The sequence below is a fragment of the Hippoglossus stenolepis genome, chromosome 9 (assembly GCF_022539355.2).
Source record: "Hippoglossus stenolepis isolate QCI-W04-F060 chromosome 9, HSTE1.2, whole genome shotgun sequence".
In the NCBI taxonomy this organism is placed as follows: Eukaryota; Metazoa; Chordata; class Actinopteri; order Pleuronectiformes; family Pleuronectidae; genus Hippoglossus; species Hippoglossus stenolepis.
In genome coordinates, this window is record NC_061491.1 from 13,961,453 (window position 1) to 14,105,631 (window position 144,179).

At 41.3% G+C, this 144,179-nt stretch overlaps 1 protein-coding gene across 2 annotated transcripts; it reads left to right on the forward strand.

The window, feature by feature from the left end:
- Window positions 1-3,804: 3,804 nt before the first annotated feature.
- LOC118115082 (EGF-like repeat and discoidin I-like domain-containing protein 3) lies at window positions 3,805-115,277 on the forward strand. Of its 2 annotated transcripts, none has more exons than XM_035166025.2 (10): window positions 3,805-4,221; window positions 32,049-32,078; window positions 43,696-43,824; window positions 65,234-65,347; window positions 75,006-75,187; window positions 82,430-82,585; window positions 83,622-83,766; window positions 84,312-84,496; window positions 103,783-103,938; window positions 114,710-115,277. In XM_035166025.2, exons 1-10 carry the CDS (start codon window positions 4,158-4,160, stop codon window positions 114,857-114,859), a joined length of 1,311 nt encoding a protein of 436 aa, XP_035021916.1. In that variant the 5' UTR covers window positions 3,805-4,157; the 3' UTR covers window positions 114,860-115,277. The 2 variants fall into 2 exon arrangements, with proteins under 2 accessions (XP_035021916.1, XP_035021917.1); XM_035166026.2 differs by having other exon boundaries at window positions 32,052-32,078.
- Window positions 115,278-144,179: the final 28,902 nt, after the last annotated feature.

Consider the following 144,179-nt stretch of genomic DNA (forward strand, 5'->3'; position numbering starts at 1 on the left):
AAGAAAAAAAGTATATCCCCTGATCCACTATTTTAAAGAGGTTAACCTCATTAAAATTGTGGTTATGAAAATGCTGAGGGCATGAGAGATAATAAAGCCTCGTACCAAGTAGTACATGCTCGGTGTGAATTCAAAGATTCTTCACGCATTATGTTTCAATTTGAGATTATTTCTGTGTCCTAAAGGTGCTTTAGCCTCCCCATTCATTTGGATAAAGGGATAAAATATCTGTGCCCTTGAAGGTGCGGATTATTACCGGAAGAGAAACGACGTCGCAGCCACTCCTCTCCAACTCCGCAACTTAAGCAAGGAATAAAAACATGGCGCTGGCTTTTAGTGGCTGAAATAAAAACAGCAGTAAATGAGTCAAATATGAGAAGGTCACTGTGTTTTCCAGCCCGTTGCTCATCCTAAATGGGTCCCCGTGGTCTAAATGAGGATGGATGTGAGTTGAAGAGGATCCGCTGGTCTGAGCCCGGCCTCTCTGCAAGCCAGGGGAGAGACAAGGGCAAAAGAGACGAGGGGAGTCGAGCTCGAAGGAAAGACCTGGCTGTGCCGGGGTTTAGATGTACTAGTGTGGAGGATTTAGAGAATACAGTTGTAGAAGCTGTGTTCAGTGTGTAGGCTGGCAGCGAAACACGGAGGAGGTCAAGGGGCCTCTGTTTAGTGTACAGATTTACCAGCAAGCCGTGGTGTCGGTGGCCAATCCTCTGATCGTCTCTCTGTTGTTTGACTTCTCTCTCTCTCTCTCTCTCTCTCTCTCTGGCACAGATGAAACTGAAGCCCAATGAGGATTTTGTGGAGTATTATGTGTGTAAATGGACACTATGAAAAGGATATAAAAAAAAATCTTATTTAAAGCTTAATCCAACTCCAAACAATAGGTTATACCATTGAATTAACTCATCATATCATATCATAAGATATCCGTCGTGGATTCATAAGTTGTAACTGATGCTGTTTGAGACATTTCAGCTCACAGTTGTGGCTTCCTCCTTATTAATAATCCTCTGTAGTGATAATGCATTTTAAAGGAACCACATTTACCACGGAGAATGGTACGGCGCCTGGTAACCTGAAACGATGGGAGGTGCAGCGATCATAGAAGTAGAGGGCGGTGTCTTATTAAGATGATAGCAGACTTTACTGTGGCTACTGCCAATGATTTATTAGTCTTGACCAAGTGCATGCACTTATAGGTCTCTATCTACATTAAACCATAAGACACTTGATATCTTCCATGATTCATGACGAGGAGCTCGGGGACGCCTCAAGGTCAGACTGATAAGTAACTATGGGATGTCGGATGATGACATCGGCTTCGCCCGGTTCTTTCTTCAGTTGTCGAATATTCTTACTAAAATGTGTGGAATGAAAAGATAGAAATCAGAACTATGGTTTTAAACAGATAACGATTTTTTTTTTTATTCCAATTATTGATAAAAAGATACAAATAACTATCACTATCAGAAAAAAAACATTCAACTTCACTACTGTACTTCCATCTCTCCTATTTTCAAGAGTAAATATCACTGTATAAATAATGGTTCATGGAGAACAGTGAGCTCCAAATGTCTTTTGGACCGGACAGATATGCACTATTTCACCCACTTGATTGGGCCTATAATAATAATGTGGGGTTGATCAGTGTAAATCTAAAATCACCAAAGTGAAACTGTCTGATTCATTCAACCTCAGTTTTCATCAAAATCCAATTGACTGAAATAGCACACATGCATGAACAACCAGTGTGGCGCCAGTCTTGTGTGAAATAATCAAATTTTGAAATAATCTAATTTCGAAAATGCCGAGATACCTACAGTCTTTCACATTCCAGGTTTATCATGGTTGTGTCTGTGGCGTCTGAATCGATGGAGCTAGAATGACTAAAGTATCAAAAACAGCAAAGTCTATAAGCCGTGAAAATGTCTGCGTGGGTGTTAATGTCATTCATGGAGTCAATATAAGCATGGGAAAGCTGATTTCAGTGTTTCATTGACAATAATGTGACACCACTCTTAAACATGTCTTTTCCAGGAACCACCGACAACACCACAATAAACAAAGTAACTGACATTGTCTAGGTAACACATCATGTCTTATTTCATTTACTTCTAAATTCTATTTTTAGGATAAAGATGTTGTTTCAGGCCTTCTAGAGAAAAGGTAGGCCTACTTGAAATGACTAAATTCATCAGGGAGCGTCCGACTTCCTGAGGCTTCACAGGGGAACCAGTGGTGGGATGAAAAAAAGAGGTTAAGGAAAGGCTGAAGTGCCTGATTATACACAATTTAAAGTTCCAGCTCGGCAGCCGGCTTTTTAAGCGTGCTCTTCGAGAGGAGGAGGAGGAGGAGGAGGAGGAGGAGGAGGAGGCGAAGGGAGGAAGAGTTGTCTCCATCAATAAGTGCCCCACTTGGTTCACTGTGACCGACAGTGAAGCTCACACATCCCTAGGTCACTCTGTCCTGGAAGCTGTCAATCCACACTTCCTAATGGGGATGTCTAGTGGTTGTACTTTGAAAACAACAAGGTTACATATAGTGTTATTATCATTACATTTTATTTATTTTGAAAATAAGGGCAGCTAAATTGTGTATTTTTGTTTCTAAATTCTATAAAAAATAATTGTGAACAGCATGCTACATAAGCCTAAGCCTTCACAGACACTGCCTTGTACTGTGTGCAGTAAAACTGCATAGTATTGCGAAATCATACCTCATTAAAAAAGAATTGTGTCATTATGTGTATATTTTTTAGAAAAATCAAACAGTGGTGGATGTAGATTTTTCTAAATCAGGGGCCATAAAGGTGGCCACAATTTACACAAATGTCCAACATCCATCCACAATTTCTAATTCAGTAAGGTGCACATTTAAGTCATTCCTTGTTTACTGTTAACTCTATAGCAAAGCTACACACCATTTAATATAATAAATATTGTGTACTTCAAAATACCTTAGAAAATCAACTCGTCATAGTTCTCAGTAGTATGTTTAGTAAGCGCGACAGTATATTAGAACCACGTTACAGAAAAAAACCCAGAGATTTTGAGAATGTAGTAATAATAGCAAGATAATAAAGAACTCAGCGAAATTAAGCATTACATTATTCTGAGACCGATACTAAAGTATAACTTAACAAGATGCTGCATATTCCTAATTTTAACGCAGGCAACAGACCGAAATATTTTTTCTTGTAATATTACAACTTTATTCTCATTTACAACTTTATGCATGTATGTTTGGACATTGTTGTAAGTAAGAGACAAATTTATTAAAAAACAAACAAACAAAAAAAAGACTGTTGAAAACATGGGAGCACTTCAGGGGCCAGTCCGATTTCAGCTGGGTCCAGTGGCCCCCTGATCCCTCCCCTGCTACCGCCCCTTTAATTGAAAGGATTTTTTAGGTTTAAAGGTACAGTGTGTATAATTTAGTGAAGTTGCACGTTGCAGCTGAATCCCCCTCACCTCACCCTCCCCTTCCAAACATGAAAGAGAACCAGTGGTAACCTTCAGTTGTCATAAAAACTCAAAAGGTGTCTAGTTTGGGCTACTGTAAAAAAAACATGGCCGCCTCCGTAGAGAGGACCCGTAATATATAAAGTATTTAAATATAAAGGGCTCATACTAGGGCAAAGAAAACAACAATGGAGCACTCTAGTGAAAACATTATTTTATATTTAATTCTTGCCAATTCACCTAAATCTCACACACTGAACCTTTTAGGAGTGTTAATTGGCGTGTTTTATTGTGGAGGTGTGGACAGGAAGTGATGGCTCCCCTGACTGCGGGTGCTTTGACACTAGTTGTCCGGCAGCGCTGAGCGCACACGTCGCTTTTCTCCAGCACATCGCACCACTGCGGTAGGAGAGAGAGAGAGAGAGAGAGGGGGGGGAAGAGAGAGAGGTGGACCTGGCAGGCATCGTTCACTTGTTCCTGCGCGGCAGAGGCGAGTGCGCGTCTCTACTCTCCGCAGACTTCCTCGCACACGGCCATCACCTGAGAGGACATATACGCACGCACACTCCACGCACTCAGCTCCCGGGCCAGACCCTGCAGCGACGCGAGGAGGAGGGAGAACTTTTGGCTTATTTGGCCCCGTAACCTTGGAAGTCCAGAGACCTGTCCATCGAGAGAGGGAGAGACAGAGACAGGATGGGACCGCTGCTCCTGTCCATCGCCCTGTGCCTGAGCGCCGCTGTCCCGCAGCGTGTGGAAGGTGAGTGGGGAGAGAAAAGTGGGGGAAAAGAAACATTTATCACGACCGGCTCCTCGGCGTGGGAGCCTCCTGTACCACAAACTGATCCGTAGCGATGGCTGCGTCCTCACATATGGGAAGTGGATATAGATCGAGCCCCCGCTGATCAGAATGTAGCGCGCGTCTGTGTGGAGAGCTCGTGGAATGTGACCGCTCTGTTGATGCAGGGCTGCGCGCGCGACCTCCTTGGCCAGTTTTGTTTATTTGTGTGTTTATAAGACACTTGTTTGAGTCAATCCAACGCGCGGCTGGACGCTTGACTCGTGCGTAATTCCGCCTGCATGGAGAGGAATGAGCCCGTGCACCCGGAGCGCACATCTGAAGGTAGAACCGCGCTCCGCTCCTGTGTTCCGTGCGCCCTCACGCTGATAATCCTCAGCTGTTTGCTCCATCTATCTCCCTGATGCTTCCGTGGATAAAGGAGTGGGCTGTGCGTCCGGGGATATCCTACTGTGCATGGCCCCGTTCCATTAAGACAGAACGGGGGGAAAAAAGACGCCACTTCCCCCCCTTTAAGTAACTGAATTATTGGCTTCAGACACAGACCATGTTATCAGTAAGAGGAGATGTGCCTCAGAGCCGCCTGCATTAGTTGCATGGCTATAATATTATTGACTAGGATGACATCACAAAAGGGTTGATTGCGCATTGCAAGTCTTGTAATTCCCAGAAGCTGTCAGGCTGCTTTCTGTGGAGAGGAGGCTGGTGGAAGCTTTTGCATCCACCTGACCCAGTGAATCAGCATTCAGGCCATCTCCCATCCTCCCCTGCCCTTCCGTTTTGTCTGCTGATGGAGACATTTCAGCTTTTTTTGCCAGCTGTACATCTTCTCTCCCTGGAACAGTGCCGAACTGTACCTGTGGGGTTTGGGGGAAATAAAGCAGCGTAGCCCTTATGGAAGTGGGTCATGCCATCCTCCCTGTCTCTATTCATTTAGCGACATGCTCGCCTCAGGAGTCACACATGTCAGACAGACCTCCGTCTCTACAGCTGGAGTGTGCCTTGAGCGGAGTTTGTACGGCTCCCTCAGCCTCGCGGTATCAACTCGGAGTCAGCCGTTACAAGACATAATACTTCCCGGTAGGCTGGAATAATGAATACAGAGGGAAAAAAACGCAGGGAGCCGTGGTGCTGTGGGTCCACTTGTTTCAAGGCTCAGCAAGTTAAAAATACACCCTGAACCAACCCCCTCCCCAATTAATCGTATCCAATATAAATGTGTGCTATTGCAATGGGATTTCTGTCCATCTGTTTCCAAACTGAGCCCAGCTGTAACCTCATCCACAGTGAGGAGCCGCTTCGACGAGGAGACGGAGGGTGTTAACAGTGTTTGATCTGCGTGTGATCATGCTTCTCGCCACAATGGTCGAGCTGGCAGCTACTTTAGCAACATTAACAGCATAGGTGGTCTATTCTAAAGATTTCTAAAGAGGGAGAAAAGAAAAAAGAGCATCACAGAGTCAGACTGAAAATGGCTCCAAAGCGTTCAAACTCCCTTCCTACAAAGAAACAGACAGAAAGAATCCACTGTGATTTGATCGTCCGACGTCTCTTTTAATTCTACAAAAGCAACGTTCTACTTGGCTTTTGTCATTGCTCAAAGGCAGCAGGCGCCTTCGGACAAACACTATCGAGGATGTCGCAGGCTGCCTCTGTCCACTGAAACAAATTGATGGGGTAGAAACATTCGCCTTCAGGTAAAACAGACCGCATTGTTCCAAGTCAGTGTGCAATACATCACTTCCTCCGGTTGGTTACTGGTGCTGACTCTCACACATTGTTTGGGACCGTGCCTGTCCGCCTGGACAAAGCACATGACTGCACTCGCGGGCGCCCGCTCTATGGAAATGTACGATTCTTTTGTGCTGGTGCACACAGAGACAGTTTTAATGGATTTTCATGCATCTTAATTTTAGTCGCTCTTGATTTTAATGGTTGTGCAATTAGAGCCTCTGTGGCAAATGGACAGCCATCTGGAGATAGGATGTGATTGTCTGCTGCTGGTGCATCATGATCAGTCTTAATATTGTGGGTCACTGTTCATTTCACTCAAAGATTCTTGCTGGCTCGACACAGTTGAAGAAGTCTGTCGATTGCAAAGCCGATGTAGAAAGTTTGATTCGGAGAATAATTGGGGCTTCAGATGGACTCACAGACTCCAGCTTCTTCCTTCTAGCAGGAATGGCATCTGGTTCATTTGGATAAACAATAGACTTGGATGGAAATGAGAGACATTCACATTTTGGCTGGATGTAACTTAATAGTGCTTGTCAATATCATGGCAATGGATAAGACGCAGTACAGATGAATTCACTACAATTTTTCCACCAAGCAGCGTTTTGCTGCACTCAATGCACAATGGGCCATAATTGTCCAAAAATAATGAATGTATTGATCACCACAGAAATAAACTGCAACCTTAGGTTTGTAAACAAATTACTGTAGTAGCATCGTATTAGCTAGAGCTCCAAAGTAGGTGATGAGCCGAAAGAGAAAATTAATAAAACAGTTTTTTGTTACAGATTTTAATGGGCATTTTCTGCCTTTGTTTTATTGATATGACAGCGGTCAGTGTGAAATAGGGAGAAAGAACAAGGAAGCAATGCGCCGGGTCGGAATCGAATCTTAATCCCCTATTACTCTTGATCATTAATGGGAGATTTATTTAATTTTTTTCCCCAGTAAAGATTCGCAAATGGGCTAATTTCGGTAATTGAAGCCGGCGCCTTTCACAATCTACTGACATTTTATAGACACATCTAAGAATTAGAGCAATGGTATAACGGCTAATAATATAATAGATAACGAAAGTAGTAATTAGTTGCAGCCCTAGTTCTGGCCTTTTGGACATAAGTCTGAAAAAAAAACTAAATAAGATTTAATTAATTTCAAACAGTTTTCAAACAGGTGGAGATATTAAAGGAGGACGTTCTTCTTAAATGAATGCCGATGATAACCATCTATCTCAGATCTCATTATGTTCAGCGGACACCGAAGGTTACGGTTGATGTACAGGTGACTTTTAACAACAATGGCTGGCAACCTACCTCCACCGTGCCCTTCAATCTGGTTTTAAATGGCACCGTCTTCAATCAGTGTAGAGAGGGCAGACCCCTGTCAGATCAGTAGAAGTGATAACCACTGAAATCACAGCAAGTCACTGGATGACAACCCACACATACGTAAATGCCACACGGGATATCACAGCACGGGATTCAGCGTTTGCCCGAAGTCTTCTCCTGCTGCTGCGGTGTCATGAGCTATAGTCTTTAACTTAGTTTTCATTGTGTGTGTGCGTGTGTGTGTTTGTGTTGTTGACTTGATCGGGCTTTTCATTGTCAGTGCAGAGGCTCCTTAATCCCATTAATACTTGAAGGAGAGTTCATTTGTCTGCCGTGCTGACAAGTTAATGGATACAGTGCTGTTTGTCTCTGCTTTGGTCAGGCCTCTGTTGTCCTGCCTACATTTCATGCTTGACTTATTGGGAGGGCACGAGAGGGACGGCTATGGAGGTTGCAAGGACACACGCTGAGGAAGTGCTTTCCAGCGAACTTAAATACGGCCCTGATGTGAGGATGGACAGCGCGGTGGTAAAATAAGTTGTCGGAGCAAACACAATCGTATAAGCCTTTAGACACCAACGAGATAAGTGTGTCACTGTTGTTGAAATATGTGTTTGTATCCTTCTAGTCAAAAGCGCGTCACTCAACTGAAGTGTTGGTGTTGGCAACATGCTGCGCTTCAGGTCAAGTTCTGGATTCCCAAGGCTTATTAAATCAATCTTTTTTACACGACTTTGTGAAAAGGAGCCGTGTTTGAACACATCACACGGAACACAAGGAGTCATCAGTGGTAAAAATAGCCACTTTTCACACAAGGCTCCTGGATGTAGATGCAAAGTCCTCAAATCGATGTCTGATGCTTTTATTCACAAAACTCTGGAAACCAAAATTGTTAAAGGTCCATCGTTTACTAAATGCAGCACGTTATGAAGGCTGCTTACACAGTGATCTACTTATCGTTCTATTAATGCCAGTGTAGAAACAAAAAGAAGAAGCAGAAAGAGCCTTCTGCAAACCAAACTGTTGTGTTTGTGGTGTCAGCTCATGGTGAGTGTACTTTACTTTTTCAGCGACGGAACATGCAGCAGCCCATCCTTTTGTAGTTTTAAATAAAAGACCACATGCTGGTTTCAAGTAATCCCACTGGGTCACGATCAATGACTCAACTTTTGGCGGCCCACAGAGCGAGCCCACAGTACGTGTGTGTGGCAAAAGAGAAGAAAACAAACAAACTCTCATAACTTACTGGATTGCTGACACTCACTACTGTCTTGTCTCAGGTCTTTAAAAATATTTGTATCTTAAACTTTAGAAGATCATGTGATTCTATGCTGCAGCTGGTCTTAAATTGTTCTTTAGACAAATTGTTTTCTTTTTTAAGTTACATTTTAAGGTGTTGCAGTGTGATGTATGTGGGTATAAAACACTATCCAGCTTTACTTAACAAGTTTTTTGTTGAACTTGCACTTTCAAATATTTCCATCCTAGTAATTCGGTTACTGGTGGTATCTACAAGTTAAATGCTGCCGGTCAGCAGATTAACTATTGTAATTTTTATAAAGATTACCACAATAATCAGACTTTTTGCTGAAGTGAAGATTCAGCAGGAAGAAAGCTAAAATGATTGTGAAAATATTATAACATTGTTGTGTCTCTCCGCCAGCGAGAGCCATTGGCCAGAGGCATTATGTTTTCGGGGTTGTCCGTCCATCCCATTCTCTTGAGCACCATATCTCATGTACGCCTTGAGGGAATTTATTCAAATTTTGTACAAATATTCACTTGGACTCAAGGACGAACTGAATATTTCAATGATTTTAGTGGTTATAGGTAAAAGATCAAGGTCACGTTGACCTCACAAAGCACAGTTTTTGCCTTGTGAAGGTGATAAAGCCGTCAAGGAATCATTTCACATTTGGCACAATGTGGACTCAAGTATTAACTCACTGGATTTTGGGGGTCAAAAGTGAAGGTCACAGTGTCCGCAAGAAGGTATGTTTGTTTTTCTTGAACATGATATCTTAAGATCAGCTTGAGGGAATGAATTCACTGCATCTCGTCTCGGGGGAACTCGTGAGTATTGCGAGAACACACGATAGCTCCAGTTACTGCAGCAGTAACTAGGAGGACATTTAGGCTAAAAACATGGTGTCAATGATGCTGTTTCAAGTCGAGTTTGAATGCCGGGGCTTAGGGACACTTGGACGACAGTGTGGAGGCATTTTATGTTTTATTCTCTTGTTTTTTTCACGTTTGAAGAAGGACTCAGCATTTACTTCAATTGTATTGGATTTGGCTGAAACCCTGTTTACCCATGAAACCCCAAAGGTGTTTTGTGGACACTTCACCCACCCCTCCATCGGCATAGTGGTGAGTAGATAATGATTGAATTTTCATTTTTGGGTGAACTATCCCTTCAGGTTTCCAAGCAGAACAGAGGACAATACTCCTCTATTGAACAGGTTAGAGACAGCCCGGCTCATTATCTGCAGCCTTATTAGATTACAGCTAATTTCTTTTGGGGCGAACTATCCCTTTAAGTATGAATCCAACCAACTATGTATGCTGACTGCAAACAAACAAACAGTAAAGCAAGGCCATGTAATTTACTCTGTAATTAATCTCTTTTGTCAACACCTGACTCTATCGATGAAGAGTGAGTCAGCCTCTTAAGTTATTGCTTAGACGGCTTGTACGTGTGTGTGTGTGTGTGTGTGTGTGTGTGTGTGTGTGTGTTGGGGGTGTGTGGTGTGTGCGTGCGCGCGAGAATTGAGTTGGGGAACAGGAATACAAATATCTCTGACAGGCATCAGGGTGGATCTCAATGCAGACATTTTGCGAGCTAAGCACAATTTTTGTATTTGGGTGGAAGTGGCTACTGAACACTCTGGACCAACCCATTCTGTTGTGAACCTGTCAGAACACGTATCAGCCGTTTTTCTTTGTTAGTTTTGGCCGTGAGTTAAAGGACCCACCTTTTTCCACAGCACATCTATACAAAGGATGAATTGTTTTGGATGAAGTGTTGAACAACAGACGTGTGATCAGTTTGAGCTTGTTTAAACTTTGTTGTGAGACCAAAGCTTTAAGAAAACAAGATCAAAGTCTGAGCACGGATGCATGAGTGATACGTAGACCTTTGGATGTTTGAATCCTTAATCTCTACAAGAAAGCCAGCTCCTGACACATTTTTTAGCGATGTAACATCTGGTCTCTATCAGGATATAAAATCTCTGTTGTTTAGTGTTTGGGTATGTGCCTGTGATTTATATTGTTTTTTCCACTTCTTAAAGCCTCTGTCCTAACAATCTGTGTGTAATGCTCTCACTTTTATAGCATTGTCAGGTGTGTGTAGACCACCCAGGCTCAGAATTAGTTAATAATGGGTGGAGGTTTTGTGGGTATATTCTTATTTTTGAAATAAACCCAAAGCTTATGTCATTTCTGCTTGTGTTTATTTGGACAATCATGCTGTAGTTGCTGCCGACTGAAGCTAAGTCTGATTCAGTCAAAATAAGATTGAGGAGTTAAAGCAATGAGCTTTGCTTTGGTCTGATAAAGTCTCTCCGCTGGGCTCTGGAACACAACTGAATTTTCAATAAGCCAAATCTACTTATATGAGATCAGATGGATGCAGGTGGCTTAAGTTCTTACTTCCAACAAGCCTGGAAGAGACGCTCGCTTCTCATTCCCATTCGAGAAACATACTTATATCATGAACCCCATCTCAAAGTCTCCTGACTGGAGTTATAGAGGTAAATTGAACCTTTAACCCTCCTTTTCTTCTGCCGTATTTTACAGTTAATACTTTACAATCAGTGGTAACCAACCTTTTACATTTTTCAATTCCAAATGCAAGCTGATATCGACCACCCTGATATCTTCCAAAAAACCTAGTTAAGTGGATCAAATTTATTATTTTTGCAATTTCTGTTGCAAAAGGCTCAATGTACGAGCATACTTTAACTATTCAATGCACAATATTCACATTCATATCTGTGCAATATACACTATTCATATTTACAGCATATGTTCAATGCACAATTTGTGGCTTCTCAGTAAAACAATATGTTCTGCAGCAGAGCTGCTACATACTTTTAAGTATGGTTTGCCTTGAAAATGGCCATAAATATGACTACTGTATAAAAGTAGTCCTATTTAGTCAAATAAATAACAGTACTATACAGTGTGAAGCCGTGCAACCTCCGCTCCCTGCAAATATTCCACAATAAAGCCTTTTTTAAACATATGAATGGATTCAGTCAACAGAAATGTTGCAGTGCTTTTATTTTGAAATGGGTACAGGAAGTGCTGTGACAGAAATTCAACAGATAAACTTAATAACTGTGGTGAAAGATCATTTTCACTCTGTATTCTGCTGTGAACTGTGTGCAATGTTTATCTGTCGAATATGTCGCGTACATATTTCCAACACTTCCTGTACCCGTTTCAAAATAAAAGCACTCCGGCCTATCTGTTGACTGAATCCATTCATTTGTTTTCACAAGGCTTTGATTGTTATTTCAAGACTGGAAGATGTTCGGCTTCATATGTCATTTTGTTGAGTAAATACTTTTATTCAAGGAAACACAGTAGATATACCAGCATCTCCGCCGCAGCAGACACGTTGCCGGTGTGGACAATAGACAACCGCGCAGCTCTGCCAGTGTGGCCCGAGCGTTAAGGTATTCACAGTGAAGGATGTCGAGATCGACCATTTGAACACGATCGACATGTTGGTTACCTCTGCTGTACATGAAGCTAAAAAACAGGTACATGTTCATGTAATTCATTAAAAAGTGATTTCTGTCTGACAATTAATGGTCCGATGTAAAACTTTATCGCACCAGGTGCCATTTCTACTATGCTCTCTCCACCAATTTGTCACTCTGATTACCTATTTCCTTTCCTCTCTAGACACAGTAATAGACACAGGCCCTCATCTGAGGATTTGTTTGTGCATTTCATCTCATTCCCAGACTCATCAGTTCTGTAGTTTACAGTGTTTTGACGTGTATTTGATTAAGTCAATACCTGTTCTGCCGTGTGCTTTACTTTGATTGAAATGTATGCACAGACGTATGGGTTTCTCGGCTCAAAGCTTGGAGAGGTAACCCAGAAATGTCATCACACAAACTCTAGGCAGTGATTCTGGCTGTTTTTCACAGTGTGGCTGTGCAGCCATGCTTCACTCATTTGCCAAAAACTTAAAACAGCTTCCCTTTTTCATCATGTCAGCCGGACTGATTTTATGTGAAATTGTGCTGAATGCCAACAAGGGGGTGTTTGGTGAGTGATTGAGTGCAAGAAGGAATATATCAGTTAATGGGTGGAGTGAAAAAAGGATATTCACATGTTTTTAGATATCACAAATCTGCACATGCTCAATTTCACCTGAAAGCCTCCAATCCAAATGAGCAAACTGTCCTAGAACATGTCCAAGTACTTTTCAGAATGGTTATTTGAGGTAATGGCTTGAAGTATGTGCTTTCCATTGAGAAGTGAAGTGCAATTTTTTATAAGTGGAATGTCATGAGTCCAGATGTTTTAGATTACCCTTGGGGTGTGTAGTGAAAGAGAGAATGAAAATCCCATTTAATATGAAGATCAGTAAAATGCAACCACTCACCTCTATAAGTAAAGCTCATTGAGAAAACTAGAATGGATCATCACCTCCATCGCGTAATCATGGTCCATTGTCTCTTACATAAAGGACATGACTTGTAACTAGGTTACCGTTCACATTCGAACCGACACTTGTACCTGGAATCCGGTACAGGTACCCATCAGTACTTGTTTTCAGTAAGTTATTCTCACTGTATAGCAAATGTCCGACCAGGGGTTTTCCTGCAGAGATATGCCTCTGTCGAATTCCGTGCCGCCTCCCCCTCGCGACGAAATTCCAGTACAGTGGAAACCACTTATAGTGATCACATTTGTCCTGGGCTAAATTCATCACTATAAGCGTTTGCTTACTATGATTGAATTGTGTAGCTTGTGAATGATAGAGACACAGAGAGGAGCAGTAAATTACTGACACAGCCAGTGAAACTGTAAAAAAAACGCTCCAAACATGTTTAAAAAGACCCAAATGAACACTTTGAGCAAACATAGTGGAGCTGTGCATGGCTCCCTGGGTGTCTGCCTTGGTGCAGCTGTGGTCGGGCTGTGCGCACTCTGACGGTCCCTGGGTCTGTGCACTGGTGCCGTGCATGGCTCCCTGGGTGTCTGCGCCATTGACTCGCCATTGTTCTGACTGTGTGCTCTGATCAGAACAGAGCTTGGTTTGATTACGTTCCAGGGATGAGTCAGATGGTCTTGCTCTCTCTCTTTATCTAACGTATTCTCTCTTTCACTCTCACTCACGTTTACATACTCTCTCACCCAGATGCGCTCACAGGTACTGAAATCTGGCACCGATTGATTTAACGTGATTAAAAGTACAGATTTCGGTACCCAACCCTAGTCGTAACAAGTTGCACCATTTTGGTAATTGTTAGGTACAGGAATGATACTGATGATTAAATGACTCTGCTCTAAATTATTATGTTTAGGGACATAAGGGGCGATACCAGACCGACTGAAACCGGATAAAATTGGAGTATGTGCAGTGTTGATCTGAGGCTGAGGCAGCGACAACAAGTGACGGAGCAGCCTTTTGTCTGTCGTTTCATGTGTGCACTGAGTGACACAGAGCAGCTCCATTGCTGGTCTTTTTGACTTGGTGACAGAATATGAATTTAACTAAGTGCCAGTGAGCAGTGATGCAGTTTAGCAATGGGCAAAATTCCGCTTGTGTTATACTGCTTGAAAATTTATTTTGAAAAATGAACTGATCCTGGTTTAACTAAAAGAAATGAAAATCCGATTTGATTGAGATTCATCAATAATTAATTCCTGCTAATATCTGGGGTTGAAAGTACCTTCTCTATTAACAGTGAAGCGAGTCTGTGGATGCTAAAAACTTTATTAATGATAGTGGGACCGCGTTAGCAGCAATAGAGCAACAAGTTAGATTTCTCTAGTGTTATTTTAATTTGTGTTTCATACAGTGCCTTGACATGGTGAGAAATGTCATTAGCCTTTGCAGAGGTATTCACACTAGTTTATCATTGATTCTAACATTGGACTAAATTGGGGATCCAATTTTCCAATTCCTGGGTTAGCGTTGACTGGCCTTTTTTATCTATTAATTTCATTTTTTACACTAATTTTTTATTTGAATGCACATGTGTTATTGGCTGTACCATATGGAGACACACTGGCTACTGCCCATTTGACATTTACTCTCACATGAAGTTGAATAGAATTCATGAACTGTATAGACCTCACTGACCTCTTCTTCCCAAGTTTTATTAATATAAATGTTGCTCACTTTTTGTTGTTTCCCCGCTCTACTTCAAAAATAGCTCCACTAATATCTTTGACCGTGCTGAACTTGTCTTTGCGTCTTCTTTTTTTTTTAGCTCTTAAACCAGGTAGTTTGACAATATGGTCTCTCTATTATTCACCACCGTTTGAGGTGTATGAAATATTTACCAGCGTGATCTCTCTAACCTGCCTCAGCTGTTGTAGGTAGGTGTGCTCCACTGCATACACAGGCAGAGTCAAACTGAAAGTGCATCTAGAACACAGCGATCGTAAATCTTGTTGTGTATCTGGTGTCGACGCGGCGAAGGATGTGACCATTTAAATTAGCAGTTGAAGAAGTTCAGTGTATTTTTAAACAGCTTCAGTGCAATGAAGAGGAATCTTGTGTGATATATCACTCCCTCACACACACACACACACACACACACACACACACACACACACACACACACACACACACACACACACACACACACACACACACACACACACACACACACACACACACACACAAAGTTATAATTATAACACATCAAACCGTAGCTGTGGCTGCTGCAGCTGGGTGAGGATTTGGTTTAATGTCATGTTTAAAACTACTGGATGGATTTGTCCTCGATGTGTGTTTTAGACGCCTGTGCTATATTGTGTGGCATATATTCATTCAGCAGATGCAAGATTTTGTTTGTGTTTTATTCAGTCAAACATCAGCTCTTCATTTCCAATCTAATGTTTCATTTCCATTCTCCATGGCCAACTTTGCTTCCACAGCCGAAATAAACTGAGTGATTAAAACTGACACAAAACAAGCAATGCATAATGGAGATGTTCCGTAATCCCCAGTGATTGTACCTTCTCACTGATAAAGCAACTGTTCACTAAGCCTCGTCTTGCTCAGCACCGAGGCTCTTTGAGCAAGTAACGGCTGCTACATGAAGTCCACTGACCAAGAGGTAAGCAGGATGCAGAAATTCAATTTGTCAAGGCCTGCCCTTTTCACTCTACACAATGCTCTGCTTAAGCCAGTGGGTGTGAAGCACAGCAGGAGCAGAGTGGACCAAGGATCAGAAAGAGTTCTCCTAACACGCATTTGCAGTGGTGCTGTGGAGAAATGCCACGTGCATCATCTGTTCAACATTTGTCTCCGTTTAGATTGTAAGTAGATCAAAACAAAGAGAAGTGGCATGTGAAAGTACTGTTATAGTGAGATTTAAGAGGCGCTGCAGTGTATGTTGGCTTTTACGTAAAAACCAGTGTGATTTACGGTGGCAAGGAAGTTAACTGCACGAAGCTGGGATGTGCACATTTAAAGCTACAATATTCACATTCTGTACTTAAAGTTCGTGGTAGTATTAGACTCCAGAGCTGACTTTTGTGTTTTCTGAGTGGTTAGAATGGCGAAGTTCACTCAAAAACTCTAGAAGGGATCATCTCTGCACTTCTCAGGGCTCCCACGAGTCTTGAAAAATCTAGAAACATTTGACCAATTTCCAGTCATGGAAAATGCGTAGAAAATTATTAGAAAAAGTTAAAATTTCCTGGAGAATCTGATGTTTCCCCTAAGAATTAGTACAGCATTCTCCTATTTTCTTTTAGCTGTGACCCTGCAAGATCTGTCTGCTCCCCAAAATTGAAAACATTGCTTCGTGAAAGAGTTATGTTCAGGATCACGTAAACATAAATAGTAGTTTTTAGATGAAGTTTAAAAACTGATTCCAAAGCATAAACTAGAAGATTATTATTATTATTATTGATCTTCAGACATGCTGGCAGGCTAATTTTGACACATTTCCTTTTTCCAGTCTTTATGCTAAGCTAACTAGCTGCTAGCTCCACCTATTTAACATATTGAACAAACAGACATGAGAGTGGTATTAATTGGTCATTGATATTTTTGCAAGAAATCGAACAAGCATATTTTCCACATACTGTATGTACTGTTTCCCTCAATGTAAAGATCAAGGAATAAATACTTGGAGAATTTCCTCTCAATGCTTTTTCTCTGGATTCATCAAACTTGTGTTGGGTTCTTTGAAGCTCTCGCTGTCTCTCTGTCTCTTCCACACACTTGCAAAGGCACGGAAAAGAGACTAAACATTAGAATTTTCTGTACTTGTGAATCCTTTGTGAATTTTGAATCAGAGGATCGCTCAGTCACAGAGTGCATTTGTGTGGCATAATTTCCCTTTCATCCAAAATGCCACATGGAAAACATCGGGACAACAAGAGAGCTAATGAGGTAAACATTTAACGAACAGGGTCACAGAGATTTCTTCATGTGCTTCTGAATATGCATTAATCCTGTGAATTAGTGACACAGTTTCTGACAAATGCATTTTTCTCTCGCCCATTTTCTTCTTGCTCGTCTATTAATGTGCAGTGGCACTTTCCTACGCAGACACCTTGCTCTTCAGCGGTTACAGTGAAGATTCAGATGAGCTTCTTTATACATGTTTGATGAATCTCTTTATGCGACCTCAGGGATACAAGCATGTAGCAGATCTTGTCTGGGGAAAAAAAGGTACAAAAGATGGGAGGTACCCAAGTTTGTAATGAGGCTAGCAAGGCTCTTCTGGCTCCCGAGCAAAGTAGGGCATCTGTAATGAGCGTGCAGAGAGGCGTGTGTGTGTGTGCATGTGTGTGTGTGTGTGCGTGTAGTGTGTGTGTGTGTGTGTTCAGGAGGAGGGGGCCACGAAAACGGAGATAGAGTTTTGTTGTGGGTGTTGACTGAGCCAGAGGCTACAGCATCCACTGCCCAGTGGAGGTTTGGAGGACGGAGGTTCAGTCATATCTCCCACTCAACCACACATGCTGAGATTCTAGAGATAATGATGATAATGATTTCACGTGGATTTTGGACGCTGTTAAAAACATTTTGAGCATTATTTTGGATACATTTTTGAGAATTTGTTGAACACAGTGATGCGATGGCATCTTTAAGATATATATATATATATACTGCTAAATATTTACTATACATGTAAATAATGCTACCAAGAAAATCAATGCAAACATCAGAGTCATAGTCTGGTCACTGCGTTGCCAAAATGACATTATTCCATAATATTGCAAATCCAGTAAAAATACTAAACCAAATGAGCTTTGCTGGCTCTTAATGAGCAAGAACCTGAAGTAAGATGTTTATGAATGACACTAATTAACACCATCCATCTCATGACCTGGATCTTCTACCTCTCTGTCACGCTGCTTTACGACAGCTGGGTTTAAGACACTGTTTATTTGGCTACTTGGTTTTTGTATTCATTTAAAATTAGGAGTGATGTGAGCATCTGATCATATCATTTATTTATGGCTTTAATGGAGGTTTAATTAGTATATGGGATGTGTACAAATAAGATTTTTGTATATATTCTATCTACTCTGTCTATATTCTAAACTTTAGATTTTGTGATAGACCTTGTCTGTTATAGATTTGACCTATATATCTATCCCTCTATCATTTCTTCTAGCATGTTGAGTCATTTGACTCATTATTCTAGTCACAGTTTAAAAGCTCCCTTCACATGCATAAGCAGCAACATAAACAACATAATAACCATCATTAATTACTTCTTGCTATAGGCCTGTAGGGATCGTAAACCTCAAAGAAATACTGCCCAAGAGGTTAGTGGCTACCTGCCGATGCCGTCACGTTCAATCAATGCTTTTAATATGTCAGACCAACTAAGGATAGTTAAAGGTTATCTAACTTATGTCTCAACTTGGTGCGGTCGTCTGAGACTTGGACGATTGTAAATTTTATTAAGCCTGCAGTGTCATGGCAGGTTGCTCGGGTACGTTGTGTGCGTGTAGTTGGATCAATTCCAAAAGGACCGTGATCAAGGTTGTGAAGAAATAACCCTGTGCCATTTATACTAGGTAGTGCTACTGCCTCTAACAGTGTTTTATAGTGATTTATAGTGGCATCATTTTAATCACCTTCATATGAATTTACATACGCCTTGAAATCTGTTTTTATGATATGTGCATCTAAAATGCCACCAGAGTTCCATATAACTATGCGATTCATCCTGGACATGGGCAATAGTTTGACCACAGGAAAGCCAGAGTCCTCTGTCCCTGGTTCCTGCTAAATCCTGTGAGCCCTCCAGGCTCTGGGTTGAGTGCATTATCGCTGCCCCTGGCCCAAGATGAGGAGCGGTATCGATCTTATCCTCAGACAAAAGCCCTCTGCGCACCTCTGCAGGGCTTAGAGTTGGCTGAGGCAGGATGCACAGTAATGAGAGCAATAGAGGGCAGAATGGGGGACCAGCTTGTTACTAACAAGGACGGAGACCTTTACACATAAAGAAAATAAATAAGTTTGCCCGGCATTTTCTTTTTTTCATTTAACCCCTCCCTTTTAGCCACTGCTCCTTTTTTCCCGTTACTTTCTGAGTACAGTTCAGGTCTTAACCACACAGTGCACTCTAGCCTTGACCGCCTTATCTGGAATTTAGAAGTCCTGTGGGAATATATCTCAACAGAGACCGTCTGAAAAGTAAATTTAGTTTTATGGCAGCATGAAGTCAGAGGAGCAGTGGAGGTGGGCTTAAACGATTAAAATCCTTTCCTGGAGAATGTGGTTTGAGCTCACCCAGACCTAAGAGGGTAGGATACCGCTGGCTGGGAAGAAAGATCCCCACTCCTTTGAGTGCACTGGGCTGGAGGCTTTTGTGGCAACAGAAGTCGTTTTTATGACAAGGACTCAAAAGAGAGGAGAGTGTGTGTGTGTGTGTGTGTGTGTGTGTGTGTGTGTGTGTGTGTGTGTGTGTGTGTGTGTGTGTGTGTGTGTGTGTGTGTGTGTGTGTGTGCAAGCCTTTGAGGTGAAGATTGCATTGGGTGAAGCCTCCCACCTCACAGTGATCAACGCTCAACCACAACACACTGATTATGGGTGCTGGTTCTGGGCCACGGCAGCTGTAGGTTTTTGGTCAAGCTTGCTCGGAGCTTACATCATAGTTTTTGGCCGTGAGAGTAATGGAGATGAGACAAAAGAAGCTTTATTTTCCACATACCCCCACATTTCCAGTTTTTTTGGTAAGCTAACTGCCTCCGAACTCACAGTCATGCATGACTAAAAACCCCTACATCTCTTTTTAGAGCTATTCATACTCAGCGGGGTAGATGGAATTGGTTGATTTACCGAGCTGATATCACAGCTTCTTTCATTTTGGACTCTGGTCACTGGTCCCTCAAAGATCAGCACTGTGGAAAGGGTTTGCAATTATTCATCGGCTTAAATTTGCATGTCAAAGTTGACCAAAATTAATCTCTCCACAAAAGCTTGTATGAAATGATTTTTATCTTCCATGAGGAAAATGACTGATTGCAGCAAATTCCACAGCAATTAGATGACTTCAGTTTGACACTGCACTGACCTGTTAATGAAATGAGAAAATCCCTGCTTGGACGTCTCGAAACACTAATATTCTGCCTCAGCTCCAGTACTTCTTCTTCTTCTTTGGTTAGGGTTGCTGCATCAGCTCCACCCGCTGTAGAATCTATTTAGCTCATTGAGAGGGGGAAGTTTAAAGGACTGCCCTCAGCAATTGACTGACTTCATAGCAGCACCTGAGGTTTCTTTCATCTTCAAATGTCCCGACAAAATACCTTGATCTCTTCTCCCTGGACCAGGTCCTGCACAAAGCTGTCTCAGGCTAGGCGGCCATCGTGCTCTCTGTTATCTCGACCCGATTCATCTGTCTCACATGCTTTTCAAATCTATCCTCCGTCTCTCCCTCTCTGGCGTCTTTTAATTCCAGTCCACATTCCTCAATGCTCATTTTCATTCTTCTGTCTGCCCTACCTTTTATGCAGCTGTTTCTGCACAGTTGACTCTGTGTGTGTCTGGCTCACCAGGACCACTGTCTGTCTTCCTACTCCTCCATGGATGTTCAGCCCTCTCTAAACAGCGTTTCTCTCTCCTCTCGCTTTCACCTCCCCGAGGCCAGAGCGAGCTTATTCCCTCTAGCTATTACATCCAATTAGGAGGAGTGAGAGTTCCGCCCCTCCTCCTGTTTCTGCACTAACAATGTGGAATACAGTGGAATGAGTCAGGGTTTTCTCCTTTCTTCTTTGATGTCAACAAATTACACTTCATACGCGCACTTGGCAAGGAAACAAAGATCTAGTTTACTCTTTCAAGTTTGGATTCTGTGTCATTTGGTGAACAACAAGATACACAATGGAAGAAGTTATCACTTGAAGTGGATGGATGCCTTCTTTTCATTTCAGCTATTCTCTTCTAAAAAAAAGCATTTTTATTTTAACAGCATAAAGAATATGCATATGCTCGGCCTTTGTGATGTATATTTTTTAACGGTCACAGCTTAATCCTCTTTGTAAAGTAGATTTACCAGCTTTACCGTGAAGCTATCTGCTCTTCTGATAGGTATAATGTCAGGAATGTACTGTATCTCCTTGATTTTTTCCCTGTCAACCGAACATGTGCATGAACCCAGTCAACGCATGAACAATCTTCTTTCAGAGGCCCTTCAGTTGAATATAAAGCAGGGCTGCATAGTGGTTGACCTTTAAATGTTCTCTTTCCTTTGCAAAATCCATGGCCTATGAAAAACCTTTACATACTGGTTTCTTTCTACTGAAATATCTTAAGTGCACTCAGGAAGTAAAGTGGCAAAAAGCCATGTGACCCATATCATCACTGTTGTTACAGTTACTATTTCTTAAAATACTTTTTTTTTTCACAGAATAGTCAGCATCATACAGAACCAATTCCTGTAAAACAGGAAGCAGCGGAGTTTGGGGGAAATAAGTCATATCAGTCGATATATATCACGATATAAAACAAATCACTATTTCTGTAATTTCTGCTTCAGATGGTAAAAACGATTAGTGGTATTACCTGTCTCTGTGGAAACTTGCTTTAGACACAATTTGCAGGGCACGCTACTCTACTTCTTGTACCTCTATTCCCGCCACGTGATTGGTTCGGCGCGACCCTATTCTCATTATCATTGGCTGTTCGTGCTGTCTGTCAAAACATGGATGGAATCAGTTCTATCTACCATGTCTTATATTTCTATCGAGGAAACGTTATTTTGCAGTAAATGGCCCCGATCATACGTGTTTACATGTGCTAAAGTGTTCCAGTTTTACATTTGACCCGGTAGTGAAAAATACAAATCCTCACTATGTCAGTTGAACATTTATGTAGCTTGTGTTTTTTTCTAAGACAGTAGGAGTTAACCTGTTGAGTTCCCTTTCAGATAATTGAAGTAATCTGTGGTTTATGAAGTGAAAGAGGCGGAAAATTACCATAACATTTCTGTGCTTGTGCTACATAATGGGGTCAGTCTGCTGTGAGCACTCAGGAGCTTATTTGCTTTTATTTGCTTGTCAGGCAATCGGGTAGAATTTGACTTGCATACATGAGGGTGAAGGTAATGATGAGCATTTTCATTCTGCTGTGAGGTGTTCCATTCAAACCTTCTCAATTTGTCTTCTCCTTCACTCTGTTGCATTTAACTGGGTGGCATTAATCCTTTGAATGCAAAGATATATTATTCCTTAATCTTCAGTTATAGATTTGGTTGTCCGTCCGCCTGTACGTTAGACCATCTCATTCTTGTGAACACCATATCTCAAGAAAGCCCAAAGTGGATTTCTTTAAATTTGGTACAAACGTTTAGTTAAATGTACAGATTAACTGATTATAATTTGGTGTCAAAGGTCAAGGTAAAAAATATATTATCTCAGTAATGCCTTTAGTGAACCCTTTCAAAATTGGCACAACTATTCACTTAGACTTATGGATATGTTTTTGGGTCAAAGGTCGAAGTCATGGTGTCTTCACAATACATGATTTGGACTCTTGAACACAATGTCTGAAGTCTGCCTTGAGGGAATTTCTTAAAATGTTGACATTAAATGATTAATGAATTAGATTTCAGTGGCCAAAGGTCAAAGTTCATGGTGACCTCATATGAATCTGGATAACATGTATTACTTCAAACTGCACTGGATGGTGGAGGCATACAACCACAGGTGGCAATTCTAGTCCTCTACCCATCTATCTAATTGTATTATAATTGTTCATGTTTTTTCTGTTTCAAAACCACAAAATATATGAAACCAGAGGAACTGAAGTCTGGACCTGGCCTCATAATCGTATTGTGAGTTTTGTGGTATGATAGCTTTTGGATTTGTTGCAGTAATTATCTTTTTACCATTTCTGTGGTTATCCTTTCTTTCTTTGTTCAGACACATGAAACACAATACATCCAATGCAGCGAGTTGTAGCACATTCTGTGTATAGTCAGACTCACCCACATCCCCCTGCCGATTGGAGTGCCAGGTTTAAGATATTTATATACCATTACATATAAACTACAGCTGTGTCTACAAGGTGATTCTTCTGCTTAATAGAACACGAAGCAAAAAAACGGGATGCAAAAAAATGCTTTAGGAAAGAGCATCCTCCTGCTGAAAAGGAGCACATGCACACACTCCGCCATGCAAATCAGCCTCTCTGCCGAGGCATCTGGTCGCTGCTCATTAAACAAAGCAGCAATTGTCATTCAGTTTATTTATTTATTTATTCAGGAATTATTTCTGGAAGAATGGTAATTATTATTCTGTAAATTAATAGTTCTGTTTTCAGACTGGATGGAATGCAACAAGTTTTCTACCCATTGCTGGAGGAATTAATCAAATCTCTTAATATGTGCACGACGTCAGTAACCAGCATCAGAGATCACATTTTATTCTTCAGGTAAACTTCTGTTGGGTATCTACAATCAATAATGGCCATAGCACTATTGAGAACATATGTTATTTGCTGACACTTGGTTTTGTAAACTGACACTTAGGAGCAGACTTTAAAAAAACATATTGATTGTGTGTCGAAAACACACACACACACACACACACGTCTCGAATATGTCTGCAGTCTGTATTGACCACATTACAAAAACACTTTTGTGTAGACAGTCTGAGCCAATGGGTTTTTCTATATGTTATGCTTGGAATAGCAATACGATGCTCTGGTGAACGTTCCCCCAACAAACGATCGCCCAGTCTGCGATGTTATGGATTTTAAACAGTTTTATGGTTTCCCTCATTTGAATCCGGCACACATGAGAAAAGAAGATTGTTTCAGCCCAGCTCAATCAGTTGTGTTGTGTGAGAGAACAATGCATCACAAAGGTTATGATTTTTGAATATTGAATATCCCCCTTTTACATTTGTATTCAAGGGGAATTACCACATGCCAAGAAATACAACCAAAAAGACATAGAAGAGATAACATTTATGTTGTCATGTCAGTCAGTATATATATATATATATATATATATATATATATATATATATATATATATAGTTGGATTTCAATAGGCAAATTGATTTGCTGAAAAGAAAAACTAATTTTTCATGCTTGTTTTACTTACCACATGCTTAAAGACAAATAGTTTAATTTGCTGTTTACTGCACAAAATAATCTAGACAGATTTGATATTATTTAACTTTTCCTCAAGTATAAGTCACATCATTAGGCAAACTCTCCTACACTCTGCAGCCATTATTAATATTTAATAAACTCATATCTGGATTTTGAGCCACAACGTGCACCACTGTTTTATAGAACAGCACATATATTCCCATATTCCCATTCTAAACTTGTTTTGGCAGTGTTTTCACTGCTACTTTAGGAAATACAGACATAAAGCAAAATATATACTATGATGATATATACTTTAGTGTTGTTTGCAGTAGCTGTCAGCAGAATTGCAGTAAGATGTTTCTTTTCGTATCATTCAGCGAGGACTTTGTCCTGCTCGCTTCCCCGCACTGACAAAAGTAAAATGAGGATTGATGGTGTTAATTCACAGAGAGACAGTGTTTCCCACTGCACTTGATAAAAAGTGGTATGCTACAGCACTTCCTTGCCATTAGTTGGAAGAGCATCAACAATGCCTCCCTAATTATTGTTGGTATTGTGTTTGTGAGTCATTTCACAGTTAGCCACCCACTCCACAGCAAGATGATTTAATGTTAATAAGCGCTGCTGTGATGGAGCGCACACTTTTAAGGGTGATATTATGTGGGAGATAGATGGGTAGTGAGCCTCTGTTGGAGTTTGGAGAGTGAGCGTGTGTGTGTGTGTGTGTTTGTGCGTGTGAGTGTGTGGGTCGCGGGTACAAGAAAATGTGATATCTTTTGATCTAATACAGCACATGTACACAGATTGCCATACAAACAATACAATGTTCATACAATTTGTGTCCCTGACCGAATATTCTGACCATGAAATAAATTGGCAATTAAGTTTTTCAGTGTAAATTCTGGTTTCCTGGATTGTGTCACTTATATTGATGACAGATCTTACCTAAAATTACCATTTCATCTTGTCTGCTACAGTTCACATCATTCTTATTCTGCCGCTGCCTGGCCTGTCGACAGTGGTAGTTAATGCCTCTCATTTATGGCTGAAAACACATGGAACATTTTAAGCGTGCGACTTGAATGACAGTAATTAAGTGCAGTCCTGTGTTAAATTAAACTGCTTCTTGTGATAATTCCTCTGGTTGTGTATTATTTCAAACTGCTTCACCCTGATAAAAAACAGCTCATGACTCTCTGTGCCAAGTGCTGGAGAGAAGCACGAAAACTTACACAGGAAAAAAGTTTCACTGCTTGAGATTCATAACCAGAGACACTTGACAGACATAAACCGGATTTGTCAGCCCCGGCGAGTGGTGTCTGGGCTGCCAGCATTAGAAGTGACAGCCAACTGTCACTCCTAATGCCACAATGCTAAATGGGAATACAATCCATTACCCGGATTGTTTTTTGATTTTGTCATGGCGCTGACTGGCCGTGAAGGTAAGAGTGATAAGCTTTACAAAGCCATGATATCAGAGGGAGCTTTATCTTATTGGTGTCCAGCTCATTATGGTGGATTTTCTGTTGTTAAATCCAAACTAATCAATACAAAGAAGTTCACTGCAGCTAACTTTCATTTGCTGGTCACAATATAAGGTCTTCAATTAAAATGGGAAATTATTTTACCACTTATTGAAAAAAAAAAGGGTCATTATAGTAATCAATAGATGTATCTACTACATAATTTTAGAAGTTACAGTACAAGCTGTTATCAGGAGAGTGTATTTAATATTTCCATATGAATGTATCATGGACAATCAATTATAATGTATCAGGGAAACGATTAAAAATTAAAACAAAGTTTCCCCAAAATACTTTGTACAATCAACATCCATGTCAATGCCATCAAACGACACAACACAGTATGAGCAGACTGCACCACTGTGTAATGGACTGTCATCCTAATTAACATTGTTGACAGACAAGATACATCAAAACACTACTTTCATATTAATATAACACTACTATTTAATATAAAAGCCTTACAGGGGAATAGGGTTAATGCTAGTGCTAAGGAATCAATACAGAAAAAGAACATGGAATATTTCATGCAACCTCTAATGTTAAACCACATTTACACAGATATTATAAAATAACTCTATTCCTCAGAGTTCACACCACATATTCCATCGCTGCTTCCAGTTATAGTGGTATTTTACGCAGGTCACGAGTAAAAAAAATCTTCTTATCCAAACCTTTTGGTATCTCACTGTGAGAGAAAAGTAGAAAATAGACATTTTGTCTTCTACGTTTACTGTCAGAAGAAAATCATTTGTACATTTACGTTATTTGCTATGACACACAGCTGTCAGGAGTTTAAGCGGAGCTGAGTTTTGTACTTGTTAAAATTAATGATTGCCACAGTAAAGAGAGAAACTGAACAAAACCACACCAGGGGCTTTATTGTGAAAGTCTTCCAGAAGATAGAGAGAACACACTGCATCTTATGTAAGCTGCAAGTGATGAACTAACTGGGTGACTTACAGTACAGCACTGCACATCTCTTTTCTGCTTAGTCCGCTCTCCATCTCTCTCACTTTCTCCGATTCCATTTCGAGGTGTTTGTCAGCTTGTGAAAGTGCGCTCACGTGGTTTATCAGACGGAATCCAAATGTGTTTAACACCCCACTTCAAGGGTCCCACTTTCCCCCCCCCCGCACTTCAAACAAATCTTCCACATCTTTCATCAGCTCTATAAATCTCCAAATCGTGGATGATGAACGAACAGAGTCTACCCGCTCGGTCTAAGAAGGCCACGTTGTATGTTTGTGTGTCACGTTCGCATCGAGGGCACGACTTGTAATTGGCTAATTTGACTGAAATTGCAGTTCAACTTTGCACTAAATTGCAAATGATTGGCTGAGGAAATCAGTCCTTGATCACTGGCTGTGATCCGTTCCCTGCTGATCAGCCTTAACTAAGTGGAGATGTTTCTGTTGAGGCAGATTTCACTGCTTACCCTGCACTCCTCAGTGCAACATCTTGAATAACCATCCCTCATTATAGACTGCGTGGTTAAAAATAACTACTGCAGTGTTTGGCCCTGCTGGATATGATATTGTGGCTGGATTTTGAGGCTAACCTCAGGTATTGATGACTTGTTTCCCCAGTGTCCCTCCTGCTCTTCACGCTGAGCCAGTCACCGATGATATAAAGTGCAGCCTCATGATTACTATGTTTGTTGCACTGGGAAATACCATCGCAGGTCTTTGTCACCATGTGTCTCAGGAACAACTGTTTCTCGTTTATATCAGTTCTCAGCATTCACTCCTGTGAAAAGCCAATTAACACCTTGTCACCAACTTGTTATAGCAGAAGTATGACAAGTTCACCTTGACTACGCTGACCTATACCTACCTTGGTATACATTTGATACATTTCATCTTATTATAGGAGTGGGTTGCAAACCATTTGAAGCTCATTGTGATTGATAAAACCCTCTTGGAGCCTACTGGGAAAAATTGGCAGATAATTAGATAATGAAATGTTCCCTCTGTGTTTGTGCCTCTCATCCACACACAAACTGCATCTTAATTCACTAAAACAGGGATGTCATGTGAACATTTTAAAAACCTTTGGTGTCTGTGAATCTTTGTGTTTGGGAAACAATGACGTCACGAGCAAGCACCAGAAACAACAGTAGTGGCTATATACTGGATTCTCTACGTTAATAGTTACTGCTAGGTCTAATTACAAAGCTGCAGCTGAATATTACTGAACTACATTATCGACAATCACTGGCATAATTGCCCAATATTATTTAGACCACAGCGTTCTTCTCTCGTTTTTAACTGACCGTTGATGTGGACTCTATCACCACCTATTGACGCGTCGTGCTTGTTTGAGCATTTGCGGTTGCTTTTGTGTTCTCGTCTGGGCAGCAATATTTTGTAAAATTAAGGTTTTGTGGATGGACATTTTTGTTGAGAGATTATCCCTCATAGTGTCGACAAAACAACACTCAAACAACAAACCTGTCATGCGTCAATATGCAGTATGTTTTAATATATGCATATATATTCTCCTCCCTGTGCATGCTCATGTGCACACGTGTGTGTGTGTGTGTGTGTGTACTCTAGGTGTGTGTTTTGCACTTGTTTTACCTGCACACCGGCTCCTCTATCTCTGCCGAACACCTTGAGGTCATATCAGTCCTGTGCTGGACAGGCTGGCTGGTTCCCATTTAGATTATGGATGGTTATGACTGTCTCCTGGCTGTCAGTCAGATTAAACCAATATGTCCCAGGATGGAGGCTTATCGTGCAACAGAGAGGACCTTCTCCTTTGAAGGAGGAGGGGCACTTTGAATAAGTCATCTCCACAACCTTCCACGTTTGTACACATTTATTAGCGCCGTCTTCAGATGTAGCCGCTTGTAAAGTGTTTGTTGTACAAATTGGAGGAATATACGATGAAATGTTTGTATGTGTGTGAAGAACTGTACATAACATTACGTATCATTAAGATTGACTATATATACCTGTCTTCCTTAATAACATTAGGACTATAACTCTAAGATATTGTTGTTGCACACTCACCACCTGCCTTTACTCACTGTCTGATAAACCCTAGAAAACATGCACAGGTTTTAGTTTTAACCTGACTGCTTAATGTCAGTGTTTATGTCATCCCATTTTTATTCCTCTGAGACCCATTCTGAAAAAGACCACATGAGTATTAAATCACGACTGTTTCAAGATTCATTATAGATCAGTTTATAGTCTGACTGCTGGAGAAAACACACTGGTTTAGCTTTGATGACGACTTTTATGGGGAGAGAAATGTTCAGATCTGTTAGATTTGTGGCATTTTATGAACGGCACGTTTCACTGCTCAAAGGAAGAAATTAGGCCACACATGTTGTGAATCATGCGGGCATTTTCTTTCATTGCTGACTGTATGTATGTCTCTCTTTATCTGGCTTCGTGACAGAATGTATTTAGACCAGTTAAATATCAATCTGTGACCAAGATAAAGGAGCCGTCAGTTATTCTGCTCCTAGTTTATTAGTATACATCTGTTTGTTCTCTCGGCACCAACGTTACATATTATGTTCTTATGTCTTTGTCTTGCTTGAGTATTTGTAGCACTGACTCCAGCAGCAAAGTGAGATGGATAAGAACAAAACCAGCCTGTGAAGCCATTTATGGATCCACTGAATTATCATTAGCCTGCATCTTTTCTACAAAACAGCTGTTCCTAAATACAGTAAATATCATGTCTGGAGATTAAAGAAAAAACTGCTAAATGAAAACCAAGCACCTTTAGAATAGCCACTTTAAAAAAAGACTCTGCTGCAATCAAACTTCATACATACGACAAGAAAAGGTCACATTTCAGTGGTTAAACCATGTGACTGTTCTAAATCTGTGCATGGCTGCTATTTGGTTCAGATCTGGATTAGGTTAGGCAACTGGAACTATTTGAATATGGTGAGAAAACCGTCACGTTTAAGAGAAACCAGTGTTGCCTGTCAGCACCAGATGGGCCATGAACTGTGCTAATGTGTCAAAGTCACACACCTCGTTAGCCCGACCATCCAATCCCCACTTTCCCTTCAGCAGCTTTTATTCTAACAATGTCACATAATCTCTGCTTTTGCTTCTTTGAGATAATAGTAAATACTCTCATGACGGCAGAGGGTCATTTGTCAGGAGAACATAAGCATCAGTAATATAATTTAAAGTAATATTGATTAGTATAAAACAATTAATTCTCATAATTGATATTAGAGCTGGGCGCAATGGCCTAAAACAAATATCGCGATATGTTTAGTCTATATCGCGATACACGATATATATCTCAATATTTTGAAATCTCCTCTAAATCCCTGTACAAATGTTACATTCATAAAAGTCCACAGGGCGTGGCCGCTCACGTTCATCATTTGTAAATGCTTCTTTTTGACTGGTTGAGTTGTAATCAGCTATGTTTGTGAGAAATAAGCCGCATGATGCTACTGTCATGGCAGGTTTTGACGCATCTAGGGACAAAGGAGAATTTCTCAGACCAGTGTATTGTACATCTAACACTCGGTATTTCACGCACTTGTATGATTCACCATTTCAACACTTGAATAAGCAAAAACAAAGCAAACTTCCTTTCATCCTCTACCTTCTCAGCATGCGTATTCATGTGTGGGTGTGAATCGTTGTCAGCATTCGGAGGCGCGTGTTTACTTTTTTTTTTCTTTCCCTCTTTTATCTTTTGTGAGTGTGTAATTGTGTGTGTACACACTGCAGACAGCATGTGTCTGTGGGATTCCATGTGTGTGTCTTGACCCCTTATGGTTAGAGAGGAGCGAGAGAGATAGAAAGTGGCAGAAAGAAAGAAAACCCAAACTAAGTGAAGCGTGGAATGTGCTTGGTTTTGGGATTACATTGGCCCGTGTGCATGTGGAAACACAAAGCGGAGCCTCTGCTGCCAAACAGATTAGAGGTTGGGGAAGTGCACGGCTTTGGCTCCTTGCGACTTCACCTAAAGCTTCCTCTCACATTTAAAGCAGAGTTTGACTCTTTCATTTTTTTTTTTGTCTGTTTATCACCAAAGTGTCCCGGTAAAAAAAAAGGTTCCCTCAGTCTCCAGCTAAGGAGAAAATATGTGAGGCGAAGTGGAGTTCAAATTGTTCCAAGGGGGTCTTAAGTTTGACTTTTTTAGGAGATAAACTGATTACAGTCCAACCCCCTACCTGTAGAAAAAGGGTACTGCCTTAAATACATTGGTGATAAAACAGTTTTTAACCCCCTCAGAGAGCACTTGGTGGACCTATTTTATTTCCTCGTTTTAAGCACCACAGGGAACGCAGACCGATTGATGTTTGGGTTGTGAAGGGGAGAAAAATGTACACGGTGCATGTTTCCAGCTTAAAGATTGGAAGTGAGACTCGATTGGTTGTCTGTGATGGATTCGGTTGCGTTTGCAGCTGCATGAAATGTTGGCATCCATAACTGTCTCCCTCTCTGCTTCATGATCTATGTGTCATTAACGCTCTCCATATGCTAATACATAATCAGTATTCAATGTCCTGGATGAAAACATGTACATGGCGTTCAATCATACTTAAATTAAGCGAACATGCTCAGTGGTAGGCCGCATCATTAGGCTGTTGAGAAATTGCACACATGTTAAATATGAGGCAGCAAATCCCAATATGTCCAGGCTTTGTTTGTCCATCCATCCATCCATCTGTCCATATGTTTGTCCATCCGTCAATCCACCAATCATTCCATCCGTCTGTCTATCCATCCATCCGTCCATCCCTCCCCATTCCAATGGATCTGGTTCACGCCCCGATTTCGTCCTAACGGTAATGCCCATTTTATTTGTAACCCCCGTGCATCTACTGTCCTTAGCCGCTCCAACTGGGTCCAGCTTTCTGGCACATATTTTTCAAGTAATTCCACATGCGATGATGGAGATAGAGGGTTGTGGTAATGACGGTGGACAGGCCAAATCTCAGTCACGGAGCTCAACTGGGGCTCGAAAGCCAAGGATGCAGAATGCGAGAGCATGTATGCCACAGGGGCCGGTTCAGATGATGAACACGCATTAGTCAGAGGCCACCGACCAGGACGTAGCGTAGTGGCAGCGTATGAATGGGAGATGGGCTCCGACACAGTGGCTGGTTTCGTTTCTTTATGGCGGGAGCGTCGCTAATTCTGTCAGCAGGATATTGCACCCCACAGGTAGCAGGTGCGCCCGGCTTCACATGCTGCACGCTCGCACCCACTACACGTCCAATGCTACTGCACTCATGGTGGTGCACAGTGCAGTGAATAAGGTCGTCGAATCTGCAGTGTTGCATGCAGCTGCAGCACTGAACATACACTGACCCATTGTTGAGATGAAGCTAATATGTTTTTTTTCTCTCTCTCTCTTTCTCTCTCTTCCCCTCCTCCTCCTCCTCCTCCTCCTCCTCCCACCTTTTTTTTCTGATCTGTGTCTCAACAGCAGCAGATGGTGAGGAACCAACTTCAGCAGGTGGGACATTTTTTATGCTTGGTAACGTGATTCCCTTCATTTGAGTATGTCTGTGTGGCTGCGTGTTTGAGAGAGGGAGGGAGGGAGGGAGGGAGGGAGAAATCTCTTCTCGGTTTCTCCATCCCCGTCCTTTCTTCATCACTACTGACTCTCTTAATTCCTGCATCGACTCACTGTGCCTGGTCAGCAGCACTCATGATTACATCATTTGATAGTTCATTTCATAAGGCAGCCCTTCTTTAACCTCCCCTAATAGTGCGGCTCCGGAGAAATACCTGGTCTTTTTCCTCTGGTGCCGGCTTTTCAGATTGTTTTCTGAACTTCACAGTCAGCCCAGTGAAATGATTGCTTTCGCTTGATTGCTTTTGCGTGGTGACATTTCCTGCATACCTGAGTGTTTAGCATCATTTCTACAGCTGCTTTTGAAAATGACTCCCAGTGTGTGCGCCAGCGCTGCCTCGAAATCTGTTATCTTAAGAGTAGAATTAATTTCTGCCTCTCAGAACGTCTCCGTCTTTCATCCAGAGCACAATGCACCATATCCTTAAATGTATATCCATGTGAATGTGAAAAGAATCCCTGAAGAGTGCATTGAGTGTGCTTTGTTCTGCTCTTATATGCATATAATCGGCGGGGAAGTAAAGAACTGTGAATTATCATACAGAAACTCCTTTTCAAAATGATTTTGTTTGAGATGATATTTAACATTCAGGACTCATGCTCCCCATTATTGAAAAAAAACCTAATGTAACGAGAGTTTTATTACAAAAGCAAGACCACAGAGGACAACAGTAAACAAGAACCTGATTTATCTTCATCACTGCTGTAATTAAAATGTCACTTCTCATCTTTGGGGAGTACCGCAGCTGAATACAAACTTCCTGCTTCTTAGTGAATCCTCAGCGTCTAATTGTCTTTGTCTTTGTGTCTTCCATTAATATTAATCTCTGCTGGATTGTTTCAGATCAAATGGGTTAAAACAAGAATGATTTATGGAGATAAGACGTAATGCCCCAGAAATCACAGCAGTTTGTTGTTGTACTGCTAAGCACAGAGTAATCTCAGGCTCTAATCAGTTAGACGGGAAAAAATGAAACACATCGACACGAGAAGGATATTTACACAATGGGACAGTTCTGACAGAAGCAGCTGCAATTTAACTGAAAGTGAACATTGAAAAGTTTATTTTAACAATTGAATATGCAAACTTAACTTTCAAATGGCAACTTGTTCAAAGTCAAAAGCCTCAATTTTAATTTTACAGTCTGATTAATTCAATTTCTTACAATAGACAAACAATTTAGCGGATATTCTCAAGGAAATATGCAGTATGTATATAAATGACCGGAGTTAATGAACAATTCAGTCTGAATATATTGTATCGATACAAATGTATTTAAACTGATATTTTAAGCATCATCAGCAGCATTTTGAAATAATTATTATCTATTAAAAATACTTTATTGTCTTCATGGGGAAATTTGCTTTGGGCACTGTCCTGCCTGCAGTTTGACATAAAATAAAATCTCCCACACATTGGCCTTTAATACTTTTATACACATGCCACAGTTCATATATACACGTACACATCTGCTGACAATGGTGACATATTGCACTGTGATATAATGCACAACCTTTTTATATTAATAAATATAATATACATCCCTTGTGGCCATCGTCTACATTACATATTGTTGTTGAGTTTAATAGACATGGGCAGAAATTAATGTTTATAATCTTCTGTTTTTTGTAAAGTCTTGTTTTTTTTCTATGTCTACGTACTGTATACATCTCAGACAGCAGACAGAATGCAGAAAACAGCTCATGAAATGATTATCGGATTTGAAAATGACCTGAATTAGGTGTGACTTGCGTCCACTGACCTGGAACTGGACTTAGAGAGAAAATAGGACAGCGTGATGTACAAGACCAAATTACTCGTGACAGGTTTAAAGCATTTAGCATTTATCAGCTGCTTTTTTTTTTACAGTCTTCATATCTATAATCTCTGTATTTACATCCTTTGTCTAAGCTCTTATAAAGATGGGGGTTGTTCTTCTGTATATTTTGCCCTGTATTTCTTCTGCTCCTGTGTGTATCTTTGTGTCTATGCCCAGGCTAATTTGAATTTATTGTAGTGCAGTCTGTGAACATTTGCCAACCATCAGCATGGCCTCTGAGGCTGTCATTAAAATAGAAAGTTTGAAGTTTGGAGAGAATATGTGTGTGTGTGTAGTGTGCTAACCTTAGCAGAATATTAAAATGTGTCTGCTGCCACAGTGTATTGTTGAAATAGGAAAATTTGCGACATTTTATCTACATAAGGTAGAATTTATTCATTACATGTGATTATGTGAGAAATAGAAATCCTTGATTAACTAAAAAAAACAAAAGACATTTTTGATTGATAAAGCATCTTTAAAGGTATCCAAGGACTACCTATTACAGAAGTAATAATGTATTTTTAGTTTTAATTTTAATGTTGCATATTACAGTTCTTAGAAAAACAAAATTTTACCTTAAATGTATGTGTATTAAATAAGCATCTTAACAGTGTTTGATCAGTCACAAAGAAGTGCAACCAACTGATTTGAATGGGCCCTGCTCTTTCATTATGTGTGGAAAGACTCACATATCCACATTAAGACATTGTTTTCCTCTTAGATCTTCAGGGGCTTAGAGCACCAGAAGATGAGCTCATTGTGTAAACAAAAAAGTTACGAGTAATATTAATTCATCTATATTTAATACATGTGTATGGATATTATAGACCAATAGAAAAAAAGGTGCTACGTCATCATGTTACAATCTGTCAAGTTTACACATTTGTAGCTTGACATGTCTTTACATGTGTTTACTTTATAATTCAATGCACTGCAGTTGATACTTTATACACATGACACATGCTAACTAGCTTTTTGAAAGAGTAAACTCTCAACCTTTTAATTGCCTGCTTGAAGTAGCATAAAAATAAGTGCTGCTTCGTCATGGCTTTCTGTGTTGGTTTTCTTTTTCTGTTCAATCAAATGTTTGGCCTAACATCAGTCCATCAGATCCACAGTGTTCCTGGCATCACTGAAGCAAAAGTCCTTTTATTTTTACAATGGCCTCTGTGGTATGCAGGGTGCGGTTCTTTCAAGGGGATCCATGAGGGGAGGGCGCGCTGGCTCCCACACACATCAACAACCACGAATGAAACCTTTGCAAACCCCATTGCAGAGGCTGTACATATCAAAAATAAATGCAGTCGTTTAATTCCAAAAGGTCCGGGGATGAGGTCATTGGGAAATGGACACTATCTGACAGGAATTTTAACCAGGTGCCTTAACAAACACTGTATTGTCTATGTGAAAGCTCAGTGGTACAATTAAAACACTGCAGATGCCAATGAGAGGGCAGAAAGTATAATTGAGCCTTAAAGGGATAGAAACAAATGAAAATACACTCATTATCTACTCACAGCTATGCCAATGGAGGGGTGGGTGAAGTGTTTGAGTCCACAAAACACTTTTGGAGTCTCAGGGGTAAACGGTGTTGCAGCAGAATCCAATACAATTGAAGTAAAAGCCTCTATGCTGCTCCCGTGGTGTCATCCAAGTGAGCGATGGCCCCAACATTCAAATTCAATTAGAAACTGCGTCATTTACTTACTACATGTTTTTAGCCTAAATGTCCATTGTGATCTTCCTACTAGTTATTATTACAGTAACTGCAGCTATCGTGACTTCTCGCGAGAACTGCAGCAGTAACTAGGACACTTGGATGACACCACAGGAGCAGGATGGAGGCATTTTGTTTTGTTTTTCTGATCCCCAAGTGATCCCCAGTTACTTCAATTGTATTGGATTTGGCTGCAACACTGCTGAATTTTTATTTTTGGGTGAACTATCCCTCTTGGTTTCCAAGCAGAACAGAGGACAATACTCCTCCATTGAACAGGTTGGAGACAGCCTGGCTCATTATCTGCGGTCTTATTAGATTAAAGCTAGTTGCTCTTATGTAATTCAGCACTGCTCACCATTAGAATCAGGAAAATACCTTTTTTTTTAGATAAGATCTTTGAGAGGCACGGTTACTGCGTTGACATTTCCATGGCATTTACTGACAAGGCAGCCTCCATCTCTGCCTTTCTCTGGATTTTCCTCTGGAATGATGCTGATCTTCAATGCGACCCCCTCCCTTTGGGTATTTATTTCACACATTCCAAACCATTTTGTTTCTGCCTGATTCATACAACTTTCTGCTCCAAGCACATTTGTCTGACTTTGTCAAATGTGGATGGGGTTTGAAATGGCAGAGGAGGACCAAGGACTCGTGAAAGCATGAGCGGACACGGGCTCACGCTGAGAGCACTGATGTAATGTTGGTGGTACAGTGCCAGCTCTCATCACTCGAGGTAAAGGATGGGTGCAGTGACCATGAGTCCGTGATCCAGTGAAGCCATCATAGGAGAAGGGTGGGTTAAAATAGATTTGACACAATTAGGCCATGCATGATTTCTGTGGGATGCGGCCGGGTGCACTTTCAGAGCGGAAGGAGCTTTAATGTAAATCTCCCATTATTGACGCAGGTAGCCTAACATGTTTTTTTCTTTCACTAGGGGAGTTGCTGTCAAACTTTCACATCATCAAAAGGTCATGTCTCAATCAAAAAGATAACAAGGTTACCATGGTAACAGCCAGTGCAGTTTTAAAGGAATGGAAGGAATTTTTTCTGTTTAATTTTCTCGAAAATCAATCACCAAAACAACTTTGACACCGCACATCCTTGGGTTTGAAGTCAATATTTTGAGGAGTTTTTGAGGAAATCAAAATACAGACAGATTCCCCTGCTTACAGTTAGAGGGAAGGTTAACAAGGTGGATGAAGCGCCTGCTTGCCATTGATAACTGGGAGGACTTACACTGAAAGTCAGAGCTGAGAGTTACATTTCCAGCTCTGTTTTTAATTGAAAGTTGTCTTGGTTTCTATCCCTGAAAGAATTTGTTAGAGGAAGTTGTTGTAACTCGGGGATTGTTGCTCAGTGCAGTTGTCAATGGAAACCAATCAAAACTGGTGTGCAGATGTGTGTTTGTAGTTTGAGCAGCTGTTAGATTAAAAGCACCCTGTCTGCTGCTGCTCTGCAGTAAATGGTCAGCCTCACAACATGACCCACTTGCCAGAGGAATCAGTAGAAATCTCTATCATGGAACAGTCAATAATTCTTCGTCTGACCTCCTCGTGACCCCACGCAATCACGAGGAACCATTCAGATTAAGTGAGCACTGGGGGAAGTGGCAGCGAGACGTCTTTGTTGTTCCCGGCACTCAAATGTTACCTGCAAAACATCACACACATTTCTTTTAGAGAAACATATCCCCTGGGTCTCTGTCATAGAAAAAAGTAAGTCTTATTACCTCAAGCTTCTCAGCTTCACTGGCGGATAGTCAACTTTTGGGTGTTAAGTAGTATAATTTATAAGCAGCTGTGTTTAAATATACAGATATATCCTCCTCACTTTAATGAATGAAGTATTACTTGCACATTTAGATGGGGTTTGACGTTGGTGACAGCCGTCAGCTGAGATGAAAGAGCACATGCTGTGCGGAGCCTTGACCCTGAAAACGTCCGGACTCCCTTTGATTGAACTGCGAGGAAACAAAGGATGCTTTTCTGTGTTTAACCAATGGTCGTGTTTTCACGACTGATTGATCGGCCTCTCGTCGCTGCCAGAGAGGCGCTCGTGCCGGACACAACACAGGCTCACATCAATCACAGGTCTGCTTGTACAGCAGGGCAGCAGCTGACATTCACACAAGAAAGCTGCCAATGTTTCCTCCAGACACGCATCACGCAACTTCCACGCAGGGTGAAGTGAGCATCCACCGACAGCCTGTTGAGATCTGCTCAGATGACACACTATGTCCATTTCCTTGCTTTATATTCAAAAGGGGGCTTGTTTTCTCCTCGATGTGTTGTGCCCAGTCCACCCTGCCGCTCCCCTCATACCAATCATTCATTTATCACTTCATGCTATACTGAATTGGTCAGGTGGTGCCGCAAACACATGAATTAATTTTGTTAAAGCACAAAATAGCACTTTACTTCCCATAATGGACATACATGAATTAAAAATGTAGTGCTCCACAGGGCCTTAAAGGCCTATAATATTCTTAAATTCAGTAATCAGAATTATAAGTCTTAAAAACTGTCTTAAATACATTTAGGTAGGTCTTAAATATGTCAACATTCACGTGACCTTTCTTCAGTTGTTTTTTTATATATATATTTTTTTATTTCTTAAGAAAAACACAACATTTTTGTCTATTGATACTTGCCGTCTCTGCCTGTAGTTGTTGAGATATTGTGGCATTTTGAGGGTTATTCTTTACATTAGGCTACTTCACAATATCTTCAATTATTCAGATATTCCTTCACATCTGTCGTACTTAGCATTGGTCCTGAATTTCATTCATTATGGTTTTGATGAGTCTTAACTTTAACTTATTGAAACCTGTAGAAACCCTGGGAAGATGTAGATTTATCCAAGAGTTTTCCTATTACCAAAGCTAGTTTTCACCCTGTCTATGCTGTTTTGATTTTGATATAACATGCAGAGTGAATGTAAAATCTTTTATCTCTGTGCTGATGTGACTGTGGTCTCTGATCCCGACTCATAACACTGCTGCATGCTTTGACTTTTCCAACACGTAGGGAAAGTACGCAGCGCTTCCCTCACCTTCAAGTGCTCGCTTCAGGACTGTCATCCAGCCTCATGCATCACAGTATCACTAAATCAATATCAGTGAAATCAATACTTTTTTCAAATAGTGCTTCGTAATGTTTTGGAGGCTTTTTTATCCAAGCAAAAAATCAGAAATCAGACTTGAACGTAGATGTTATACAGAGCTCACTCTCTTTGTACCTCTCTCACACATTCTCTTTGACTCTGCCTCCTTCCCTCACTGCCCTTTTTTGTTCCACTTTCCATTAGGGAGGCTGTCAGTACGCTTTGGTGTGACTATAGATCGTCACGTCAAAACAGCCCAGAAGCCTGTCACGGCCGCCCCCCCCCCTCCTGTCCCTCAGAGAACAGGGTCTCTGTGAAAGCTATTGTACATTCCTCTGTTCAACTGATTAGCCACCACTCTCATTATTACTGATACAGGTCCCGGCTTTAAAGAAAGCATCACTTCGATGGGATTACCTTGTTTGTAATTCATATCCACAGGCCTTTTAATTCCAATGAGAGAACAATAATAAGCTTGCTTGTGGGGTTCATTTATTTATTTCCCCCCTCCTGAGTTCATTGGTAGCCTGTACATGTTCTAGTCTGAAATGCCTGAGCAGATGATGTGGAATACAATTCAAGGCCGAGCCCGTTTACTTGACATTGTCAAATTTTGTGCTCATGGCTGTTCATTTGTCACGTTGACTTAAGAGGGCATGATACTCTCACCCTTGAGACTTCTTCACGTTGCTTATCACTTAAAATGAAGTAAGAGACCTGTCATAGCAGAGTTTACCCGTCAACGATGAAATATGACTGTAAAATACTCGAATAGAAATTGAAATAAGAGTCTGGGAGCTTTAAAAAGGCTCGTACAAGCAAATGGTTTTGCTATTTTTGGTACTTCAGTCATCAGACTTTCACAAGCTTTGGACAGACCATGAGTGGTCACATGACCCACAACACTTTATTTTCCCACTGGTCTTGTAAAGTTAAACACGTGCTGAGCTATAGCCAAGCTTTTTAAAAGTTTGTCCATCCAATCTCACTCCACAAAGTTTGGAAAGCCTCGGTGCAGTTGCACAACTTGATGTTTAAAATATGAGATGGCTATTGGCAGGCACTTGAGTTATGAAACCAATATCCACGGACCAAAGCCTTGTTATTTATTGAGCCCCACGGTGCAGGTTGGTGCGAGGAAGATTCTAGATGGCAGCACTGTGGCACCATGTCGTGGGCACTGCCAATGAAGCAACTGCTGAGTCATATACATGTGTTTAAAAAAAACATGCATTTATTAGCAGCCGCAAAGCCTCTCAGGGGTCGCCACACGCCAACATTGAAGAGTAAACGATGGTAATGATGAATGTGGAGCTGCATGCACAGCAAGAACACATGTACTTAGAGGCTATGAATATTAATTCCCTTGCAAATTAGTTGTATGCACACAAGGGCCTCTTCTGTACTGACCCTTGGACAGAGATACAGCATAAGTGCCCTTTGATTTTCAGCAGGAATGCTGATCTGTTATATGTGTTTGGTGTGTAATGCCAACATGTGGAATATCCAAAGCTGTGGCACAACCTGGGGAGCAACAAAAACATGAGTGAGAAAATATAAGTTGAAACTAATTATGCAAAAGTGACGCATTCATAGCGAAAGCAATCATTCCAGTCCATATATTTTAAGGGGCAAACTGTTCGTTTAATAAACTTAATATGGGGACTTTGTATGATTGAGAACTTTATGATGTTCCTCATTAAATTGAAAGACGTAATGAATTAGCAGAGAGACATCTTTAAAAACATAATATAACATGAAAAGAGTTGCACTGAATTTGTATTGCTACCCACACATAAACACTAATAAACTCAAAATGTCTTGAACACACATTTACATCTTGAGTAATAACGAATGTCTCTCTGCCGGTATATATTCATATTATTACTTTGGTTTCTATTAAATTAAACATTGTTTTTCTAATTTGTTCAGCATGATGGTAAAGTCAACGAGAAAAAAAAGATCTAATATTGTGTGATAGCTAAGGACTGTTTGCAACAATGGCCACCGCCATATACTCCAACTTCTTACTTCAAAGAATAAATCAATCACATGAGACTGAATCTTCCCACTTCCACTGTGGACTGTACTACTGGAGGAGACAGGACTACGGAGCTGCTCTGTGCCAATGTTTCAGTTCCCATGTTGTGCTTTTTGGGGGGGGTTTTCTTTTTCCTTTAGTGTGTCACTTTTGCTGAAGTAAAGGCAAGTCAGCAGAAAACAGTATCCTCTTCTGTCACAGAAAACACTGCTCCTGAAATGCCCCGTTTGCATTCCTGGTTTTCTAAAGAGACGTACGTGACTCTGCAAGACAGCTTTCAATGCACTTGCATGGTTTTCTCATGCAAAATGGTGAGGACAGATATGGATTTGACCAAATAAAGTACAACTCCCCACTGTTTTCCCCACAACAAGCCCGGGGCTATCAAGGGCATCAAACCACTCCTGAACAGGAAGAAGTGGGCATTTAGGTCAGGACACAGGAAAACAGTAAGGAGGGTCTAGAAACAGCTGTTATTGAATATCACAGGAGAGGAGGAGACCTATGGGAGGTTGCATAAGAAGAGGAAGCAGCAGAATGAGAGAGTGGTCCAGAGGCATAATAATTACACGCAGTGGTTACAGGCACTCAGACCATTGATGGGAGCATTGAGAGAGCCAACCAGCAACAATGATACCTGCAACCCACTGACCAGGTAAAGTGGGTGCTAAGGACATTCTGCCTGGTAGACACCTATGAAAGACTGGTCCTGGTACTGATCCTTTAATCATTGGCTAAGCCTTCATTTGACCCCCCTCCAGTTCACCTGCCAAGTTTAATCCTGCCATGATAACCACTCAACTATGCAATAACCCACCTTTGCAAGCCAAGTGGTGTGGCCCAGATTCTGTCCTGTGATTTATTCAGCACCTCTGACACCGTTTAACCTGTCCTGATGGGGAAGAAGTTGACTGTCATGCAGGTTGATGCTTATGTGTCAGACACAGTGTTGAGCAGTACTGGTGTCATCAGGGACATTCAATGAAGTGGTGGAGGAGCTGCTGAGGGTGCAGTCATGGGTGAAGAGGACAGAGCTTTGCACATAGCCCTGCAATGTATCTCCGTTCAGGATGAAGGTAGAGAATTTGTGATTCTCCATTCTCACATTCTGTTGTTAGGAGGTTCCATAATCAGTAAAGAGAGTGAAATGGTTAAACCCAGGATTTTGAGTATGTCTAGCGTTTTAAGGGGGATTATGGGACGTTGCTAAACTCAACAAATAGTACCCAGACATGTGTTTGGATCCTGCAGAAGGAAAAGGGCTATATGAGTTGTGATTTTGACTGTGTCCTGCGCAGCTCTGTTTCCTCAATAATTAAACTGGACTTCATAACAACTGGTGTTAGGGCAATGGATCGAGTCGTTAAGCTTTTAACTGCTGCATTTTTTGGTACAGGGACAATGGTTGGATGGATTTAATCCAAATGGGGGCTACAGCCTGTTGTAGGGAAAGGTTAAAGATGTTTTTTAACACCCGTGCTAGTTGGTCATAACATTGCTTCAGTGAATAGCATGACGTCCCCTGTGATCTTCCCCCTGAAGATGTCTCTGCGGTGGCATCAGTCATCGTCTTTGGAGTCGTTTGCTGGAGCAGCAGCATTTCAAAGGCTGACAGGAAGAGACTGGATAGACTGATTAAGAGGGTCAGCTCGGTCCTGCGATACCCACGTCTCAGTGGAGGTGGTGGGACGGAGGAGGATGATGGCGAAGCTGTCATATCTGATGGACAACCAGTCCCACCCCTTGCAGGACACCATGCCAGTACTGGCAGCTCCTTCAGCGACAGACTTATTCACCCTAAGTGTCTGAAGGAGAAGTATCGCAGGTCCTTCCTTCCTGCAGCAGTAAGACTGTACAACCAGCTCTACTCCCAGTAGAACTACACGCAACCATTATGGACTGCACTCTAACTGTGCAATATTCATTCTGTCTGTGCAATTCAATGGCTTTTGTCAATCCATTCCACTGTATATATTCTGTTTTTACACAATAGATATTAGTCTTTATTCCATTGTTATATATTTTTTACATTTCCCTACATTTATAAGAATTGTTTATTTACGATTACTTACTGATCGCTCTTTTTTCTGCTCTAACATTGCAAATCTTTCCCGTTGTGGATCCATTCCACTTAGTATTCTGCAGTCTACATTTTCCCCTGCACTCTCATTTTTGGGCACACAAGATGGCATTAATTCATTTCAGCGCACATGCTGTCGGTGATAGTGCTTTACCTTGGAGCTAGTCTCTGCTCCCCACTTTGCAATGCGAGTATGAAATGTTGCCTTCCTGGAGGGGACATATTCAGTGATTTTTAGACGGTGCCTTGGGCTGCCCTCCAGACCACAGAGACCAGCCAACCAGCCTCTTTCCCCCGCCCTCCTGTCATCCTCAGTCCCTCCTGTGAAACTGGTTTCTTTTATTCAATGTCTCACATGGTCAAACTTAATGTGATTAATTTGTTCAAACTTTTTTCACTGTAAATGTGTTCAACTGCACAGCCCACGCACACATCTGATTTGTTTACATTCGCGGGCCTGTTAAGGTTTCGTCAGAATGTGTTTGTCACTGTTGGCATGGTGATATTCATTTTAATCACGCACACATTGGAAATCAGCGTGCTACACCGGGCTGAATCTATTACCTAGAGCGCTGTGTCCTTGTATACACAGTAAATTAAAAAAGTTAAAGAGATGCTTGTATACACAGTAGATTAAAAAAGTAAAAGAGATGCTACCAATAATCAGTCTCAGAGTCTTAACACACTGTTTAACAGCATGGAACTTTTCCCCTCCTTTTCCCACGCAGGCCCTTGCCATCCAAACCCTTGCCACAACAGAGGAGCATGTGAGATCAGTGAGACCTACAGGGGCGACACCTTCATAGGATACGTCTGCAAGTGTCCACCAGGGTTCAGTGGAGTTCACTGCCAACACAGTAAGCTACCTCTTTCTATTTTTGTCTTTCTCCAAAGAACCTTGGAAATGCTTAATTTATCATGAAATGAAATATCAGACAATGAGTTAAGGTAGCAGAAAACCTTTTTGGCCCCTTTTTACATATTTCCACAAAGTGTGATTTTTCTGTCTGATCTGAAAGATTCCCCAGGACAAAAAAAATGACCTTGAGCGGTGAATGAAAGTCGAACATGCGACAGGAAGTAAATTGCTGCTTAAAGGGCGAGCTCAGCAAAATGGTAGTGGGTTTGGTGGAGAAAAGAAGTGCTGAACTTGCTTTCTTTTGTTGAGCATGCTCTTAATAAAGGTTAGTGTCAAAAGGTTTTTGCTGCCTCTGAGATAATACTTACGTTAGTCCAGGAGCATTGTTCTCAACCGCACTACAATTTATGCTCACTCGTAAAACTGACACTGGGAACTCTGCCGCCACGAACGGCCTGAAACTGGACACATGGCCTAAAACTGTGTGTAACCAAGATGCAATTAGAGGTCTGACCTCCGTATTTTGATGTTACTGACAATATTGAAAACAAAGAAAGAAAGCAATGTACTGAGAACGTTGCTTTTCTTAAAACAACAAAAAACTTGTATTGATTTCTCTATCCTTTCTCCTGAAATTCCACAACAACTTTGCTGTTTGATTCGATAACTGTCCACGGCAACAACAAGAAGCAGCCGGAGGCGGGGGGGGGTTTTGATGTTTCAAAAGGTCGACTTACTCTCTTCTTTATTTGTTCTTCCTGTAGCAGGTTGTTTCACTTTTAAATAGAACTGTAGTGGTGACTGTTCTCAGCAATTTTGAATTTCACTGCAAATACGGGATGCTTTCAAGGCTCGGTGGTGTCGATATTACTCGGAGCGTGTACCGAAAGGTCTTGCATTTACTGTCAGCGGGTGAAACCTTTTTAACATGTTTTTTTGAAAAGAAAAATAATACCATATGACAGAAAGAAATCAGATTAACTAGCCAGCAGTAGAAAAACAACTGCACAAGCATAGCAGTAAACCTACACGTTCATGCCCTGCATTTTGAATAGATCCCAGGATTTGGAAATGCCATGTAGCTTTGTAGTCAAGTGCTAAATCTTGCTAATCCTGCAGTATGATATATAGGCCAAGGCCTGTGGCTGCCCTGTATGAGCGTGTGCTTGGCTGAGCATTGCATTAGCCCGCACAACACACTTGTCCTTCATCACAGGTGTGCTTGTAAGTAATGGATTTAATGTATCATGGCGCAGACTGTGCTGAGATGGATCCTCGGAGGTTTGAAAGAAATGGAGGGATAGACAGAGAGAGAGATGTTAACTGACACTGAGAACAAACCGTCTTTATATGTCTTAAAACAAACACACATTCACGCCAAGGTTAAACAAGAACAGAATATAAGAAATAAGTTTTTATTTTAGGAAAGTTTCCAAATCTTTGTTTTTTTTCTCCCTATATTAATACAATGCTGAAACCATCAAGTGGAAATGGAGCAAATCACTATATCAACAGTGTGTCATTGTGTCTTCAGCCAGAATTGTAAGTCAAATGGCTATAGCATTCTAGTCATAATTCAGTTATTGTTTCCTATTAAGCCCTTAGGGGGCTGAGAAACTGATTCGATATGGTTTGAATGCACATTAATGTCTGCCAATTTCCCTCACGGTCATTACAGCTGAATGGAAGAGAGTGAGTGGGGAGAGACAGAGTGGGGGAGGGAGGGAGATTTCTATACCTGAAGACAATAATCAAATCTAGTGTCTGGATAATTCCTGCAATTAGATAATAAAGGCACATGAATAATTGTTCTGTTAGAATGACAGCTTAGCTGGCTTTGTTATGATACGATGCTGGCGTTTAATTGATAGCTTAATGAACGGGATAGAAGTGAGAAAGAAAATATTGTCTGAGAATTCTGTCGGAGACAAGAGCCACGATACAAAAACAAGGCAGTCCTCGTGAACAATCTGTCTCATAATCCGCGTGTCATTTTTAATGAATATCACCCAATTTTATGGGCGGATAATGATGTAAGCCTTTTCACTGCTAATGACGGCTCATGCTACTACATAACTTTTAAATACTTCAGCTGTCGATACTATAAATTTATGAATGCATTCATTAGCCTTTTGTTTTAAAAAGTTCACAGCTGTTTCAGCAGAATGGAAGTCTGCTGCTTAGTTTATTACCATTCATTGTGAATTATGAAGCCAAACATTTTAAGAAAACAAGCCCTGCACTGCAGACTACAGATCGTTGAATTCAAGATGCCGCATTCAGGAAGTTATCGTATCATTGGATTACCCTTCAGCATCAGTATAGTCCCAGATGGATTGGAGGTTAAGTGGTTAAGCCTCCTATAGTGTGTAGTATCAAATACGTGTGTAGACCATTCCTGGCTTCTTCCTCTTCCTCTCACTATCTCCCTGCTCCGTCAGAGCTGAATCTAATTTCACACCTTTGAACGTTATCCTAAATACAGGCACTACATATCCTGCCTCTTAGACCGGTTTTATGTAGCGCACCCAGAAATAATGTCGCACATGGACAGCGATGATAAGTACAAGCTATTTTTAGTACTTCATGTTTCAGACTGTGCTTTCGTTTCATTTCTTCTTCTCTTTTGTTAGAACACAGCCGTCAATGACTTCAACTTGAGGTGTTGATGTTTCCACCTGCAGGTCAGACGTCAGACAATCAAGCTGTAGGGGATGAAATTAAATATACAACTTTATATTATATTCAATTACATCTCATATTATATTATCTCAGGCTTGTTTCAAAAGGTTTTATTTTGCACTTTGCATTAATAATGTTTTTGTATATTATCCCTTAGCATTGATTCCTTTGAGTTTTACACCTGTTTTAGATATGTTGCCTTTATAATAAGAGGCCTCATTATCACAAAGTCATTCAGCTTCTGAACAGTGTGGCGTCACGTCCCTTCGTTGACAAGAGAACAAGTGGCACGCTATTCGGCAAGTAGCCAGATATTGTAATGAGCTGTCACAGTGTGAAGATTGGGACTGATTGCCTCAGTCGTCATTTTCAGGTCACAACTCCTTAGTCAATCAAGGACTCGTGAAGTATAAACGACTGGAAAAGGGTTTGGTTTTGTCTGCACTGAATTTTACTGTAATGTAATGTAAAAGGCCAAACTCATGCTGTCATTAAGTAAACATAAATGCTATCAACGGATCAGGTGAAGTTACATTTTCTCTTTGAATAGTGGAGCTTGATGAGAATTTTTTGAAGCACTTCTTAATAACCTCTTTACCAGGGTTGGACACCATTCACATGTGAACCATTATTGTGCTGGTATCAGTACCTATCATTACCATACTCTCCCTGGTGGTATAACACTTGAGTTATTTTGCAGTGCTTGCATAGTGCCTGCATAGTGCATACATATTCACCCCATAAATAAAAAGTAATTCACATACTAACAATTCTCACATGGAGTTTTAGGCGCCTAATAATCATCATAAGGAATTTTGAATGCAGCCAGTAGCTTAGTGTTGGCTTGTAAAATATATAAAGCAGACTTCAACCACAACAGTGAGAAAGCCCAGTTGTCTCCTACAGTAACTTACTGTGAGTAGTTAATGAATTACCTGAAGATGGTGATGCAGTTTCCAATGCTTCACTAAATGCTTCATTGTTCATTGAGGGTTAAACGTTGTGCTAATGTAAGTGTGTGGCTGTCGACATGTTGGGCCAGTTGTCCGGCTTTGCATAAATATGGCAGCGTGTGTTGTTTGTGTTGACTTTTGAAAAGTGTAACCGAACTTGCAACTGCTTTCAGCTCCGCATTGCTCCAACGCACTGTGTTGGTCTATGTAAATTATTGATTGTCCACGTGCGTGACCACCACCAGAAATAACCCAAAATGTAGAACTCTCTCTCTTTATCTCACCAAGATTCGCTTTCAGGCAATAATTGATTAATGTTAATATGTACTTAGAAGTATGATGTAATTTGGTCGGTTCTTAAAAGTAGGAAGGTCAATATTCATCAATGCTGTTTGCACTCTCAGACAGGGCTGTATGTGGAGCTCACTGCAAATCAAAGAGCCAATTGAATCTAATGGAACAACTTTTCCAGGTAATATGAAGCAAGGCTGATGTTTGTCTGTGCAGAAACATGCCAGCTCTATAAAATATATATATATTTTTATATTAACAAGGTCATTTGGCTAAATTGTCTCTTAAATGGCTGTTGTTCATTTTCTCACTTGTCTGTTTCCACCACTCAGTGACCGGCAATTTCTCTCACCGGATTCTACCTCGCTCCTTGATCAATAGATGTCTTTGCTTTTCTTTCTGAAACACACAAGCAGGAAGAGACTGATTGAGGCTAAATATCGGAAGCGCGATTTCTTTTCTTTTCAAAGTACGCCCCCTTTGTTTGATCGTGTATTGACAGGTGCTGTCATGCCGTATTAGGCCCTGCTGCCTCCGCAGATTCTTACCACGGAATAATCAGCCTGTGTTTATGGCTGTGGCCTGATGTAAAGCCACAAGGAGCCATTACTGTTAGTCAATACACCTGGGGCAGATCAGGGACTGGCTTTCATCAGCGCCAGAGGAAGAGGGAGACTCTGTGAGGACTTGCTCTGTGCTCACTCTCTGGTTGCACATTTAGGTCTGCATTAGTGACCTGTTTAGTGTATTTTTACTCTTGGTAAGGAGGCATTCAGTGGAGCTTACGTTCGCTTTTCTTGTTATTTTTTTTCTATCCTCTCTAATGTTTCATCAGGCCCTCTGACTCCACGCCTTCACATGGATTGTTATGGCACTTGAGCAAAAGGAAATTTAGATCTGACTTATTTCCCACCCTCATCTGTTTGTTGTGCCCAATTTACTGCTTAAGAGCAGGATAATAGCATAAACAACAGCACTCCAGTCAGAGGCAGCATGAGCGAGTATCAAAAGCACACCAATAGACTCTATTAGTCACACACGAGGCAGAGGCAGAGGTCCGACAGTTTCTCCCATCGCCCGTTCCGCCCTCGTGAAAACCCGCTTTACCGGCGCACCTCTGAGCAGTTACCTGCACCTCTTCAAGCGAAAAATGACTCGTCCTTCACAAACCAGCCACTGCATCACGGAGGTGACTTTGCAGCTGCAGATCTTCATCTTTGTTACGATGTTAGAGGGGGGGGGGGCAGGGTGCTCTTGTAAGCCAGCATACGCTCCACTCCTCCCATGAATAGATTTTATATATGTTAATATATGTACACACACACACATATGTTTATGTGTGGGATTGTGCGTGACACTATATAGTTGCTGGGAAGTTTACATCTCATCAAACAGTATTAGCAGTGTTAGCACTATACTTCTGAAGCTGCTCCTCTGACAGAATGTGGAACATATGGAGTAAATGAGTGTTAGTTTGCTCCTTCTGTTCACGGTAAACGTCATTTTGTAGAATGATAACAGTGCCAGAGAATGGACCCATATTTCCAGCAAATGGTTTTGCACATTGCCACTGCGTCCACGAAATTAGCTCCCTATTCATCCCTGCGCCGAAGCTCCACAAAGTGCTCTTGCTATTTTGTTTGTAGCTGCGGGGGAAAGTTGTTCATATACAGAAATACTCTAACTGTCTTAGATCATATACGCAGTATGGCTGGATTTTGTTTCAGGGCAGATTTTCACTTTGGGTTTTAAAAGAAATTACGTTTCGGGGCAGGATTAGTTAAACGGATTAGGATAGATTTAAGCGCAACTAAAAGTTAGTGAAAAAGTTTGCTAAAGAAAAAAAAAAACTTCTCCGTGATAAACAGGCAGAAGGAATACTCGGTCCACAGAAAGTCAAGCTATTTTTAAGATAAACAAGAGGCATCGGTTTAGTCATAGAGCCTGGGGTCTGCTCTTGTAGGTATAAATCTGTCTCGTGTCAACAGCCTCTGGGTTACAAGTGTTGGGAAGTTTTTCAGAATTTATGATAATCTGCTCTCCAATTTTATGTTTATATGCATGACTGGTTTGTTTTCTCAGAATACTGAAACCTACACTGATACAGCCCCTGCTCATAGTGTTGCATTATTTCCGTCTGTAGCAGCAGTAAGTCAACACACCCATATTTCAAAGTTTTTATTTGGTTTGTTCACTCAAGAGCCTCCGATGTATTTGACAGTGTGGTACTCTATTTTGTGAATGTATTTATTTTGCAGTCTCAAAGCTCTCTCCGCTGCACCATTACTGTGATCCCGGGCTGTGCCGAGGCCATTTCCAGACACCCTCTCAACATTACATTCATGATCCCACAGCTCACCCGCTGCTCAAAGTCTGTGGCTGCATTTACAGGAACGGATGAGTGTGGAGAGTCCTGGGGGAAAGGTCCATAGTCCATCAAACATCCAAAGAAGCCACCGCAATCACACAGCCAAACCGACAGACGCCAATGATCAACAACCCGAGGAGAGAGACACTGAGTGTGTCTGTGCTCCCTCTTTCTGTCTCACAGGAGTCCCTGCAGATCAAAATGGAAAGATGGATAAGCCTGTGGGCCAGCAGTCACGTTGTTTTAGCTCACTGCACATTTGGTGTTTCTTCCTTCAAAGCGCCGCGCATTCCTGTCACTGGAAACAGCGGAGCACCTCTTTATGTGGTGGTTCACTTATAATCTGCTCCGCCAGTCCAGTCTCAAGATGAATTTCATGAGTTTGCTTTTTTAGATCCCTGGGCAGAAATAGAGATCGGTGTGTTAAACAGCTTTACGACATCACAGGGTGATAAACATTCATACTTACTTTTAAAAAGATTGAATCAAGGGAAGAATGTTATCCTTGTCAGTGTAGTGTAGATGAATGGTTCCCCCTCATACTTGTTCTGACACTGTTTCAGCCAAAACGTCCCGCCCACAGAACTCCTTTTTTTTAAATCAAATTGTGTTATTTACTTAGTTTTATCGGCAAGCATTTCCCATTAGTATAACAAGTTGGCTTATTCAAGCACTTAACGGCTGTGAGGATGCTAAAGTAGCAGAAGTGTGACTTGTGATAATCACCTTTAAGGTGTAGTTTGGATTATTTGAAGTGGGGTTGAAGTACTTAGTCAGTTTATCACCTGCAGTATATTTTCTTTGGAGCTCTCCCAGTTTAGAGGAGCAGGCAGTTGTACCGGTACACAAGCGGAGCCGTGGTCTGCTGTGGGCGGAACCAGCAGCTAACACATAGTTCAAAAAACACCTTCCTAAAAAAACTGAGTATCTGTGTTTGCTACATTCTGAATATTTCCACTGCTTTATCGTGTCTTCAATCATACTTTTCCTTTAGCACCACATTTTCACAATCGTTGCACTACTGTATGCTGTATGTATGCTGGTCATTGTATTACAACACAGCCACAGATCAACTGTTCTGATCAGGAAAAGATCAACTTAACTTTTATAAACATTTTAAAGATGATTCGTGTTTTTGCTGTATAAACAAAGGATTGTCCTGGTCACCATAAGGATTTTAGTCATTGACCTTTTACTGTGTGTGTGTGTGCAGGGCTACATTTTTCATGTATATAAGTACAGGTTTGATATCTTGATATCAAAAGTAGGGTAAGTTTTACAACATATTTTGTGACCTTTATTCCACAATCCATGTTCCGCTACACATTGGAATTAAAACGTATTCTTGCATTTATTCACATATCATCTGGAGATAATCGTATATTATTCTCACCAGTAAGAAACAAGGGAAAGGGCACCAATGGCTGTAGATCTAGTGAGGCTGTTGACATAAACCCAACCCTTTATGATCATTTCAAAAAGAGCAGGTTTACGTGGATTGGATGTGAGTGTGAGCTTGTGAGCCTGCAGACGTCTTTAGCTCTCTCCCAGACTCACTGTGTGCTGCAGCTGTTTCTCAGGGTGGCTGATTGGCTCTTTGTGAGTTGGCTGCTCTTGGGATTCCACTGAACAACGGTGTAGTGGAAGCAGATGTCTTCTGTTTACAGAATGTCGCCAGCATTCGGTTACTTGACAGATGCATAATTATTTGCATTGTTGGACTAGTCAAGGCCTACCTGGGATATTACTCTGACAAAGGGTTTTATAATCTGCACGTGTGGAGGCCTTAGTCGAATCCAAGGTAGGGGAAGCTCCTGCCCACGCTGACTGCTGTGACACTTTAGAGTTCCTTTTTGGCTGGTGACGTGTAAAGGTGTGTCTGGCATATTGACCTGACATCCGGCATTCACAGAAACATCATGGTAAGAACCCTTAATTTAGACTTTTCAATGTTATCCAGGATTGGCTCCAGCTCCCCTCACGATCCTCAAAGGATAAGCAATATGGGTGGATGGATGTTACTGCATGGTCTCGTCCATTTTAGTCTATCAATGGCAAAGTGGTATCACAGACACTGTGGCCTGGTGCCAGTTTATTCCTCATATCCATCACTGTCATTTCATCTGCCCCATCCCCAGTTACACCTCATTTCTATTGTGTCGCTGTAGCTACAGTTCCCACCAGTACATACAGTATCCGTAATGACTCTCCAGATGGGCTCAGTAAATCAGTCGTCCCAGATGAGTGGTGACCACCTTTTCCACTTAGCTGCGTCCGATGGGTTGGCTTGTGCAGCCTCAACACTTAATTCATTCTTAGCGTCTTGCAAAGCTGCCAAGGGTTGTGGGAGCATCTGGAGAATCAGCTTGATGTGGCAGCACTTGTACATGGCAGTGTTTGCCCTCACATGCAATACACAGCAGGGTCTAAGAGCCGTTCGCGTCGGAAAGAGTAGGTCTTTGCCTTTTTCACCTGCACGAGATCACCTGCTGGTTTCTGTGGACATGTCGTGGCACAGGACGGTCTGAATAGTGTTGTGATTATTAATAATTAATGAATTGTTCTGTTATTATTAGTGTCTTCAACTAAATGCATTGGAACATATGGAAGAGGTTGAAGGGCAACACTCTTTATGTCTCTTTGTAGTATGTCTCATATAACCTTCATACATATAGGGTATTAACTGTCGACATGTGCTCTGTACGCTGTAGAGAAATCACCTTTCCATTGACAGCATGCCAAATTTGATGATAATCCTACTTATGAGGTGCAAAGAAACAGGTCCAAATGTTTATGTTATGTCCAAGTTAGAGTTATTGTCCCGTTTCTATTTATGTCTTAATGTCTTAAAAGAAGCAGGGGTAGTTTAGCCTACTTCCACTGTTCAATGGACTGCATCTGCTTTAAGGATTTGTCTTGTTTACTTGAGAATAAAACCAACTTAAAGTTAGTTATTGAACAATAGTGTATTTCATCGCTTGATCTTTTTTGTTTGTTTTTCTTTGTGTTTGTACATCCACATAATACGTGACCCGGTCAAAGATCAGTGTTGTACTCAAAACCTCTATTTTTTCGGGTATCCTGCTGCCTCTTTCTTCATCCCAGGAGGAGCTGACCGCGTCTCACCTTTGTCAAAGTGCATTTTGGATAACAAGCTGAGAGGTGTTTAGGGCCATTTTCCTGCGCGGCTGGCATTTTAATATATTTGATTTAGCCTTCTAGCTGAAGCCTTACGCGTGACAGATCCAAACTGACCTTGTTTTCCTCAGGTTTATTGAAAACAAAGACCCTCATCTTGTTGGTGTTAGCCTCATGCGTGTTCTCACACCCTCGTCTTTCAGTGCTCCGACCCATCACTGACAATTTAAAAGTGATGTCACCTTTCCCTTATGCCCTCAGTGAGCACCAGGCTCTGCAAAGCCTGCCAAATAAAAACCTGAAGTAAGACACGACCTTTCTTTCTTGGCAAGATGGTGCTTCGCTGGCAAAATTACAGACAAGACAGCTTTTTCCAACCACGCAACTTCGCAGTTAAAACCAATAATAATGACACAGAATGTCTTCAGGAAGTTGAAGCTTCTGTATGTAATCGTCAGGTGAGTGGCTTGAATTGTCGTCTTGCTCAAAAAACATAGTCTTTGAGGGAAAGGCCATCACTTTTAAAAGAATGTGAATGTGCAGTGAAGTGTCTCGGTATAGGTTTCATTAGTGTCCTGATTTCTTAAACTACATTTGCAGAGAGACAAATATCAAGAAAATAATGAGAGGAGAATTGCCCAATAGAGGCCTGGAATTGTTCACTTAAGTGTTTTTGTTTTTCTCTCTTCTCCTATTTCCACTCCCTGAGCACCCGGTCACCTGGTTCATCCTTCCTGTGGAGGAGTTGTAGGGAGCGAGCTGTTACCAGGGCCTAATTGTGTAAGGCCCCCCTCGGTCACTTGAGCTGCACTGTCACCCCCCTGGCCTGTGCAGTAGAGATGGACCCGGTGGCAGATGGCCAAAGCATAAACAGAGATGCATTTCCAAATCCCAGGTGGTGGAAAAAGAGTTCGACTCAGTGCTGCACGGGGCTTCTGGCTGCCACTGCAGGCCAAAACAGAACATTGATAAATGTTCAGCTTGACTACGCAGGGCTGCATCAATCCAGGATGGTCAGTGTGTGGCCAAATTAGCATCAGTGTTCTTCGACTACAAACTAAGTTCATTCAGTGTGACAGAAATAAAGAGATTAAAGGGCCAGCGTGTGAGATTTAACGATCTTTTGGCAGAAGCAGAATTATTCAAAAAGAAAAACATTGCAAAAGATTCAAAGAGAAAGGACCTGATTAACTGGGCACCATTTTAGTATTACTTTACACTTTGATGACTCAACGCAAACACAAATTCAAATGTTCATTCAGCTCAGCAAATAAAGAGAAATACATTCATTTAACTGTGAATATATGTCTGCTTGATATTTGGTTTCTGCATATTTGGGATTTTGGTAAAGGAAATTTACTGCACTGACGTTTTTTTACACACTTTGAAATGAAGGGCTGGGTTGTATTCATTTGATTGCAATCTGCATCCTCCCCTGTAGGTGTCACTAAATCATGCACACTGATCCTTGAAGGTTAAGGGTCAACGTAATGTGCACTTTGTAAACCGCAAACTAGGATTCAGGAGAAGTTAGTGTAAATCATTACACCACCTGATTTTATCATAAATATGACTCAACATGGACGGTGAGTGATATAGACGGATAAATGGTTGTCTTGGAGATGATAGCACTCTAGGCATTCACTGGATGTCCTCTTGTGTTCGTTAGACACAGAAAGGGTAGCTCCGAGAGAGGAATTAATAAAATCAGTGTGAAATTACTCTCTGATGAAATCACTGATGCATCCTGGCAGCACTATCAATATTAAACTCTGCATGAGTCATTGCGAATCTGACCTTTATCAAGATCATTCTCTTTTCCTTGATAGGACTTAAAATATTTAGTCATGATGCAACTGTTTCTTCAGATGTTTGGTTTTGAAATATACCAAAATCATAAATTCTCCATGTCTGCTTTTCTATGTCAGAGAGAGACTATACACATAGGAGTAAGTTTTTTGTATAAGTCTTGTATTTGTCTGTAAAGAACTACTGGTCAATCAGTCCACCACCTTGGTTCATACTGAAATAACCTTTTGATGGACTGCTATTAAATTCTGTGCATTGTCCATAGAGGAGGAATCCTAATGAGTTTAATGGTCCATTGACTTTTCTCTTGGCGCCACCATGTGGTCCGTAAATCCATTAACTTATATCCAAGGTCTTAATGTATCACAGCAATTTATGGTCCCCATATGTTGTACCTGACTGTTTATCTGGTTATTTCCTTTTTATTTAAATACCACAAGAATTATTGGACTGGTTGTGATGGAATTTGTAAAACACCTCACTTTGTCCTCGAGGATGGATTGTTATAGCTTTGGTGATCCCATTGTGCCATCATCAGGTCAAAGTGTATTTTTTTCCCAATGTCATTTGACTAAAAGTACAAACCTAATGAGATTTCTCACCAAACACAGCTGCAATTTGTGTTCAGTGCTAATTATGTTAACTTGCTAATGGGCTAATTCAAGATGGTAAACTGTTTTCGAAGCTGCACTTAGGTTTAGTGGACATTCCTAAATGTTTCTACAACCTTTTTGATATTTGTCACTTGAATGAAAGTCTGTCACTGCTATTAAAAAGCCATATTGCATTAATATATCTTGAGTGTTGAAACATCACGTACACAAATATCGATGTCTCTTTCACCCATATTTCCATCCACATCAAGCCGTTATTTGCTCTTTTCCTGTCACATACCTCCACTCTACGTCTGTATCTCTTTAACATTCCAGTGAATGTTCCCCAGTGATGTTAAAGAGCTTGAAAATCAGACTCTGTTGTTTCGGGTCCGATCAGTATTCCCCTCACACACCTACTGTGGAGGCTCCATCTGTAAGCTTAAAATGACACTTGAGGCTTTCCTTCGAGTGTCACTCTGACTCCGGCTGAGGGCTCTTCACTTTGTCTACATCCCAGAGTCGGCTCAGCCCCCTGGTCTGCATGTCTTCGACGCGATGAGTGTTTTTCTTCTCAGATACTCAAACCTCTCTGCAATGCATCCTAAGATACCTTTTCAAGGGCTTGTGGAGTGCAGCTGTGAATAACTTCTCAGTGGGCTAATCCCACTTCAAAAAGCATGTCCTTGGAATACACTATTCTTAATCCTGCATTCAGAGCTTCACGCATCATCATTTCCCTGGAAGCATGCAGCATGTGCCACCGTGAAAACGAGCCTGCATATGAGATGAGACTGGAGAAATTCTGCACGGTGGATCAATAAAATCAATACTCATGCTAAGCCAAGATGCGTGGGAGCAAGGCTCGGAAATAAAATATATCACGGTGAAATGCATTTCAAGGATACATAGGGTGATGCTGAATGTTTCTTTCAGCCGGTTGTGTGACTTGATCAGACAGCAGATAGGAATCCTGTCTAATGTGGTGAAAGTCATTTCAGTGTCACTGATGAGGCCACGATAGATGGAATTGATAGATTGACAGTGGAGTCAGGCACTTCCTTGCTCCATCTTCCATCTCTGCCTCAACCTGGAGAGACGGAGCTTGTCTCGGCCTTGTGATGTGTGGACGAGGGACGTTTCAGTGCACCGGGACCTGTCAAACCCACCATCCAAGGCTGATCGCCCACATAGGAAGAAGCAGCTCTGAGCATATGTCTGCACGTCCAGAATTACAGTATTTTTTACTGAACTATCTCAGCTGGAATTCACATAGGCACGAAATGATCTATTCTATATATATATATATACTGCATGTATGGGAGATATGGGATTTTATATGATTTCCTGAAATGCAGCTGTACAAACCATTGACTTCTACTGAAGCCCCGACTCTGTACATACAACCCACTGAGTTATCTTTTCCCCTGAGATATTAGCAGATGGCTCTTTAATCTCCGCCTCTTTCAAGACGCTGCTGTGTCACATCAAAATAGCCAAGAACATGAGGCGGGGAAAGTAAGATTCACTAAAGACATAAATAAGAGCAAAAATTGCATCATTGATTTATGAGCACACTAATTACAGAGGGAATGAAGGGGAAAAGAGCAGCACAATACTGTTCTTATCAAAACTGCAGCTGAACCACGGACGGAACATGTGTGTGTATGGTGTTCCAAGTTATTGATTCAGTATTATGTATGACACATGGCGCTTGTAGGAGAACACAATGTGCTGAACATAAAAACACTCAAACATATGTGATGTTCTGCTCCTTCAGATATGTCTGCTGGGTCTGAATGATGCCACTATGTTATCATAGCCAAAACTAGAACTCAAAACTAATGGTGTATATTATGTCTTTTAGGTGGACCCCATACATTTACCAAATAATCTTTATCATCAAATAAAATTCTCCTAAATTCTCAATTTCATTACTTTGTTAACAAAGCACCCTGGCGCCCAGCCTATAAGCTAAGGATATACATTATCCTGACTCAGAGTATAGCAAGTGATGTAAATCATTGGGTGAGTTTTTCATTTTTGGCCCCTCGTGAATTCATTCTATACTCCCAGGTAAGTTTTCAATTTGTTTTCTCAGGATCAAATCCAACATATGCCGGACCACCTTAAATCAAAGGGCATATGAGCATCCGGAGCAGAGTGTCCCAGGGGGAGACCCTGACACAAAAGGATGCTTACTTTCAATGAAGTCGGAGGTGCTAAAGGTCAGGGGTTAATTGTGTGGCAGGCATAAACAACCGGTTGTCTACTTCATCCCCGTCGATCAGGAACCGAGGGGTCACGAGGATCAGCTTGCTTCCCAAACATTCGTGGGTGTGCTCCTTCTGGGACATCAAAACAGGTTTAGAATAAGATGAAACTTCCCATGGGGGAAAGAGTGCATGAGTGCTAAACCAAGTCCAGATGGAGAGATGTAACATGATGTGACCTATCCTCTTAAAAGCCAAGTCTTGACAAACCTCCAATTGTGTGTGGCTTACAGTGTCTTGACAGAGGTGGGGAAAAGAGGCTTTAAGCAGTTTTACCCAACATCTGACTTTAATTTAATGAAGGAAGTGGGTGTGATGCAGGGGCAACACTGCTGGGACAGTACCTTTCATTCTGCTAATTAAGTTTGAGGTTTTACAAGTGTGAGAGGATTAGGAGCTATTAGGGAGCATTTGTTTCTATGATTTGTGTGATTTATGTTGTTGTTGTTGTTGTTTGGGCCTGGGTTCGGCTTAGGCTGAAGCTTTTTCATATATATTTGAGTTAAGCTGAAATTAAAATGCTCATTTTAATATAAACAAGCTCTGTAAAATTAAATTTACTCTGTTCTCTGTTGACCAAAACAACAACGAAGGGAGAACGTGCATATTGATTTTTTTTTTTTATCTTAAATACATTATGTAGCCTCAGAAGATATTCCGACCCCATCGCTTTTTGCACAATTTTTGTGTCACAGTATTAATTTTAAATTGATAAATAGACGTGTTTTTCACCTAAAATCTGTAATGACAAAGTGAGAACATGTTTTTAGACTGTTTTGCAATTTATCCGAGTAGTAGAAAAACATCCACATGTATGAAAGGTGTTGATCAATGACTTCTATCAACAGTTTGAACAGCATGAGAACAACCTGCAATTGTCAGCACTGTTCACTTTAGATGCTAAGTTGTGTTGTGTTTGAACACCACTGCTAATGACACTGTCTGCTCACGTCCCTTCTTTTGTAAACCAATTACAATGTGTCAAACACATAACTCATAACATTTGGGGATTTAGTTCCAAATATTTCTATCTTTTAAAATTAACCAGTTTTTTAATCAAAATATATGCTGTATAATAAGTTTTGACTGCAAAATGAAGTACAGTTATGTATTCAGGGAAGGCATAAAAGGCGTATTACTTGTTTTCTCAACGACATGGTATATTTACTTCTTCAATAACCCCCCTCTGTGTGAGATGCGACGCTGTTCCTCTACTCTCGAATGAGCCGGAAAGCAGATGCATCTGTGTGGCTCCAGCCAGAGGTCAGTGCAGCCCAGTGGAGAGGGCACAGGCGACCCCTCCCGTCACAGGCCTTGTTCCAGCTCCCTGGACACACCGCAGCCAATTTAGCGCTCACAGCCAGTATCAGTTCCTGACACATAGCACCATTCATTGCTCTCATTATTGTCCGACTGAGACACATTTCGGAGAGCAATAGAGGAGCAAAGCCAAGGAGCGAGACGTCGCAGTGGACCGATGAGAACAGGATGAGAGTCCAACCACAGGCTGGGCGAGGAGGATATAGTTTAGAATTGAGAGTCTTAGTTTTAAGGGTGTTATTGTGCAAAGGTTAGAGATTGATGATAGCAATGGTGATAAGACGCAGATAAATGAACGCCATGATGTTATTATTCATTTGAATGTGTCTCACATGAACAACCAATACATCTATCTAATAATTCCAGAACTCTCTCTGTCGGTGTATATGAGGAACGCATATCTCGGCAGGTGTATTTTGATTTGTTATCTGGACCCGCGATATGTTCAGGGTTAATAAACAGGCAACCAGCGCTCTAGCAGCAATAGGCAGGACTAATCAAAGTAACAGCGTGTTCATGGCTTCGACGACTTGATTCTCCACTTCGGGGTTCTGTGTAGTGAGTTTGATTAAACAGGTGAAAAGCTGTTTGTGCAGCAGCGGGGGTGCAGCTTCAGGGTTCTGTGGACAGCAGTGGGCCTCTACCTGCTGCGGCTTAATAACTGCAGGTCACCTTTACAGTTCACAAAGCAAATCTGCCACCAGCATCACCACAGGCCAAGAACACAAACCATTACAAACAGGCAGGTTTAGAACTGCACTATTTTATCCAATTTCACAGCGACTATGGACCTTGATCAATGTAGAAGTAGACTATGGGGGGGGGGTTATACACCTTTACAATAACTACTGTCTACATAGGTCCCATTAAAGAAGCCTTTTGATGATCGTGTTCAGGTTCTGTTCAGCCTCAAATTGAATTGAATTCTATTATTTGTAGGTCTGAAGGTAGTGACGTTGTTTAGTATGTGTATGTAAGTGGACAAAACAACACGAACACCCTGCAAAGTATAAAATCCTCAGTCTCGGAAGAATCAGCATCTCTTTGGAACATTTTCAACAAAACCCGAACATTATAAGCGTCACTAAAGTAGTATTACTGGAGAGCCAGTGTGTGGGATTGCATTAAATGGAGCGCTATGTAGTTTTATTGGCTCCATCCTCTGTAGAAATGTTTACTCAGAGTGGCTTGTTAAATCGTCATAACCAAGATAGCACCGTCCTCATTAAACTGAAGACATCATTTGCAAAATGTTGTTTCACCACATTTAAGGCTTTAATGACATATTTAAATGCAGAATGGTAGTCTCCGGCTTTTATCGGGGGGGGGAAACATCTTGGACACGTGACTGTGACTGCGTTAAAGAAGTTGTGTAAGTGGAGCTTATTTACCTAACCAACGGGCTAGCACACATTCCGATCTCTGTTTATTCCTTCCGTCGTCCTCTTTCTCGCTCTTTCACAGTTTCTCTCTCCCCCCCATCCTCTCCCGGCTCCCCCTCTACCTTCTCTACTTTTTTTTTTTTTACCGAGTGGATTAACTGCATTCCCCAAAGTAATCCCCTTTTTCCCACCTGATTTACTCGCAATACACCAATTTTAAGTCTCACTTTCCCTGTGCTGATCTCCCAGGGGCTGATGGCCTCTCATAAAAGGGGGGCAAACCGCACGATGGGATGACGCTGTTTTCTCCTCTCTGTGGTATGTTGCGCTTCAGGCTGTTTGAGTGGCTTCGCCCATTCGGCTCACCCCTGTCTTTGAATCCAGTGGTGGAGACAAAGCAGGATGTGAACTGAGAGGTTAACAACAGAATTAATATCTGGTGTGGGCACGGCTGCGGTGGTGAAGTAACAGCGGTTCATGGGGCCAGAATGAGCTGAGGATGCATCTGTTTTCTTTTATTCTGGCCCCTATGACACATAAGGAAACAGACTCTATAGGGGACATACTGTTCACATACACTCAACTGTTCATTTAAAAGCTACAGCACCATTTTGTCGTTCATGTTGAGATTTTCTTATCGAAGCATTTGTTCACAGATCTACGGATAAGTTACTCGATTGAATTCTATATTTCTCAATGTTAACAAGTGGCTTTAATATCATATTTTCATTTGAGTGTTACACTCAGGCAATTACTTAAGACCCACATCACCCTGCTGTGACAGTATGAATGATGTTTTTTGTTGTCCCGCTGTACTCAAAATTCCAATCCCATTTTAATTGTTGTTGTCATAGTTAATAACAATAAGTGGTCGTTGGGGATTACAATCATTAAAATAACTGAAAAGCTGAATTGTTGAATAAGGTCATTTTTGTTCTTTATCATTTTTTTTTAGTTTTTTTTAGCAATGGCCCTTAACAGGATTGTAAGACCCCTCAAACTCTAAATAATTAAAAATAGAACTCCTCAGTGATTGCAGCTATCTCCCATAATCATGTTTCCTCGATGTGTCCTTGTGACAAGTGGTTGTTTTTTTTAATTGTGTGCAAATAATACGTTGTCAGTAGGAGGCTAGTTTCTTGTTTGCCATTTGAAGTGCCGGCTGTTTCTAGATCTGTAATAGCTCATCAAAGCACAGTTACAGTTTAAACAGAAGCATAAGCTACGACACAGGCATTTCAATTTGAACAGTTTCATTCAATTTCATGAAATAACATACATCAGGTGAGTCCGATTTTTTAATGCTGTTCACAGTGGTTTCCTTCCTTTCATACTTATTGTCAGATTATTCAAATATCATGGAATCCTTTTTCTTTGACTAAGAACATGAAATCCTTTTTGGACATATTTACTTTCTATTGAGTCTCTGCAGTGAATTATGTTAGTACACATGCAGCATCTGAGAACATATTGGAGCTTCTTCATTCTTATTCTGTTTTTCCTATTTTGGACAATATCTGTAAAGACGGCAGACATACAAGCCACTGCTTCTCATGTTGGTCATAAGGAGTAAGGGATGGCTTAGGGTTGGAACCTAAAATTTATAATCTTATAATCCATCGATAAGATTGATTTTGTAACTAAATAAGGAGAAAACTAATTCTGCTACAAAAATAAGCTCAAATAATTTTTTACACAACATTCTTAGTTACTAACCAGGTAAAACTTGCCTTTCTATCTTTTAATACACCACCATTGACAGTGGAAACAGAAATGTGTATTCACCATTTGTAGAACAAATCACAGTGCGATCTTACGCATAGAAATTAGGTTGAGTTTACATGTTCTCTCGCTGGAACGTGGTCATAAATATAGCTCCCTCAGCATCAGTCATTACTTACAGGTTGACTGCATGATCCCCCGAGAGCTGTAGACAAATTCTGATCTAACGCTGATGTAATTTCAGGGAGATGGTGACAGGAACTGTGAATTGGGGCTTTAATGACTTAATGACATTGAAAGTGTCTCGGGGTGTGTTGATGCAATCAGTCTTTCAAGTGCAGCATTTTTAGGGCTAACTGTGAAAATCTGATCTGTTGTTGTCCTTCCTCAGCCACAAGAGGACATGCTGGCTCGTACATGTATGTTGTTTAATCTGTCCAACACATGATAAGCTACAGCACATTTGCCGCTTCGGTATTTTACTTTTGTTTCGTGTACATTATTTGATGTATTGAGATTGAGGCCTTGTAGCGAGCCTTGTTTTGACTCTGCAAACGTTAGTGTCCACGAGTTGCTTTTCCACTTTTTGAACAAGCCTCCGCTGCTTTCTGTAGTAGAGCCACTAACACGCCACGGGAGCACAAGATCAGACTTCCCCTGACCTTTCTCACATGAATTAGTCTATTAGGATTACCAGTGCTCAGCAGGAGCATGGACATGTCTTGTGACTTTTAGGTAACATGTCTTAATGAGCTGTGTTTCACTTCCATTGTGTAACAGCAGAAACAGACAAATGTGCACACGAGAACAGCTTTTTCGGGGAATCTGCTGTTTGAGAATACTGTATACACCTACACACCCCATTTTTATAGTATTACATAAATTAAAACCAAACAAAATTAGCACTTTGACATTTATACATGTGATAAAAACAACCTTAAATTACCATCTTCGAGAAAAAAATATTTTATGTCTACTTTGACTTTTTAGTTTGGCCCATGTCCCATCTACTTACATGCAGGAGGCAGGATATATGACCTATACTGCAGACAGCCAACAGAGCGTGATCAGAAAGCTTTGGCTTCACTTATGGGGGAACTGTCATGTCGTCCATCTTTGCAGAGTATGGTCCAGACATGTATAAGGTTTTGACCTTGTCTGTCTTTATCATCTTTTGGGAAACGTTCACAGCTCAAATTCATCAAACATCTTTTCACACGGATGAAGTCGTCTCATGGGTCATGGCAAGTTTTGGTGAATCACAAAACGTTTCTCACTTCCTCTCTGTGCCTCTCTCCCGCAATTTATTTCGCTCTTTTCATTTATTTCTGTTTTCGGTATTCCGCTCTGCTGCAGATTAAAAAAGCTATTGTTTGTAGTCGCAGTACCTCAGTGACCATTATGTGACGACCATGACTGTATTTCCCTGGATCGAGAGACATTCGACGAAAAACAGATACATTTATAGAAATTACAAATGTGCCCAAGTGACTATCATAGATTTAATTGAAGAACCCTCAGAGAGATTTAGCACCATAACAGACTTACTTTAATCATGTTTCACTTTCTGAAGCTTTTTCAATCTCAAGCCTGCTAACATATTCATGACGCCAAAATATAGGAGTCACAGATGATTTTTTTTTTTAGAGGATTAAATGTCGCACAGCTGCCAAAGGCAAGTTTGGAAATCATTAGAAATCCGTTAAAAACCGCTCAAAAGTTCACCCCACTCCCTCCCACCCTCCCCTTCTAAACTATCCCTGTAATCTCCTCTTCCCTTATCTGTATCTTTAATAGAGGAGCGTGCAAATTGGTGTGATGGGGGGGGGGGTTGGGGGTCTGTCACCCTCTCTAACTGGTTAGATGAATCAATCAGAGGAAAGCAGTTTCAGAGAGCATTTACAGAGCAAAGGTGGCTGTAGAGTAGATGATATTCCCGTGACAATTGATCATATTAATCGTCTTATCTGCTCTGTCTCTGTAATACTTGAGTAAAGACACTGATGGGTGTTAGTTGCATTGCAAAAATACTGTCAGTGGTGCCATTGCTATTCTTAACTTTAGTGTAGGTATGTAGCTGTACTGCAGTATGTATCAATATGGATGGGTTTAGCAGCAGTTTGTATGATTTTGCACAAACTGCTAATAATCCAATAATTAAATAACTGTTAAATGAAATAAAGGCAAAAAGGGGTTAAAGACTTCTGTCCTGTCTGGAGAGGAAAGGAAGGAAAACAAGTTTTCTCCGATGAGGAAGTATATTGTCCGACCTCAAAGGCTTCTCTGACATAAGAATAATATTTTTTTATATTTCTTTGTATATGCTCTGTTTAGCCCCGTAGTCGACCTCTCCCTGTCAGTGAAAATGTATCATATTGACTATTGCTATTTGCAATTTAACAATTGTTTTTTAGCACCAACACAGGACTGCAACCCCATAATACATTTTATAATAGGTCCCATCAATTTGAATTTTTAATTCTCACAAACCCATTGTTGATATATTATTACTTTTACGCCAAGATATCTGTAACTGGCCAAGCAAACTGCAGAACTGAGTAAGAACGGTGTCTATTGGCTCTACTTTGTAAACCACTGGAAAGTATATGATAATTCTTTAAAGTACATGCAAAGTGCACTGGGTTAATTGTTCTTAACACTTGAGAACTGGGACCTGTATTGTAGCATTAATGGTCTCCCAAGGAGCTATCTGATTTATTATTTTCAAGAAACCAGTGTCTTTGTGAGAGCTTCACAGGGAAAATTCAATATGTGCTCCTTACCAATGCATTCTAATGAGGATGGGGTCTTTCTAATTGCCTGAGCCTGTTTCAAATAAATGAATGCACCTTTTCTTTTGTTTCTGGCTCTTTCAGATATTAACGAATGCGAGAGGGACCCATGCAAGAACGGCGGCATTTGCACGGATCTGGTTGCCAACTATTCCTGCGAGTGCCCGGGGGAGTACATGGGGAGGAACTGTCAATACAGTAAGTGCTCGTGTTTCTTCTTTTAATGTTTGTCTTTTAACTCTTTTACAGCTTCCCACTGATTTCAAACGGGGCACCTGTCGCTGCAGGTAATTGCACAGTGGATGGATTGAGCCAAGCAAACTGATCGATTACAGACAGTTTGCTGCTAAGTCCCACAAAGAACATCTAACCATGCTTCAGTGGACCGTGAATTAACCTCTGATTAAAACTTTCAAGTAGGTCATACAAGTGTATTGAGTCTTGAGGACAGTTATTTGCTTTTGGATGCATTTTATTACATGCGTTATTATTATTATAGATTTTCTGTTGCCTATACCCACAATTGATCTTGACTTGTTAACAGCACTATCCAGATGTTTTTTTTAAAAAAGGCCATAAGAAAACTCTACATTAAATCCAGGCTGCTTATTGTTAATAAAGGAGTCAGATGGGTGGAAGGATGATAATCGAGTTAAGAGGATTGAAATTTGCATGTGCACAGTGTAAGAGGCGCCATGTGCTCACTTTGTACCGTTCCAGGTAAAAATATGTTTCAGATAGAGAATGAAAGTATAAATTATATTTTATATAGAGTCTTTCCAAACTTGAACGGGCCCGGGAGAAAATTTGCTGAGCCCAGCAGGTAATCTGTTATTTGTGTCCAAACCCGACCCGAGTCCGATGTTTTCTCTGATAACAGACAGATGTATCATAAACAAATTAAGTAGATAGCCCAGCCAACATAACCAGACCCGACCTAAAACGAAATATCATTTTATAATCTGTGTCTGAAACTGGCACACTCAAATTTGACAAAGAAAAAAAGATTGAAAAGGTTTGTTTTATTAGTACTTCAGGGTTTTCTGTACTGAATTGGAAAGAATCTTCGGCATTTATTCAATGATCCTTTCTTTATTATATCTGAAAATACATATTGAATAAACAATATTCAGGATTATAATAGTTTATTGTTAGTTTGAAATTTGAGTTTTTACATTTCAAGCAATGCTTTGTGAATCAAGGGCATATTAACCTGAAATCCTTCCATCAGCAAAAAAGACAGAATTACTCAGATTCTTTGAAACTGACTGTTTAAACTCTACAACATGAATATGAGATCTGGACAATACAACATATGCAAAAGTATGCACCGTCTATTTATTCAAACATCATCAATATAATAAAAAAATCACATATTCTATTTATATTTGTGTAATAAGAAAACTATCTTGAAAAAGTCTTTGAATTCTGCATGTTCACACGACATCACAATAAATCCTGAAGCACAATGATGAAAAAAACTGAATCTACATATTTGGATGCTGAGAAGTCACTTTGTGCAGACAAGCCGTCATTTCATTTTCGCCCCGTGGCTTTATGGAGACAGAGAAGAGAGAGAGCTTCTGTCTTATCAGAATTGGCTTTCTTTTCTCCACGATGCTCGAGAGCTCTGAGGGGCTTCATTTGTTTATTACGCTATTGTGGGGATTTCGTCTGCTCAGTTGAGGAACATATTAGGATTAATGTATCAGTGGAGTTGGAGCTCTGAGCCACCCCCTGCACTGGTACTCGCAAGTGAATGAATCATGTCTTCTATCTCAGGTGCCGCACAGTTGCTCTGCGACAGACTAAACCTCTACATGGAGGAATTTTGAAACACGTCGGCACTGGGGCAAGAGGAAGCGGGGTCGTTTCTTTTAAAAACTGAATGATACAATGCAGAGGGATGTTGGAAAAGAGCCGAGTCAGAGAGTAAAGCTTGGCTGATTGGGTCGGTGAGTGAGAAAAACACTCTCCTATAGTGCCCTCTGTGCAAAGCGGCTTGGCTGGGTTCAGATGCAGTGGTCTTTTTTTTCAGTGGTCCAGCATCCATGTTGTTTAAATGGTGAATGCAATGCGCCCATCTCAGCACCCACGGGTGTGTTGGCTTTAGAATGTGATGTGGTCTGACGCATTGTTGGTGTATTGCTTTATTGATGCAGTGGAAATTGACTGCACGTTTGACAAACAACAACAACAACCCGGTCTCAAGTCAATAGGACAGAATGTTTCATCACGATAGTAATAGGCCGATGCGTGTGAAGTGCACCCACACGCACAGATGCTCTGTTTTTTGCCGAGGTGAAACCATCTCCTCTGCAGAGAAGCGTTCACTCTTCCTACCTGGAAAATCATCTTTATAATATCAATATCCCGAGGTGTAAGTGCACCTGGCATTTGAAGGGAATGGGAAATTGCCTCACTGCACGCTACACCCCCAACACACCCATGATTAAATAAATACAAAGCCTTTTGGATCATGCGTCTGGCACATCTGGACATGCACTTGCATCATGCACTTACATGTTATCACCCTATAATAGTTCCTGATTCAACTAAGCTCTATTATTTATTTTAAAATGTTCATATCCACTTTTCTAATTTAATGTAATATTTGTACGGTATATAATGCAGCCATTAAGTAAGCTTGTTATTTTCAAAGTTGCAGTGCAGTCTAAATGCCAAACGATTGATTTGATTTGTAGTTGTACTTGAGCACATTAGATTAAAACAATGGCCGTGAGATGTACAGTAAGTGCTGACTCTTTCCACAGCAGATGAACTGTGGAGAAACTCTAGTCTTTTTACATACGTATTCCCCCCCGGGTGGAAGATGGCCGAAAGTCCTCCACTGCTCACCAAATGTAGAAGTTAACCACCCGATACTGCCAGGTTGGAGCTGCTTCAACCTTTTGTTTGTTTGTTTGTTTCATTTGAAGTCAAGTGCACTGGGCTAGAACCGAACTCACCACAGATCTAATACTTTCAGACTGAACTGTATGTTTTCTGACAAGGCTGCCAGAAACTGGGGCATTTCATTACAAGGGACAATGACGGACGTTTTTTTTATTCTATTGGGAAAATTTATTTTATTTCTTTCAATTGATAAAATTCAACTATTTGACAGCAATAAAACGACAATACAATGTCTCAAAATTGCTGGACTTAAATTGATATTTATTTAAAAACGAATGTGTTTGTGAGTTTGCTCTAGTAGATCTGCACTCTGTCTGCGGTGCACTTATTTTATATGTAAAAAGCAACTGAACACATTGAATGTCTCCCCGTCTTCATGCTCAGCTGATAGCGAGAGCTGCTGGCTTTGTCCACTCGAGAATAGTTCTGCTCGCCCACAATTAATGTTAGTGCTGGCAAACCCTGCATTGTGCTTAACAACGGCAGACCAGAGGCTCAACAATAAGAGAAGACATCACGGTTACTCTTGCTTACCGTAAATGACAAATCTGATATATGTTTTACGGCTGCGGTTCTCAGGATTAGAAGTATGGGCTACCAGGGCTTTTTTTTATTTTTTTGCCCTGTACGCTTCTACTTTAGCTGGCTGAAAGCTTTGTAATTTCAAACTTATCTTCTTTACTTGGGTCCTTTGGATTCTCCTCCAGGGCTCCTTGTGATGCGTAATCTGATCATAAAAGTAGTGCAATGCCCCTTTAAAATCTAAAGACTTTCCCCATTGAAATTCATCATTTGTATAAAATGCCGCAGTGTTATCATAAGAAGCAGTCTGGTCCTCTGTGAATATTGTGTGGACAGAAAAATGGTAGAATGCCTGGAATACACTTCTATGCAAGAACTCATCATCTCCTCTGACTTGTTCCTTCAGCCCACACAGCCAGTGTGTTAGTGCAGGACTTGCCCACACACACACATATCCACTGTTGCAGATTAAGCTGCCGTACATTTTCTAGAAGTACTGTAGTGTACCTGGAAGCAGCGTGAGGCTATTGTGCGAAAGCAGTCATGAGGTTAAGTCCATTACCTGCCTTTTCAGTTCTGATCCTATTTTACTGAGGTAATTACACTGTCTTCAATATTGATTCCCATGATCCAATAGAAAGGGAGGAGTGGGAGGAAAGATCATATGTATCGCTCGACTTCAAACACACCCCACACTGGACTGAACCCCCCCCCCCACCTCCATTCATGGCAAAACAGTAAAACAGGTTGACCTCTTCAAATACCTTGAACTCAATATTGACAATAAACTCAGCTTTCGTCAACACATCACTTCCATTTATAAACGATCACAGCAAAGACTATTATATTATCCGTGAACCCAGAGCACAGTCCGTTGCCACCCACCTCCTGTTGCTACTTTACAAAAGCACAGTCCAACCCATCCTGCTGTACTGCTCCACCTGTTTCTAAAATAAACTCACCTGCATCACACACACCGCTTCTCAAATCCTCGGCCTTCCCACGACCAAAATCACAGACCTGAACGACAGAGACATTATCACCATAGCAGACGACACCGACCACCCCCTTCATCACGACTTCACATTACTGCCGTCCGGACGGAGGTGCAGAAAACTGAAATGGAGAAGGACCTGATTCAGTAGGAGCTTTGTTCCCTCGACCATCGCAGCACAAAATAAATCACCACCGTGAATTGTGACTTGTCTGTACATGTTTTATGTTTCACGTGATGTTCGGTAAGTTGCCTCTGCTGAAATGTGTCCTTTCGTGTTGATTGTACAGAAATGACTGTGAAAACAAATTCCCCCCCAGGGGACAATTAAGTCTGAAGTCAACATGAATACGAGTAAAATACACAGGGAAGCATAAATTATATTGAGAACAAGTTGCCTCAGTCTTTCTGTTGAAACTCATTTGTGATGGTTACCGCTGGAATCGTTCGTTCACATTTTCAGACACTGATACGGGCTAAACAGGCGGTTAAAGATCCAATATTGAGGAAACGTGGTGGCTGTCCAGAGCCTCATTATCTTAAAGCATCTTAAAGGCAACATGATTGTTTACACATCTGCCTTTAGCAGAAACTAAACTGATTGAAGAACACCAGGTTTACCTCACACCATCCATCCATCCTTTGTCTTCAGCTTGTCCGTGCCAGGTTGTAGAGGTAGCCTGTCAAGTAGTGATGTCCCTCTTCCCAGCCACGCTGTCCAGTTCTTCTGGGGGGGATCCCAAGTCATTCCAAGGCCAGATGGGATATGTAATCCGTCCAATGAGTTCTGGGTCCATCCCCGGTGTCTCCTCGCGGTTGGGCGTGCCTGATGAACCTCCAACAGAAGGCGCCCAGGAGGCATCATGACTAGATGCCCAAACCACCTAAACTGTCCCCTTTCGCTGTGAAGGAGCAGACGTTCTACATCGAGCTCCCTGCGTATTACTGGACCTCTTACCCTATCTCAAAAGCTGAGCCACTCGAAGGAGAAACTCATTCCAACCGCTTTTATTCATGATCTTGTTCTTTCAATCATTACCCAGAGCTTGTGACCAAATGTAAGGGTTAGAACGTAGATCGACCGGTAAGTCCTTAGCTTTGCATTGTGGCTCGGCTCCTTCTTTACCACAATGATCTGTTACAGTGCCTGCATTACTACTGACACTCCACAGACCCACCTGGCCACCTTGTGTATCATCTTCCCCTTACTCGTAAACAAGACCTGAGATACTTAAGCTCCTTCACTTTTGGGCAGCAACTCACCCCTGACCCAGAGAGAGCAATCCATCTTAAGATAGCTTCCACATTTACTGAAACACTCTGGGTTGGACTCCTTTGAAGCCAGAGCACTCCCATGCCACAAGGTGCAATGCTTTGACAAGTGGCAGCCATGAGGTGTTGATAGCAGTCTTGGCCGTAGCAAAGCTCTATATTAATCAGTTATTGAGAACACAACTGTAAAAAGATAATTCAGCACCCTGGGCTTGTCCTTAAAGCACCCACTTTGAGTTGGATGTTGTTATTTTAAGCACATGGTTGCACTAGTTATTCATTTCCAGGCTGTAGGCCACCACAGAGCATGACACACAACACACAATGGCCATATGTCCGTTTTGTTAGATTTTACTGTAGTTACAAACATCAATTTGCAAACCAACTTCACATGTGCTGGAACAGTCAGAAACCTACATATTATATAAGCCGGTGCGTTTAATTCAGTCTCATTTGTCACCTGTGGAACCTCTGTTGTGTGGCTGACATCTGTTTTGTGTCTTTATTATTCTTTTCCTCATCCCTTCTTTCGTCTGCATGCTCATTAGGATCGGTGCGCCGGCATACATTTCAGTGGGACTCTAATTTGTTTAGGCTGTAGGTAGGGCTTGTGGGAGATGGATTTAGCTGTCACATCATCGTAGTGCTGGCGTTAGTGATGTGTGCTGTCGCAGGGCTGATGTATGCTCAGGGGCCAGCAGGCCAAGGCCCGAGGGCTGGCTGCCTCTGCCGCTCTGACGGACGACTGGCAGGCAGCTCGTTAAAAGTGGTCCATCATTGCCACAAGGTGAGAAGGACCACAGCTTTGCAACAGTGTCTTGCCACAACATCCACAGAGAATACCTTTACAAGGGGGCCGCCCAGGAAGTCCAACATCTAGACAAATGTGCTGATATGCTGATATGCTGTTATGCTTGAGGTACAAATGTACCTCAAGCATAACGTCAGGTCGTAATAAGAAAAATATGGAATCCATTTCACTTTCAGGAATTAATTAAGGGTGATTCCGTTGGTCCATGATATGGTTGCAGTCATATCCCGGTGAATACTCCAAGTACATCTGCTCATTACCGGTTGGGGGAAAATAAAATGCAACCAATCCAAGGATCTCACCTGTGAGAAGCGAGCATGTCTTTTTCTTTTTTCTCCCTGACTCCTGGCTCCTCCCAGAATCTGCAACTCGCAGCCACTAAAACACACGAACATCCATTGTCTTTTGAATTACAAGGATTAGGCTCCAGTGCAAAAATGCTAAATGCAGCGAGGGTCACTGCAAAATCCGACGCATGTCATTTGAGAAAGTTCTAATTTCACACTCCCAGCCTTTTGGTTTGAACTGGTTCAACCACGTCCCAAGATAAAGAGCTGTTTATCCCCCAGCTTCTTTTCAGCTTCAGCAGTAGGCCACCGCAGCCACCTACACCATCCTCTCATCAGTCTGGGAGCGGTGAGTCACACACAAGGAAAAACTAGTGAAGCGAGAGTGATTTACCATAGTGGAATAAACAAACACATCTCTGTCAGTGTACACACACATAGACACACACGCTTGTACACTCGTTGCTCTTTTCTCGGTTGGTCCCCCCGGACTGTCCTCAGACATTACTCACTGTCTCCCCGGCTCCCTGTTGACTAGAGCCCCACTGTGTTACCAGCTGGATAGGTCGTGCAGGGGTTGTTGTCATTGTTCCATTCTTCTCTTACTCTTGGCTTTTTTTCTTGTGTGGTGAAAGTCAGCTCCCAGCTCTCAGAGCTGCCAGGTTCGTTGTGTGCTGATGCCCCGTGTGTCTGCTCGTGTCAGGGCTGGATTTGAAATGGCTCAGTCTTTTGCCTAAATGGCTAAGATGCCATCACAGACCTCTGATGACCAGTGCTCCAGGCGTCCCCTGAAGGCTGGTTTACATGGCCACTTGCAGTTCACCCTGCATGACTGAGCAGCGCCCGCGGCCGAACTCTTCACTTGGTCCTTGTCCTCATTCTTTTGGCCACTTCCACATTGCCTCAGCTTTTCCTCATATTGTGATTTTTAAGGCTGTCGCATGCAGCCGTTCCATCATATGTAACCAGACATACACTAACGGGGAGAAATCAAATGGGCTGATACAATTTGAATCACATCCACCGCTGATCAACAAAAAGCAGTACTATAAATGTAATGTGTCTTCTGTTTTATTCAACTTTCTATTTGAAATAAACACCAATGGCTGTTTACCACTGTTGCACAATAACAAAAGCAGCGGCTTATAAATTCAATTGTGTTGTACGTTCGAGGGTTATATTCAACATCATTATTTTACAGACAGAGAATTTGCTTCAGGTAGTTTCCTTGTGTAACACAAGTTGTCATGACATTTAAGAGAACATAAAACGCACCCAGTAAACATTGAGTAATATTCTTCAGACTGTGTATGGAGTGTTTTTGTGCTTTACGGCGTCACATTTTTGTTCATCGTTTTATTTTTTCAGACCATAAATAACTGACAATGAATGCTGTCAGTTGTTCCTTATACGGTGGAATAGGTTATATAGGTGAGAACGTGGAGGCTCCAGAATTATACTGTTTTCTTCGCAATTATGTTAAATCAGAAAAAAAATTGAAAAGAAAAGTGTTCCCTGCTTTTATGTCATATACGCTTGACCTGTGCCTAACTGAAACTGTCATAGCTAATTCAGCACATCTTCAGCACAGCTGTGATGCTGTTTAGGTTTAAGAGACACTGTGGGCTATCGAACAAATGTAATGATGTGGGGGCCTGTGCATCCTGAGCAGAATTCAAACCCTCACCCCTCACGTCTTAAGAAACAAGTTGCATATTGCAATGCAAGGTTTGATTGATATCTTATTGAGAGACAAATTCATTTGCATTTGCCCACCTGTGAAACCCAATTTGTTCAGGCTGAAGGATTCTGAGGATCTGCAGTCAATTCCTCTGATTCATTTTTGATGGAAAAGTCCCTCAGTTGTTTTGAACGACGACTGAAACAACAGCAGTTGAACTATTTATGTTGTTTTCTTGGCACCACAGAGTCCTCAGTGCCGCTGCCTTTCCTCTGGCTGAATTAGTTTATAATTGTGGAAGCAAAGTATACAATTTGCATGCATTTCACATCCTAATTGAATCTGTCCTGTTGCCGGCTAAATCTCCCAAAATCTGATATGTTTTGAAAGAAAGGCCACATCTTTTGGGTGTAAATGAGCAAATCTCATTCGGGGAGCTATGGCAACTCTTTTTGACTTTGAATTTTCCGCAGTGAAATTGTATATTGTGCCATGTGCTGTATTTATCTTACACACCATATGGATGCATCCCCGATTCCCTTCTGTTTCTGTGTTTTATTTCTCATGCGTTCGCTATTATTATTTGATTTCCCACTAGACTTAAAAAACAAAAACCTGAAACACAAAGACATACTTGTTTTGCCGAGTAATAAATTCTCACCTGGATAAACATTGCCAGAATCCCTTTCACCACAGGTATGTCTATTAAAGAGCTCTTGATATGCACGGACATACCAATTAGGATTAAGGGGAAAACACAAGCTTTTAAGAAGAAGGACAGCATTGCTCAGTCGATGGCATGGTGCCCCACTTTAATGCTGCAGCATGTACAATATTTAAAGCTCGTTGACTTTGAGGATGATGCTGTCCAGAGGTCGCCTCAGCACCTTTGGAGGAACCCTGAGGGCTGTGTTACTGATGGAGCTGCAGACTCTCAGTCCCTCGGCAGCATGAATGCAGAGCGGACTCACAAAGGATTTTGCCATAATAGAAACATCAGGAGTTTTCTTGTGATAAATCAAAGCAGCAAACATTGCAAGATAGGGAAGAGTCGATGATGACCCCTATGATGAAAAGGTTATGAAAAAAACATAACAGAATCAGAAAAGGGTTATAGCTCTAATGTTTGTCTGGTTTTAGAACAGGTGAAGGGGGGTGAGGGACAGAGACAAACAAGGATTTTGACTGATGGGGAGGAACTGAAGAAAGAAACAACACAAGATGTGGAGGACAGAGGGACTTCACAAAATGTGGTCTCTCTGGCATTTTTGATAAATCTGTATGCATTCCATAGACTGAGTCGAACCCATTTCTGAGTGCTGGTACTATATGAAGGGCCATCTGACGCCCTATCTCTCCCTCTCTTCACTCAGAATGCTCTGGACCACTGGGCATGGAGGGCGGGATAATCTCCAACCAGCAGATAACCGCCTCCTCTACCCACCGCGCGCTCTTCGGCCTGCAGAAGTGGTACCCGTACTTCGCACGCCTCAACAAGAAGGGCCTGGTCAATGCCTGGACCGCTGCCGAGAACGACAGGTGGCCGTGGATCCAGGTAAAGCACCGACACGGGACCGGTGACACGCAGAGCTGAGCAAGGGCCAGATACAAGGCGCCATCTTAATTATAGATTAGTCTCCTGTTTGTTGTGGCTTTAAATAGTTTTGTTTGACTTATATCTATTAAACTTATGTTAAGTTCTCTTCACTTACTTATAGTTGATGTGGGTATAAACTACACAGTATGAATACATTAATTACACATACTGTAAAATGAATGGCTCATTTAATGGTAATAAAAAGCCATAAGAGTGAGCTGGGGGTAGAACAGATGCAGGTGTAGTCAAGTGTGAGGCACAGTGTTTAAGTGTCATCGCCTGTTTTCACGTTGAATCGTGACATGCCCACAGCCGTATACCTACATTACCATGTACGCTGTGCTATGTGTCATATGTTGAGTTTGGCAATAGAAGTTCCCTAGAAACAAAACTGCGGCGCATTGTTGTAATTATTCAGTGGAGTCTCGAGTCTTATGCAAATTCTGTTGTGCAGATCACTGTGGTGTCAAGAGATTTGCTTAATACATTTATGCAACATTCAGCCATTATATTAACAGTAATAGCCGTGTTTTAATAATAAAAAACACATATTGCATTCAGGCTAAATATCCAGTGCCTGTTGTAATATTGTAAAACCATGAAAATAACAATATAATAGGACAAAATAATAACAATAATCCTTTTAGAGAAATTCCAAGTTATAAAGAGACTCACTAGGCAGCAACATAAAACAAGTTATAAAATCATTATATTTAAAAAGGGAATACATAAAAGCATTAAGGGCATAAAACCAATTCAATGAGAACTGATACAAAACAACAGTGTTGGAATATACTGTATGATATTTCTTTTAAAAAAAGGGAAAATTAAAACTCACTTCAGGGATAGTTTGCTGATAAAAATATTTAAGAAGCGATTTAGAGGAATTACGGAATCAGGTAATCTGATTTTCTTGCAGCAGATCGTTCCAGAGCCTCAGGACCAGTTTAGTTTTCAGCCGGGTTTCAGGAGCAGATAAAATACGTCTGTCCGGGCATCGCAAAGTGTGAACCAGCACACAGGATACTAACGGGTTAGCGATAGAAGAGAGAGAGAGGGAATAAAGAACCCTGAAAAGTGAACAGTAAGACCTTAAAATCAACTCTAAAACATACCGGGAGCCCAAATCAGCAGTGATACGATCATGTCTCACGGTTCAGCTTAAAAAGCCTCTGGCAGCGAAGTTCTGTAGAGTTCAATATGCTGCTAGAAAAAGGAATCCTGAATTATTTCTTCAGTCACATCCCACGCTTCCGTCCTCGCAAAATCCTGCCCTGCCAAGATCCCAGTGCCCTTATTTCTGGGCCTCTTAATCCTGAGTATTCATTTCCCATGTGTAGTATTACAGGATTTCCACCCCAGGTCCCATTGCATTTGGCAATGATTTAAATGATAATGTTGAAGCTCCTGCACCCCCTCACCTGAAACGATCTGGCTGTAGCGTATGAACGCAGACGTGAGCAGAACCAATTTTCTGGATTTATGTTGATCAAACAGTCGTGCATCAAGACCCAGCACTGAAACGTGTTAGATAAATTAACCCCAGTTCTCTTCCCAGGCTCAGTTCAGTCCCACATGTTTCACAGAATCCCAGATGAAACAACATGGTGATAAATAGTCATTATAGTGTAAATTATTTAGCTAGTTGATTAAGTATGATGTAAAAAAAAAAAAAGTCAGGCTTTTGTTACATTCGTCGTACTCGGCGATCACGTCTTCGACGACAGAAGAGCTGACAACCACCTTTGAGGCGAGCTGCTGCCAGATACATGATGCACAGTGAACCGTAAACCAAATATAATAGAAAAACATACTACACCGTGACACCGTGATGGAGAAAGTGAAGCCGTACGTCACAACAAGAGAATAGTAAGACGGGGCAAAAATGGATTTGTAAAAATGTGGGAAAAAAAGAATAAAAGGAGCGAGTCGGCGTGAGTGAAAGAGAAGGAGCCTGGCGCACGGAGAGGGCGAGGAGAACAGAACATAAAACATTGTTTGACTTTAATGATGCCACGTGGGATGCTGCGCGGGATGCTGTAGGCATTGTGTGTTTCTACACAGGGCCCGGATAATTGGGACGTGAGTACAGAGGTGTACAGTCATGTCAGTGTTTTGGGATTATGCTGAGGAGTCGGTGATGTGCTTTTGTTGTGCGGAGTGATGTGGCGTGACTGTGTTTGCGCGTCTGTCAAGTGAAACAGGTTCCACTGACAGTTGACAGCCCTATCAGGGTAGGGATGGGGTTCGCGGGGCTATTTTTACGGTGCCGTGTGTGACTCTGGATGTCTCCGTCAGTCTCAGCTCGCTCTCTCCCCCTGAACCGCAACATATGAATCAAACATAGAGCAACATACTTTGAATAATACATCACACAGCCGCAGACAAAGCAAACAAAGACTGTAAATGGGTTTCTTTGTCAGGACCTGTGCTAGTGAGTCATGCATGTGCGCGAGCTCGTCCCCCCCTCCCCCAGCTTTTCACACATATATGTTCTATGTGACAATATCAGTTTTCCACAGCCTCGCCACGACTAGCTCACACATTAAATTGCATTTGAACACTCGAGGGAAATATGCTGCTGGTCTGACCAATATCAGCGAGACATAGCTCCAGCCAGCCGGTGTGTGGAAGCATGAAAAAAATCCCAATCACTTGTGAAGGCTAAACGGGTCTTTGCATGCAGTGATTTAATGTAAGCCGAACAGTTAACGACACCATGTTCAGATGCGGGTCTCCATCTGTGTGTCACATTTGCCCGGCATGTGCCACATACATGTATGTATATTTAAAACTGCGTCTGTCTCGGGAGCGTTTCCCTTTTCAATTAACATTCTACAGTCTGGTCTGTGGCTGAGATGTGAGTCTGACGAATGCTTTTCTTTCATCGTTTATTTAGTAATCACATGACAGCAACCAAACCTTTGGATTGTAATACAAATGTTTTTGTGAACGTTTTTTTGGACCTAATGCTGTTTGATTTTCCTTCCAAAAGTTATTCTTAGAGTAAGATATCAGTCTCCTGCATCACCATGGTGACCCTCCCAGGCTGAACAGCTTCAAATCACTGTGGTGTTTGGATCTGGGCTTTTTGTTTATATCGTGTTAAATAATATAAAACTTAGGCAATGCTCCTATGACTCCAAGGAAATGATTACATGCTTGCGTATCCGGGTTGTGATCTAGAAGAAATATAGGTTGAGGGGCCAATTTAAGGGTACAGAGCGAATAGTTTTTCCCGCTTACACACTAGAAATCAAGAAGAAACAAAAACCAGATGTCATTTACATATGTGCCTCCAGCGCTTCCCACAGAATTCATTCAATCTATGGCAGTGGAAACAAACATCGTTCACAGGCTCAGCAGACTCCGGGTGACAGGTAGACTAAAGAGTGAAAGACAGACAGACAGACAGAGAGAGACAGAGAGAGACAGAGAGAGAGGACTGCATTGTAAAACACTTGCAGGTACGAGCACAAAGTTGCAGCTGAACCTATGAAGTCTGACTGTTAGCGCAAGAGCGTGAGTGGGCAAGTAGGGCTGTATTCAGTTATACAATGCAGAAACGGAGGCCATTTTCTAATTCATTATGAAACTGTGGCAGGACATATTGGCATATGGCCACAGTCCAGATAATGATTGTCAAACTGTGGCCTTATGTGTACTAAACAAAGAGAGCACAGTGAGAGACATTTTACTGTGAGGGTTTCACACTGAGGACTCAAGGTGCAGAAGACGAGCACAACATGATTTGAGTGAGGGAAAGAGACTTTATTACTGAGTAAGTGCTTGACTCTGTACAGTATGTACTCAGATGCAATTTAGTGCTTAGGTAGTTTCAAGGATAATCTTAAAAAACAAAATGACTTCAGATTTCTTACTCTACCGAGTTTTATATCCACACAAATCCTCTGGCCATCTTAACTCAGCCTGTAGCTTTGCTCACATCTCTGTAAAGCTTCCTTGTCACAATTATTTTGTTGCTGCTAGTAGTATAACCATACATGTGATCTCAAAGAACCAATGAGAGATAACATGATTGTCAGTATCACATTTTATCCCAAATCTGAAAATATCAATATCAACAGCATTCATTACAGCAGGAGATAGTCCTTTCCAGGATGTTGCAGACGGTTGCTGAACATTTCCTCCTGAGCCGTGAATGTTTTTCAGAGAGAAAACAGGTGAAATCGCACCACGCAAACAAGTGGTATTTCCTCTCTGTTGCAAAGGAAGCTCGACAACAGAAATGGTTTCATGTAGAATGTAATCTTTTTTACACTGTTAGCTGCCTTTGGCACAAATCATCCCTCACAAACTTCGAGAGGGCAAATGCCTGCTGAGGACGCACAATCTTGGTAATTTGATGTCCTTGTACGAAGATGGGTTGTGCAAAATCTGTGATGAGCCAGTTACCTCCAGTATTGGCTCTATCTGGTAAATGGAGTGTATTTAAACAGCACTTTTCTTGTCTTATTTTCCACTCAAAGTCACATTCACACATACACTGATTCTACAGCACTTTATTTCAATCATCATTCATACGGCTGTCAGGGGCAAATTCGGGTTTCATTATCCTTCCCAAAAGGATCGAACCACCGACGTTCTGGTTAGTGGTCCACCCTCTCTGTCCCTTGTGCAACAGCCGCCCAGATAGGGCAAATATATACATACAAAATACGAGCCATCAATTTTAATAATCTTTTCATGCGTGCGCAAATAATCCAAGAATTACAATACTAATAATAATAACTTTATTTGTATCGCACTTATCTAAACAAGCTTACAAAGTGCTTATCAAAAAGATGAATTCATTAAAATAAAAGGGATTCAATTCAGTTCAATTATGCCTGATTTTGTAAAATAATATTAAGAAAAGGTTTTTTGGTTTAAACAATCATAGTTTGTAGCCTACAAAATGCGTTTTGATGTTATTTGTGTTTGTCAGGGTAATCTTCACACACCTCTGTGTGCTTTGGAAGCGATTTAAGTTAATTGTCTCTCACGCTGAGACATTTTCCTTCAAGCTGACACTTGTTACTCTGCAGACAAAGGTCTGCGTGCAGCATGTTCCCGACGATGCCTCACTCAAACAAATAAATGCATCATTATTAACGCTTAAGTGACAGAGGTGCATTTCTGAGTGGTCATTAAAAATGTGAAGGATCGCCCCAATTACCCAGGCAGTGGCCTTTTAGTGACAGGGCCTCTAATTAGTGCGAGGAGCATCTATCTCTATGGAGAAAACTGAAGAGAGGGAAGAAATGCCGCGGATAAGAAAAAGTGGGTCTGTGCAGCTCTGAGGCTCTAACAAGGCTCCTTATGTATAATTAACTTGATACATTGGTTTGAGTGTGGAGAGAACAACGTGCAATTGAGCCTTGTCACTACAAATGGATATTAGAAAAGAAATGCATCGCACAATAGAATAATGATATATTATTGAAGTAGTTTCTGACAAGGTCGGCGAACAACAGTTTCTTTTCTTGTTCAGGACCCATAAGAGCCAATACTCTAATCTCTAATTTCCCCAGGAGACACAACCTGGAGTTTTTTCACTAACAGAAAAGGAGAGTTTAACTCAGTGGACTCTGCTTATCCATGTGAGCTTTGGTTCTTAAATATTTTACTTGTAAATTGCCTTATTTCATAGTATTACCACCATTTCTGTGCCAGAAAATGAGCTCAAGCTGCCAGAATACCGTCCTGAATACGATCGCATTATCAGTGGAGTTAGACTCCCCCGTTTCGGGTGGATTGTTCGTGTTCTTAAATAGATGCTTGTGTTTGCTATATGTTTCTGGGTTTTGGTGTGTTGAATGGATGATTTAAAAAATCAAGCAAAGGAAAGAATGCAACCTTGAGTCAGACTCGTCCAATTCATGGCAGTTATTCAAATCCTGTTTTAGTCTGCGATTCCTTTTTGAATTCGGCTTTTCCATTCTAGGTTAATGGCCGTGTGCATAATACGCACTCAACACTGTATTACTGCTTCCCCTCAGTTCTGCAGCTGGAAAAAAGAGAAGCTCTCTTTTTATCCTTTGTCAAAGAGCTGGATGAGCCAAACTTCAAGTCTTTTTTTTTCTTCCTGAAAATGAAAGTGCTGGGTGGGAATGTAGTGCCAAAATGATTAATGAATAATTGTCATCACCGATTATTTGCTTCATCTTATTTGTCACAGAAGTAAGTGCTGCTCGCTTTCACGCCGCTCTCCAGGGTGAAATCATTCTCCTTCAGTACATCAATCTGCTTGGTGAAAAAAAACCTGCAATGGGCACAGGCAGCTGCAGACCTGGACCCAGGTTCAGTATAAAAGAGCAACTTAATATGATTTAGTCTGTTTAAGTTTTCCATCGTGGCTTTGCTTCTTTTTCCATATTATATTACCAAAAGACGTATATAATAATTCAAACACTTGCATCTGATTTACCTAACAATAGCTGAGACTTCTGTCACACAATTCTTCCAAATATATGTTCTCGCCTTGACTTTTTTTTTTCAAATTGCAGCAGAGATATTGATTTGAAGATGTTAAACTAGTCACTGACATCATGTCTGCTGGGAGAGGGGCCAGCCCTTTATAGCAGGATCTGTTAGAAGCTATTAACCAGCAACGTCTATTCATAGACTTCACAGGCATGTAAACACAAAAACATGAATTAAACATCAACATCTCCAATGATTGCAAAATCGCAATCCTGTTAAAAATGATGTTGCTAATTTGAGAGAGGAAAATATTTGTGCAAATCTACTCATATGTACTTAACAAATACAAAGTGGCCAGTAAGTAACAAGCACGTCAAACACTGGTGTGTCACACATCCGCTGCGCTTAGGTAATAATGATCCTGCTATGTGCCCACTAAGCAGGATCTATCGAAGCATTCATCACTTTCCTCTCTCTAAGCTCTTTCTTTTCCTCTTGGCTCTTCAAGCCACTTTACATTGGCACCATATTGACAGTCTGCAGAGGGTTGACAGAACGGATCTGGAGCGTGAGGATTGATTAAACGTTGCATTTGATCACGGACTTTCTGAATAAGATGGATGGCCCTGACAGAAAAGATACAAGGGAGTGAATTGTTTCCCATGACTTGCATACGGGCACTCGTGCACCGACAGACACAGATGCTCCCATTTGTAGCGTCTGAAAATGGAATTGTAATTTCTTGATTTTGTCCCTTTTGTCGGGGCTCCACAGATAAACCTGCAGAGGAGAATGAGGGTTACGGGCCTAATTACCCAGGGTGCAAAGCGTATCGGAAGCCCGGAGTACATCAAGTCTTACAAAGTCGCCTTCAGTGATGACGGGAAGACCTGGAGAACATACAAAGTCAAGGGCAAAGACGACGATATGGTGAGAGACACACACACACACACGAGCACACAAACACAGACGTGCACACCCGTTGTCAGCTCTCCGCTCTCCCCCTTAAGCTGTAACACACAGACAAAGACACACACCTCGTACACACGCACACACACACACACACACACACACACACACACACACACACACTGGACTGGAGACAAGGCAGTCAGTCAAGGGCAGGGTGGAGGACATGATGAGATGGCTTTTTAATTAGCTAGCACACACCGGGCCCATCTTGCTGCCCCTTACCCCCTCCACTTTTATGACTTCTAGATTGAATTTTTATACTATTTGGGGATGAACAGCCACCAAATAGGCCACACAGCGTTCTATCATCCCTGACAGCAAACCCACGGCTCTCTTCCATTTGGCCAGGCTCCGAATGACCCTGACTTTCAAACTTCTCCATACATTTATTGCATAGGACATGAATGTCTGGACTTGAATTATTCTGTGATCTCTGTTTTGTTCCTTGTCTGACTTGTTTTTTCAGCTTGTCAGTCAAAATTTGTGTGAAATTGAGGTTGAAGGAGCAGACTGGGACAAATATCTATATAGTAGTGTTTTTCTTTTTTTTTTCCCCTTTCTACTTTGACTTGTTGCCAGCCAGTGACAGCTCCTATTTCCTCTATCACACAAACACACCGCTCTATCTGTCCTTTGCCTTTTCTTGCTCTCCTCCTTCTCGCTCTGCACCCTACACATGCAGCACATCAGTCCCTACAATCAGAGACTCTCTCTCAGAGTAGCTCAGGCCATTAGGATAAAACACTCCAGAAGGTACCACGATATAACTGGAGCACTAATTTAAACCACACCACTGTTCTTATGAATTACAGGCTCAAATGGTGCAAGAAATTGTCTATTTTTCCCTGTAATTCTAGCTCATTGACCTTGAATGACAGCAATTTGTTGAGTGTGGAGTAGACACTAGAGACCGCGCCAGATAGACTGCTACATTACTGATCTGCTTCACTGTCCTGCCCGCCCCCATCTGCTGTTATTTCATCCCCTGCAACAGATTTTCCGAGGAAATGTTGATAACAACGCTCCGTCGGCCAACTCCTTCACTCCTCCCATTGAAGCCCAGTACGTGCGCATTTACCCCCAAGTCTGCAGGAGGCACTGTACCCTACGCATGGAGCTGCTCGGTTGCGAGCTAACAGGTGAGTGAGCCGGGTTTATTTCCTCGAACTGTGTACACAGAGTCAACATGTAATTATTGAAGTTAAAAATAAACGGCAGTATGCCTCAAGTAAACCTCAGTATGCCCATTGTTGTTATACTTTTTTAGGTGTATGCCACTACCATTGTATATAAAGATGGACGGCCGTATAGGTCATAAAAGGTCTTCTCTGTGTTAGTGGATGGGACATGGGCCAAACGAGTTCCAATACAGTTCAAATAAAGCTCTTGTCATACTGATGTATGTTCGAGTGCTTATTTGATTCTATAAAAAATGGGGTCAAACAACATAATTGACTGCTGAGAATAACTTGCAAGCAGTCAAGTGTGCGCACCAGGCTACAGAAACTTCATCCCCCGATTGTTACTGCGCTAAAAGACGTTATCAGCTCAAGATGGCAGCATTAGTGTCCGGGATGTTTTGGGTTAGTTTCTGGGTATTGGGAGGAAATGGGGATACATCGTCTATCTTTTTAAAGTCCATGATCCGTGTGTTTAAAGAAAATCTTTTTTTTATTGTTGCCAGGCTGTTCTGAGCCACTGGGAATGAAGTCTGGCCACGTCCAGGACTACCAGGTCACGGCCTCCAGCATCTTCAGGACGCTCAACATGGACATGTTCACTTGGGAGCCTGGAAAAGCCCGTTTGGACAAACAGGGCAAGGTCAATGCTTGGACAGCTGGACGCAGCGACCAGTCTCAGTGGCTACAGGTAAGATGTGATCTGAGCTACATCAGTTATCCATTGTGGCTCCTGTATAAATACGCAGTGGAAAGAACAACAGGCAGCCATGTTCTTGCGGATGATGCTGACTTTCACTCAAAGGATCAGCTCGTACCTCCCTGGCATAGTAATTGACAGTGTGGTAATACTTGCCAATGGATTCAATTATATTTCATAGCATCATCTTCATTGAGGAGCTGTGAATGAAATGACATCTTACAGTCCTACATCTATTAGCTCGCTCTCGGTATCATTCTTGGAATCAGTCAGTAATAGGTAGTCATCTTTTGTTTGTTTTCCATGCCAGTCTTTTTTGAATTCAACACCCACGCTGCCTCTGTTGGCAGCGTGTGCCCCTGTTATGTTTGGCTGCTGCCCAGGCTTTCTATCTCTATGAAGCCAGCCAATCCATTTGTTTTCATTACAGTAACTGATGGCTGCAAATGTCTCCTGAAAGGGACAAGACGTGTCTCTGAGTGAACATTTACACCCCAGTCTTTCTGCTTCACAATATTTCAGATTAATAGATGCTGCGGGAGTTTAAGATACATATCAATCAGACTCAATCACATATGGCATCATGTATGGCCTCATATATTGGATTCCTTACTTTTCTACCATAAAAGGCAGTAATGGTCTTTGCTGTGAAAAACTATGTCTCACAGTAAATCTGATAGCAGGAAAGAGATTGTGATGTGGATTATCTTCTCGGGGAATTAAAGACCGGAGTGATCTCTTTGGTTTCTTGGCCTTTCTCGGCCTTTCTCCTGCACTTGTGTTCCCCACACATCCCTTCCCCTAGCAGTGACACAGTTAGCGCTCTGTAGTCAGACCAACGTGTCGGGCTGTTATTAGATTGTCCGGGTCTTGAGTCAGATATTTCTTTTATTACGCTGAAAGCTTTTTTGCCGAGGGTGAGGTTATGCAGGGCTGTGTGTCGGAGGAGACAGATACTTAGCCAGGCCCCATCCCGGCCAGGAAGCTCAGCTGAGCAAAATTGATTGCTGTGGGTAAAGGAAAACTTGAGGTCTCATATTACATGCTGTGCCAACAGGAAAGGGGAAGATGCTATACACTCGCAGTGAGACAATCAATGGCTTCCACTGCCGAGGTCCATTTCTGTGCACACAGGCATATCAAATATCTGGCTTTTGAAAGGCAGCCGTTATGTATTGTAAAGTGCTCTTTCACATTCATGTTCATACAGCTGTTCCCTCCAGGCTGGCGACAGCTGTGGTCAGAGGCATTATGTTTCCAGGTTGTCTGTCTGTACATCCCATTCTAAATGCTAAATGGTCTGTATTTTTATAGTCCTTTTCTTCACACACACTTTCATACAGTGCAGCCATCAATGGCAATTTGGGGTTCTTGTCCAAAGAATCAAATCGGCTGGTTAGTGGACAACCCGCTCTACCTCCTGAGCCACAGCCACCCATATGAATGCGACATCTGACTAACTATAACTAGTTAATGGTAAACTTCACTATGACATCGTAATGTTCAACAAAAACACTTTTCTGGCCATTATTTAACAGAATGCCTCAGGAACGGAGTCTATGATGTTGTTTCCTGCAGCTTGGCTGATTTGCGGAGGCGTGCAACTGCAAGGTGGTAATTCCAGTTTCTATTTAGCGATCTTCTTGTGGGCATTTGTTAAACCCCCACTATCTGTGTCCTCTTTAGGCCGGTTGCCATGGTAAATAATTGATTTTCAGTGACATTAGCGGATGACTTTAAACCTTAAAGATAAATGGAATTAATCATCCTTAATGACAAGTTAAGTATTGCTATCAATCAAGACAACGGCTCTGCTGTGCAGTAGAAGCAGTGGGGAATTCTCTACAGTCACCAAATATCACACTGGACCCCTTCATGCATCTTGAATTGCAAACAGTTGAAACACCAGCTATTAGACAAGTTTTGTCTTTTAACCTGCACCGATTATTATGCCCATCCGAATTGACAGCTAAAATACCCTGATGCAGGATTTGAATATAATCACTTTGAGTAACATGTATTTTTCAACGGACTACATATGTAAACCAGAACCAAAACACTTATATCTGGACCTGTGTCTGGAATGTCCAAGCTGAAGTTATTCCGGCCGAGCAGGCGATAGAATTACTCAGAGGGAGACCGAGCCACAATCTTTCAAGATGCTTTCAAGAGAGGAGCTGAATCTGTCAGGACTAAGCTGCCAAGTACTCCAGCTGGCATAAGCTGATTAGTTAATTGTGCACATTAACATATTCACATAGCAAAGAGAAATTTGTCAGAGAGGCACGAGCTACTTTCCAATTTCACAGTGTCCCTGGTAAAGCAACATGTCTTTTGCATATTCTGACAAGTGGGACTGCGAGAAGTTTTGTTGGCGATGGGCGGGGTTCAGCTTCCTCTCCATCTCTCTGTAGGTTGGTGCCAGGTAGCATCACGACTGAAAAAAAAAGGAATAGGAAAACTCGAAATAAGTTTTGTGCCGTCGACAGAGAAAGAATACTCATATTTTTCCATCCACACCCACAGTGTTTAAGTAGCAAAGGCACTTGCATCATTGGTGTTAAAATGAGGTGCGGTCAGGTGCATTGTTAGTGCCCCCCCCAATCATGAGGCAGTGGAAAGCAATTGCACTTTTAACAAAACATTATTAAGATATATGCACCTACACAGACAGATGGTCTACTCCGCACCTAGCTTTTAAATAGAAAGGGAGATGGGACTGGTTTATTGCACGTTAAGCTGAAAACACACCCATGATTAATTGAGAGACTAAATAGAAGCTGTTTTAAACCATTTTCTCTCTTGAACCTATTTCTCCACTGTTAAACTTGTAGAAGTGGATTTGGAGATGCCCTAAATGAACTTGCCCAATCGCTCTTTAGACCATGTGACTAGATCATTAAAAGGGAGCCTCAAGACTCACTTGTCCTCTCCTTTTGTGCTTTGAGGTACAGATAACTACCACTGATGGTCCAGGCAGTTACATTGATTTTTTTTTAGGCCATTTTTTACTTGTGAATCCACGATGGCCACAGCCACTGGCATCATTTTTGGGGTCATATGCCCATCTGTCCATCTCATTCTTGTGAAGGCAATAACTCAACAGACTGTCTGGGCACAAACACTCATACACACTCGTCATTAATTGATTGGAATTTGATGGTCAAAGGTCAAGTCATATTCTTTTGATTATTGATATTTCGAGAAGTAGGAAATGATATGTTTCTCAGGTAACTATTTTTCCTCAGGTTCAAGTTCCCAGTGCCATCTTCTACAACCCGTGCTTAGCCATGTTGTGTAAGCCCTATAAATATATATATCCTATATAATAAAAATGCATATCATCTGAATTACAGTGATTAATGATGAGTTGTAGTTTTAGGCTTTTTTGTCAAACAACAACCCAACATGTAACGTACTAATATAAGGGGTTGTGTATACAGCACACGGCCTTGTGCTCACAACGATCATTCATCACTTCATTTGCAACTTTTTTTAATGTGTCCGTGCACCGCAAAGGTTACAGAACAAGCCGTGAAAGTAATTCCACTGTAGCAATGCATTTGTTATCCTCTATCTTGAAGGTTTTCGCACCCAATTATCTCCTTATAGTGATAAATAAGTGTGGTGTGGCTGTGGCTGTGGCACCCTGATAATCACCTCTGCCTCTGACAATGCAGAGTGAGCTAAATCCTTTGTGTGGAAACTTTGAAAGAGCCTCAGTATCTCTTGTGCAAACAGTTCAAGCGGCGCTATGTTAAATTCAGCTTGCAGTCGTCACACATCGGTGCACAGTCTGGCTAATGTGGTAATGCAGCTGTAACATAACATTCTAATTTACATTTTACAGATAAGTAGGGCAAAGGTCTGCGAATGGTATTTTTTAAATATAACTTAAGATGTGTCATCAGGATTGGAAGATATTAAGACAGTATTTGTAGTTTATATAATTAAATAACAATGTTCATGTTCTGCGAAGGTGAACAAATATGAACGCTTCCATTGCATTAGAAATGTTTGCTCAACAATATCACAAAATGGTTTTCTGTATTGAAGGCAGTGTGGCAAAGTCACAGGATCCAAGGAACTTTACAGTGTAAATGTACTCTGACTAATGCAGAGCACACCTAACATTTTAATTAAGGAAAAGACTGCGGGAGTGGAGCTTCTCATTGGCAGATACTGATGAGCTAAACCGTGGCAGCTTAGCGGGTACGGCCCTGCATGCATGTGGGGGAAGGAGTGACTCACTGCAGGAACACACGGGACCAAGGGGAAAGCTCAGTGGGAGACGGTAAACCAAGACAGGGGAGACAAAGGCAACTGGAGACACATAAGTAAAGTGAACTATCACAGTCAACGCTGTAATAACACTGGCAGGTGCACGCGACAGGCTGCTGCCACAGTGTTATTACTCCGGTGCCAGTTTACCTGCATGCATTTCTTCATCGCCAATATCTCTTCACTGGTGACAGTTGGTTGGAGCTGTATGCAAAGTAATGTCTGGGATTCTTGAGGAAACGGTGCTGCCCTCATGATGACTGATTACCAGAAAACCACTATGTATTTCCCAGTAATCCAGGTAAATAATGTCCGCAGGATTTAAGAACCATAAATCCCAGTGCCATATATGTGAAGTTCTTGCTGCTGGAAGTTACGATAATCCTCAGAAACCAATATGACAGAACTGGGTCGTGGCCGTTTCTTTTACTGACTTTGAACTGCAGAAATTGTTTTGAGCAAAGCAAGCAGTGAGACTAGTTCGCATCACTACGTTCTGTGTGGTTTGAATACAATCCTCCGCTTTATTCCCTTTCAGAATGAGCATTAGATGATGGACACTCATGGGTCAAGCTGTGGACATGATCTTCCCTACAGGAAATCGGTGATGAGGAGATAAATGGCAGATAAACGGTGGCTCTTGGCGCCCATATCTTTATAACCTATACCCAATACATGTTTTGAGACAGCTCTCTTCGCCCAGTGCCCAGTGCCCGCAGGTTTGCCAAGACATTGGATGGATGAACTGTGATTCTTGATGTATTTTGTCAATGTTATCATTTAGGGTCTAGTGAAAGATAACAGTATTAGAGGAGTAACTCTCTGTCATGGCCAGTGCGCCGGGTTTTTAAGGGTTTATGGGATCACTTAATTTCATGGACACATTAGATTTTGTCTTTTACTTTGGATATGTAGCACAGTGATATTGGAATTTATCCTGCTGAGAATCTCACAGACGAAAAGGTGTGACCGTCCCTAAAGATTGTTCATCCAAGGCACCGGCTTCCACTTGAATATAGATATATGTAATTCATGGTCTAAATATAACTTACACCAGAGGAGATTCCCAGCAGGTTGAATGTCAGCGTAGTTAAGTGTAGACTTGTCATCTCCAGACTGGGCACAGTACACGCGGCACTTCACACCGATGCTACGCTACAATTGATCTGGGATGATCCGGCACTGTGAAATAAATGTTTGCAGCCCAGTCACACTGCGTCTCCTCTACCTCACCTTCAGTGAGTGACTTTTCTCATTGACGGTCTCGCACAGCAACTTGTTATTTTGCTTAACTGAGTGGAATAGATGTGTTCCTTTTGTTTTAAGCAACACAACACTAGGAAGCAGGTAAGAGTTCATTTTACTAAGCCCTCAGCTGAAGTCCGATCAATACGAGTATGACAACTTGATATGCAGACTAGGCTTCCCAGAACCAGGAGGACAAGCAGAGGACATGTGACAGTCCAGCAAATTACCACTGATAAATTATTTGACATGAGAGACAGACAGCGAGAGGTGAGCCACTGAGATGTAGAGACGTCAGTGAGTGATTCGCTCTGTTTAGGAACAGCGTGTGTATATAGCGAGGCAGAAGCAGAATGTGTAAGTCAGTGAAATTATTTCTGCAGAGAGCAAATGTCAAATTAAACCAATTTTAAAATGAGCAATGTTAATGGATTTCACTTATAGTTGCGGCTCTGTGCTTTCAGTGCTCAGTTCCCCTTTGAAACGATAATAGTTTAAATCAAATACATGCTACATTTTCATAGAGGGTACTAGAGACATTTCAATTACTAATTCTGTCTTTACTTAAATACATACATATTAAAATATACTTCATCAAACGGTTGTATCTGAAAGTTAAAATCCGTAAAGTCACTTCAGAAAGAGTAATTATTGCAATAACAGTGTGAGATTTGAACAGAGCCAAACACATGTTACATTTAAAAGGTATAATACTGTCATAGAAAGGTTTAATTATACCTTAAAAGAAAAACTCTGCTTCAAATCAGTCCTGTGTTTCAAATGCCTTTCATCAGTTACTTTCCTGCAATTGGGTTTAATTGTTTCTAAAAACAAGTGATCACTCCATTACCAATTCCAGGTTTTATTTCATAGAGTGATTCACAGTTTCTAAAAGTAAGAGTGTAATTCAAATTGCAAGAACTAACACATTAAGAAGAACATTTCTGCAGCTCTACCAGCCAATGAGAACTAAAGCTTCGGTGCGTGTTGACACTTCACACAGAGCATTGTCCCATGTGGAGTACAGGCTAGAAAGAACAATAAGGAGACATAATGCAAGATTGATTCCCGCTCAGTGCCTGCGAGCGAGCATTTGTTGTAATCAAACCGGGTATTATCATTACACCAGTTTTGCCAGGCACAGCTTCCTAATCAAATTGCTACCTCAAATACAGCGCCGCTGACAACAGACTCTATTCCTTTTAATCAATAGGATTAGCTGGGTGTTTGTTTCATCCGTCCGCTGAGAAGAATGCCTTTAATTTGTCCCACTGAAACTATCGTCACTTCTTGAGGGTTTGTGCAGCAAAGATGAAGCGTGTCCTTTCTAAAACCAGAGGAGCTGCCTCAGAGAGCATGGAGGCATTGTTGCATGTAAGGATTTAAGAGGGATTTTGATCATCGGGAATAACAATTATCGTGTCTTTTTTCCCAAGAGCAGGACACTGCTACTTTGCTGAAATGACTTGCATGGGAAAATGGACTGTAAGACTTTATGGGGAACTTTCAAGGATGAGCTGTTTTCTGTGTCCTTCAAGCTTGATCTCCCCCCCCCCCCAATGGAAAACACAGTCCATGAATTGTTAGGAAGAATATAGAGAGTATCATCGTAAATCCAGCATTTATATAACCGTCCTACCGTGTTGATCTGGTTTAAAATAGATAGATAACAGCAATGTCCCCGCAGACCTGACTATTCAGAGTTCTAACCACACTAAATGCATTCTTTGTTCTATCGGCTGCTCCGGGTTTTATCACCATTTGTCCTACTACTCTGTGCCCAAAGCTGAATCAATAGGAACAGCACCTGCAGCCAGGTATTCTTGCTGAACTAATTAAAGAAACAATGTTAGAGGGACAACGTCCCGAGGCGGTTTCTCCTGCAATCAGCGAGAAGCACACATCTCTTTAGCCGGCCGCTGTGATGCTGAAAAAATTATGAAATTTATGAAATGCAAGAAACACTGGCTTGAGCGTACCTGCTAATACGACAGGCTGTATCTACACTTGTGTGCATAGGCGCCGGGTTTTGTGTGTGTTCTGGGTCCCCACAAACAATGCCAAGCACCAACCGTGTACCAGCATAGTGGGGACATTCACATCGATCAGACGACAAACGGTCGGTGCAAAATTGGATCAACTGGAGGGACTAGGAGTGTTAGTAAGTCACCTGCTCCAAACTTTAATCACCAATCAGTGTCGCCCTTGATGGTCCAATCTGCTACCATAAATAAGTAATGACAACATTGAGTAAAAGCAAATAGATTTGAAAACAAATATATTTAGTAGTTGTTTGGGCCTTTAGGTTATGGCTAGGGCTTTTGTAGACAATGTTTTTTGCATAAGGTTTATTTTGGGTGTGGAGGTGATTCATTCAACTATTCAGAGCACCCACTGACATTAACATAACTCTGCACCTATATTTATTTCCAAATGCTTTTCATCTTGCTTCAACCTTCACAGAGTTAACATGACAATATCAGATATAGATTTACATCTTTGTAGAAAAAAATCTGAGCCGTGGCCTCGACCACCGATACACAACTTGGAAGCCAGAATAAAGGATGTAACCATGACTGCAAATTCCTCAGCCGGCACTTGCCCTTGCAGATGTGCCAATCCAGTCCGAGCCCCATGTAGCCTTGTACAATGTATGTGATACTAAGACTTGGCAAGTTTTCAAATGTGGAGAATCATATTAAGGGGTTATTATTGTGGGCCATCATAAATCTTCTGCGGAGAAGCCTGTCAGATCGGGCTCATATGATACTTGATATCTAAATGCTCATTACCAAGTTCGAGACTCCATCACATTACAAAACTTATTTTAATTTAATGAGACATAAATACAGTATGTTGCTTGAGAAAATGTGCCCGCAGCTATTCAATCACTTTGAGAACATTAATCAAGAATTCCAGAATAATCTTAGAAAGTCTTTGCACTAATTTGAAAACATGGCTGATGTAAATTTCATTAGTGTATTATCGTCAGAGACTCATTTTAATCCTGTCCAATATGGCTCTTTCTTCCCCCTATTTTATTCAATTTCCCCTGCAGCTAGAATGTGGATTCAATTAACTGCCAAATGAAGTTACGGAAGGGATGGTAAATCCATCTGCTTTCCTGATTCAGTCGGGCGGTTTTTAGTGTCTCATCCCTCCAACTATATCCTTAAATGCACAGGTCTGCTTGGAAGCCTGTAATGGTGCTCTATTGTTTTCATTATCCAAGGAAGCCATCTTATCCTTCCACACTGCATCCTGATCCTCATCTCCCTCCCGCCCTCCACGTCTCTCTCTCTCTCTCTCTCTCTCCCCGCTCTCAGCCAGCGTAGGACGCATTTATCTGCTTTATCTTGGGATGAGTGATTCATGAGTCTGCAGCAGTGCCAGCTGTAATCGTGGGATCTGCAGGAATTGTCAGAATTGTAGGTGCCAGAGCTTAAATCAGTGCAGCCGAGATTGGGTCCAGTGTGTTCTGCATGCGTATCTTGTGGTTTCAGGGTGTCTGAAAGCCAGCTCTTGACAAGCAGGATATCCCCCTCACTTCTATATGTTTAAGTCAGACATCTTTATGTTATGCACCCCGGAGAGTATGGCCTGCACTTAAGCAGCACTGCTACATCCTGCAATGTTATGATTAATTCAGAATAGTTAAGCTAAGCCTCTGTAGGAAAAAAAAAACGGAAAAAAAAAACAGGCATTAATTAGGTCCATGTTACGTTTTTTCTTGAGTAGACCACTTATGTGCCTAATTGTTATCTATTATGTAATTACATGGTTACCTTTTTATTGCGTGTGAAGCACATCGTGTTTTTGTGCAGAGTGTGTGGGTGTGTGTGTGTGCGCACATGTGTGAGGATTTGATATGAATATTTTATATTCCATGTGCGACGCAGGAGAGGGGAGAGAGCAGTGAGGTATGATGTAGTGCAGGAGCCAGTGTTGTAAAAGATTTTTATTTTGCAGGACCTTTTAAAAACCTGTATCGTCACTGTTAGAATAGGAACACGTGGCTTTACGTGATTAAACTAGTTCACGTTTTTACTCTCGTTTACTAATCCAACAGGAAGCAGTTTTCTTCTTCCCCCCCCAGCATGAATCACAGATTTCCAGACAAGATCACAGGGAGAGACAGACTACTTTAGATTTTATCAGTCAGTGTCCATCCCATGTCTAGTTACAGCCAACATTACGCATGGGTGTGTAATCCTCCATGTCCCACACTTGTGCAGCATCAAGGCCGTTTTTTACGCCCATGGATCTTAATTCCTCACTTCGCTCACAATGACACGGTGTGCCACTTGATGGCCCTGCAGATGCTGCTCATTGCTGTAATAGCTCTAAATGATCCAGACCACCATGGTCGATTTCCTTCTTGTCCCTTCTTTGCCATGGCCAATTCCCGTCTCCGGCTCCTGCCACTGGGTAGACGTACTGTAACTTGACATGTTGAACCGAGGCTCCATCAGCCATACGGCTATGTGCCTAGTACAATTTCAGATAGTGATGTCCGTGCTTTAAAACACAGGGTTTATAAAGGGCTGTCTTTGTTTTGAAGTTAGAAAATAGGAATTAAATTATACATTAATAATATGTTGTTCCCATCCATCCAGTAGATATTGAGATGTTTCACTGGATGTGTGGAAATAATGATTTGCACTAGGAGCAAAATAAGAAATGAGCAGATAATCGAAATGAGTAGAATTCCTTCTCTGGCCCCATAAATATCTGTTCTAAATTACATGTCCACATCCGTGCAGCCATCCAGCCGTGCCACGAACATGAAGGAAATGTCTGTGATCGTTCTGTTTCTGAGGTTTGAGGTTTATTCCGGTCTTTTTTCATAAATGTCAATGTTCTCCGTTATCTGCGTAACCACAATTGGCATCCTGTGAAGATGAAAAATTAGAAATGTTAATTTTTGTGACACGTGACGTTTTTTCATGCAAAGTGTGCTGGCACGAAGACCAGAGCGCCGAGGAGAGGTGGGGATGCTTAATGCATAGCAATGCTCATGCTGTGGAAAACTGTTTACAAATATGTGCGCCTGTCACCTTGTTGCAATTCACTATCAGTCACCACACAGTGCTTTTCTCTTATTTATGTCTTCTGGCTGCAAGATGTGCCTTGACCAGCCAAGCAGTTGACTCTTGTAATGCACTGCCAAAACAAGACAGCATCTCGCTCTGAAGCGAAGCTCATCTCACGTGAAGTTTGTTTGTGTTCGAGTCACACTCCACATTTAGCAGTTTCAAGAAATGATGCCATACATGTCAAATTTCAACAAAACAAAAAAAAAGGGAGAGTGTTGACGTTGATGCAGGAAAGTGTTTTCAGTGCCACACTGACCAGTCTAACTCGGTATGATATCTGTGACATTGCTTTCACTATCCGCAATGCTCCCAGGCACCTGAGTCACACTTCAGACTGTCTGCACACCAGCTTCTTACACTGTGTGAGCGCTCAGCAGGGATTTCTACCTGCTGCGACACGCTGTAGAGTTACTCCCTGTGTGTGTGTGTGTGTGTGTGTGTGTGTGTGTGTGTGTGTGTGTGTGTGTGTGTGTGTGTGTGTGTGTGTGTGTGTGTGTGTGTGTGTGTGTGTGTGTGTGTGTGTGTGTGTGTGTGTGTGTGTTTGTGTGTTGTACCCGTACTTCTATATTGACTTATAGACCTTACCGGAGTGAGGACATTTTAGGCAGTAGGTTCTCTGAACACACTGCAGCTGCTTTCAGACGTGCACTGAGCTTATCTGGTAGAACTGTACCTGAGGACGCAAATGACAGTCGCTGCGGTTTCTCCTGCCAGCCCCTTAGTAAAAAAGTGAGTGAAGCCCACCTGAGAACACAGCAGGAGGTTATCTGGAGAATGTATCGTGAGCAAGTTTCTAACAAGCTCAGGATGTAAAACTGGGGGAAAATGTTTTTCCTATATATATATATATATATATATATATATATATATATATATATATATATATATATATATGTGGTGACGCCGGCGAGCTAGTTCTGGCAGGCAACTCGAGCTGCGCTGCGCCAATCATGTGACATACATCATGTGACATACCTCACTCTCCACAACCATCTATATTACACGCCCACCTTATCAGGTGGTCTATTTAACCAGAGAGGAATTTCCCATCATCCCCTTTGCTCACACTGCTGCAGCAGTATGGCTACCAGTTACTTCAGCCCCTCCACCACCCCAGCATCCACCTGTAGGCTCCAACGGGGGGTTACAGGTATTTGCTCATCACTCCCATCATTCCTGTGTAATCATATGGGGGAGTGATTAAGTTGGAGCCTAGACGCCAAACACAAAACCTGTTGTAATGCTGCAATAAATGTTTGAACGTGAGTTGTCTGACTGAAATATATATATATATATGCTGCACCACAACTCATACCCCTTTTTCTCATGTGTGAAGAATGCAATGGTAAGCTTCAGAGAAAGTCCGGGCCCTATTCTGCAGACCTTTTCTGAGTTCTGGTCTAAAAATGATTTCTGTTTCAATGTCCTTGTAAAGCAATGATAAATCACCTAGTTAGCTTGTTTAAAATTTAATTTCAATTTAGTCAAGAAAAAAGCAGTATTTGTCTCAGAAACGTGGGGCGTGTCCTCCAAAGACACTGGACCAACACCATACCTTTTTCAAACAGTCTCAGTTCTGTTGTTTGGTTCACACCAGGGTTCCATTTGCAGCTGTAGCGGATCAGTGGATTATTCAGTTAACAGACATGATGTCCTTAATGCTAGCAGCACACACACATATATAAGCTGAGCCTGTGCTGACTCTCCCTTGCTGCTCAATCACAAGTTCTGTCACTCTTAGCGTAAATTCTCCTCACCCTACAGAGCAGCGTGTCCATCTTCCTCCTAGTCGCCGGCAGCAGCAGCACCGGGTCCAGCACTGTGTTCACGAGAGGGGGTGATTACTGGTGACACCTGTGCTGAACAACTCACCTGACGCTGGTGTCCAGAGTCACTTCCTCGCCACTCTCCTGGAGCTCGATGCCGCCAAGACCCCGCGCTTTCGACTCGAAACAGCTTCATTTACACCATGTTTTTAGCCTGAATGTCCTCTGATAGCCTCGGGCACACGGAACACCTCACACACACTCTCTTCTTCAGGTAGTGGACGTTTAGGCTTAAAACACAGTGTAAATGACGCCGTGATCCGCAGGTCAGGTGGGTAGGGTCGTAAAAATGTACATTTCTGATTAATAGCCGATTACGGTGGAAGAATTTGGCCTCATACATCACTAATGTGGAAATTATGAATAGCATTCTCTAAAATGTGAACATCATATTTTAATCTTAATTTTCCATCAGGCATTATTTAGCTACTCTCAGAGCAGCAGGTCCTTTTAATGTCTCGAGCGCCAATGGAGAATGGAGTCAAAGATGATCCGGGAGAGAAAAAAAAATTTGGAATTAAAAACAAAAGAAAAGGGAAGGACAGAATAGTTCTGTGTGGGAGGGATTTAGTGAAGTAGTTAACCATGACGACGATTCAAGTGCCACCTGAAGCTAAATCCAAGTTCGTTGAAGACTGCGTGGACCTGTGTTGCCTGGATATACACCTATTTGATATAGTCAGTGGCAAAGGATTTGTCCAGGTAGCCAGGACACTAATAGACATTGGAGTTAAATATGGGGGTTTTGAAGCGTACCTCATCAGCAAACCGTGCGCCACCAGTCTACTTCTGTTATTTCGGATTATCCATGAATTCCAGTTGTCTCCAGTGAAAGTTTGCAAAGTGCAGAGGCAGGTGTGGGCGGTGATTCTCAGGACTTAATCAACGTGGCTCTTCACCAAGTCAAACAACGTCTTCTTCATCTCATCATTCTTATGAAATTTAAGTAAAGAGAGCTGTTGGCATCCATCAAACATTGATTTCTGGCCCACCCAAACAACACAAAAGTGTGTGTGTACGTGTGTGTGTTGATATTTGAGGTTGAGCAGTGAACATGATGGCATAACTTGTGTTGAGTTATATAAATAAGTCGTATAGTAAGTGACATTGATTCGTCTATCCTAAAATTAAGTTTAACATTTCCAGACAGGGAAATGTTAAATCGTCGCACTCAAAAATCTTTTTAGATGTTAAGTTGCAAGCTTCTGTATTATTAATTATTATTATTATTTAGAAATAACCGTTATATGCCAGTTGGGACGTGTGGATGAATTTGTAGATTTCCATCCCAAAACAGATTCTCTGGGTTTTTCAGGTTTCTAAAAATGCTCAGCGCCACCTTGTATCAAAGAATACCTCTGATTATTTCAGCCAAGAAAAGGCAAACATATTTTCTCTTGTTTTTCATTTTGACATGCAGCTATTTATAATCAAACCCTAGATTTTCCATTTTTAATTAAGGTTCTTTGTCCAACAGACTGAGTTTATAAAAAGGCTGCAGAGTGTTTGTTTGCAGTTGCAATGAACAAAACAAGCAGAATTATATAATTACAACTTTAAGTCTAGTTTATTTGAGCTGTAGTGAGTGTAGTGGTAAGTTTGCTGCCAACCTTTTATTTTTTTTTTACTTTTCGTGTTGCTGAGACTTTGTGTTTTCATGCAGAAAAAGCAGAATGCCACTCAACAACCTCTCAGGCTCAGTGAGACTCAGACCCCTGCTTCATCATACAGAATTGGCTTAGCTGGCGTGCCCGTGTGGGGAATGGCACATTTTTATACTCAGGGGTGTCATGACACACAGGCTTTTCTTCGCACTCAGAGGAGAAGTGCTACCCTCAGTCAGCCATTTGTCTGGAAATTGCCCGCCTTCATGCCTTCAGCCCTATCTCTCGTTTCTTTTTTTTTTTCTTTTTTTTTAGGGGGGGGTGGGTTGCTTGTTGGGCTAAGGAGCTTTTCTGAAGATGGTAGGGTTGCAGCAGAACAGAGTCACGTCACGGGACAAAAGTAATACCACCGTTCAGACAGCAGACAGATCTGACAATGCAGACACGGAATACGAGTCGGGTCACTTCACCAAAGGCCCCAAAACAGTGCTGGTGTGTGAACATTCACTAAAGTTTTCCAGTCTGGTTAGTTTATTCGGCCGGCTACGAAAGAATCTCACAGAACGACGCTGTGACTGGCGAGTTCTGCAGTGCTTTGGCATTTCAGCTCCATAGAGATAGTGTGAAGAGGCAGATATATCTTGACTTATAGTCTCCAATATGGGTAAAGCTCCAAAGCCCCATAATGCAATGCAATACCACCTTTCATAAGACCCTGCTTATACCTGTCATAAACCCACACCTCATGTTTTTAATGCTGACTTTAGGTGTCGATATGGTCTCTTCTCAGGAGCAGGAACCAGACAACGTGTTCTTACATTTAGCATGATATGGAGATATGACCGGGGCATTGCACTTCTTGTTATGTAAGAATTTAAGCATATTGTCACGTTTAAGGAACACGACTCACTGTAGGTGACATGAGCCGTGGAACAGGGTATTTTCTTCTCGCCGTTGCACCAGCTTTAAGTTTTAATGATAGCCACCCTGCTGTGGCTTTGATGGGCCATGGTACTGTCCTCACGGCTTTGTGAGTTGTGTGCACGCAATTCTGAATTCTGCACGGCTACGTCAGAGCAGAATAGATGTATCGCACAAACGCATACACAGGCTGTGAAGATGAAATGAGTCTCAGTGATACAGTTATATCAGCAGGATGATATGTAAAGCGAGCAAATGCGAAACCGGGTCTCATTTGTCTCCTTATTAAGCTGCCTCTCACTGTATTAATCTTTTCATCCTACGATGGCAAAGCCACTTCAAATGTGGTCGTGGGATTTACACACAAACCTTTGTCTTAATAAGTCTGGGAGGTGAGTGTGTCTGGAACGAGCGCACATTTGCACAAAGAGACATACAAATAAGCATTTGACCCTGTCTCCGTTTCATTGTTCAGCTGTATTGTTGGGTAAACTGGGAGATTATATTAGATAAGATTAGACACAGCAGGCTGAATCCTAAATTCTAGATTCTAATGTCTTATTTCTCCCGGAACAACTGCGAGCGCCACGAGCATCCAAAGATTGTCACAAAGCTTTCACACACTCCTTGTTTGTCTGGGTTAACAGCTCATGGAGGAGAGAATGGGGCTGAGAGTGTGATGGAAAAAGAGCAGCCGACGGAGGACCGGAGGAGAGGCCTTGCTTTAACAAGCTTGTCTCGCTCCCTAATTCAGTTTGAGCCATCAAAGTGTTGAGAGCTTGACGTCGCTAGGGGCGGTTGTATTTTGTGACTTAAACCTGTGACAGGAATTACAGGTTCCCCCTTCAACTCTGCTTTGTTTTGGTGGCAGACTTGACTGCTTGGCTAGAATGCGATTACCTCGACGTTCTGCGACTGGAGCATAATCAAAGCCCCGCAATGGTGAGGTATCATTCCCCTCTAAATGAACCAAGCAGCCAGTGTCATTGTTTATATCTGGCCTCTTTAGCCGGGGGTTCGTCGTGGCAGTATCGTCATTATAACACAGCGGTTGTTTATAGTTATTCGTATACATCACAGCCCCGACTGCATTCAGAAACAGAAATGAGCACTACACAGAAAGGGAGGCAGTGGAAGCTTCCATTTGAAGGAGAAACTTCATGAATAGTGCATTGACACCAAATGGAGCATGTGTTGCGCGTCCCATCTGCATAATTGCATACCTATAACCGCTGCATTGTTAAGACATAATTTATGTCTGCACGCTAACTTCAATGCCTTTCATCCTATTTTCATTGGCCCAACATCTCACAATTGGAGCACTGGGAGTTTATCCGCTTGGACGTCTTACGGAGAGCCACAAACTTGCTTTGTTGTCACTGAGGCATGGCTCGTGTCAACGTGTGAGTCAGGAGCAAGGGTCTGTGTTTGCTTGTGCACGCAGCAGGGGGCTCTGCCTTTAAGATGGTCTCTGTAATACCCAGGGAACAATCTTAAAGTGTACGAGGGGAAAGAAAAAGCTCCTGAGTAGTTTTGAAACCTCATGAGAAATAAAGAAAAAGTGTGGTTTTTGTGTGGTGCACTGTACTGAGGTGCACCGTGCTGTTTTGCAATGTGTCGAGGCCGTGTAATGAAACCGAGCCATAGCTCATGCATTACTTCAGTTTGTTTGCTTATTTGTTTAATCTACTCAGGGCTGTATTTTCTTCTGTCAGAGCACCGTGACATAGTATGTGTTGGCCTCTGACCAGGCCAATTAGTTTGATGTATTGCTGTCTGGATGCTGTGTATATTCAGCAGAGGAAATAAATCTGCATGCTTATGCTTCTTTCTCTGTTGCTCTCTCCGTGCTTCCAAATGTCGCCGCTATCTTTCCATGTGACAGCGAAATGCAAAGTGGAGACTTTTTCCCATCCTGCATTGACTGTGTGTGTGTGTGTGTGTGTGTGTGTGTGTGTGTGTGTGTGTGTGTGTGTGTGTGTGTGTGTGTGTGTGTGTGTGTGTGTGTGTGTGTGTGTGTGTGTGTGTGTGTGTGTGTGTGTGAGAGAGACAGTTTTAAAATTATATTTCCGCGTTGGGAAATTGGGAATACATCAGGCACTTTCTAGGACCATTTGCATTTTCCCCATGAATACAAATCAAAATTCTCTTTTAAAAGAAAGTGAAATCTTGAGTAATGAACATTTCACACCCTTGATTTGTCATCTAGGACCTATTGTTCTATACAAAACGATAACAAACCTCTTTGTTTAATATATTGTTGAGATTAAGGGTTTTTCTGCCCAGCGTGTACAATTATCTTAACATTACAAACAACACCCACTGATTTAATGTATTAAAATGTATTGTGGGAGACTTCTTTTATATTACTACCTTTAATCTTCCATCACAGTATGAGATATACTGTTGTACTGCCCAAAATTACCTATTTTAGTCAGCAGCGCCTCCTTTATTAATATCTACTTTACAGTGTTGACACAGTCATGTGAGGCTCATGGAAATGTTAATTTAACACATCCTCTTTGAAACACTGCTCATTGGTAAACAAGATATATTCAAAAGCATTAAACAATGAAATGTAAAATATATATTTTATACTTTATACTTGTCTTAGTCAATTAAATAAAACAAGAAAAACCAAGTCAGATGAAAAAAGCAAAAAGTTCACTCTTACACTCATCTCACCTTCAGGTACCTATGATTTGAGCCCTTTTGGGCAGTACAGCTGTCTCATTTAAACCTCAGACATCCAGGGTCCAGGCTTCTCTTTGATATTGAAGTGTGTAATATCATCATGTCTAGATCTAAAGAGCCCTCTAAGGCCAACAGAAAAAAAGGTTGGGGAATTAAAAACATCTCTTAAAAACTGCCAATTTGTCCAGTGCTGACCGGCCCTACAAATGTAACCCAAGAGTATAAACCATCTGATGCTAAATTTATGTAACCTAAGAACCAACCCAAAATTTCATCATAGGATCTGCAGGTAACTCTTGTTGGTTTGAAAGTGCATTTAACTACTTTTAGAAAGGAGGTTTAGAAATTTGCCTGCAAGGAAAAAGCCTTCACTTTGCCAGTGAATATATATGCAACGGCCAGGCCTTTTGGAATACTGTGTTCTGGACAGACAAATAGTTTGGCCGCAGCAACAGTTATGGTTTGGGGACACTTCACTGCCTCAGGGACGAGGCAGCTTGCAGCCACCGATTCAGCTATAAATTCAAGATACTGCAAGGCCATCTGTCCGAAAAGCTGAATTTGAACCAGAGCTGAGACTTTCAGCTGTATATTGATTGTAAGCACTCTAGCAAATCCACAAGGATTGGCTCAGAGAGAAGAAATGGAACTTTAAGGAGCAGCCGAGTCAAAGCCCAGATTTGAATCCCATTGAAATGCGGTGGGGCTATTTGAAGGGGGGCCGTATACACAAGAACAGCCTCGAACATCTTGTAGCTGAATGGATTTTGTACTGAAGAGTTGTCAAAAAAAGTTACAGAGCCAATGTCAGAGACTGCTGGACAATTATGCAAAACGCCTCCAAGAAGTTATTTCTGCTAAAGGGAGAAAATAACAGCTACTGAGGCCAAGGCTGTACTTACTTCTCCACAGAGAGATATTTCTGTTATCTGTTCACACTATTGTTTAATAAATGATTGAAAACTCTTGTTTTCCCTGGGGCTTTGTTCAAGTACATCACCTTTTATCTGTGGACACTTGAAGAAGCTCTTTGTTCAAATATGGTGAAAAGCCAACCATTTCCATGGGATGTTGTTGTTTTCTTCACATGACTCTTATATTAACTCATAATTACCAAGGTGTTAGAAATGTACAAAGATAAATAAATATAAATAGGTAAATGTGGCGGCGCTATAATTATTATCGCCATGGTGCATTTTGGGGTTCAGCTTATTCTCACTTTTCAATATAGTGAAGCCTAATTAAACCCTAAAATGTCGATATGTGTTGTGAGTTGCCTCCTTCCTGCTGCAACAAATGAGAGCATATTAAAAATTAACCCGAGTGGTGCAATGTGAGGCTCAGAAGCTGCTGCAGTGTGTGATTCCACTTCTGCTGAGGCAAGGTTGTGGACTTAGCCTTGTTGTTCAATATTCTGTGAATAATTGAAACTGACTTCTTGCACCTGGTGTTTTTTATACAGTAAATCCTCTAATAACCTCCAAAGGAGAAAAAAAAAGTGGGAAGCGGACGAGAATGTGGAAAGAATAGCATTTCCGAAACCTTTCCACGCGTTAAGTATCTCGACCAATGAAGTTTCTCATTCTGCTTTTTCTCTCTGCCCCTCACAGGTGGACTTGCTCGTGCCGACCAAGGTCACAGGAGTCATCACCCAGGGAGCTAAAGACTTTGGCCACGTGCAGTTTGTTGGCTCGTACAAAGTTGCGTACAGCAATGACGGAGAGCGGTGGAGTATATATCAAGACGAGAAACAAGGGAAGGACAAGGTAAGTGTCCTTCACACCACAAGACCATGATGACGCACACAAAGACAAAGAGGTTTAAACAGATACATCAACATATTTGGTGACGGGACTGTGTATAAAAACACATTTTTATTGTCATGTACACAAAGCATATATACTGAAAAATACTGTGGAATTATAAATGCATGCCCTTTGGGTGCAGTGAGTACTGAAGTTGTGAATTATATATCACACAAGAAGGTAAGAGCCAGTGTGAGTGGAGAGGAACAGCATCAACAGAACGATGCATAGGAAGGACAGAAACCTGACGCAGACAAAAGCACAAAGCAGTGAATTTAGAGAAGGAAAAAAAACTGGTTTTTCGTTTGAAAATGTCCATTTTGGGACCTGTCTGTTCCTCTTCTCCTCTTCCCCTCAGCATCTCTTTATTTGTGGCTCAAACTGAGGTCGCCTGGTCTGTCCTGTTGCCTCTCTCTGGTCTGGGATCAGATAAGACTGGGCTGTCAACCTGGCTTGGCCAGTGCTGTGGCGTAAATCTTGTTTTACGGCCCTTCAACAAAGTACACATGTCCGTTCCAATCGCCCACGACAGGGAGAGCTGCAGGCACCAGGTTATAGCTTGTCTTTCAGATTCTGCAGGCAAAGAGAGGGGGTGTTTACTTTTCTCTGTTGCTGCATTATTGGAAGATAAAGCCCAACTTCTGCTCATTCACTGATTTGGGATGTGTTTACTCAATCGAGTACCTGAGATCTAATACATCTCATACATGTATATAGCACCAAATAAAAACACAATGGAAGTGTTTGAAGTAACTATGAGATATACACCGAGATCGTGGAATGTAGTCTATATAACGTATTCTATTTTAGTCTGCAGTGTCAATTAGTTTTTCATCTATGAAATTTCTTTCCTATTTTTATTCAAGGCAGTAATATTTCACTTTTGAGAGCATCATTTCTTTTCTTTATGTTCAGATTGCAATGCTTTCCCTCAGCATTCTGCCCTGACTCTTAAATAGCCCCCGCACACGTGCAAATATACTTTTGCTTCTGCTCCAAACTGTTTGTCTTCAGTCAGATTCACTGCTGTGTGTAGTCCTAGTCACAGACCTTCTCCTCTTGATCAGTTCGGTTCTGTGAATGTAAATATTCTGCTCTCAGATTTTTGCTCTCACTCTTTTTCGTGCTTCATGATCCTGTCAGAATTCGCCAACCAACAGAATGCCAGACATGACATTGACCAATTGAATCATCACTGCCTCATGGCGGGCTTTACTTCTTACAGTGGCTGCTCAAGTAAGCACGTACAGGACCTAAAAGTATTTTTATTTTAATAGGGCTGTCTAAGGACATTTACTGCATTCACAGACAACTGTATCATCTCTGCCAGTATTAATTCAAGTGAAGATAGTCGCTGTCTGAGTCGGAACGGTTGACCGCAAAATGTGTCTCATTAGCATTCTCTACAAATTGTAACATTTCAGTAGCTTCTGCAAAAAGACATTACACATTTTTCTGAAACAAATGCAGTGCATTTAACAAACGGTCACTCATAAATTGCATGAAGCTTATTTTCTTCTACAGTGTCTCAACAAACCCAGAGAAATTACAAGGAACTAAAGTCGTATCTCAGGGCGTGTGTGCGTGTAGTGTTTTACTTTGGCAGAACAGCACAGGCAGGGCGCTGGGGAGCGCTTCAACCCCTACGCCTCATCAAAAAAGGCGTTGCTCATGGGTTTTGTTTCTATGACAACAAAACAAAAGCACAACTACTCACCATCAGCAGTCAGTGTCAAGCAGATCTGCTGCCACAAATAGTCTTTTCTTGCTTCTGTCTGACATATCACACCGCTCAGGATAGACAGACACGGCCAGGACAAGCCTCCCCGTTTTCTTTGTTACCAGGGTGACGATCTCTGGTCCGTCCCATTGGTTGCCTGAAAAGGAGCTAAGGCAAACGACACTTTATGAAAAGTTCAGAGGTTTTCAGACCGATCGGTGGCACAAAAAGGTGGAGTGCTCAGAAACAAGACGCCTGGGTGCTTCTCGTTTTGGCGGCCGCATGAAGCCGGGTACGCTCTCTCTTCACTGGGAACAACTTAACAGAGAAACTGGTGCTGAAGAAAAAAGACAGTATGGAGACCTTCTTTATATCTTATGATCAGACTGTATTATTTACTGAGATTGGAATAAATTGACACAAATTAAGATTTTAGCTTCATCAGTAACCGTAACATCAGTAACAGTAACATATGCAGATATGTCCAACTTCTCCAGTTGCATTCTATCAAAACCATTGTACCTCATAGAAATTACTTTAATATTCGAATGTACTTATGAGCTCGCTAGTTAATTTTCTTGTCAGTTTTCCCACTCATAAACACAGAAATGTGTATAACTTATCACATTAAAACCCTTTGGTGTTGATTTTTTCTTTGTTGCTTAGCAATAGTGTTCACATAATTAAGTGCAATTAATATATAGGGTGTAATATGCCCAGCACATTATCGTGTATGTATCCCCATGCGGCAAATGTGACTTTACCAATTAGAATTGAATAGGTAATAGCACCATTAAAATAAAATACTTACTTGAAGTGTTTATGATCACAATCCTTTACAACACAATTATCATGTAGAAACTTTGTGAAATCATTTTCATGAATAAATAACAGTGAATTTGTTTGAAAGTTTTATAGAAATTAAGTGTTTTTTTTCCCACAGCTGTTTGCATTATTCAACACTTGAGGTTCCTGCATCTCATTGGTTTCTCCTCTCACCTGCCTCACTAAAAGCACCTGTCAGACCAGTGGGAGCCATGCAGCGCTTCCCTCTCGCTGTCTCAACCAAAATCAACTGCTTGAATATTTAAAAGCATAATATTTTGTAAGCAAGTCTAATGGTTTGCACAGATCATTTAATCGGAGAACGTGCTGTGTTTTTAGTGTCTCAGTAACATCTCAAAGTTTAACAAGCTCACAAGAGACTGCGAGTGCAAGTACCAACCTTTATTTAGTATTTTCTTTATTGTGTGAAGATACATTTTTCCAGATTAAATCTTTAATGAATATTGCCACTTATTTATTTATGAATGCCTTTTTCTTCCAAATATTTGTACGAGAATAATTTGTAATAAGTCCCAAACATCTTAAATCCTGAAGTTGCTAATTTATCCATCATATTTGGTTTCAAAATTGTGATGCATTCCAGGCTCTGCAGTCCGTGCACATAAAAGCTATGATGTTTGCCTCTCTCCTAAAAACTGATTCTGAGCCGTTTGTGGAAGTTATGTGGCAACTTCAACTGCCATTTTAAAGTAAGAGTTTTATTTTTGCTTGGCTCAGTGCGATAAATCTAAACACTGAAATGTGACAGCATCTTGTTAAACCAAATAATGCTCCGATATCAATTTATGCCCTTATCCTTGTGGCAGAGCCAGTGCAGCAGCCGAAGGTCGGGAAAGGTTTTTCCATTTGTGCAGTCAAATTCCTTGCTTGAGGAGCTTATAATTTCAACTCCCATGATTATCTTTGGATATGGGCCATCGCAGGCTCAGCATGATTTTCACTCAGGCAACCTCACTGCTTTCCTTCCGAGGGCCTGGCAAGCATCATCTGAGGCAGAAGGAGAGAGGAGTGTGCCTGTGACACCTCAGGAACCTGTTATGTCTCAGGTTTTATATTTAAATCAAATGTTAAGAAAATAAAAATCTGTGGATCACAGCACTTTTAACCAGCTACACATAATTTGAAAATTATACCAGACATAAGACATCTCTGTAATGGTTTTTAAGTTTCCCTGGGTATAATTCAGAGGAGGACAGGCAGGATAGCCAGTCAATCTGAGGGTGTGTGTGTGTGCTTTATATTAGAAGGCAGGCATGTTTAGCAAAGCGTCTGAAATGTCAATCAGTTTGTCCCTAGCGAAGCCAAGGGGCTGCTCAGATGTATGATTCTTCAAGGTGTTTTCCCCCATTAATGTCAGAGGACACATTTGGCTGTTGGAGTCCCGAGGGTCCTCCTGACATACCACAATACTTGACTTGGCAGGGGTATACTGTGTGTGTGTGTGTGTGTGTGTGTGTGTGTGTGTGTGTGTGTGTGTGTGTGTGTGTGTGTGTGTGTGTGTGTGTGTGTGTGTGTGTGTGTGTGTGTGTGTGTGTGTGTGTGTGTGTGTGTGTGTGTGTGTGTGTCTGGTTCGGGCACAGTGGTACAGGCTTGTAAGTATTCTCCTCAGCTCCCCCTCCAGCTCCTGTGTGGCAGAGGCTGCAGGCGGTTACATCTAGATTGAGAGAGGAGGCTCTGTCAGAATACAGATGTTGTCAAAGCGGGGGCACGGTGACACACACACACACACACACACACACCACAGGATCCCTCTACACCCACCACCTTGTTTGCCTTTTTTCTTTTTTTACTCAGAAATCCCAAATACCTATGCTCCGCACTTTCAACTGACAATTAACAACACAGCCCATTGTCTGAACATAATTAAACTCGGATACATTCCATAAGTATGTCGGCTTGGCCCCTTTCCCACATGCACACACTTTCTACACCTGGGGTCGCCCACGTTGACTGCTCCTGCACCTCTGGCCCTTCCTGGGTATCAATATTTACACACTTGATAAGTAATTGATTTATGTTTAATAGTGTTGCACACGGGTGACACAGGGTTAATTAGCCATTAGAGCCTTCAATTCCCTCCATGTCAGAGGGTAACTGACTGTTAGATGACAGTCATCTTAAGATAAACCGCTTATATTTATATCTTCTTCTTCTGCGGTCTTGGAAAATATTGGCCGGGACGTTATATGTTCCTGAGGGTTTGAAAAACTCCCAACTACATAACATATTATCAAAAAGTTGATAATTTGTGCATTTGAGCTTGATTGAGCCTCTTCTAAGCTCTTGTGCTGCTCTTGACCTTTTCAATCTAGACGTGGTTGCGTTGCACTCACGTAACCACACATGGATCAGGCAACAACAGGGCAGAGGGCAAAAAGATCTGAGCGACCTGCTCCCCTGACCCCGTACACCAGGTTTAAATAATGGAGCCTGGGCAAGTATAGAGTGTTGTATCTCCAGAGGCCCCCTCCCATAGTACAGCACACCCGTGGCTCCACCAGCCTGGAAAATCAATAGGTGGGAGCAGAGTTGTGGCTCGTGGGTTCAGAGGGAAGTCACACAGAGAAATGCCCTGGATGCTTTTGTCTTGACTATTGGATAATGTGATTATGCTTGTAGGCGATGGAGCAAGACCTTCCCGCAAGTAGTTCTCACATATGTGACAAAAAGTGTAATCTATAAGAAGTAAAGAGACCTTGGATGAGCGTGTTTATAAAGAGCCAAAGGGTCTATTGTGTCGTTGCTGCTGCTGGACCTGTGCTGTTTGACTTTGGCAAAAATATTCAACTTAATCTGACAGGAAAAAACTGCCACACTGGTGAAGTATTTCAGTTGCAAGCGCAAATACTACCAGTCAGCTCCAAATGTCAGTGGCCGGTGCCTCTGCCTCTGTTTCCCTGATGTCAGACAGGCGGACCGCAGGTCAGACACAGCAGGTTGGGCTTCAGCTGCAGTAGCTGCCGTATTTATAACGTGTTTTGTATTTTGTTATCTCATTACTGAATTGGAACAAATAATATCAAATACTTCATCTGTCTAATTAAACACCTAAGTGTGGAGACAGTTGTTTGATTGTGTTGCAATCAACCCACTATTTACAGAGGACGACAGGCTCTGCCATGGATTAGACGACTGAAGCAACAGCAGAACTAATAAGTAAACATTACAAATTTCTGGAGAATGCCTGGTTTACCACATTTTTAGTAACAACCCGAAAAATGTACTTTCAGCTCAGAAGCTGTTTTGGTAGATGCTGTTAACTTTGACTGTGAATTTTTAATGCGATGACTGGAAGGTGTCATAACCCAGCCTGTGGGCCATGAAAAAGATGTAACACACATGTCAGCAAAGTATTTATATTTGGACTGCGAGGTGTGTGAGTCAGTGCCATCAGGGGTGTAAGTGTGGATGTGTGTGAACCATGTGGTGAGAGGTGTTGTAAGGTGAAGAAACAAAGCCAAAATAAACCAAGAGGATTTGCAGGCAATGGCAAAAGGGAGAGCCTCGAAACAAGGAATAAGAAAAGTTCCTGCAAAATATTGAATCAAATGGATTTTGTTGAAATTTGCAAACATGATTCAGTAAGGCAATGCTCTTTATCACTTGAAAATAAAAATATGTGTTATCTTTTCTTTTACTCTAATTCAATTAAAATGCTTTCAACTTTAACTGGTAAGTGCGAGGCAGTTGTTGGCATCCATTCTACTATTAAATGATTTTAATTCCCTGACAGTCTGCAGATGATTTGTTGTCGTGGATTATCTCATCATGTTGCTAATCCTTTTTCTTTTTCACATTATTTGTGCTTTTTATGGAGAAACCTCACATATCCGGTTCAAGACAGTTTGTTTTAGAGACATTGCCTCTGACACTGTGCACATCCTCAGACAGTCAAGGAGAGATTCTTGTCATATTTCAAACAGCCACTGTTTTTGTATGGCCTTCCTGTCCAGCCCTTTACATTTGGCTGTCATGCAGCCTGGTTGTCACATTAGACTTGTGGCAACACACCTGGTTGTGGCATATATCTCTCTTTCCAATGTCAAATGTTTATTGTCCTACTCTAGCATATGGTAGAAGGACAAATGTAGTCAACACAGAATGGTTTAGTAAGTTTTAGAATTGTATGCTTTGTGCTGGGTTTTTAAACCGTGGAACAGGAAGGGAGAGGACATTGAGAGGGAATGTTGGTCGAGGCCCAAAGTTCTGGCATAGGAAGAGGAAGTAAGGCTGAGCCCGGGCTGTTTTCAGCTGGGCCGGAGAACAGCTGACTCAGATAAGGGATATCATCAGTCAGTGGAACTAACACTTTATGGAACATTTCAGGTCGTAGGAGAGTGTGGCAAAGCTGCTCAGTGGCAATGCACCAGGAGCGGAGGAGATCCACCGGGAAAGGCTCTGGAATTATCTGGGCTGTCTTGGTTAGAATACTTCTTCAAAGTCACATGGAGGTTAGGGACAGTGCCTGTGGACTGGCAGACAAGCATTGTGGTTTAAAAAATTGCCAATATACCGAAAAGTAGCCTTGGTCGTTGGTTGTTGTATTCACGGAAAATAATCAAAGACATCCCAGGTGGGTACTGGCCTCTGCCAAGGTTGATCAATGTCACCAAATTTCGGTCAATCTATCTCTGCTCTTTGCAGATGACGCGATTCTGTTGGCTTTATCAGACCGTGACCTTTAGTATGCAGTGGGGGTGATGAGGGTTTAACCTTTTAGAGTGTGAGGCCATGATTCTCTGCCCAAAAACAGTGGATTCTCCCCTTCTGCCCCAAGGAAACTTGGCTGGTAAGGGGGACGTCTGTATTACTTTGATTGACCTGCTGCCACTTTGATTCATACCCGCATTAGTGGTAGAAAATTAATGGATGGATAGATATTTTACGACCACTAAGTACTTTTATGGGGATTTTCTTTTTTTGTTAAAGGCAGCTTGCGAGGACATGTAGAAGGAGAGATGACCTGCCAGTGGAATCCTTGTTTGACTACAGTCTAAACTCAATGCTGCAATTTAGAATGAGAGAAAGAGGAGAAACAGGACAGAAGAGGTTGCAGGAAGAAAGTGATGAAACAGAATGCAGGATGTAAAGCTGCTTTAGTTTGTGGTAGACATCAGAAGCAATGAAAGTTGTCAGCTGTCACATGATTTCAATGTTAGTCCTCAGTAAGTAGCTCACAAAAGGACTAAAAACACGTGCTGAATGAAGAAAAATCACATGAAAGTACTCGTATTGATGAAAACACACACATGTGCCGGGAGGAGGAAGCAGAGGTTTGATATCTTGTCACATTACTGCTTATTGATCTGGGAGAATTACATCTTATCAGTCCAGCTGCCACTAGATAGGAAATGTCTCACAACCGTATCATTACTGTTTACTGTTTTTGTTCATGCTACGTTTTTTATATAATCTCAACAATACTCTCTCCTTATATAGATGTATACATTTATATGTTTCAGTTAGGTCTATTTTATTTAAAAATATAGAATCAAGAAAGCAGCATTGGGCTCCAAATGAAATGAAATTAGCAATTATAACATTTCAGGTATTTACATTTAACATGTAATATATCCCCCAGAGAAGCTATTATAAGAACAGGTGAATAATTACAAACAGCCTGACAATTGCTCCAATTCTCTGTGGTTGCAATCACAGAACAAAAGAAAAGGGAAAAATAATTGCAAGATTGTTTCATATTCTTTCAGTTAACGGAAAAGTAAATTTTTTTGTAGAATAGTTGAGCTTAGTTTTCCTCTAACTATTTTATTTTTTATTTTCACCATTATGTACTTAACTCAATCAAATTTTTATTTTAAAATGTAATAATGCACGCTTCCTTCACATAGAAAAACTACACTATTATAACGATTTTCTCAACTGCATTGTTAACAGTTGCATGTCCCTTAAAATGCAGAACACGGGATGAGTATTAGTTGTACATCTGATCTATATTACTGCTTAAAATCCTGTTTATGTAGCCAGTTGAGAGAAGTCGCCAAAAACAAGAGTGAACAAGTTCATCAAAAATGTTTTTGTTTCATTCATCAATCAGCTTTTCATCCATTTAGTCTGAAGTTATTTTATCTAAAAATGGAGTAAAAAACAAAAACAACTCTGTGCTTCTTTTTCATGAGTAGACAAAAGGCACATTGTTTGTTCCCAGATTGTCATTTGTAAAGAACATTTGGAGAAAGCTGAACCTGTTTTAACTGCACTGCACTAAACTGCACCTCATCACAAGTTATGCTGAGCGGCACCAGCCTCTAGTGGACGAATTGAAAGGATTCCTGTCGTAGTGCTAGTGTTCCGCTCTCTATTTGCTAATGAAGCATTGACACATTGAGTTTGACCAATTCCTCCCGCCGAATTTCATATAAGTTTATATTTCTGTTCATCGCCAAACTCAGAGGAAGTTTTTACTTAAAACTTCAATATGTTCATCCTTCTGTTTTACGATATACATTTCTGTAAAGTCTATTAATTGATGTCCAACCAGCAAAAGTCCAAACTTTTTTACTTCAAAACCCTCAATGTGATTTTTGTCTTAAAGTAAAACCTTTGACATCATGCTTAAGACTGTTTAAATCCAGAACCAACACTTATGATTATTTGAAATGAAACTATTGTCAGAGTAACCCCGTCTCCAGCACCTGCTTGGATTAATCCTGCTGATTTTCCATTCCACACAACAGTGAATCCCATTACATCCCAATTACACAGACATAATCATGTCCGTTTAAATTAAATGATCATATCCTTAATGAAGCAGTCCCAGTAGATACATTTCTTCCTAATATACTTCATTCTACTGTCTATTAAGCTCACACCAAAGCTTCTAATAATCAACAACAGAGCATGTGTCCCAGCATAACAATTATGTTTGTTAATCCTTGAACCAGTGTTTCAGGGCCCAGTTAAAGACTCTTAAAGGCCACTGGATTCATATAAAACTGGTTCATACATTGAAACCTCTCTTGACATCTTTAATGCGTCTTTAATCCTACTATGAAAAGCACTGAAAATGTAATAACATTTTCAGTGCTTTTCATAGTAGGATATGCCAGTGGGTAACAATGTAGAACACAGGCTGAGGCTCATGTTTGCAGCCATGTGTCCTGTACGTTGTTAAGCAATACATCCCCCAGAGGGCAGTGTAGAGTCAAGAGTTTTTGAAAACCATGAAAATGGCAACGGTGGAGGAGGTGACACTGTACCTCACTGACTCATGTAGTTTCTCGTCAAAAAGTTCTGCAATTGTTGAATTTTTTTCTTCGTGTTCTATGGTCGTCTCGCTGAAACTATTGGCTGCACTGCCCCCCTCGATTTCTGGTGGTACTGCTCCATTTCGTCGGTTTGTTTTTTACGTTTTTTGAATGATGTGCACAAATACAGACAAATTGAACACAGAGTATGGACAGTAGGCCCCGTCCACTTTTGTATGCATAGCTAATGTTAAGCATAAATACGCCTTTTGTAGTGTAACACAATATTTCATGAGATTTTGTAGCTAAAGCTAGGGGAACAGGCTTTTTTTCTTTTCTAGCAACATTCCTGCCCTCCGCTAACGCCTTTCATTTATTGATTCTGTGAAAAATTCTAGAACGACAGAAGTGAACAAAAATAGGACCTACAGGCATCGGGTGCGTGTTAATAATGTCGCTCAGTGAGATAAGAGAAATCAGCGCTACATTTCTCGCCCTAATTGTGGAGGTGGAACTCACAGCTGTGCCGCTCTAACAATGCAGACATTTTCTGCGGGGGGAATGTGCTCACATGTGTGGTGCATAAATGAACAGTAGCGGGTGAGAATACGGCTGAGCTCAGAGATTGTACCCTTCAGATTGTACAGGCGGTGTTTGAGTCGAAGCTCTGATTAGCTTCATTACCTGCTCAGGCGTGAGGCCTTCAAGGTAACAAGAGTCTGGAGAAATCAGGTTATAAAAGCCTCATGAAAGCTCTGCACCTGCCTCTTGGTTTGTTTTTTTTTTCTCTCAAAGATATGTGTTCACAACTTGCCGACTCCTAAAGCATTGGGTTCACCTTTTTAGAGTCTTAAAATCCACAGAAGTTTACCGCAGTGTTAAATTACATTTTCTAATTGGGGTTTGTTTTTGTCGATTAAAAAAAACTGAATGAAAACCCTCCTTGCTGGTGTTTTTACAGGTGTTCCAGGGGAACTTTGACAACGACACGCACAGAAAGAACGTGATAGATCCACCCATCTACGCTCGGCTCATCCGGATCCTCCCCTGGTCATGGTACGGCAGGATCACTCTGCGTGCAGAAGTACTCGGATGCACAGAGGAGGAGTGAGGCCCTGTCCTCCATCTTTCTTGCCATCGTTCCCTGGCCCTCAACATACTGGAGTATCTCGCCCAGTATTTTAAAAATAAACTGTGCAACCTGTAAAAAGAAATCAATTTCCAATGGATTTTTCAAGAATACCTGTTTGGTTGTGGTGGGTTGCTGTTTGTTCTTTTGTACAATGATTTAAAACCTGCCCCTGATCCACTTTTTTTGTCTTTTTGTTCCTCCACTTTGAAACGTAATCTTTGTCTTTTGATTTCTGAAGATTTACCATCCTGTTGGGAACGAACTTCTGTAATATATATGGCCGGGTTGGGGGGATGGGCCGGGGGTGGAGCCAGGAGAAGGGGGGCCTCACTGTGGTTTTACCTTGTTGCCATGGAAGCTATTGTACAGTGTCACTTTTTAACAAAGATGTGAATTCTGTCTGCCGTGACTCATTGGACATGATTAACCGACGTCATTCTCCCATAACTAAGCATCAAAATACGATGTAGAGATCACACGTTGTCACACCCTCAAATATATTTTTACTTGGATTACTACACTTCCTCAAGCCATGCTTTTACCCTAGTGGACACTGGCATTACTACATCAACCAACACACTATTAATGCTCCTGTATTATATGTAAAAGAGAAAGAAGAAATTGCATGGTGCGTGAAATTATAAATGTATACTATGACAAATCATTTAAAACCTCTAGCCCTGAGAGCTTTGATTTAGGGACCTATTTTTATCTGCATTTCTAAATAGTTCTGAAACATTAACACACACTGCAAAAGCTTACTGAAGATGGCTGACACGCGAGACAATAAACGAGCTCTGCAGTGAACCTCGGTACTCCAGCGATGACACTAAGGCTTATAGACTGTCTGTAGTTGAACATCTTAATGCTCTCATAAGAAGTTCCCTCTTTTTCTTTTTTTTTTTTAAAGTGTATCTCTTTATCACTACGCTTTTTTCTATATTTGGAATCACTGTTTGTGCTCGTTCCTTTTTTTTGTATTTATTTAGATTTAGTGGTCACGGCTGTCGGAAGCATACTAATATGTTTTTTAACGTTGTCTTGGAGATCTAAGTTGATTCAATTCCAAAGCTCAGGATAGATGTCGTTCACAGTAACTCACAACTGTCTTATTTTTTTGGGCCAAGATTTCTGTGTGTTGTTTCAATAAGTGAGAGTAATTATTTAAATTATGTCCATATGTGGATAATTGAAATAACAAAAGGAGTCCTTTAATTTCTTTACTCCTTTTGAAATGATAAATGACAAGTTAAAACATTTCTTTATTTTCAGAAGAGAGCAAATGTCCAAGATTAATAATATATGAATATGTGCAATTATATTAAACTTACAATGATGATGAACCGTGGTAACAGTACAGAGAATTTTTAACAGCTTCTTTATTTCAGGCAGTTTAGTCTTTATCACCATACTGGAATAAAATAATACAGTAATGAATCGTGACAGCAGCTTGTTGCATATTCAAATGTGTAAGGGTGAGAAAAGTGTTTCAGCATTGGGGATAAAGATGCACTTCTACCCATCATGTGTTCTTTTAGCGCCGTTGTCTATAAGGCTGCTGCCGGTGACAACCTGCAGTAAATGAACAGTGCTGCTTGGCTGGTTAAATAAATGGAAGTAAACAAGTACCTGAGGTCTTTTGCAGCGGTTACCAACCTCACAGCCTCTCCTTACACAGCGTTAACAATAGGCCTGGATTAGTCTTGTGGTTTCCACTCTTGACTACTTTCCCCAAAGCTCTGGAGTGCTACAATAAGAGCTGGAAGGAGCCGTGTCTACTTCTATGCTTCACGTTTCACTCACTCACTTACTTGTCAGCTTTCAGTCAGTTAACCAGCCAATCTTTTCATATTGTTGGAAAGGAGTGATTTTGGTTTGAGATCACAGCACAGCCTCTGCGAGAAAGTAAAACAATTTTAATTTAATGCATCAGCCTTTTCAAATTTGGTTGACAGACTAGATTAGATACACAAGCGTGCCAGAGTTATTCTCATCACTTTATATTTAATGAGTAAGTGCATTGGAATCAAACATTTGTTTGGACCGACTTCTACACACACACTGATGAAAAGTGCGGCCAGGGAACATCAGGAAGCGTGTCGCCGTCCAAATATTGCAGAGCTCACTTTGCACCGTCGTGTTCCGGGGCTTCTCCAGCTGTCACGCCATGAACATGGTTGTTGTTGTAGTTGACGAGTATTCATATAAAGTCTGAAAACTAAAACCAATGTGGTATCTGGATGAGTGGAAGTGACTATAGCTGATAACATTCTGGTTTGGCAAATGAAAATATGATATCAAATTATAATGGCCTGATGTGTGTGAAGATCTAAGGGATATGTTAACTTTCTTTGTGTTATTGCCGAACTCAGTCTGTACTTCAATGTGACGCTGAAAGACTTTGCTGTAACGTGCCAATATGTGAAAATTGTTATTGGTGTAAATCAGTGATTGTCACTCCTTAGGATCATGGACACAGAGTAAGCCTAAGCTGATCATTTTCTAACAGATCATTTGTCTTGAACATTTTCCACTTTGATTTCTCTCCAAATGTCTCTACTTTGACCTGCATCTGCTCTGAGTGATCTTTGTAGTTCCCTTCCTGTGAGCTCTTATCGCAGAGCAGGCCGTCCACAAAGCTCTGAGGAAGTTTTGCATGATTTATGAGTTTGAACGGTTCCGTATAACAAAGATGTCCGCCGGCACATTGTGTTCCTGCATATCATAAAAGATCTACAGGCCTTTACTTTCTACTCACCATGGATTGTCTTGTGCATTGTAAAACTTCATCTCACGGGTTAAAAAGGGGAATGCCAAGTGGAAAACTCATCCTGTCTTTGTATTTCTGCGTCAGCTGTTCACATCTTCTTTCTTACCTCCTCAGTCTGAGTGTCAATCACTATCTAGAACATGTAAATCTGTTAGAGAGCTGGTGTAGGCCTGCAGAGGAGAGTGAGAAACTGTGTACAGTCAAATAAGATGTTGCTTCAAACAAAAGCTCTTTCAGTTTGACAAATAAAAAAAAAACATCTGTGAAAAAAAGACTTTGTTGTTTTGTTTTCTTGATTCTTTGATGTTCTTCTTTATGAAACGTACAGCGTCTTCATTTATTCTGTGTCGACGTCGCATCCAGTGTAACCTTAACTCAGTGTGTGTATGCAACAATAACCAGATCAGAAATAAAACCACAAGTGTGAAGGTAGACTTCTGGTTACACACTAGGTTTACAAATATCATTTAAGCGGTTGATTACTTTCCATTTGTGGATGCATCAGGTGAAGACAGAAACCATGAGATTCACTGTCTGTGTCCAAACAGCTCTGTAGTGATAATGTGTAACAGGTTGCAACAGAAGAACTGTTGAAACAGTTGAAATATTTATAATGAAGTTAAATAATTTACTTAATGTTCTCTGCAAACAAATAATTAGAAATATATTTTAATTATTCAGATAAAGATCTTGTTGGATCAAGCTGACAATATGGTTTTAAAGCATCAAGTTGCCGTCATTGACTTCCACTGTCTGGCTACAGTTAGTGGTTAGGGGGAATTTTCACGACTGTGGCTCAGGGGGTAGAGCGGGTCAGCCTGTAATCAGAGAGATCCCGGTACTACACATTCCTCTGGTCGGAGTGTCCTCGGGCAAGATACTGAACCCCAAATTGCCCCTGATGCTGTTCCGTTGTAAAAGTGCAGTATAACAGTATAATGTGTGTGAATGGGTGAATGGTAAAGAAACTGTACTGTAAAGCACTTTGAGTGTCATCAATATAATATAATATATATATATATATATATATATGTATGTGGTGTATATATACACAGACCAATTACCTGACACACCAGACTTCGTGGTGTAGTAAAATGTAATAAATTAACCCTCATAATTTCTACAGTGTTATATTAAGATTCAGCGAAAACTAGATTTACTCAAATAAAAATATGAACGTATGTTTTCCATGTAGGATTTTTCCTGATAGGATCAACATGTTTTTATCACATCATTCTCTCAGGTACAAGGTAACGTATTGCTTATCTGCTTTTTTACGTGTGATAAATGTTAATGTCCATGTGGAGTTTTGAGTCTTTAGTCTGATTCTTGTTAGCACGGTGGAAGATGAAATGTAGAGTAAACAATCTGTTCACTTGTAATTTCCCTGTAACTGAAGTGAGTGAAGCTACTCGACAGTTAAAGTTTTATCGGTTAGAAAAAAGCTTCTTTATTTAAAGTGGAAGTGATTCGATCTTTAAGTGGTTGCTCAAGTGATATTTTACCTGCTTCAAATGAATGCAGAACACAAAACATTTCCCCACTCAGGATGTTTTCTGTCCAAACTGTGAACTTCTCATTTCTACTCTTAAATAAATTGGGTCTTTTAAATATTTTGGCACTTGATTTAATCTCAGTTTAAAGCATATGTTAAGCAGGATACAGTCTTTCTTTCTAACTCCACTGATGTCAGAAGTATGAAAATTGAACATCATTGTTTGAGTTTGTGAGATTTGTCTGTTTCGGTGCAGCTGGACAGAACAGATAAGAGATATTTTATTCAAAGCCATGACACTGAGATTATTAGTCTTATCAGTTTACAGAGGATTTCATTACATTCCCTCAAAGTCTGCAGAACAAAGGAAAGCGCATGAAGATGTTTGAGTTTCCACCCTGGAATGCCCTTTAGATACACTTATTACACATATTAAAAACTGTATACTGAAAATATATATACAAATTTGTCATAATATGAATATATGTTGGTGTCTGTTACTGCACATGTGCTACTTTGAATTGGTTTCAATCCGTTATTTTTAGAATTCTCACATCTTGTTTATTCATTGTACTTTCTTCTCTCACCTCCCACTTTCGTGCTCACAATCCCTGTATGTATGTTCAACATTTGCTGGCATCTTCCTCTGGTTTCAACGAGCTATTGTTTGTATGCGAGTGGCAGTCTGCATAATACAGCCGCCGCACTGTTTACCATCTCAATTTCAACATTTGTGCGGCTATTTGGATTTCTCTCTCTCTTCCTTGACCTTTTTACTCCCTTTCCAATTTCACCTCTTCCAATCTCTTCTTCATGCGAGGAGCATAATTCTATTATCGCGGCCAAAAGACGAGTCATATTTATTCAGGTGACCCGCTGATTAAATTGCAAAGTGATTCTCCAGATTGAAGCATCACTGCCTGGTGTAAACCTGAGGTGGAAAGGAGGCTAAGACACGTTCATTTACAAAAGGCCTTTAGTGAAGAAAGGATTTTGTTTCCCCTCGATAAATAAATATGTGGTGGTGGGACAGAGCTCCATTCTCAAGAGTAACAAATAACTAAACCTCTGAGATCTTGACCACCCACATTTAGATTTTAAGCTTTATTCTATTGATAGATTGATAGAGTTAAGCCAAAATATTTCGGTAGATAAAGCAAATATCTTCGCATGTGCAGCCAGAGTCTGGACTGTAGCGATCGGGGAATGAAGGCGTGTTAGGGAGGTTCCACAGATACATCGGCTCGACCAATCGTGAGTCAGTATCAGCTGTCAATCATGACGTTTAACACAGTTTTTATAGCAGCTAATAACTAAACTTGGACAAACATCAGTGCGATACGAACTGCTTAAAATGACAGAAGCCACATTTTGAAAAAAAATAATTGGACTTTTTAGTTTGATCCATGTTTCGTATGTTGTCATATTGCAGAGGAGGCAGGGTTTATGACCTCGCCTGCAGCCAGCCACCAGGTGGCGATCTGAGACGCTCTGGCAAAAAGGCATTTTGGGAAACAATTTCTTCCATCTATATATAAATGGTCTATGACTATTAACTCTAAGCAGTTTTGCTGTTATAGACTAGTGGTACTTAAGTATGTCATGAGCACCAAACCCCAGAGAAGACATAGTGTTACTATCACACTGTGATATCATAGAACCTAATATCAAATATGTACCAACTCTCATCAGGTTTCATTTCAAACACTTTCCTTTCTCTCAGATTTTTCTTAAATTTCTATCACGATGCATAAACCTGACAGATATTAAGCACATAGTGATTCAGAAAGGTTGTACGTAAAAGGCCAGACTGAAAGAGCAAGCAGAAAAATAGCTCGCAGACAATGTAGTGAAATATAATCCAGCTGAAACCTCCATGACTGTCCGTCTGTAGAATGCACAAGAAGCTATTTAAAGCAACGTGTGGAGATTAGAGGTCTTGTTCCCATCAGGAGCGTATCCACCCCTGTGCTGTAAAATGTTATCAAGTGAGCAGAAATGACAGGGCTTGGATCACATTAAATGATCCTCTGCTGCTCCTGTGTGTAGCTGACTGACAGGAGCGGTGGAGGAGGCCAAAGAGAAGTGGAACGGGAGCTTCCCACCTCCTCCTACTGCAGACGTAAGAAAGGATTTCAAGTGAAAATTAATTATACATTTCGGTTTAATCAGGAGGAATTAAACACAACACGTCTCCACTTTCTCCCGTTGTACAATGAAGCTACGATTATACTGGGCAAGATGTCGTCATGTGCTTTTGACAGTATTTTGGGACAGAATCGGTGCAGTTATCGCGGTGCAGAGCATGAACATGCTCATCATTATGGTTTACCCTAATTTATAGCATCAAATCAGTAATTAAAATCAAACTTTTCTAAAAAAAAAACCTTGGACATACATCACATGTGATGAAACTACCTACAATGACAGAAACGATTTGTGAGAAAAGAAACTAACATGTGCTTTGACCTAGTTTGGTTCATGTCCCATCTACTAACAAGGAGGAGGCACGGTTTGTGAACAATACTGTAGCCAGCCACCAGGGGGCGATCAAAAGGATTTGGGTTCACTTTTGTGGCGCAGTCGTGTGCTTGACTTATTATTAAGTAATATCATCATGACCACAGATATAATAAATATGTTTTTTGCCTGATGTGGTTCCCTGCTCAGTCGGACAGGGAGCAGGTCGTCATGGTGATAGAGACAAACACTGGCATCGCTGTCAGCGTCAGAAGCTTTGCAGATGTTTCCATCAGATTCTTGTGTGTTTTTTTTGCAGGTTTTTCACAAAACTGCAAGAAGTTGGTGGAAAAAAACATGGATCTTCTGTGTGAATGTTCCAGCAGGTGAAGAAATGATCTCATGTGGGACAAATCTCCCACAATGTGCCTCTTCAGCAACCATTCATGGTTTTTACTTTTTAGCTCATTCGTAAAAACTGCGATGACAAATATCGGGCCTGAGCCGCAGCATTTTATATCTGGAACATTACGGCACCGTCCCACGTTTGCGCTATATATAGTGTCACTTATCATATGGACTAAATATGTCCGCGTGGCGCTCTGTTTGTCACAATGAGTATTGAGGGCAAATGAGTTTCAAGTGCTGCGTGATACCTCCCGTATTATCTTGTTTGTCTTGTCTTTGGGGAGCTTTTTGGCAGAATTGGAGCAGTCCTGTGTGCACCGTTATTTTGGGTTCACTTATGTTACCTGTAGAACATTAAGTGGGACAGAAATTACCAGTAAAAAGCTCCTGAAAGCATCAAACTAAACCCTTGTCATTTAGTTTCGAGGTCAGCTTGGATGCCTGCTCCCGTACGCAGTCAGCAGCAGGAGAACTCAGCGACACGATAAAACAACTCCGGTTTCTGCGAGAACAGAGCGCGTGAACAAAAAAACAAATATAGTCGAAATAGGCATCACAAGGTGACATTTGGCATTTTGGGTAGAATCAGTGCTCCGAAGTCAGACAAGTTTACGTATTATTGTATATCACCTTTTCATGGAGGTGCATATCTGGAAGCCAATTTATACAACATTCCTCCCCTGCTATCTCCAGGAGTCGTTCTGTGTGACATGTGTTGAAAGGATTAGGGCTGTCTCTCCAGGCTGTTAGGCAGCGGTTATTATGGTTTTTCTTAAGTTTTAACAAATCAGTCGCAATCATTTTACATCTGACGATGCAGAATATGTAGGGAATTGTTTTACCATGCAAATGCACCTCACATTTTTTTTAACCGGAGTAAAGTCAAAGTGAATAACTCCATATGTTGTACTGTATATCAACAGTGGCTTATAAATGCCTGTGTAAAGTGACGAGGCTGCTTCTCACAGCTTCCCTCAGCTTTGCAGAGCACACAGAGTCTTTCAGCTCAATGTTTTGCTTTGACAGCATCTGCTCTGATTCAATCTGGCAGCTTTAAAGCTGTGCTTGGTGACTCCAGAAGAGTTAGCAGGAGCAGGCTACACTTAGAAATATGCAACAGATATACCGAGCTCATAAACCTGCACTGTCTGACATCTGCTAGAAGCTGACATCCGCGTGAGTCGCACACAAACATCTGCCTACTGTCTCTCACGTGAAGCAGATACCAAAGAATAAGATAAAAAGTGTTTCAGGAACAAATGACCAACCCTACTTTAAATCCGCATTGCAGCAAGCAGCTTTTCTCCGATAAACCCATTTTACCCTGAGCAGCACGCAGCAGACAGACAAACGTAACCGAGAGCCTCATCATAATGCCAATTAAAGGAAGAAAGAAAAGACAAGAATGGATTTTAGCGGTTGGAAATCAAAGTCATCCAAAGTTGTGAAGGAGAAGACGATGGGCAAAAGAGGGCAAAGTGGTTCCGGTTACAGCTCAGAGGAAGATGGATGAGACCTCTGGAGGTGAAGTCCCTGTCCCTCAGTGATGATAGGACTCGATGATGGAGGTGTAAGGAACTTTGCCGCAGAGACTATGAAAGATACATGAGTCGAGCTCCAGTCCAGCGCTCGCAGGAGTCACCTCTCTGACGACTTGTACAAAGCTTAAGCAGAAACATGCTCTGATCTGCTCAGGACGGTAAGTCATGTTTTAGGCCCTTAAACCACATCTGTGGCTTTGTCAGGGGGCGTGACAGACTATTTCTGAGGTGTCCATTATGCAAATATGGACCAGAAGTATTGTCTGGATTACTGATGACTGCAGAACTTTTACATAAACAAAAATAAAAACTGAATAACACTCAAGAGGAAAAGGAAAAAACTGAATAGGCATAATATGTTCCCGTTAAACAACGTGATTGTATCTGTTCAATTTTATATAATCTGCATTTTGAAAGTTGTGTTTCCATCTTAAAAATCTGTGGTAACATTTTCTCCCATGTGTCATTACTCATAGTGCAAAACCTGACATGTTGCTTTGATCAAGGGGAGTCATCATGTCAGAGACTGGTTATGTAATGGTTGTTGTATTGATACAGTATTTGGATAAAGGTTCCATGTTTAAACAACAAAATCCCTATTTTCTTGTTGCCACAGGATCTAACTCATCTTATCACAGGACTGGGAGAACGATCGTTATCGAGTTATCGAGAAACACTTTGATGTGATGTGTGTGAAAAATTGCGGATTCATTATTTTCTCGCACCTCACTGTCTTTCTGTCGCTCCGAGGTGGGACACACATACTTTTCAAGGGCACACACACATGGATCCAGTGACTTCTGAGCAGAGTTTTGGACTTTTGAATAAATGCAAAAGTAGTTTTGTAATAAACTATGGCGACTCTGTTGTTGATCCTGTAGGCTGCAGCCTGGATGTCTGGCTCACTTCTCAGTCTGGTGGTTCAAATATGAATGCTTCATGCAAACCCTCTGTGGACCCAATTAGAATCAAATAATACAAACAAAATCCCTCAGGGTTGTAATAGTGTGGTTTGTATCTGCACTGATGTGTGGATAGGATTGTAGCCTGAAGCATTTCACTGCATAGTTTCTGTAACAATGCGTCTGCCTTGCATCATTTAAAATGAAACACAACAGAACCCAAACATGACACATAGTCAACCCTTCTCTTTTTTTAAAGATATATTTTGAGCATGTTTGCCTGATGAGACAATGTAAGTGTTAAAGGGGGAAGAGAGAGGGGAGGACATGTAGCAATGGGCTACAAGTTGAACCTGTGGTGTGTCGCACAGGACTCGAACCTCACTACATGGGGGTCCTGTTAGCTTGGTTTAGCAGGCACTAAAAAGGCAGCAAAAAAAGTAAATAAGACTTACATACTTAATAATTGATTATATTTGTCCTAAAAGTCAGATTATAAGATAAAGGTTGAGGTTCATAATTTAATTTACAAAATTATAGATTCCATATGTTCATATCAAACAGTTATTCCATACACCCAGGAGAAACCTTCATTCTGACTAAGGATCAACGATGTATAATTTATTTGCAATTTTTCTTATGATTTTAGTACAAATTCAGTGATGATTTTGGCTTTTAAAGCTGTTTTAAAGGTTTTATTATTTTTGCCTATATTTCACTGTGAAAACTGTGACCTGGTTAAGTTCTCATGATACAGTTTTATAAATATAGTTTGCTTTTGAACACAAATTTGCCAGTTGTTTTCTTTTTCTCGACACTTTTGAAAGAAATTATTTGCTCTCCAGTCAAACTTGCTTTTATCATTTTCTTTATCAACTATTGGATCTTTAACCACTTAATATTTGGTGACTTTATTTTCATTATTGTTCAGCCGTCAAAAACATTTAGCAGTGACAAACCTGTCACTCGACCTCTGGAATGAGTCAAAGTCTGCAGATGTGTTCGGTCATTTTATTTGTGTGTTTGTGTGTAAGTGTTAAAATGGCAGCACAGCCTCACAACCCGTCGGAGCTGAAGAAGGTGAGCACACGTTCCGAATTCACAGAGGAACTTGTTTCTCGTAAATGTGCCGTGTTGAGCTTGTCCTCTAACATCAGAGCTGAACACTTCCTTTGCTACGATATGTGAAGGGTGACATTGTTATCTAGAGGGTAAACATGCTATCTCGTTCACCATCAGAAGCTAAAGGACATTTTAACTAGACTGAGATTGAATCACTGGGTCACTGTGATAGATGCAGCGACTTCCTTACAGATAACACAGAGTTGTACAGCTGCAGTATATCTGCACAACCTCATCCAGCGGAACATTTTTTATGTTTTCCTGTTTTGTATAGTCAAGTTCTTAAAATGTTGAGTTTCTCCAAAGGAAGAAAAGTCTTAAACAAATAAGACGATCAAACAGCCACATGTGTCAGGATTTAAGAGTGTAACTGCAGCCGAGACCCATGAAGATTTAAAGCTTTAGTGCACAAAGAATGAATCAACACAGAGATTATACTGAGTGTCCCAGGTCCTGACCGTGAAGATGTTTCAAACAAATGAATAAATAAACAAAGATTACATCCATACTACTATATTATCAATTGAAAATGCATTAACTCTGTTCCGGCTACACCAGGTGTTTAAACAACTCCGCAGTTTTACAGCTGCTAAAATGGAGAAGTTTGGAAACCCTGCTTGCCCCCATCCTACCACATGACCCCCGTTCTGGGAGAAAACAACCGGCCTTGTAATCAGTAATAAGTGTTGCTGACCCTGTTGTCTTTGCGCAGTTACATTCTGCATTTTACAGTGATACACAAGCTATTATCAACTCACAATTAAAATGCTTTCTATGTACACCGGCACCGGATGCCCAGCATGTGTAAATGGTCATGTGATATGCATTTTCAGTTAGTATGGACGGGGGTTAAAACTGTTACAAAGCCAAAATGCTGGTGTGGCCAGGGATTGATTGAGTTTGGAAACAAAGGCAGGTAAGTGATCGTTAGCACAGTGAATAACAACAGAAGTTAGTTTATAGTATTATAAGATTTTTTCAATGTGGCACAGTCTCTGCAGCTGAGGTGTGTGGGAGAATCTAAGACTATATTAAGATGGGCGACACATCTCCACTTCCTCCCATTGTACAAAATGAAAGAAAACATATTCAGAATACAGGTGCGCTCCCGTCTAAGCTGTCAATCATGATGCATTGATTTACTTGGTGTACTCAGTTTGATAACAACCACATAAAATGAAAGAAAGATGTATGTACAAATGTATCTTATGCCCTCTTAGATTTTTTAGTTGGTCCATATCCCATCCACTAACATGGTCGAAGCAGCGTTAATGACCTATGCTGCACCCAGCTACCAGGGGGGTGCCAGTAGCACACAGAGTCAGGTGCAGGCCCCGAATGGGGACAAAACCCACACAGCAGGAAATGTAGGATGTTGCTCAAAATGACAAAAGAAATCAGAGTCTATATTCTGAACCATATGTTGTGTTTTTGAAAGCAGATCTCAAGAATTAAACCAAATAAGGTGAAAGAGAATATCACAACTTCTGATGAAAACATGTGAAAACACTGTTTTGCGCCCTTGAAGTCAAATGAATTCATATGTTCAGATGTTTGTAATGTTGTGATCCACTCAGTCAATATTGCATCATATCATAAAAATGAAATAAAAGATCTGATTAATACATTTCTGTGTTTTTCTCTTGTTGAATTATGCCTATTGATGAATTTGACCTCCTCTTTGTTTTATACATATCATGTCCAAAAGAAATAAACAAATAAAATCAAAACTTGTCATCAAATGCAAAAGTATGTCAGCACTATCTGCATATTCATATGTTTTTCACAGCGGCTTCTTATAAAAAAAAAAAACTACACACATCCTCCCGGGGTGTCATGTGAGTAAACAAACATTTAAATCCTCGCAGAAATATGCAATCCTTCCTATTTGCATAAGCCTTTTTTTTTTGTATTTACACTTTGAGATGGCAGAGATCATACCAAATTGGCATGAAAGCCCAATGAGCCATTTTGGGTGCCACGTTCTACTTCAGAGAGCCTTTCAAACCACCCGCCCTCTCATCTCCGCCAGTGAACGCTGCATGTCATTAAAACTTAAAGCCAAACCACAGGATGTGACTCGGTAGTTTTATCATGAGTGAAAAAATTGTGACTTCAAATCCTCATCAAGATGGAGGAAAAGGGCAAGAGGAGGAAATGAAAAGGAATAACCACTGATCTCATCTGTGCAGTTAGGCCTGTTTCATTGCACAGTCGCTGAGCTCCGTGGAAATAATTGGAGATGAAGATACAGTACAGATGCAGGGAATGTGTCCCGACCCTGCATGTGAAAGTAACATAATGCTGATTGCTGGTTAATGCTTGTTGAAAATGTGCTGCATGTTTTCTTTTTAAACATCGTCACCAGGCGAAGAGAGAAAGATCTTTTAATCAGTAAAACAGCAAAATGGTATTTTAGGATCATACCTGGGGATTTAATGCAAATTTAATCCGCTTTTCTTCTCAGTCTAGTCTAGCGTTTGCTTTGCTGAAAATCTGTGTACATTTTTCTTGCAATCTCAAATGAGGAAGAACTTTACTCCTTTGGCTGTTTCAGAGTTTTATTTCAAACTGTGGTTTATAGTTCATGAATAGAGAACAGAGCCTGGGATCTGAGACCAAGGCTACGACCGTATCAGTACGTTTTTGTTTCAAAAAGGAGTTTTAAAATCTTGTCTCCTACGCATGTAATAGGGCTTTCACAAAAATTGATAATTGGTTTTATCTTCTCTGGTAAAGTATTTCCACACTGTTCCTCTTGCTGTGTGCCTCCTGCTTTAGCGCCTACTTTGCAGTGTTCAACGATGGCAACTAGTCAACTGCTTGTCAATAACAACAGCGCCCCCTGTTTCATATCTGCTGCAGATGCCACTGCCGCTGCTTTATTCCTGCACTGTGCTCAACCCACAGATGAATGATTAGTCTGCAGCGATGCACAGTGGTCAGTCAGTAGTCTGTGAAAGGTCTGTCGTGGTAAAAGTCTGACTTTTACAGCACAACAGCTGTTAGCAAGGACACCGCTGTCAGCAACGTATGTAATTGATTAACCGTATTGTGTTCTGGTATCCAAGGCTAATGCCGGCTGTTTTCTTCTGGAAGGTGGTCATGTGACAGGAGCCTGACGAATCAGCTAAGGCTATACGTCGTGACTGGAAGTACCGGTTGTCTACGTTATCATTTCAGAACATCTTTGTTTCTGCAATGCAGACGGGGCCAGCAGCGTTTCCAAACTTCTCAGTTTTAGCAGCTCTAAAACTCTGGAGTAGCAGAGTTGATGCATTTTGAAATGAGAACATGGTAGTGTGGATGTAACCTAAGAGAGTGAAACCTTAATATAGAGCAATCAGGTCTGACCCAAACCAAACCCTAAGCAAAAAAAAAAAGAGATAATCTTGAGAGACAGGTGAGGATAAAGGAGGGAATGTGGGGCAGGATGTGACTGGGAAGAGGAAATAGCTCTGATGCCTTGCAATCTCAATTTGGTCAATTAGCAATCAGAGCACACTGAAACACTAATGAGGGGTTTCAACATAAAACTCAGCACCACTGCCACTGATGCAGATGTGATATGGCAGTTAAATCAGCTGTGGGAGGAACATTCGCAGGGCCTGTGCGCCGCTCTGACAGAGCGAACTGCAGAGTCACTCGGATTTTTGAAGGGTTACTTGAGAAAAGTAAAAATATTGTATTCCTGCAGGAATGATCTCGGAATCAGAGGGAAGCAGCAGTGAGGCCGTGAGAGGAGATAATAATGTACAGCGCAGGTTGTCTCGCCCACTCAGACGTGAGAGACCCACTTTAATGCTGCAGTGTTACTTAAGAAACACTGCACATATTTTTCAATGACTTGTTTTTGTCACTATATTGTGATATAATTCAGATTTATTATCATTTAAATGTAGAGTTTCACTAAACCAGTCTTTATATGACACTCTGTCATAAGCCTGCGAGATGAACACACCTGGTCTCTGTTTGCGTGTGTATTTCTGAGCGTTCGGGGGGGAAACAGACTCCTTCTTGAAAAAGCCCCACAAGAGGAAAAGCATTGACAGGAACAGCACAACACTTGTCTCTCTCCTCCACACAGAAAATAGAGTAGATAGTGTTTTAATAAAGCAGCCTGTCGGGGCAGAACCAGCGTTGTCTGAGCTTGAAAACAGTATATGGTAGCTTCCTGAGCAGTGACTCCAGAACGCCGGCTGCCTCGACAACCCGACCTAATAACATGGACGGTTAAAACCCCCCGCTATTGCTCTCCAAATGGCGGCATCTGTCCCTGGCAGCTGTCCCCGCCCATGTTCTCATCTGCTCAGGTCAGGCCACCTACCATGACCTCTTCTGGGTGGCTCGGGGTGCAGACATCAGCGGGGCTGATGCAGCCAGTTGTTCAGCTACCAGGACGGATGAACTGCCGTGGCCTGGTGAAGTCGTTGCTCAGCTTGTTTGATCTGCATCACGAGCCCCACGTGCGACTCTATCAGCTCTGCTTCAGGAACGAGCAGCTCAAATCGGTCGGAGGTCAAACAGATGGGAGTGATGGAGAGAGGAGGCTCTTCAGATTCAATCAAATATTTAATCCCTTTTCTTTGACTTGAAGTTCTCCCAAAGTTCACTCCTCTGCTGGTAATGCACCAACTCTAATTAGGGGTTTAATGGTTACAGTTGTATCAGTCGTGTCATCTCTGATTTAAAATGACAAAGTGATTAGTCGGCTTGTTTTCAGATTAGTCTGTGAGTTATCTTTGCAGATCTTATTTAACTGTTGCAGTAAGTCTGTCTGATCTTTCTCTGAAAGACCCGCTCACTCACACGGTTTCATCAAGATCAGGAAACTTCAGCCAATTAGGCCACAAAAGACGTTTCCATTAAAGAGGAAACTATTTAAACCTAGATAATACAGTGTACTATAAATCTTGACCCTGGAGCCAGACAGTGCATTGACACGGGAAGACTCACAACAGTGGTTGATACTAAAAGTCTTGATTTAAGATTAGATGACAAACTCATACTACAAGTCCAAATTCTTATTTTCCACTTCACAATATCCAGGGCAAACTTCCTGCACCGGCACTGGATGTAAATCATGATCTGTGGAAATAATGAACGTAATTCTGAGGGATGCTGGAGTGGTATGTATATGTCGCCTTCGATATTGCAACATTTAGGCTACTGCTTGGAAAATGTACCTTACAAAAAACAAATTCGACTAAATGTTACTGTGGATTTAAAGTTGAACACATATTGATCAAATATGGGCAGCAGAGTGGGTCGGTGGTCAGCCACCCTCAAAAAGGAAAAGCTGTAAAGATGATGCTGGGTAAGGGGGCACAGTGGATCAATTGGTCGGTGGTTAGCATCGTCAGCTCACAGCAGGAAGGTTCCTGGTTTGAATCCTGCTTCGATCGGAAGTGTCAGCAGGGATTGGCCCCAGTCCACCCTCGACTCCTAAATAAATAATGGATGGATAATGGAATCTAAAAAAAGTGAGGGCTCAATTAAAAAAATACTAAAGTCCAATGCTGCAATGCATCAATTGAGCAGATAACACTCTGAAGGCTAACAAGGAGTTAATTGCTAAACACACATTGTTTTAAAATTACCTTCATGTTCAGTCCAATCATGTAATTTCACATGGAATATTCCTATACTGTGTGTGGGGGAGTGAGCCCTATAGGAAAACTGAGATAGCAGTGGATCTGTATATGAATATAAATATATATACGTGCGGAATTAAGTAGAGAAAATGAATGTACATATCAGGCTGCAGTTCCATTTATGACACTGAAATGATAATGTCTGACCCACAATTAGCAAACTGCCCTGGGTCACTTAATATGCATCTGATAGGACATGCATCAGCGTGTGCATTGCCACATGTCTGTGTTCGCCAGCAGCTTCATGCCCACGTTCATGTGTGAAAATGCGTCTGTGATGTGACGTGAAAAAGGTTATGAATCATCAAAGCTCCTGATCATGAAACCTCATTTACTTTTTTAATGGGATATTTTGCACAAGGCAACATATTTCTGCAAACCATTCCCCCCCATCGTACACAAACGGAATTTAATTGGCTAATTGTCAAAAATAATGCGCAGTCCGTTGCAGCCCCATATATCCTATTATTGAGATAGCTGACGTGAGAGCGGAGCAGCATGTGGTGCAGTCCGGCAACACCCCAGCTCTATCTCCTTCGCAGGGCTGCATTAAGAGCCGTCTGTGAGGTCTGATAAGAGACCATGAATTAATGACATTTTAATTACGCAGCCATTTGGATTCTCTGTCTTGTTTTATAACCGGGACGCCAAAATCCCCTTTAAGGGATGCTCACAGTGGCTCAGCCTATCTCTAAGGCCCCGCTGGCCCATAAAAGACAACGCAGGTGCCGTGTAAATGTACCAGGCTCATGTAAATCAAAGGTAAAGTGCATGCAGTTAAAATGAAAAACAAATGTTCTAACATGACGTGTTTATTTGTCATCCATCGAAAACGTAGTCAGTAGCATTCCACAATAACTGCTGGATGGATTAGCAATAAACTCGGTGCAGTTTGGGTCAGAGAAGAAGCAAATCATTTTTTTTCACTTTCTTTAACATATCGAGAGAAAAAAAGGCGTTTTCAACATTTTTGTTGTTTTCTCAGAGGATAATTTAAGAATGTATATAAATAATTGTGTGCTAATGTGGTTACATAAGGGGACTGTTTAACCTTAACATAGGTATGCACTCCACTGAGTGCCATTCAGGTTTTGTATAGCTACTTTAAGACATTCACTGAACTCCAGCTAATCTCCTGAAATTATCCAGAGGGGCTGTATGTGAGCCGCAATTGTCAGAGTTAGTTGCTGCAGATGTTCTCTGTAGTTATCTGGCAGCTCCCGAGTAAAAACGATGGATACTCTCCGAATGAGCCCATGTGAGAAAACAACAAGAAATCATCTAGAGGATTCACAGCGAGTGTGTGAGAGCGTTGATGATGTTTCTAACAGGCGACAGACCAAAAACTGAAATATATGAAAAAGATGATCCACACATGTAGAAGACAGCATCGGAGATGTCACCTTGGAAAGATAACAAAGCCCCGGACATTTTCTGGTGGTAATGAAGGCGTCTGACCAGAGAATCTCCTGCTGCGTTCCTCACAGGTGAAAGCCAAAGGTGCCAGCCTGGAGACAAGTTATGTGACGACCTCATTGTCAGCTCTCATGTCTTCATTATTATCACAGATAATGTGAGATCACGCCATCACACTGTCTGGCTTCCCCCGGATTGATCTCTGATTCTCACACTCGTCATTAGCTCTGCGTCACAGTCGCTCTCACAAACAAGAACAGCGGTGTGTTGACTGAAATATCCGTGGAGAAGAAGTGTCATGTCTGTGAGCGTCCTCCTCCCGTCTCCGTGATGCTTTCTGTCTTGAGGCAGTTCCTCTGTGTAAAAGCACGATGATTAAAATGATCTCATTTGGCTTATTGTTTTAATTAGGTAATGCTCGTGTCTCAACGAAGCAGCTGTACAACACATGAATTTGAATGTCCCTTCCGATGCCAGCCTCTCCTCTGCCATTTGGAATAACTGTGCCAGCACTAAGTAGGCTCTTTGGCCGCTGTATGAGATGTAAAGTGGTTCCTTGTTCTTTTTCACCCTCTCCTCCTTGTTTTATTTTTCAAAGCACCAACACTTAAAAGGACTAAGTCTCTATTGTGGCTAGAAAGAAAAAAAAGAATTACAATATTGTATGAACGAGACGATACTTGCAAAGTCCTTCGTGAGTATATTAATAATAAATTACACTAATTCATTGTAAGTTAATATTTGTGAGATTGTAGTTGTCTAATGGCTTTGTTTTTATTGTACATGCTCAGAGCAGAGGCACCGGTTAAATTATTCAAGAGAAATCCAATTACAGCGTTGACAAGGTTGAGCATGAGAAACTGTTTTCCCAGCTCTAATGCTGGAGCCATGATAGAGGTTTTGTGCGTCTGTGTGGGCACAGCTGTGAATGAAGGTAAACAGGAGCTTCAAAATGGCAGCACGGTATCAGTGAGAACGCTGACGTGCAAATGTTTCACACGTATCATTTTATAATGTTCACAATTTGTCACAACACATTTGTTTATTAAACACAAAAGCACAACTGAGGCTGACGAGAAAGTCATTTGCTTTGCTTATTTTATTATAAAGCAAAGTAGACTAAACATTTTTGGCAGATGGTGGCGCTATATTTGAGTCAGAGGATGTGAAAGGTGCAGTTGATGCTGAGATGCATGAATGTGTTTAATAATCCATATAATTCAGGAAAAATTATTTGTATTTTCACCTCCATCCATATGTTTGTTGGGTGGTTTTTCGGCAGGATTACGCAAAAACTGCCCGATGGATTTGAACGAAAGTTGGCGGAAGCATGTGGTATGAGTCTAGAAAGAACCAATTCAATTGGGTGCAGATCCAGATTTTTTTTTCCACATTGTGAAATGGGGCTTTTTTTACATTTTCACTGATTTGGCTGAACCCCTTATGGATCTTGATGGAAAAACAGACATTTAGGGAACTGATATCTATGAGTGTGTCCAATTTAGTGCAGCATGATTGAATTAAATGGGACGGTTTGCTGGAGGAACGCGCTCTGCTCTAGCGCTCTGCTCTATTCCTGCCAAATGGTTGATGCTTATCCCAAGTTGCAGTTTACCTTCATGTCTGTCCAGACTCATATAATACAGATAAAGAAGAATTGTATTTAATTAGATTAAACGTATTAAGTGTAGCTTGTAACAATTACCATATGAATTCTTGAATTATGGCCACAATGCCACAATGTGGGGTCACAATGGGGTTGACTTTTGACCAAAATCATCACTTCATCCTAGAGTCCAAGTGAATAATCAACATCTCATTCATTGGAATGGCACAGGACAGACAACCTGAAAACACAACACCTCAGGCCACAGCTGTCATGTGGGCATGGAAGTCAGTGCATCGCCAAAATCACTGGGTTTCATCTCTTGAGCGTCTGTGCAATTGTCATAACAAACCACCGAGTACGTGCTTAGATACTTTTCAAGGCAAAGATTTGGAGTCTGGTGATCATCTGAGTTTTGATCAGCTGGGCAGCATGAATATATGCAGCAACTGATCCAACAGAGAGTTACTGAGTTAGTTCTGAAACAAGTGGAGACAATCAATTTCCTCCTGATCAAGTAATTTGGCTTCATTATCAAGGAGGAGTGTGCTCTTGTTTTTTGTGTCTGTGGGACTTTAAATGCAGTAAATCCTTCCACTGAATCACTGAGCTGGGAGCTGAACCGTTTCGTGATGACAACAAACTGCTACTTGCCGGCTTTTTCCATAATTTCCTTGTTGTTTTGTTTACATTCTACATATTTGTAAGAGCTGTGCGATGCAGAAACGGAGTTATCTCTTTTACACGTATCATCAGAATTGCTTTGTCCCGAGCCCATTCAGCTCATCTCCCTGCACAGTATCGTGGAAGTGAAGACAACACTCAGGAGTGTTAGGACACGTATCTGGCGCACACGTATCTCCGCCTGCTTGTAGCCAGAGAGGCCAACGCTGCCAGCATAGCAGACATTTCATTAGGACATGAAAAAGCAGATGAGGGGAAAACTTCATTTGCATAAAAATAACATTAGTGAAATAGCAATCAGATGGTGCAGGGCCGTGCTGAAAGTGTCATCCTCCTGAGACAAGACCAGGGCTATATCTTTAATTGAAAAGAGAAAGGAGGATAAAACCTTTTATCAATAAGATGCAAAAGCGCCTTCATCTTTTTTTTCCCCCCCACTCAGTGTTCTCGTATTGTCTTCCATTCTTGATGTTTTTCTCTCCACTCACTCCCTCATTACTTATTTATCTCTTGTTTTTGGCATAGCCCGTTCTGGGATTACCGCGCTGTGAATGGAATGACTATGAGTTGCTATGTAACTATCTCATGAAAGATTCCAACCCAAAATGCTACAGGCTAGCTTCAACGTGTGAACAGTGGCAGGCTGGAATTGGTTCTGGGTGAGAGATAAATGCAGTATATTGGTCTGTGTGTGACCTTACAGGGATACAGTGTGTTCAGTGTGTTAGTTTGAGTTACAGAAGATGTAAATCGGCAAAGCTGTGCCAAGGCGAACCCAGACAATGCTTCTGGGAAGACAAATGAGACGTTTCAAATGCACATCTTTCTTTAGGGTGTTATTCTTGAATAAATACAAACGTGAACGTCTCTTTTGTTTGTTTGTGTGTGTTTTTATATGTGGGCGTGTGTGCACACGGGCAGAATACATTTATATATCAAGAGCACAACGAGCGCTCTATTAGAATTCCAATGTGATTAAAGAACCTTTTGAGTTCCAAAATCAATGTGGCCGATTCGCCAATGCCACATTGGTCCTGTAATGCAGTAATGAGAAGGAATGGCCGAGGCGTGAAGAGAAGCCAAGTGACGGGGCAAAGGCCACTAATTCCCCTCATCTGGAACCGGAGATAAGAGACAGATTAAGATTAGCGATGTCCAGCCTGTTGAAAGACTAATTATGAGGCACTCTGTGCAGTTGCTAACTTCTGTAGGTATCACCTCACAAAGGCCCACTTATGTGTGTAAGTGTGTATGTGTGTTACCCCCTCCATCCCCATCCATCGTTTCTTTATTCCTCTGTTCAAAGTCCTTTGAGTTCTAGCTAAGCCTCTTTTTCTTCATAGGTTTCACAGGTCAGCTATTTCCACCCTGCCTAATTATCATTATCTGAGAGCCCACTCACGTCACGTCACTCACGTCATTATCACGTCATATCTATGCAGTTTCAAAGAGGTTAGTTGAGTTTGCAGTTGGTGAATTACAAATGCAAATACATTTTAATTTGGTAATGGGAAATTCCGGAAGCTGTAATATAGTTCCTAAGAAAACACCTTAAGTTTTTGTTTTACCTTTAACCCGCTTTTATTTATTTAACCTCAGGCGCAGAACAACAATCTGTAAACACAACTCTGACATATAATCCTCTTCTGAAGCTCTCCAATCTGAACAACCAGGCTGAAAAACCATAAAGTGTCAGACACTTCAGATCTTCATCACCAAGGCTAGAATAACCAGTGTTAGCATTATTATAGCAACAATAATGCACATGTTGAGAAGCTTATGAAATGGTTATGGTTTGGAAAAACACTGTATTTAGCATTTGGGGATGGAAGAATGGAAATAAATGTGTCTTAGGTTGTGGAACAGTCATGGTTAAAAGAAGCAAAGGTGATCAGTATTAAATGGGAAAGAAACCTTGTTCTCCTGTGTCGAACTCCTGTGTTCATCCACCTGCCTTCGTCTCCTCACTGTAATACATAACTATGGGTCATAATAAGCTGCTTGCACAGACCTATGCGGTTGTGTTTTCAGAGGACAGTCTCTGTAGGAGGGTGTTATGGCAAACACTAGCCATAGAGCACACATCCAGCAGACATGGAACAACATTAGTATTAATTTGGAGTCATGTTGCAGGCCCCCTGGAGAATGCGAGTCCAATTTTAGCTCTGCGTTGATCTTCGTCACCTCCTGAGGGAAACATCCGGCTCTTTAGCTGCTGAACGCTCTGTTATGTTCACCTACTGGTGGCTAACTGTCTGCTGTTTGATCCTAAAACACCCTGTAATGTTACACCTGAGGGGAACTGCAGAGTTTGGTGTCAATGAATCTGTTAGTTCACTACAATAAATGACCTTCTCTGGCCCACGTGGAATTTGTGAATTTTTTTTATCTTGTTTCAGTTGTTATCCAGGATGGAAATATCTGACGAATGGCACCTCCTCAGTTCCTCTGCAGTAAATCAAATTTCGGGACATATTTTCACACCACTAACTTTAATCTTAAAGCCCCAGTGAAACAGAGGTGAGAGTGACTTAAGCTTCTCTGCTGTGTATTTGCAAGTGAAAGTGAATATTTGAGCGGAGTGCAGTTACAAAAAGGGATTTAAATCAAATCCATTTTATTGACCTCCAAAAAAAGTGGGTGGGGTTTATGCACAGACTCTCTTACACATCACACACACACACACACACACACACACACACACACACACACACACACACACACACACACACACACACACACACACACACTGTGATGTTATCTGATGAAATGTAATTGGGGACATACCCAGTGAATGACTCTACCACAGATTTAGACCTCAGCCATTGTTATGGAAATGAAATGAAATTGGCCTCTTTTTAGAACACACATCTCTTCCCATCTCTCTCCATACTGCTCTGTTAGCTACTTTTACCCACAAATAGTGAAGTGCACTTATTCTTGCTCAAAGTCACATTTGATTGGATGAACTTTTGTAAAACTGTAGGATTTGAGATGCAATAGTGAAGCAGTTTAAAAAGTGTTGCTGGAAGAAACTAGAATTTTGCCCTGCAGTTGAATGCCTCCACGAACCAGTTCAGTCCCCGTAGGTGTTCCTGACAATTTACCACAATAACACGAGGTCAGCCTGACCTTCATATTAGACCAATGGCATCTAATCAGTCCATCTGGGAGTATAAGTTACAACTGGTCATCATTTTTGAAGAGATTCCCTATAGGAAGAATTGAGATATCATGTTCAAGAGGCCAGAAACATTTGTGTGGAACCACCTGTGACCTCAGTTCAACATTAAGTACAAGTGAATGTGAATTGTTGCGCCAGAATTAAAGAAAACCCCTCAATGTGATTTTTTTGGTCTAAGACCAAAAATGTGTTTTGTAAGGTCACTGTGTTCTTGACCTTTGACCACTTAATTCTAACCAGGTCATCCCACTCCATGTGAAAGTTTGTGCCAGATGTAATATTATTCCCAATGGGTGTGATGTATCACGTTCCCAAGAACATGTGGTTACCGTGACCTAGACCTCTGACATTTGACCACCAAAATCGAAGCAGTTCATCTTTGAATCCAAGTGAATGTTGGTACCAAATTTGAAGAAATTCTCTTACAGCTCTCTTGAGATATCATGTTCACAAGAGTGGGATGGACAGACGGGCAACACAGAAACACAATGCCTCTGGCCTCTGGCTGTTGCCGGCGTTAAGGCATCAAAAGCAGTAAACAGGTGAAACTACTCACTGATACAGATTTTTGGCACATACAGTATATGCGTATAGAGATAAACAAACTATGAACACAGAGACACAGCATAAAACTTGGGGGAATGAATTTTTCATTTCATGCATCTTGAATGCAAACTGGAAACAACACACAAGTATCCCACACATACAGCAGGGGGGGAGGAGATGTGGTAACACTGAGTTTCATGAGCTGCGTCTCCAATCGGTTTCATATCTGCAGAGGTGTTGTTGGAATTCTGAGGCTGCAGATTCTGAGTGGGCCTGCACATAAGTGATTATAAACCTTAATAAAAGATATTAATTGTAGCTTTAAGATTAGAACAGGTCCTGATTGTCAGGCTTAGAGGTTTTCAGCACAGAGTTACATAAGAGAACGAATGACCAAGTCACCCTCATTTACATAAAATGAACTTGATTCCAAGTCATTCATACATATTCCTAATGACATTTAATCTGCATCATTAATCTTCTGTTGCTAATTAGAGACACGATCCACAGCTATACCAACCGAGGCTAGCGAACACTCGCTAGCTCTACGCTATCAATCACGATAAGAAAGGAGGACAAACATGAACCTGCGAGGAGTTCTCTGTGGGATTGTGGGAGACATAAGCAGCTGACTGCCGGGTAAACCATACTGCTGCTGACATCAGGTTTATAATTTTTGATCACTGAAGCAATTTTACTGTAGCGCTAGTTGCCTGGCCCAGAACAGGAGGGAACAATAGATAGGGTGAGACCTGAGACTTTCCTTTTAAAGCTGTTCTCTGCCACTGTGCACTAAAATGCAGCCTCTGACTGCGCCCTGAGCCCGAGGGAGAGCGAGCATGTGGTAGGGGGTAGTTCGAGGTGATGTTTATACGTGCAAAACAAGCTCACATTAATAAGCCTGAATCCTCTATATACACACACAGTATATGTTGTATATATTCGGATGCATTCTCTTATGTTAATAAAAAAAACGTGTTGACTGCGCTCTGTGCTGGTACAGGTCCACATAATAAAGTTGCACAGGCAGCAGTACAGTGTGGTTCAGCTCGACTGTACGTGTAACTGTGAATATCTGAGTGTTCTTTTTATATCCTGCCTTCCCTTCCTCTCACATGCATAATGCATATCTGTCACCTGTGCTCGGGCTGAGCGACTAATTCTCTCTGTATCAAAGAATCTCCTGACCTGAAGAGGACTGGGCTTCAAACCTGGTAGAGCAGACACACAAGTACACAAAGACACATGGATGCCTACACAGTGGTTTTTTGATGCCTGGACTCTTAACACCCCATTCCTCCTCCTCACGTCTTTCTTTTCTAGGGCTATTTTTATCCCTGTTTCAGATGATTTTCACTGTCCCTCCATGGTTGTGCTCGCTGCAGCTCTTATTTTATATAGAGGTGTTGTGGTCCAGTTCATATACATTACCACTCTCCAGGTTGTGTATATGTGCATATGCTGCACATTACATGGTCACTTAAGCATTTGATTTACCAGTGGAATAGACCTATGTTATATTATTTGTCGACTTGTGTACTTCACAACGATGTTCAAACCCAGAGAAATCCCCAACTTATTTCAAGGTAACATGATGTTTCAGTTTGATCGTCTTTTAATTGCATCATATTTGCTTTACCTGGGGCTTTGCTCGTCTCTGCCAGTCACTGTTTGTATTATTCACTTGTAATGGATCTCAATTATTAATTTGCCATTTGCTGCTTAATGTCAATAGAATTTGAATACATTATTTCATCCATGAACGGGAGTTGCCTCAGGTGGATTTTCATCTGCAATTGTGATGACTCCCATAATCCTACGCTGCTCAGTCAACAAACTAGGTCTTTTGTTTTTGTTTTGATTGACAGACGTCACACGGCCGAAGCTACATATTGTACATTTAACTGTTCATTGAAAGAAAGTTATTGTGTCTCATTTGTTTGCTGCAACCTTCATGATTCAAGGGTCCTAAGGTACCTGTAATGCTGGCACAGCCCATCTCATCTAGCTATAGTGATATCATTGATTTTTGTTTAAAACACAGGGTGAGACGGAGCATCTTGGTACAAGGGAACTGTAAAACTAACAAACCAGGTTGCACAATATATTCTTCAAATGATAAAGTATATAACCTACAAAACTTAAGACAAAAAACCTTTTCAAATCACAAAACATTCCCCAGACTGACTCCCACTGAAGAGTTTTCAAATGATCCCTTTGTGTAGCCTATAATCTACAAGGTGAGCAGATTCTAGACAGCACCAGAAATTGGCTCAGCTGCTTCATGAACTGGATTTTAATAATACAAATAAACACATACACAGCAAATGCATATACAAACACTGCCAGCGAATAAACATACATAACAAATAAATTCAGCAGCAAAACCTCGAGCATGCAGAAGCCATAAATGCCAAAAATTCAAGGTTATCACAAATTGAATCTGAACAACAACAGCATGGTACTGAGGCCAAACTGACAAAAAGTCAATAGCAAAGAAGTCGTATATAAAGCTTAACCTGTACTGATCCAAAAAATACCACTCCGCTATCAATAAATAAAAGTAGCACACATCAGATACTGAGCTTTGACTCGGATATAAAGGTGAGTTGTAATCCAGTGAACAAGTCCCTGACTTGAGGGAAACACGGTTTGCTGTGAATCAAAGGAAATCTTCGATCAGGAAGTCTGTTTTGCTTTGGAGGGGTTCCTAACTGAGTGAAATGACCTGGAAGCATTTAAGTGGCAGCCATGATAAGAGCTGGTTGAATTCTCTAAATGCAGGGGAAAGGTGCTTTATTGTTTCCTTTTTTATCTCCCTGCACTGGACAATCATTCACAAAAGGAAAGGAGATGATGCTGCCCCACAATCCCCCTGTAGCAGCAGCATTTACAGGGCCGTACCATCCAATATCAAAAGCATCCACTGTTGCATAACGCCCTGGCCTAGGGTAAGTGCAGTTGGATTCTCTTAGCATTACAGTAGTTTTTAAAAAGTCCTTGAATTTTTCACATCTTTGTGGTGTTTTATAATGACGTCAAGGGAAAGTGGTTAGGGAACAACATTTTTTTTCTTCTGGCATCACGAACAAAAGATGACACTGAAGATAGTTTCTAATGTTCCGCTTCTGATTCCGCAGTCAGGGGAAAGGTTATGAGAAACTTATCTTACACTGCTGAGCGCCCGATCCTCCGTCTCAGTCAGAACCGCTGTGGTCAAATTTTCTTTGATTCCAAACATTGCAATATATTATATTTGGTGATATATGGCTCTGTTCTGGGACATCCCAGCACTTCCACATGCATACGTGGAAGTGTGCGGTAGGGAGAGCACACCTCCCTACCTTTGTGTGACCCTTCTTGGGTAGCTGAAAGCAGCTAGCAGCTAAAACAACAGAGCAGGCATCATTGACAAAACATGACATTGATGAGGTCAGATTCCGTATGAAAAGGAGGTGCTGGGGGGAAGGTGGTTTGTGAAGTGGCTTGCAGAGAAAGCAGGACGTGTAGGCAGCTAAAGCAGCTTATATAGAGCTTGCAATGTGAGTTTTACCAAATTATGCATAGGAGGGGATCAAGTGACCCCTCAGCTGATGTGGGCTGGCACAGAGATCTGCTGCTGTCAAGTGATGTACTGTATTGTAGCTGAGAACATGAAATAATGCTATGCTCAATTTCTGCATGTTATTAGTTAAACATTTTAGGTAAAGGCCTTTTACTGCTGAATCCCACTTTTTAAATCTGTGGAACCTCGATCATATTTGTGGATGGAAAAAAGGGCTATTTCCCATCTTCACCACATTCAACAAGAAGTCTTTAAAAACCAGCAAATCAATGCCAGAATAAAGGCTTCACAATTCTGAAACTATGTTTTTAAAGACTCTTAGCCTCTCTGGAATAATCTTGTCCAGATTTGACAAATCTACTTTGCGAGTGCTAATCCTCCCACTATACTGGGGCATGACTTCACTGTGGCAAACTGCCACTGCACTGCACAATGCGGTTCTTTACAAATAAGTTAATAATAGATAGCTTCACTAAAAAATGTCCTCCAGTGTTTGAATTTAACCTGCGTATTCTCACTCACTGAACTGAAGGACAATGAATGGTGTATTCCTCATGATCATCAGCTCCGTCAGCTTCATCAGAATTAGAGGAGCTGTCACTTTGTCAAACTCTTTATAATCCTTTTCCTCCCTGAATATCAAAGAACAAGCATTTTATTTGATTGACAACTTGTCATGTACCTGGGTGGGCTTGATTCTAGGTTTGAGTTTAGTACGTTCAGTTCACCAACCTCTGAACATGCACCTTTCCCCACAGTGAACGGATCTGGTCCCAGAGGCAGCGGACTGTCACTCAGCTTTGGCCATTTTCAGCCATCATTCATATAAACCCTTTTTCATAGCTATATTCAGGTGGGATGTGTATTTAGCTGTCATTCATATTCACCGCTGTAACTCACACATTGTAATGCTATTCACACTTTAATTGACATTCATAGACATTTTTTTTTCTTTTGCCACATTTTGGTTTTGTTCCGTCATTAATCACTCACTCATATTTTGTTCCACTGCCGCTTGTTTCTATGCGCGACCTGTGACGTGTTGCGTTGCTGCTGCTGTGGCAAAAGTAATTTCCCTCCGGGATCAATAAAGCACCTTCCCAGACTTGAACACACCTCATTCCACCTGCAAACAAAATTACTTGAAACACTCCTTCACTGAATGAGTGATTGAAGTCGTTGACTCATACATCCCTGGCTGGATGTTTGGACTTGTCGCTCTGCAGAATGAATTTGGGACCAATCAGACGCCTCCTTGATGGTACGAGGGATAAGTATCGAAGCGTCTAAAGTGCCTAAAAGTTTTTGCCCAGTATATACCTTGCAGTTATTCCACTATCAACTAATTCAATCATACATTATTTATACACAAGCTGCAGGATATTTTAAATTCTGTAACTCCGCATGAACATCTCCCTGCTTTCCCTCAGACATGATTAACTCAACAGTTTCTGTTCTGTCACGAGAAAGAGTGGATTTTTGCTGCAAAGTTTTTTCGGTGATATAATTCCGGTACTAAAGTCAAGTTTGAAAAGTTAATCTGTTGCTGATAACATTACATTCAATTATAGATTATAAACATAATTGCACGTGTTGCTCATCATAAGTTTAGACAAAAGCAACGCATGGAAAAATGGCCATGGGATAAATAAATGTACAATTTCTGCTGCCTGGTTTTATGGCATGAGTCAAACATCATTAATATTATAGTATGTAGTGTAGACGGCCGTTATTGCCGGTTTATCAGATGCACACTGCTTCAAACCTGAAGCACCCTGCTAGCCAAAGTACTGGCTGCACTAACTGAGCTCCCTTCACCGTTTGTGCTGTGGAGCCAAACACACGCGTCGCATCCAAGTCAAACAGTGCTGCTCCATGGCACACACAGATAATTGGTGAATTCTCGCAGCCTCCAGCCATGAATACTGTATGTCAACAAATGAGGC

Coding starts and splice junctions, on each gene's coding strand:
- LOC118115082 (XM_035166025.2), top strand. CDS start 4,158: ATGGGACCGCTGCTCCTGTCCATCGCCCTGTGCCTGAGCGCCGCTGTC. Junction 83,767..84,311: donor GCTCGGTTGCGAGCTAACAG/GTGAGTGAGCCG, acceptor TATTGTTGCCAG/GCTGTTCTGAGCCACTGGGA. Junction 84,497..103,782: donor ACCAGTCTCAGTGGCTACAG/GTAAGATGTGAT, acceptor TGCCCCTCACAG/GTGGACTTGCTCGTGCCGAC.